The sequence below is a fragment of the Microcaecilia unicolor genome, chromosome 8 (assembly GCF_901765095.1).
Source record: "Microcaecilia unicolor chromosome 8, aMicUni1.1, whole genome shotgun sequence".
NCBI lineage: Eukaryota > Metazoa > Chordata > Amphibia > Gymnophiona > Siphonopidae > Microcaecilia > Microcaecilia unicolor.
The window spans coordinates 27,238,453-27,381,912 of record NC_044038.1 but is presented as its reverse complement, the minus strand read 5'-3'; the positions used below and the strand labels follow the sequence as shown (position 1 = coordinate 27,381,912).

At 45.1% G+C, this 143,460-nt stretch overlaps 2 protein-coding genes across 2 annotated transcripts in view; both read left to right on the top strand.

Annotated features, from left to right (window-relative positions):
• The first annotated feature begins 28,666 nt into the window (after positions 1-28,666).
• Positions 28,667-123,950, top strand: OTOA (otoancorin). Its single transcript, XM_030212064.1, is given in 29 exon segments — positions 28,667-28,748; positions 31,946-31,974; positions 35,617-35,647; positions 35,743-35,770; positions 37,769-37,856; positions 41,293-41,424; positions 44,001-44,236; positions 46,922-47,025; positions 53,361-53,461; positions 57,129-57,268; positions 62,937-63,060; positions 67,368-67,583; positions 68,875-69,042; positions 71,229-71,326; positions 71,328-71,366; positions 72,798-72,854; positions 74,409-74,526; positions 76,962-77,035; positions 82,124-82,259; positions 88,092-88,282; positions 90,160-90,253; positions 90,885-91,014; positions 93,621-93,808; positions 97,837-97,992; positions 98,144-98,286; positions 100,210-100,346; positions 107,830-107,927; positions 113,770-113,962; positions 123,693-123,950. Coding segments are annotated over 29 exon segments (3,408 nt in total). The 3' UTR covers positions 123,770-123,950.
• A 15,263-nt stretch (positions 123,951-139,213) lies between these two features.
• KDELR2 (KDEL endoplasmic reticulum protein retention receptor 2) overlaps positions 139,214-143,460 on the top strand; it is a 24,615-nt gene continuing 20,368 nt past the window's right edge. Inside the window, exon 1 of the mRNA XM_030211832.1 lies at positions 139,214-139,428. Within this exon, the coding sequence (XP_030067692.1) occupies positions 139,338-139,428 (91 nt within the window). The 5' untranslated portion in view covers positions 139,214-139,337. The remainder of the gene's footprint in view (positions 139,429-143,460) is intronic.

Genomic DNA, 143,460 nt, shown 5'->3' with positions numbered 1-143,460 from the left:
ATGCACCTGCAGCCATTGGCTCTAAATCTATTAGATGTCACCTTGAACAATGACTAGGACATCCTTACCTGCAGGGGCTTTGACTACTGTATCTACAGCAACACCCAGCGGCCTGGAGAAAGGAATACCTGAGCTGGTATTGCTGCACACTCACATACCAGTGAGCCTCTAGCTTGGTCTACAACATTTTAAAATTTTAAGTTCTTTTACTTAAACTGTATAACTTTTTTCATTAAATGTAAAATAATTTTGATAGTTGTGGTAAGAGTGAAAAATAGAGAAATCAACATCTATCCATTTTGCATCTTTCCGTTCTCATAGGACAGTTTTAGGCAAAATCAGATAGTTCTGTATTTACTGCTGTAGTGACTGCAGTAAAAATAGTCTGTTCTCCCCCCCCCCCCCCCCCCCAAAAAAAAAAAATATGAGCATCAGACTGAACATAGCCCACTGCCATTTGAAAGGTGGGGAGTAAATGCTAAACGGGGTGGACAGGTGTTTGGGAAGGCTACCAGGAGCTTCTAACATACCCATTAGCAGTGGTGGTGATGAAATGAAAATTGGTCGATTCTGCTTTTGGTCTTGTGGTTTACATTTGTACCATCACATTGTTTCAGGTAAACTCTGCAGAACCCAAAGTAAAGTAAACATATGTCTGAGCTCTGTGGTCCATGTTCTTACTGTACTGGTAAAGTGAAATGCAATCACACTCCCTAGTTTCCCTGTAAGAACAGCATTCTTAGATTGGCAAAGCAGAAATGACTGCAAGATCTGTCTAGTCAATGGGTGTCTAACGTTGCCAGGTTAGGGTTTCAGGATTTCCATAATGAATTGTGTGTGAGATCTATTTGCATACAATAATGGGGGCAGTGCAGGCAAATAGATCTAATGCATATTCATTGGGGAAAACCTGACTGGATTGTGACCCTCAAGGACAGGCTGGACACCCCTGCTGCAGGGGCGTATCTGGACTTCGGCGGGAGGGGGGGGCCAGAGCCAGAGTGAGGGAGCACATTTTAGCCCCCTCGGCACCGCCGACCCCCCCCCCCCCCCCCCCCGCCATTGCCGGTCCCCCCCCCCCCCCCCCCCCCCCCGCTGCCAACTTTGACCCCCCTCCTGCCGCCAATCCTCCCCCGCCGCTGTCGAGGTCCTCTCTTCCGTTAGGTTGCAAGATTGAAAAACCTTTCCCCGCCCAAAACCGCACAAAGTCAAACCCCGCCCTTGATGTCATTAGCCCCGCTTCTGATGTCATTAACCCCGCCTCTGATGTCATTAACCCCGTCTCCACGGGGCTTGTATTGGACCAATAGAAGCCCCGCCGGAAAAGTGCCCAAACCCGCAACGCAGCTGTGAAAAAGCCGCCCAATTTCCCGTAGCCATCAAAAATTGCCCGCAACCGGTCGCGGAAACCCACCCAATTGGGCGGGAAAATCTCCCATCTGGCAACACGTAAAGCTTCCTTCAGTTTCAAATTACAGGAAGCGTTGCTGCAACGGAAGAGAGACCTCGGCTGGCGGGGGTTGGGGTCCCCTGCCAGCAAAGATAGGCGGGGGTGGGGGTGGAGAGGGTCGTTGGCAGGGGAGTCCAGGGCCAAATCTACAGGGGCCCAGGCCCCGTGGCCCCACGCAGATACGCCCCTGCCCTGCTGTAATCTAATATTTCCTGAACTTCTCACTTATTCATATCACCTTCTTATCCTCACTTTGCTGTAGCTGTGCTTGTGGAATGCTGCTTGAATTCCAGTTACTGTTGATATCATGTCCATCCTTTCAGTGCAGAAATGTAGTAGCCCAAATCAACCCCTTACCAGTGTCCATACCTTTAGCAATAGGATGTCCTTTCCACTATATAAAAAAAAGTTTTATCTCTCATTCATTCTTTATACGATTAGAGGTATTTGATGCTAGTCTCCTTTTCATACCATGCCCAAGGATGTTGTTTCTCAAACTTCTCTTAAGATACTTGCATTTTATATGGTTTTAACCAGGCTAACTTGAATATTTTGGTTCTCCTAAAATCTGGACCTAGGTCAGGGACTTCTGAACCAAATTTGGGAACCATTACTATGGAATAGTGCTTCTCAACCCAGTCCTTGGCCACATCCAGCTAGTTGGGCTTTAAGGATATCCACACTGAATATGCATGAGAGAGATTTGCATACTAAGACAATGCATGTAGCTCTCTAATGCATATACATTGGCGATACCCTGAAATCCTGACTGGGTAGGTGTGTCCCAAGGACTGGGTTGAGAAGCACTGCTTTAGTGAGTCCAAAGCCTGTCCTGGGGCAACCCTAGCCAGGATTGATTTGCATACACTGCCTCCTTGTTATTTTACTGGCTCAACCTTTGAGCCTAGCTTTAAAGAGTTACTTTATTCCGCAGTCTGTACAAACTGGCCTAGAGATGGTAAGGATAGCATAAAATACCCACATGTAGATTACTGATTACATTGTACGAGCATCTATTTTTTTTTTAAGTCACAAATAGATTTAGTGAATGGCTAAGGGAAAATGAGAAATGAAGATGAGTGGATATGTTTTCAAAGGTAGATCATTCTTACGGCAGAATATCTTATGGTTTTCTTCTCCATCCCTAAAGTCATTTATTGATTGTATGTGAGGGACATCTTTCCTAGCTCAATTTCCTTCTGCTATTTCACTTGGCTTTATCGAACCTGTTGTCCTATATAATAAAACTCACCCTCAACGTTCTGAGGACACTGACGTCACTTCCTTCATGAAGGGTTTGTGGTGGTGAAGCCACCGAAAGCACCAAGTCTCTAGGCCCCGCCCTTGTGTCAAATGTGATGACGTCGAGGGCGGAGCAATAGCGTCAGTGGCTTCAGAACAAAGAAGCTGATGAAGATGCGTTCACAAGGTGCGGAGCAATGATGTCAATGGCTTCAGAACGACGAACGGGTGGGTGGGTAGGGAGGGAGGGGGGTGTTGGGGAGAAAACCTTGCTAGCGCCTGTTTAATTTGCTCCAGAAACGGGCCTTTTTTTACTAGTTTTATAATAATAAAAAAAAGTGGTTGGATATAGGGTCCAGGATTTTAGGGCTTTTGGTAGGAGTGCTGCTTGAGCACCATTGTTGCAATAACTGGGCTCTTTGGGAGTAGAATAAAATATAGTAAAACATCCCTGGGCTGTTGCAGGAAAAGGTTTTGTCACCAAAGCCCAGGCCTGGCTCCTATTAAGATGAAAGGCCAAAGGAGCAGGAGCAAATGTGAAAAGGTGACATTCTGGCTAAAAAGTGTTCACCCCTTATTAGAAGCAGAGACTGGAACCTCCACCCCCCCCCCCCCCCCCTTACCAGGGCAACTAATAGGAAGCTGTGACAAATAATATTCTTTGTCCTTGGGCTTTAATGTGTCTCTTTAAAAGGAACATATGAGTTCCTTTTAAGGAAACTGAACAAGGTGAAAGGATTTATTTGTTAGGTGTGGTCTTGTGGTTGGAGCAGTGAGCTGTGAGACAGGATACAGTTCAGGACATCATCCTTAGAAAAGTAATTTGTCTACTTTCACACAGTAGGATTATCTCCTGGTGTTAAAACTGCCAGGTAGTCCATTCTGGGGACACACATCTATCATCAGCTGTATACCAGAGTGACTCCTTGGGGCATTCTGGAGCTCTTGCTGTTCTGTCAAGCTGGTAAGAGCCCTGTGACAAGAAATTAGCAGAATGTCAAGTTTCCTGCTGTAAACTCTTGCATTTTTGCCCACATTTTTGGCTTGTTTCCAGCATTGCTTGAGACTAGATAATAGGCTGGATCTTTAGCAACCGAAAAGACCAACAATCCTGAAAGATCTCCAACAGAAACTTTAAAGTATTTGAATGTTAAACTAAAAAGTGTTGACCCAATATTACAACAGAAAATAAAAGTTCTGGCTTAGCTTTAGCAGTGCCTGAGGATACTAAAACCTTGAACCTGTCCAAATAGGACTATGAATGGAAATCTTTGTCCCTACTACAGCTGTCTCGGGAGAGGACTTAAAACTATTGTATGCACAGAGAATATTTTTCTGATAAAAGGGCATTGGGCTAGGTTCTGTCAGTAAGGGTCGGGTCCTAGTCTTAGTGAGACAGGCTGAGAGTTAGGAGTTTGCTCTTGGCCGATAAGAAAGGAAATGTTAGAGGAGAACAGGGGAAATATTTATCTTCCCTACAATGCCAGAAGAATCAGGAGGAGGTTTGTAAAGCTGTATAGTTTATTTCCTTCTTTTACAGTCTCACCCAAACTTTAGAGAACTTAAGGTTGAGGGGTGCCATGTGCACGGAGATGTGCTTGTGCTCGGACTGTTCCAGGGAGCATTATTCCTAGCCTCAAAGAATGAAGAAACATTGCGGATAGCAGAATGCATCTGGATCCGGATGAGTCCTACTGCGGTTCTTGTCTGTTCCATCTCCAAGTTGAGAGGCTTGTTGTAGCTGCAGTTGGGACTGGAGTTTTGTAGCAACATCACTGGGAAGGCTGTAATTAGAAAAACCCTGTCAATTTTCCCCAGAAAGTGACATTTTCCCAAATACTAGCCAACGGAAAATAATATAGATATTGAACGGAGAGCCTTCCAATTAAAACTAGGAGATTAGAATTCTGGCAGCTAAATCAGCCTATTTGCAAATTTACGAGGGCTGCAGGCTTCAATTTATGCTCCTAGTTTCACTAGGCTTCTAAATTTAGGAATCTAAAACTGTGGGTGGCAACAGGGCAGGTTTAGGACTGAAAATAAAGTTAGATCTTAGCCCTGATTTTCAGAACCTAAATTGGATTCTAAGGGGCTCTTTTACTAAAGCGTGCTAACGTATTTAGCATGCACTAAAAATAGGCACGCGCCAAATGCTAGAGAAGCCAATGTATTCCTATGGGCGTCTAGCATGCACCTATTTTTAGTTTGCACTAAAAATGCTTCCATGCAGTTCCTGTGGAAGTGTAAGGCCAAGCCAGCCTACCTATTGTTTTCTTGTGCCCTAGCAATTATAATAGCACTAAAGAAAATTAATGGATATGGTTGATAGCATTGAAATCCCCATAAGCGCTAAGAGGGGACGTTATCACCATGGGTTACTGTTAATTCAGGTTATTTTACCACAAGTCAGGTTATTTTAGCACAGCAGATGGGCAGGGATGGAGGAGATTCCAGTGAGGATGAGTAAAATTTCTGTTCCCGTGCAACTCTTTAGTAAGGGCTCACATGGTAAGGGGAAAATTAGCATGTGGCCATTAATAAGAAAAATTGGAAATCTGGCCATTTTAAAATGGCAGCATGTGGGAATGACCTGCGTGAGGACATGCTAAGGCCATGTTTTACCTTAGTTTGGTCCTTAGCCTTCTAAGTTTTGTGGAAAGTAGGGGACAAATGTAAGTGCTTAGCTTTTTTAAAATATTGGGCTAAATGATTTACTTAGAAACCTTTACAAGTGCCAGGAGTGGCCCAAGGTAATCTGCCGCCTGAGGCAAAGGATGAAATGGTTCTCCGAGGACAAGCAGGCTGCTTGTTCTCACGACTGGGTGACGTCCGCGGCAGCCCCCACCAACCGGAAATAAGCTTCACGGGACGGTCGGCACGCAGGGCACGCCCACCGCGCATGCGCGGCCGTCTTCCCGCCCGTGCGCGACCGCTCCCGCCAGTTACTTTTTTTCCGCGACTGAGAGAGTTGTGTTTTCCCCTCTCTCTCGTTTCAGCCGCCGGATTTTTTCGACCGCGTTTACGCGGATCGTCGCTTTTGGCCTGTTCGGCCTCTTCTTCTTCTTCTTTCTCTTTTATTAAAAAAAAAAAAAAAAAAAAAAGAATTTTGCGCGTGTGGAGCACGCGCTCCTTCTTTTCCCTCGCTTTCTAGCGGGGACGCCTCGTTGCGGCCTAGTGGCCGCTCGGTCGGTTACAATTTTCGTGGTGTGATTTTAGCCACCATTGCCGACTTTGACTTCGCCGACGCGATTTTTCCGTCGATGTCCTCGAAGGTCCCGAGTGGATTTAAAAAGTGTGGTCGCTGCGGCCGGCCGATCTCGCAGACCGACACCCACGCTTGGTGCCTCCAGTGCCTCGGGCCGGAGCACAATCTCAAGTCGTGCGTTTTGTGTCTCGGTCTCTGGAAACGGACTCAGGTTGCGAGGCAAGTTCTGCGGGACCGTCTTTTTGGAACTTGCGCCGGCCCCTCGACGTCGACCTCGACGGCATCGGTATCGAAGACCGGTTCTTCGGTACCGGTATCGATGCCCGAGACATCGGCACCGATGGCAGCGACCCCAGGAGAACAGGTCCCGTCGGCCCGCCGGTCCGCCGGCGAGAGTGGGGTAGAGAGACCGCGTGGGCAGTCGGCCCCGGTCACTCCCTCAACTCGTGAGCCACGGGACCGAACCCTGTCGGACCCGGTACCCCGAGACCGAGGGGGATCGACCTCCTCCTCCTCCATGCCCTCCGGCACCGGTGACGTGCACCGGAAAAAAGACAAGAAGCGCCGTCACCGGGAGCCCTCGGTGCACCCTGAAGAGGAGTCGACGCCGAAGCGTCATCGCAGAGAGGAGAGATCTCCGTCGGTGGTGGAGGTACCGACACGTCGGGGTTCCGGCACCTCGGTGCCGTCTCCTGGCCCCCAGCAGCTTCCGGCACCGACACCCTTACCGGCCCCACCGCTTTTCCCGGCAGCGGGCCTGGACGAGTGCCTCAGAGCCATCCTTCCGGGGATCCTGGAAGGGCTGATGCGCCAGGCTGTGCCGGCGCCGGGGGTGCTTGCGCCCTCGGCGCCGATGACTGTGGCGCCGGCGAGCTCTAGCCCGGCGCCGGGGCAGTCGACACCGCCGCCGCTTGCGGTGCCGGTCTCGACAGCCACGCAGGTGGAGTCCCCGTCGACGTCGATGGAGGGAGCTCCGTCCCTGCCGGCGCGGGAGTCCACCGCTCGACGACACCGAGACCTCGGTGCCTCGACGTCGAGCCGGGCCCGGTACCGGACGCAGCTACATGAGCTAATGTCCGATACCGAGGATGAGGACTCGTGGGGGGAAGAGGAGGACCCGAGATATTTCTCCTCAGAGGAGTCTACGGGCCTTCCCTCGGACCCCACGCCGTCACCGGAGAGGAAGCTCTCACCTCCTGAGAGTCTCTCCTTTGCCTCCTTTGTGCGGGATATGTCTATAAGCATTCCCTTTCCCGTGGTCTCTGTGGAAGAGCCGAGGGCCGAGATGCTCGAGGTCCTCGACTATCCATCACCACCTAGAGAGTCCTCCACGGTACCGCTGCACAATGTCCTGAAGGAGACGCTGCTCCGGAACTGGGTGCGACCACTAACTAATCCCACCATTCCCAAGAAAGCAGAGTCCCAGTACAGGATCCACTCTGACCCAGAGCTCATGCGGCCCCAGTTGCCCCATGACTCAGCGGTCGTGGATTCTGCTCTCAAGAGGGCACGGAGTTCGAGGGATACCGCCTCGGCGCCCCCGGGGCGGGAGTCTCGCACTCTGGACTCATTTGGGAGGAAGGCCTACCAATCCTCCATGCTCGTGACCCGCATCCAATCTTACCTGCTCTATATGAGCATCCACATGCGGACCAATGTGCAACAGCTGGCGGACCTGGTCGATAAGCTCCCGCCGGAGCAGTCCAGGCCTTATCAGGAGGTGGTCAGGCAGCTGAAGGCGTGCAGAAAGTTCCTGTCCAGGGGGATTTTTGACACCTGTGACGTGGCATCTCGTGCTGCGGCCCAAGGTATAGTGATGCGCAGGCTCTCATGGCTGCGTGCCTCTGACCTGGACAACCGCACCCAGCAGAGACTGGCTGACGTCCCTTGCCGGGGGGATAACATTTTCGGTGAGAAGGTCGAGCAGATGGTGGACCAACTGCATCAGCGGGAAACCGCTCTCGACAAGCTCTCCCACCGGGCGCCTTCAGCACCCGCCCCCACGGGTGGGCGTTTTTCCCGGGCACGGCAGGCTGCACCCTATTCTTTTGCGAAGCGTAGGTACAACCAGCCGGCCCGAAGGCCTCGTCAGGCACAGGGACAGCCCCAGCGCGCTCGTTCTCGTCAACAGCGTGCGCCTAAGCAGCCCCCTGCGCCTCCACAGCAAAAGCCGGGGACGGGCTTTTGACTGGATCCACGGGAACATAGCCGCCCTACAAGTGTCCGTACCGGACGATCTGCCGGTCGGAGGGAGGTTAAAATTTTTTCACCAAAGGTGGCCTCTCATAACCTCCGACCAGTGGGTTCTCCAAATAGTGCGGTGCGGATACGCCCTGAATTTGGCCTCCCTGCCTCCAAATTGTCCTCCGGGAGCTCAGTCTTTCAGCTCCCATCACAAGCAGGTACTTGCAGAGGAACTCTCCGCCCTTCTCAGCGCCAATGCGGTCGAGCCCGTACCACCCGGGCAGGAAGGGCAGGGATTCTATTCCAGGTACTTCCTTGTGGAAAAGAAAACAGGGGGGATGCGTCCCATCCTAGACCTGAGAGGCCTGAACAAATTCCTGGTCAAAGAAAAGTTCAGGATGCTTTCCTTGGGCACCCTTCTGCCAATGATTCAGAAAAACGATTGGCTATGTTCCCTGGATTTAAAGGACGCATATACTCACATACCGATACTGCCAGCTCACAGACAGTATCTCAGATTCCGTCTGGGCGCACGCCACTTTCAGTATTGTGTGCTGCCCTTTGGGCTCGCCTCTGCCCCACGAGTGTTTACCAAGTGCCTCGTGGTGGTAGCGGCCTATCTACGCAAGCTGGGAGTGCACGTGTTCCCATATCTCGACGATTGGCTGGTCAAGAACACCTCGGAGGCAGGAGCCCTCCGGTCCATGCAGTGCACTATCCAACTTCTGGAGCTGCTGGGGTTTGTGATAAATTACCCAAAGTCCCATCTCCAGCCAACTCAGTCTCTGGAATTCATAGGAGCGCTGCTGAATTCCCAGACGGCTCAGGCCTACCTTCCCGAAGCGAGGGCCACCAATCTCTTGACCCTGGCTTCGCAGACCAGAGCGTCTCAGCAGATCACAGCTCGGCAGATGTTGAGACTTCTGGGTCATATGGCCTCCACAGTTCATGTGACTCCCATGGCTCGTCTTCACATGAGATCTGCTCAATGGACCCTAGCTTCCCAGTGGTTCCAGGCCACCGGGAATCTAGAAGATGTCATCCGCCTCCCCACCAGTTGCCGCACTTCACTGCTCTGGTGGACCATCCGGACCAATTTGACCCTGGGACGCCCATTCCAAATTCCGCAGCCCACGAAAGTGCTGACGACGGATGCATCTCGCCTGGGGTGGGGAGCCCATGTCGATGGGCTCCACACTCAGGGTCTGTGGTCCCTCCAGGAAAAGGATCTGCAGATCAACCTCCTGGAGCTCCGAGCGATCTGGAACGCACTGAAGGCTTTCAGAGATCGGCTGTCCTGTCAAATTATCCAAATTCGGACAGACAATCAGGTTGCAATGTATTACGTCAACAAGCAGGGGGGCACCGGATCTCACCCCCTGTGCCAGGAGGCCGTCGGGATGTGGCGTTGGGCGTTGTATATATTAAAACTGACAAAATGGAGTCGCAAATATAAAATGGACTCCAGAAGTGCAGCTGGAATAGCTGACACTGAAAATCTGACATTATAATAACCTTAATAAAAGAATGTACTGAGAACCCTGAGTAAAAAGGGAGTAGAGGCACGGATGTCTCCAGCATGACCATGAGATGAAAGTAAGAACAGAGGTTGGCAAGACATGTGAAACAGGTGTCTGATAGTGCAGCATGAGGGAAAAAAGGGGAGAGAAAGTTAGACACCAGAAGGTTTGAGATAAACTAGTAACGAGCTAAATGAAATGCAAGTAATGTGTGATGATGCCAGAATTATGTGTATATATGAAAGGAGACATTTGTATATGCAAGCAACTTCTTCTTAACAGGCAACTTCATCTCTGTATTTGATGAGATTGTTCCTAACTTGCTTCCTATGTAATATTCTTGCATAGCCCTGTCATCCAAATGGCAGTTGAATAAAAAGAAAAATTATACAGCATTTTTGCTTTTATTTCTTTATTTTATTCTTTATTCTTTTTTGGTGAAGATACTCAGTAAACAAGTTTAGACGAGGAGGTTTAAACAATTGGCGACCTGCGCGGCAGGACCGTGCACGCACAGCCAATATTTTTTTGGTTCGATTTTTGCATTAAGGTGTCCCGATCTTACGATACTGGCCAGCTCGTGAGAGGTCCACTGCAATTTTCCGATACCTACGGATGTTGATTGATCACCGGTGCATCGGTCTTACGATACTGATCAGCTCGTGAGAGGTGCTCTGCAATCTTCTGATTCCAACGGATGGTCAGAAAGTACTTCGGAAGAATTTCACACACAAAACCTGGAAAGATCCTATCTACGTAGGACCATTTGAGATCAAGGAATTAACTCATACATCAGCAAGATTATCAGACCATACCACTTGGGTACATTTATCTGATATACGTAAGGTTCATGATCTAGGACTACCTGAGGAAATAGAAACCACTATTGCACCTCCAGAGAGTAGAGAACATTGATTAACAACATTACCAGTGAAAAAGGATTATGAAGGCTTTTGTAATCTGTTTGCTGGTAGGACTTACTTATGGACTCAATACATATGTTGAGAGAATTCAACATGCCTCAAAGACTCTTAATCTGACTAACTGTATTGTTTGCACTCCACTTGTTACTTCTGTACTTACCGTTCCAGCACATGTTCATCCTTACTCTATGATTAAGTTACAAGGTATTCATAACTGTTTCAGTAATGGTACCTGCTATTTGGGTCGGGGTCATGAACACAGACAATATTGGACCAATGTTACTGCTCAACGTCTGCCTTCTTTGTTTGCTCATACCATTCCTGCACTAAACTATTGGTGTCTGATAAACTCTAGTTCACTCCAGGGTATGATGCCTAATGTTTTATGTAATTATACTTATGACATACAATCTCGAAATTGGACTGTGTTACAAGGATCCTATGTCATAAATCAGACTGCAACATCTATAGCTTGTGCTAACAAAATGTTCTGTAACCGAACGTTGACAACTTCTTATGTGACTTCTACTAACCTTACTCTTACAAATTTGACTTTCTTCTTTTCATTATGTCAATTTAATGCCTCTTCTATACAAGCCATTACTGCTATGCCTACTGCGTGTTCTTCACTTAAGGCACTAAATAATCCTATTTTTCCTTTTTCTCAAACATATGCTTTATATCATAACCTAACTTCTCTACAGTCTTTACGGTTGGGAGATTATTTGTTATGTGATAATATCCTGTACACCTATCTTCCATCATGTTATAAGTTCTGCACTCTTGTTCAACTAAATTTATTTGATTTGATTATTCCATTAAATGACACATCACATAGTTCTAATAGTCAGAGACGACGTAAAAGAGATGTTTCTAGTACCTCCTTTAGTGCTTTGACAGGAGATGACCAAGCTTTACAATTAGCATTAGATTATATTAACAGTACCTATCCTATGACTAAGACACGTTTAGATGCTTTGTCAGCCACTGGATGGCTTCCATTTGCAGGATCTGCTATTGCAGCTGAAATGGGTATGTCAATCAGACGCTTACAATCACTATTACATGTTGTAACACATGAATTAGATATAGCTATAACAGCACTTCAAGAGGAAATTGATGATACAGCGAGATATGCAATGCACACACGCATGGCGGTTGACTTTATGTTAGCCCAATCTGGAGGAGTGTGCAGCATAGTGAATGATACATCGTGTTGTTCACTTATTAGAAATCAATCAATAATTGTTAAAAATGCAATGCAGCGCATTCTTTCACTGGCAAGAATTGAAGTGAGTGATTATAGGGGAATTTTAGACACATCTTGGTGGGATTCAATAACCGGATGGTTTGGATCCCTGAGCCCATGGTTAAAGGGTCTTGTTTCAGTCACAATGGTCTTCATAGTTGTAATACTGTTGTTGCTTTGTCTTATCCCATGCTGTATGAAACTATGTGGGAACATGATGACAAAGATAACAAATACTACTATGATAACACATAGGGAACATGTTAACATATATCCAGGACATGGACAGACAAAGGAAAGAATGGCATGTAATAAAATCTATTCAAAGATTAATCATGAATAACACTTGACAGAAACTGTATGCTAGCTATGACGGCCTCTAGAAAGGGAGTAATGAGAAATACTATATCCCCATAGAGCTCAAACATGCTAGACATACTATAGTGTTTGCCAAAAAAATTGTGAACGCTGCATACAGCGTTCAAGGGAGGATTGTATATATTAAAACTGACAAAATGGAGTCGCAAATATAAAATGGACTCCAGAAGTGCAGCTGGAATAGCTGACACTGAAAATCTGACATTATAATAACCTTAATAAAAGAATGTACTGAGAACCCTGAGTAAAAAGGGAGTAGAGGCACGGATGTCTCCAGCATGACCATGAGATGAAAGTAAGAACAGAGGTTGGCAAGACATGTGAAACAGGTGTCTGATAGTGCAGCATGAGGGAAAAAAGGGGAGAGAAAGTTAGACACCAGAAGGTTTGAGATAAACTAGTAACGAGCTAAATGAAATGCAAGTAATGTGTGATGATGCCAGAATTATGTGTATATATGAAAGGAGACATTTGTATATGCAAGCAACTTCTTCTTAACAGGCAACTTCATCTCTGTATTTGATGAGATTGTTCCTAACTTGCTTCCTATGTAATATTCTTGCATAGCCCTGTCATCCAAATGGCAGTTGAATAAAAAGAAAAATTATACAGCATTTTTGCTTTTATTTCTTTATTTTATTCTTTATTCTTTTTTGGTGAAGATACTCAGTAAACAAGTTTAGACGAGGAGGTTTAAACAGCGTGTCGGTTCGGCATGCTCCTCCAAGCCACGTACCTGGCAGGCGTAAACAACAGTCTGGCCGACAGACTGAGCAGAGTCATGCAACCGCACGAGTGGTCGCTCCATGCCAGAGTGGTACGCAAGATCTTCCGAGCGTGGGGCACCCCCTCGGTGGACCTTTTCGCCTCTCAGACCAACCACAAGCTGCCTCTGTTCTGTTCCAGACTTCAGGCACACGGCAGGCTAGCGTCGGATGCCTTTCTCCTCCATTGGGGGACCGGCCTCCTGTATGCTTATCCTCCCATACCTTTGGTGGGGAAGACCTTACTGAAGCTCAAGCAAGACCGCGGCACCATGATTCTGATCGCGCCCTTTTGGCCCCGTCAGATCTGGTTCCCTCTTCTTCTGGAGTTGTCCTCCGAAAAACCGTGGAGATTGGAGTGTTTTCCGACTCTCATTTCGCAGAACGACGGAGCGTTGCTGCACCCCAACCTTCAGTCTCTGGCTCTCACGGCCTGGATGTTGAGGGCGTAGACTTCACTGCGTTGGGTCTGTCTGAGGGTGTCTCCCGGGTCTTGCTTGCCTCTAGGAAGGATTCCACTAAAAAGAGTTACTTTTTCAAGTGGAGGAGGTTTGTCGTGTGGTGTGAGAGCATGGCCCTAGAACCTCGTTCTTGCCCTGCACAGAACCTGCTTGAATACCTTCTGCACTTATCAGAGTCTGGCCTCAAGACCAACTCAGTAAGGAATCACCTTAGTGCGATTAGTGCTTACCATTATCGTGTGGAAGGCAAAGCCATCTCTGGAGAGCCTTTAGTCGTTCGATTCATGAGAGGCTTGCTTTTGTCAAAGCCCCCTATCAAGCCTCCTGCTGTGTCATGGGATCTCAACGTCGTCCTCACCCAGCTGATGAAACCTCCTTTTGAGCCACTGAATACCTGCCATCTGAAGTACTTGACCTGGAAGGTCATTTTCTTGGTGGCAGTTACTTCAGCTCGTAGGGTCAGTGAGCTTCAAGCCCTAGTAGCTCATGCTCCATATACCAAATTTCATCACAACAGAGTAGTGCTCCGCACCCACCCAAAGTTCCTGCCGAAGGTGGTGTCGGAGTTCCATCTTAACCAGTCAATTGTCTTGCCAACATTCTTCCCCAGGCCGCATACCCGCCCTGCTGAACGTCAGTTGCACACATTGGACTGCAAGAGAGCATTGGCCTTCTACTTGGAGCGGACACAGCCCAATAGACAGTCCGCCCAATTGTTTATTTCTTTCGACCCTAACAGGCTAGGGGTCGCTGTCGGGAAACGCACCATCTCCAATTGGCTAGCAGATTGCATTTCCTTCACTTATGCCCAGGCTGGGCTGACTCTTGAGGGTCATGTCACGGCTCATAGTGTCAGAGCCATGGCAGCGTCGGTGGCCCACTTGAAGTCAGCCACTATTGAAGAGATCTGCAAGGCTGCGACGTGGTCATCTGTCCACACATTCACATCTCATTACTGCCTCCAGCAGGATACCCGACGCGACAGTCGGTTCGGGCAGTCGGTGCTGCAGAATCTGTTTGGGGTGTAAATCCAACTCCACCCTCCAGGACCCGAATTTATTCTGGTCAGGCTGCACTCTCAGTTAGTTGTTCTTCGTAGGTCAATTTCTGTTGTACCCTCGCCGTTGCGAGGTTCAATTGACCTGGGTTCTTGTTTTGAGTGAGCCTGAGAGCTAGGGATACCCCAGTCGTGAGAACAAGCAGCCTGCTTGTCCTCGGAGAAAGGGTATGATACATACCTGTAGCAGTTGTTCTCCGAGGACAGCAGGCTGATTGTTCTCACCTTCCCTCCCTCCTCCCCTTTGGAGTTGTGTGTTTCATATTTTTTGCTAGTCATTCAACTGGCGGGAGCGGTCGCGCACGGGCGGGAAGACGGCCGCGCATGCGCGGTGGGCGTGCCCTGCGTGCCGACCGTCCCGCGAAGCTTATTTCCGGTTGGTGGGGGCTGCCGCGGACGTCACCCAGTCGTGAGAACAATCAGCCTGCTGTCCTCGGAGAACAACTGCTACAGGTATGTATCATACCCTTGCCCTGCCCCTTCCCCTGAGTTTAACATCTCTCCCTTCACACACTATCTCCCTCCACCCCCCTCCCCAGCCTCAGTCTGGCTCCCTTTTTTCCACCCCCTTTCCCAAGTCTACCTTCTTTTTTTTATGTTTTCCAAAAATCGGTGGCAGCAGTGATTCCCATACACTGCCCTGCTGCTGGCACTGACTTCTCTCTATTTCAGCCCACCTGTCTGATGGCCTAATGGTAGGGCACTAAATAAGGTTGAATCTGGGTGTGGAACAATACACAATCATTAGATATAACTAAACAATGGTTTCCACATGTTGAAAATGTATTAAATTACATAGATGTTTACACTGAAGGAAAAAAAATGGCCTCACAGAGCTCCTGGATTAATGCACTCAAATAGAGCTGAAACGGATCTTTATATGTTCCTCTGTTCATCATTGGCCATAAAAAACCTTCGAGAGTGCTATACATTCGATAACTTTCACTGTAGCAATTCAAACACTTTATTATGTCCTCAGTAACAGTGTTGTGCAAAAAAAAACATTTTTAAGGCTCTCAAATATGCTGAGCTGAAATGTATAGACAATTCATACGATTGAAAGATCACTTATCTTTCAAGTTCTCTTCCTTCCGACACTGTAGCTTCTGTTGGTAGAGCTAATTTCTCCTCCCCTCGCCCCGAGCCGACAATGGCCAGCGTTTCGTTCCACTGCCTCAGGGTCTTGGTGGCGGATCAACTTTGAAATTGGCTCTAGTCAAGCTATTCTCTGTCACGGAGCCGCCCCAGCCTACATGTCAGACCTGATAGACCTACCACCCAGGAATGCTAAAAAATCATCCCGCACATCCCTTAATCTACACTTCCCCAACTGTAAAGGTCTAAAATACAAACTAACGCATGCGTCAACCTTTTCATACCTGAGCACACAATTCTGGAACGCGCTGCCGCACAACTTAAAAACGATTTATGAACTAACTAACTTCCGCAAATTACTGACGACCCATCTCTTTAACAAGGTATACCACAAAGATCAACAAATGTGAACTCCTCCACATACATCCAGAATTGTCTTAAAATATCTGCTTGTAATACTACTATCATGCTTTATCATTATAATGTTACCCAAGATCCTTCTGTAACACTAAATGTCTATTTTCTTCTATATTTCCACTATTCATGATGTATTGTAAGCCACATTGAGCCTGCAAAGAGGTGGGGAAATGTGGGATACAAATGCAATAAATAATAATAATAATTTAAAAAATGTTTTTTGCACAACACTGTTACTGTGGACATAATAAATAGTGTTCAAATTGCTACAGTGACAGTTGTCAAATGCATAGCACTCTCGAAGGTTTTTTTATGGCCAATGATGAACAGAGGATCATATAAAGATCTGTTTCAGCTCTATTAGATTGCATTAATCCAGGAGTACTAATGGTAGGGCAGCTACTGACAAGTGCATATTAAAATCCGTTGCTCTTGGTGCAACTCATAAGCTCTAGGAAGGCAGTATTCTACTCAGGTGATAGCCTGTCCAGATTGTTAGATTTTTCTCCAAATATGTCTGTTAAATAGCAGACTAACCCTTTTATCTTGATGGAATATCACAAAAACTTCACTGATTAGTAACTCAGCCAAACTGAAAGGTTTGCAAACTCACATGTTTTTTTTATATGTTACTTCTTGAAAACTCAAAGCCTCCCTTGTTAGACTGCGGAAAGCTATGACTAAAATCCTGAGATCTGTGCTACTTATAAGTTTATTTGCAAAGTATTTATTTACTTGGAAGCATTTGCTACTACCTTTTTGAAGAAATTCACCCAAAGTGGTGTACAGCAAGAATAATCTGGACAAATAATGATAATATTATGGCATGATATGCTATTTATTGTACCACGTCATCACAATACGCATTCTTAATGTACAGCATAGAGTATAAGCAGAGGTGGGACATACAGACAGATGAGATAGAATAATAGTTTGATAGAAAATAAGGGTGATTAACTTAAGGAAAAATTGCATGTGTAATTAGAAAAGGATGAGCAAGTTCTGAAAATAAAAAGAAACATTGCAGTGATGCTATGTTGGCTGATACTAGGTCATCTGAGCAACATTAGCTATATGGAAAAAGTTATTATCTGGCTACCAGATTTATCTCACATCTCTATCTAATATACTTGATGCTAAACTCAAAGCCTGTTCACTATATCTTGTATGTATTGCCAAGGAGTGAATTCATCTTTCCTTGATAGATCCCTGGAACCAGCTGCAACTTCACTCTGATATTTATGTAAATCTGACATGCACTACATCACCTAAATTCTGTGTACCGAGCTGCTACCATAAGCACTCAACTATAATCACAGGCTCATACAATTCATCTATAAATTTAAGATAACTGACCATGTGGCAGCTGCTTAGACACTGGGTAACACAGCAAAAGAATGAATGAGGGGGGGAAAAAAAAGCAGCTCTTCAACCAAAACTCATTCCCAAGGGTCTGATTTTGTGTCTCTCTTTGTGTGTGGGAAGGGCTGCTTCATCTGATCCCCCAATGACATCACTGACCTGATTAAAATTAGGAGCTAAATACTGCCTGTACCCAGATCTACCTGAGCACTGACTGCACCTGTCTGCTGCTCCCCTGTTGAATTCCCATCAGCATCATTCACAGGTAAATATGGCTGTCTGCTTCTCCTTTGCTAAACTCCATCTGCATCACCCACAGGTAAAATGCCTGTCTGCTGTTCCCTTGCTAAACTCCATGGACGGGACCACAGAACCAAAAGAGGAGACTCGGGAACAAGACTAAAACAAGAAAGTGATACGAGTCTAGTGGTTAGAGCAGCAGCTGAGACGTTAGGGTTCAAATCCTGTTTCTCCCACTGTGACCTTGGACAGGTCTTTTAACCTTCCATTGCCTCAGGTACAAGACTTAGATTATAAATTCTCCTAAAGCTTGGATTTAGAGAAATAAGGAATCAAATCTAAAATCCAAAAAGAAAGTCAAGCAAGTTGATATCTGTTTAGATTTTGCTCACACCTTTTCAGTAGTAGCTCATTTTGAGTTTCAGTCTTGTATTTCTCTGTCCCCAAAGGGCTTACAATCTAAGGGACCGTTTTACTAAACCGTGTTACTTGCTAATGCACGCTTAACATGGGAAAAAAGGCTTAAACTCAAACCCCAGATTCTCTATAGTGTGCCTAGAGATCTGCACCGAAATGTGCATAACTTAACAAGCTAATGAGTGTTGATAACAGCACTTAACAAACCAGAATGAGCACTAATTAAAATTTAGGCACACAAGTCGCTAAGCATATTCTGTAACGATATGCACCGAACTTCTAACACACAGGCAAAAAGAGGCATGGTTATGGGCAGGGAAATTAGCATTTTGTGAAATTTACACGCCAAGTTATAGAATATGACCCAGTGTGCGTAATTCTACATGCTGGGATTTACACCACATTTTTGTTGGTGTAAATGGATTCACGTAGATTTAAGTTCTGAAATATCAACTGTGTTCTGTAATTGGCACCTAAATCTAGGCATTTATTATAGAATAAGCTTAGCACTGATTTCAGCGCTGATTTTTTAGGCATCATATATAGAATCTCCCCCAAAATGCATTACAGCATTTTGTGATAATTTGCCTGTCAGCACGAGCTAATTGTGCTCTATTTATTTTTTTGTTATTTTTTTTCTCCTAGTGTATCACCATTGGCTCTGTATTCCCTTCTGTGTTCAGCACAAAATTCTCCATTCTGGTACCCCAGCCTACCTGTCCTCACAGACCCTCACACGTCCTGCGTTCAGCTTTTGAACGTCTCTCTCTACCTTCAGTCTATTGTTCCTGCATTCAGTCTACCTGTCATTCTGCATTTTTCTTTTTTGCCCCTTCCTCTGGACCTCTCTCCCTGCTGATCTCTGTTCTTATCCAAAGTTCAAAGCCACCTTCAAAACTCATTTATTCATTCTAGCTTTCCCAGGATATCGGTGAATCCGAGCATTCAGTAGACGATTCTGCACCTTTTCTTGCCTCACCAATTTACTACACTTCTTTGAAAGGGTGAATAAACATGTAGATAAAGGTGAGCCGGTCGATATTGTGTATCTGGATTTTCAAAAGGCATTTGACAAAGTACCTCATGAAAGACTCCTGAGGAAATTAGAAAGTCATGGGATAGGAGATAGTATTCTATTGTGGATTAAAAACTAGTTAAAGGATAGAATACAGAAAGTAGGGTTAAATGGTAAGTATTCTCAATGGAGAAGGGTAGATAGTGGGGTTCCCCAGGGGTCTGTGCTGGGACCACTGCTTTTTAACATATTTATAAACTAGTAAAACATGCCCGTTTCTTGCGCCAATGAAACGGGCGCTAGCACGGTTTCCTTCCGAACCTCCCTCCCCTCCCTACTCACCCGTTCGGCGTTCTGAAGGCACTGACTGCCATTGTTGCATACCTCGGCACGCCACCTTCAATCTGCTGATTCATTGTTTGTGAAGCCACTGACGCCATTACTCCGCCCTCAACGTCATCACGTTTGACGCGAGGGCGGGGCCCCAACACAGTGTTTTCAGTGGCTTCACCACCACGAAGGCTTCGAACCGGAAGGAAGTGCCCGGAGGACCTGACAGTGACGTCAGTGTCCTCAGAATGTTGAGGGTGAGTTTTATTATATAGGATGATCTAGAGATGGGAGTAACTAGTGAGGTAATTAAACTTGCTGATGTCACTAAGTTATTCAAAGTTGTTAAATCGCAAGCAGATTGTGAAAAATTGCAAGAGGACCTCACAAGACTGGGAAACTGGGCATCCAAATGGCAGATGACTTTTAATGTGAGAAAGTGCAAAGTGATGCACGTGGGAAAGAGGAACCCAAACTATAGCTACATGATGCAAGGTTCCACATTAGGAGTCACCTCCCAGGAAAAGGATCTAGGTGTCATCGTGAATGATACGTTGAAACCCTCTGCTCAATGTGTAGTGGAGGCTAAGAAAGCAAGCAGAATGTAGGAATTATTAGGAAAAGAAAGGAAAACAAAAATGAGAATGTTATAATGCCTTTGTATCTCTCCATGGTGCGAGCGCACTTTGAATACTGTATGCAGTTCTGGTCACCATATCTCAAAAAGATATAGTGGAATTAGAAAAGGTACCGGGAAGGGTAACGAAAATGATAAAGGGGATGGGATGACTTCCCTATGAGGAAAGGCTAAAGCGGCTAGGGCTCTTCAGCTTGGAGAAGAGACAGCTGAGGTAAGATATAATAGAGGTCTATAAAATAATGAATGGAGTGGAACGAGCAGATGTGAATCGCTTGTTTACTCTTCAAAAATACTAGGACTAGGGGGCACGCAAAGAAGCTACTAAGTAGTAAATTTAAAACTAATTGGAGAAAATATTTCTTCACTCAACGAGTAATTAAACTCTGGAATTCATTATCAGAGTATGTGGTAAAAGCAGTTAGCTTAGCAGGGTTTAAAAAAAGGTTTGGATAATTTCCTAGAAGAAAAGTCCATAAGTCATTATTAAGATGGATTTGGGAAGATCCACTGCATATTCTGGGATAAGCAGCATAAAATCTGGGATGTTGCCAGGTACTTTTGTGACCTGGATTGGCCACTGTTGGAAACAGTATACTGGGCTTAATGGCCCTTCGGTCTGGCCCAGTATGGCATTGCTTATATTCTTATGTTCTTTTCCTTCTTTCCTCTCCTTTCTTTTCCTGCTTTTCTTTCTATCCTCTGCATTACGTAGTTTGTTTTTGTTCTTCTCTTTTAATTGTACACTGCTTTAATTATTAAGTGAAAGGCGGATCATCAAATACCCAAATAAACTAAACTAAACTGGTGGGGAATTGGGTGCAGAAGTGTTATCCAACTAGTGCACATGTTAACTGGATAACACAGACTTCACGCGGGATCTTTTAGCACCTCCTAAATAACAAGCAGGTGCATTAGTGCTTCTTAAATAGGAGGAAGTAGGTAAGTTTTCCTGCACTGATATTGTTGCAGGTCTCATGTGCTAATGGAAACATTAGCTTGGGACCAGTGGAAATAATAAAAAAAGAAAAGCCCTATTTTAGGGCCACATTAGAAATGGGCTTTAGCGCGTGGGAAAGTCCTGTGTTAAAATGCACTAAATCTATTTCTTAAAGCATTTTAGTAAAAGAGTCCTTAAGTTCTCTCTGAGGCAATAGAGGATTAAGAGGTCCTTTTACAAAGCCTCTGTAAAGAGTGGCCTGAGGTAGTGTGTGCACATCTTTTGGGTGGGTACAGGGCCACTTTGTACCCCGTCTGGGAAAAAGGCCATTTTTAAACAGGCGTATGCAGAAATTAAATCTAGCGCACGCCTATTTATGGTCAAGCCCTTACCGATAGCCATTGACTTAGCAGTAAGGGTTCACGTGCTACCCGTGTGGTAACCATGCAGCCCATGCCAACATGGCCCCACTGCCGATTTGCCGCCGGGAATTCCCCTGTGGTAGAAAATAGAAACATATTTTCTACTATGGGATTTGGCGTGCGCCACACTCAGAATCAGCAAAATCCGTCCCTTCATCTCTGAGCACTCTACCAGAACCCTTATCCACCTCTCGTCTTGATTATTGTAACCTGCTTCTTACCGGCCTCCCTCTTAGCCATCTCTCTCCTCTTCAATCAGTCCAAAACTCTGCTGCGCGACTCATCTTCCGCCAAAGTCGCTATGCTCACATTAGCCCCCTCCTTAAGTCACTTCACTGGCTCCCTATCCGTTTCCGCATTCACTTCAAACTTCTCTTATTGACCTATAAGTGCATTCACTCTGCCGCTCCCCAGTACCTCTCCACTCTTGTCTCTCCCTACGCCCCCCCCCCCCCTCGGGTACTCCGTTCTGTTGATGTATCTCTCTTATCTGATCCCTTCTCCTCTACTGCTAATTCCAGACTCCGTTCCTTTTGTCTTGCTGCACCTCACACCTGGAATAAACTTCCCGAGCCTGTACGTCTAGCCCCCTCTTTGGCCGTTTTCAAGTCCAAACTTAAAGCCCACCTCTTTACCACTGCTTTTGACTTCTAACCACTGCTCACCTGTCCTGTCCTTTTCCTCACCTCTTTTTTCTCTTAATTGTTCTGTCTGTCTGCCTGTCTTATCTAGATTGTAAGCTCTTTGAGCAGGGACTGTCTTTTTTGTGTATGGTGTACAGCGCTGCGTATGCCTTGTAGCGCTATAGAAATGATAAGTAGTAGTAGAAGTAGTAGTAGTAGTAATGTAGAAGCCTGCCCTTGCAGATCAGCAACGCGGTCGCACAGGCTTCTGTTTCTGTGAGTCTGACATCCTGCACGTACGTGCAGGACGTCAGACTCACAGAAACAGAAGCCTGCGCAGCTGTGTTTCTCATCTGCAAGGGCAAGCTTCTAGATGGAATGTTGCTAGTGGAGGAGTAGCCTAGTGGTTAGTGCAGTGGAACATGGGATGTTGTTACTATTTGAGATTCTGGAATGTTGCTACTATTAGAGATTCTAGATGGAATGTTGCTACTATTGGAGATTCTGTTGCTACTATTTGAGATTTTACATGGAATGTTGCTATTCCACTAGCAACATTCCATATTTAGATTGTGAGCTCTTTGAGCAGGGATTGTCTTTTTTGTGTATAGTGTACAGCGCTGCGTATGCCTTGTAGCGCTATAGAAATGATTAGTAGTAGTAATTACCATTGGGTGTACATGCTGCCCTGGTGGTAATGCTGATTTGGAGCGCTCAACCTGCACTTTAGCCCTCCCTTGGCTTGTAAAATGGCCCCTAAGTGACTTGCCCAAGATCCCAAGGAGCAGCGGTGGGACTTGAAGTGGGTTTGGTGGTTGGTCAGCCTGGTGGATTGGTCCAGCTCTCTTCATACAGTGGGGGAAATAAGTATTTGATCCCTTGCTGATTTTGTAAGTTTGCCCACTGACAAAGACATGAGCAGCCCATAATTGAAGGGTAGGTTATTGGTAACAGTGAGAGATAGCACATCACAAATTAAATCCGGAAAATCACATTGTGGAAAGTATATGAATTTATTTGCATTCTGCAGAGGGAAATAAGTATTTAATCCCTCTGGCAAACAAGATCTAATACTTGGTGGCAAAACCCTTGTTGGCAAGCACAGCGGTCAGACGTCTTCTGTAGTTGATGATGAGGTTTGCACACATGTCAGGAGGAATTTTGGTCCACTCCTCTTTGCAGATCATCTCTAAATCATTAAGAGTTCTGGGCTGTCGCTTGGCAACTCGCAGCTTCAGCTCCCTCCATAAGTTTTCAATGGGATTAAGGTCTGGTGACTGGCTAGGCCACTCCATGACCCTAATGTGCTTCTTCCTGAGCCACTCCTTTGTTGCCTTGGCTGTATGTTTTGGGTCATTGTCGTGCTGGAAGACCCAGCCACGACCCATTTTTAAGGCCCTGGCGGAGGGAAGGAGGTTGTCACTCAGAATTGTATGGTACATGGCCCCATCCATTCTCCCATTGATGCGGTGAAGTAGTCCTGTGCCCTTAGCAGAGAAACACCCCCAAAACATAACATTTCCACCTCCATGCTTGACAGTGGGGACGGTGTTCTTTGGGTCATAGGCAGCATTTCTCTTCCTCCAAACACGGCGAGTTGAGTTCATGCCAAAGAGCTCAATTTTTGTCTCATCTGACCACAGCACCTTCTCCCAATCACTCTCGGCATCATCCAGGTGTTCACTGGCAAACTTCAGACGGGCCGTCACATGTGCCTTCCGGAGCAGGGGGACCTTGCGGGCACTGCAGGATTGCAATCCGTTATGTCGTAATGTGTTACCAATGGTTTTCGTGGTGACAGTGGTCCCAGCTGCCTTGAGATCATTGACAAGTTCCCCCCTTGTAGTTGTAGGCTGATTTCTAACCTTCCTCATGATCAAGGATACCCCACGAGGTGAGATTTTGCGTGGAGCCCCAGATCTTTGTCGATTGACAGTCATTTTGTACTTCTTCCATTTTCTTACTATGGCACCAACAGTTGTCTCCTTCTCGCCCAGCGTCTTACTGATGGTTTTGTAGCCCATTCCAGCCTTGTGCAGGTGTATGATCTTGTCCCTGACATCCTTAGACAGCTCCTTGCTCTTGGCCATTTTGTAGAGGTTAGAGTCTGACTGATTCACTGAGTCTGTGGACAGGTGTCTTTCATACAGGTGACCATTGCCGACAGCTGTCTGTCATGCAGGTAACGAGTTGATTTGGAGCATCTACCTGGTCTGTAGGGGCCAGATCTCTTACTGGTTGGTGGGGGATCAAATACTTATTTCCCTCTGCAGAATGCAAATAAATTCATATACTTTCCACAATGTGATTTTCCGGATTTAATTTGTGATGTGCTATCTCTCACTGTTACCAATAACCTACCCTTCAATTATGGGCTGCTCATGTCTTTGTCAGTGGGCAAACTTACAAAATCAGCAAGGGATCAAATACTTATTTCCCCCACTGTATCTCTCCTCCTAATGCTTATTTCCTTATGAACCCAATTCCTCCTATGTTTAACTTACGTTCCGTTAACCCCATCAGTTTCTGCATTTGCCACAAACTGTATATTCATATTCGACTTTGTAATTATTTATATTGTTGCTATGTAAGCGGCATTGAGCCTGCCATGTGTGGGAAAGCGCGGGGTACAAATGTAATAAATACATAAATAAAATATTTTTCACAAAAGTACAATTTACATGACTAGGACCAGCCACTCTGGAACAAATCAGCAGAATTCTGGAAACTGTGCTTAGTTCTCCAATATCTCTCTATATAAAAGGCAAAACCAACGTTCTATGAAGCCTCCAGCCGGAAGTGTGAAGGGGGCGAGATATCCGGTTTCCCTATGAGTGTCTGCCCCGCCCTCTCTGTAACACAGTCAGTGAAGGAAAACAGCAGAGCACGAAATCAAATCGCTGGCTCTGTAACAGTGAAGGACTCAGAGGGGGGAGGGGAGAGAGGCCAGAGGGCAGGGACACACACACTCCCACATGCACACAAAAGAAAACATTGCTAGCCCCCGTTTCATTTGCATCAGAAACGAGGCTTTTTTACTAGTATTTATATAACTCCACCCGAGAAGAAAGTGCCACTTTTGGGCAAGGTTTATTAAAGTGCACTGCAGGACTCTTTTTATGCAATGGGGTCCTATTTACTAATAAAGCAAAACAGCGAAGATGACTAACAAAAACAAAAATAATCCAAAATTTTAAAAAAGATCAAATTTGTATTTACAAATACATAAAAGAATTAAAAAATGAAAAAGACGACACTTGTTTATAAAAAAGTTAAAACACTTTATTAACTAAAGGATAGCAGGGAGAAAGGGACTCGACACAGCTGTGTTTCAGCCGTGCAGGCCTGCGTCAGGAGTCTTCTCACCGTGTGTTGATTTTTAATTCTATCCAATTATAAAGAAAATATGTGTGTCGCTTTTTAAAGCTGTAGTGTTAAATGATCCTTGTAACAAAGTGAGGGCAAAAGCATCAGAGCAACGCCTAGCTTTGTTTGATTTCACAGAGACGAGACGTTGCTCTGATGCTTTTTGCCTCACTTTGTTACAAGGATCATTTAACACTACAGCTTTAAAAAGCGACACACATATTTTCTTTATAATTGGATAGAATTAAAAATCAACACACGGTGAGAAGACTCCTGACGCAGGCCTGCACGGCTGAAACACAGCTGTGTCGAGTCCCTTTCTCCCTGCTATCCTTTAGTTAATAAAGTGTTTTAACTTTTTTATAAACAAGTGTCGTCTTTTTAATTTTTTAATTCTTTTATGTATTTGTAAATACAAATTTGATCTTTTTTAAAATTTTGGATTATTTTTGTTTTTGTTAGTCATCTTCGTTGTTTTGCTTTTTTGGTGTTTTTTGCGAAGACTGGTTTCTTCTGTTTTTTGTCCTATTTACTAATAACTTATGTTAATGGCATTAGCCTATATTAATCCGGTGACATGCTTTAGTAAATCTAGCTCTTTGTTGGAAAGTTTATTTTCTCTTTACAGGGACGGGTAGCAGTTTGCTGTACATATTGTAAAACTGAATTTAAACATGGACAAAAGTACATGTTCAAATGTATTGAATGACGTGTACCACAAACAAACAGCAAAGGAAGCCCAGAGCTGTGAACTTGAAGAGTATAGAAAACATCCAGGAAAAAAAAATGACAAGAAACGTCCTTGTTTGGGAAACAGGATATTTTTGAATTAGGGAAGCAGAACCGTAGACAGAATACCCACTGTAAGTAGAAAGGTCAAAATGCTTTTTGCAAAGCTAGGACAAGGCAGGAGGGTAATTCTGTACTGCTTTATTGTTTGCAAATGAAAGGCCAGAAGCCTGGAGCCTCCTGGAGTCTGGATTTGATTACTCAGCTTTGCACGACCTGAATGTAACTTGCCCTAGTCTCTGCTTTGGAAAGTTAGCTCTGTGTCCTAGAGAGTTTACCTTTAAGTTACTACCTGAAACGAAGGAGGCTGAATTGACTTGCCCCAGAAGTAGCAGTAAACGGCATTTGAAGCCTGCCTTCCCTGGTTCTCAACCAGTGGCGTAGCCAAGGGTGGGCCTGGGTGGGCCAGGCCTACCCACTTTGGGCTCAGGCCCACCCAGTAGCAGCACACCTATGCTGATTCCCTAGCCCCACCAGCTGAAAACTCCCAACTACTGTCCCTCCTGCATACCTTGTAAATAGCAGATGGCATGCAGGTGAAACAAGGAGAGACCAAATCACCTGTGGAACAGGGAGGGGTTCTTCTGCCCACCCATCTTGAGTCCAGGCCCACCCAAAGTTGAGTGTCTGGCTACGCCCCTGTCTCAACATGCTGCTGTGAACATTGGACTAATTCTTAACTGTGTATTTCATAATCCAAGTCCAAGGATAGGCTAAAAGTTCCAGAAACAGTATTTCAGTTTACACCTGCTTTTATTATTTTGGTCCAACAGCTTCCTCGTGCTGCGTGGTAGATTACAATTATTCTCTGCTAGGACTAAGCAGTGATGGTGATCCTGCTGTGCATTAATACCAGGTGGGAAATGGGTTTAGTTCTTGGGCCAGGTTTTTGCTTCTCAGTCGGCTCTGGACTCAGGCAGGGATTCTGAGCTACAGCACCACCTAGTAGGATTCATATTTTGCTGGGAAGATTATAAATTGAACGAATCAAATAACATATATTAACTGGGTTCTAAAGTGAGCTACAGATTGTGGTCCCTGCTGTAATGGCTGAGCTGAGTTGTAAGTGGGATATGAAAATAGGTAGAAGATCTCAAGTAGTTGTGAACGAAGGTTTATGGCATTGTAGCCCAGCAGAGCCTGGTTCTAAAAGCCCAGAGAACCAGAAGGAAACTGCCGTTATTGAACGGTAGCGTAAATCTGCATTTATGCACTTAATTTCAGTTGCGAGTCTTTCCATCAGCTCAGTGGCTGACATAAATGCTCACGGTACATAAATATTAGCGCTCTATAACCCACGTGTGTAACTGCCTGACACGCCCCCAACACCCTTCCCTGGCCCATGCCCCCTTCTATGAAGAAGGGAGCACCAATTAAGTCCAACTATAGCATATTATTGCTCATTAACACCAATTATCAGCTCCTTATTAAATTAAGTGCACAACTGATCTTATTCTATAATTTGCATGTGCAAATTTGCGCACTATCCCCATGCTCAGAAGCAAATGCAGTTACTAGAGGCCATTTGCCAGCGCATCATACTTGAAGGCCACCATGGTGGGAAATAGCGAGCTCGCTGAGGGATAGTGCATCAAGCATGCAAATGCATGCTGATGAGCTAATTCCCTTCCCTATTCCTCCCCAATGCTTAGCGGACAGCGCACCAATCAAGGGTTTGCTTTGGAGAGGAATGAGGAGACCAGGAAGGGTTGGGAATCACTCCACCCACCCCTCCAAAGATGTGAGGTCCTGATGGCCCTCCTCCTGCTGGGCACCTCCTCAGAATGACAGCAATGCACTGGGCGGGGCTTAATTACCATATAAGGGAGTTTCTTCAAGGTAGGAGGGGTTTGGAACCACCTCTAGACCACCAGGGCTAGCCCTCAAGGGGGGGGGGTCAGGGTCATGGCCAGGGGTTCCTCTGGATGACTAGGGTTTTATTTATTTTTTGGGGGGTTACATCTTGAGGGGTGGGGGGGCCTGGGATCCCACTGGACCACCATGACTTTAAATTTTGACAGTTCAGTGCTTTGTCTGGGCATTCTGTTGAGGGTATGCACAGGCCTAATCCTCCTGAAGTTGTCCCTCATGCTCAATGTTATATCCATGCTTAAATTTACATGTCATTAGCATTGAGCATGAGGGAACTGCTCAGACGCGTTGATCGGGTGGTATTTCTCCAGCACTGTTTGGTAAAGCACCAGAGTTTTCAGCATCCGGACATAGGCTTAACTTTGGGCATACATCTTTCTAGAATTCGGGTGTATGAGCATAAATGTCAGCCCACTTATGCCGTGCTCATGTCTCCTTGTATTTAAACGCTAAGTCATTTGCATATGTAAATTATATAATGGTGCTAAGTGTGCAGCTGTCATTTACATGTGTAAGTGGGCATTTACCACGTGAAAAGCAGTATTGTATACATTTAGGCATCTAAATGGTGCTTTCATTTAAGCAAGCTCTTATAGAATTAGGGGGATCATATTATGATACGAGTGCATGAAATGGCTTAAAAGTAATGTTTCTTTCTTTGTGTATGTAATTCAGACATCTTTCACCAGCATAATAATCCAGGGAATAATGAGCAAAAGGGTGCAAATGTGCCTCTTCCTGCTCTTCATGAGTTATGCAGAAAGTACAGTGGAGCAGCACATAGATGAAGGTGAGTCAAAAATCTAAATTAATTGGTAGTGATTTCTTTGAGGTTTTCTTTGATAGGGGTAGTTTGACCTGGCAGTTTTCATTCTGCTCCTTCAAGCTTGCCTGCATATTCAGAATTAACTTCTACTCTGGGTCTCTGGTGCCATGAGCCCTCATTTGCAGCACCCCAGGTTATTTAATTCTTTGCACCTTCCTGTCTAGATTGGCCATTGCCAGTTAGGGCCAGAGTCTACAGCTGTCCCCAAAAGCTGATGTAGTTTCACAGTGCAGACACAACTCCCCCCAGAAACTGATGTAGAAGCATAGAAACATGACGGTAGATATAGGCCAAATGGCCCATCCAGTCTGCTCATCCTCATTAACCACTAACTCCTTCTTTTCCTAAGAGATCCCACATGCCTGTCCTATGATTTCTTAAATCTGACACAGTTCTCGTCTCCACAACCTCCACCGGGAGGCCATTCCACGCATCCACCACCCTTTCCTTGAAAGAGTATTTTCTTAGATTTCTCCTAATCTTATCTCCTCTTAACTTCATCCTATGCCCTCTCATTCCAGAGTTTTCCTTCATTTGAAAAAGGCTCACCCAGTGCTGGCTCAAGGCAAGATGCCGCTTCCCCCCCCCCCCCCCCCCCGGCTGAGATGTTGCTCCCTGCCCCATGCCGAGATGCCTCCTCCTCCCGGGCCGAGATGCTGCCCCCCCTTCCTACCTCCAGCCCATTTGCAGTGTTTACCTGTTTCATCATATCCCGAACCCGGCATTGGCAGCGATTCCCATACGATGCCCTGGCACCGGCACCCACCTCTTCCCTTTACTGCAACTGCCTGAGCCTCTGAGAAAACAGGAAGTTACATCAGAGAGGCGGCCACAGTAAAGGGAAGAGACAGGTGCCGGTGGCAAGGCAGCTTATGGGAATCGCTGCCGATGCCAGGAACGTGATGAAACAGGTAAACGCCGCAAACGGGGTAGAGGAAGGAAGGGGAAGGTGCCGCTTCCCGAAGAGTGGGGAGATGCCGCTCCCTGAAGAGTGCTGACTGAGGCCCCCGCCTCAGGTGGCCTAATGGTCAGGCCACCCCTGGTCTCACCTCCTGTATATTAATGCCACTGAGGTATTTAAACGTCTCTATCATATCTCCTCTCATGTGTGTGCAGTGTGAGGCTACGGCTCCCCCCCACAAGCCGATGTGTCTGTAGTAGGGATTCAGAGGTATTTTAAGACAGTTAAATAAACACTCAGTTCTACATGAATCTCAATCAGGATTTCGGTCAAATTACAGCACAGAAACAGTACTAGTCACTTTAATGAATAAATTTAAACAAACAATCGCAACCGGCAATAACATCCTTCTCCTACAATTTGCCATGTCCAGTGCCTTCGATATGGTCAACCATGGAATATTATTACACATCCTGGAATACTTCAGAGTTGGAGGTAACGTTCTTAATTGGTTTAGAGGATTTCCAACAATCACCAACGAAATCAACCAAAGCTTCCAAATCATGCACTCCTGGGCGGACGCATTTCAACTAAACCTCAACGCAGAAAAAACACAATGCCTTATAATAACCTTACAACACATTACAAATAAATTCACCACCATAACTACTCCAAACTTTTCCCTACCCGTTTCAAACAATTTGAAAATTCTGGGAGTCACCATTGATCGAAACCTCACACTTGAAAATCACGTGAAGAACACAACTAAGAAAATGTTCCATTCTATGTGGAAACTCAAAAGAGTAAAACCTTTCTTCCCAAGGGCCACTTTTCGAAACCTGGTACGATCAATGGTACTAAGTCACCTGGACTATTGCAATGCACTTTATGCCGGCTGTAAAGAACAGACCATCAAAAAACTTCAAACAGCCCAAAATACCGCAGCCAGACTCATATTTGAGAAAACAAAATATGAAAGTGCAAAACCCCTAAGAAAGAAATTACACTGGCTCCCACTTAATGAAAGTATCACATTCAAGATCTGCACGACTGTTCATAAAATCATCTACGGAGATGCCCCGACCTACATGCTAGACCTCATGGACCTACCATGCTAAGAGATCTTCCCGCACCTTTCTTAACCTACACTTCCCCAGCTGTAAAGGACTAAAATACAAACTAACACATGTGACCAGCTTTTCTTATATGAGTACGCAGCTATGGAACTCACTTCCAACTCACCTGAGAACGATCAACGAATTAACCAACTTCCGCAAGTCCCTGAAGACTTACCTCGTTAACAAAGCCTACCACGAGAACCCTTAACTAACTATAACACAACACCTATCCAACTTTATTCAGAATGTATCTTTCTACAATTGCTTGAGCAAATCCTCTTGTCATCATTAACTTCTTTATAACACCAATTGTATTATTTAACCTGGTGTTTTATTTATTTTAGTTACATTTGTACCCTTGCGCTTTCCCACTCATGGCAGGCTCAATGCAGCTTACATGGGGCAATGGAGGGTTAAGTGACTTGCCCAGAGTCACAAGGAGCTGCCTGTGCCTGAAGTGGGAATCGAACTCAGTTCCTCAGGACCAAAGTCCACCACCCTAACCACTAGGCCACTCCTCCACTGTTGCTACTATTTGAGATTCTACATGGAATGTTGCTATTCCACTAGCAACATTCCATGTAGAAGTCAGCCCTTACAGATCACCAATGTGGCTGCGCAGGCTTCTGCTTCTGTGAGTCTGACGTCCTGCACGACGTCAGACTCACAGAAACAGAAGCCTGCGCAGCCTTCTACATGGAATGTTGCTAGTGGAATAGCAACATTCCATGTAGAATGTCCAATAATAGCAACATTCCATGTAGAATCTCCAATAGTATTTATTTTATTTTTGTTACATTTGTACCCTGCGCTTTCCCACTCATGGCAGGCTCAATGCGGCTTACATGGGGCAATGGAGGGTTAAGTGACTTGCCCAGAGTCACAAGGAGCTGCCTGTGCCTGAAGTGGGAATCAAACTCAGTTCCCCAGGACCAAAGTCCACCACCCTAACCACTAGGCCACTCCTCCACTGTATCATAACAGGTCTTTGTAAGCCACATTGAGCCTGCAAATAGGTGGGAAAATGTGGGATACAAGTGCAATAAATAAAAATGTCATTTTATAGTCAAATATTTAAAACAATCCATGGTTTTATAACTTCTCTTTTATCTGTGGTAATCTTTTCCTTCTTTCTTTCACAGATTTGCCTCCTTTATTAAAAAGAGGATTGGTTAGTATTGTTCCATTTTTCATGTAGGTACTCTGTAACAATCTTACATAGTAACATAGTAGATGATGGCAGAAAAAGACCTGTACGGTCCATCCAGTCTGCCCAACAAGATAAACTCATATGTGCTACTTTATGTGTATACCTGTCTTTGATTTGTATCTGCCATTTTCAGGGCACAGACCGTAGAAGTCTGCCCAGCACTAGCCCCGCCTCCCACCACCGGCTCTGCCACCCAATCTCCGCTAAGCTTCTGGGGATCCATTCCTTCTGAACAGGATTCCTTTATGTTTATCTTGTATGACCAGTGTGCAACCAGTCACTGCTGTGATCACATTAAACACATCAAACTCCCCGACAGAACCTCTGACCTCATGGGAGACTGAACGTATGTGCAGGACGTCAGACTCACAGAAACGGAAGCCTGCGCGGCTGCGTTGCTGAATCTCCAATAGTAGCAACAGCATCTAAAACTATTATTTTTTGATTTAGAGTTTGCTCACACCTTTTTCAGTAGTAGCTCAAGGTGACTTATATTCAGGTACTCTGGATATTTCTCTGTCCCAGGAGGGCTCACAATCTAAGTTTGTACCTGAGGCAATGGAGGGTTAAGTGACTTGCCCAAGATCACAAGGAGCAGCAGTGGGATTTGAACCGGCCACCTCTGGATTGCAAGACCGGTGCTGTAACCATTAGGCCACTCCTCCACTAGCAGCATTCCATCTAGAATCTCAAATAGTAGCAACATTCCAGAATCTCAAAAAGTGCCAACATTCCATGTAGAATCTTCAATAGTAGCATCATTCCATATATTTATTTATTTAGATTTTGCTCACACCTTTTTCAGTAGTAGTTCAAGGTGAGTTACATTCAGGTACTCTGGATATTTCTCTGTCCCAGGAGTGCTCACAATCTAAGTTTGTACCTGAGGCAATGGAGGGTTAAGTGACTTGCCCAAGATCACAAGCAGCAGCAGTGGGATTTGAACCGGCCACCTCTGGATTGCAAGACCAGTGCTCTAACCACTAGGCCACTCCTTTATAATATCTCGTTTATTGATGATTTTTCAATCTTGAATTGAGAATGAATGTGACTGTTGGGCAAGTGCATTCCATCTTGTATCACACATACTTGTAGGCCTGACCTCATTATATAAGAACCTATTTACATGCACAATTGGTTTATAAAATTATCTTCATAGGGCTAGATTCTAAATATGGCATCTGAAAAATGCACGCAGAAAAAAAATATGCCTAAGTGTATTCTCTAAAGTACAACTACATTTTACAGAATAGGCTTAAATTTCTGCGCTGTATATAGAATATGCCAAGCGCCTGTCCATGTGACCAAATTTGGTTGTGTCCATTTAGGCCCTGTTTTACTTGGCATAAATCCTGATGCCTAAATGAGGCGCAGAACGGTTGTATTCTATAATAATGCGCATAGCTTTTAGAAACACCTACACCCCCGCCTATGGCCACGCAACTTAGAATTTAGACACATCACGTTATAGAATACACTTAGTGAGTTCTGTGCCTAAATCTTAATTAATGCCAATTATTGCTGATAATTGCTTGTTAACATCCAATTGACAGCGCCAATTAGCTAGTTAACCAATTAAGTTACACGCATTGTTATAGAATATGCTTCAATTTCTGCGTGGAAATATTGGCGCAATATATAGAATCCTGGGGATAATGTGCAACCTCAAGTGCTAACAACACCCAGAGATAAATGAAAACTCTCATCAGCCCAGGATAAAATTACACCACCAACCTAATACTTAATATCTATCCTGCTTATTTTCGAAAGTGATCGCCGACCATCTTCCGACATAAATCGGGAGATGGCCGGCGATCTCGGAGAAGCGGTGAAATTGGTATAATCGAAAGCTGCGTTTTTGACAGCATCGCCAGCGAAGGTTCAAAGGGGCGTGTCGCCGGCAAAGCGAAGGCGGGGCATGGGCATGGCTACCAGATGGCCAGCTTTCGCGGATAATGGAAAAAAAAAAGTGGCGTTAAGCAGTATTTCGCCGGGTTTACTTGGTCCTTTTATTTTCATGACCAAGCCTCAAAAAGGTGCCCCAACTGACCAGACCACTGGAGGGAATGGGGGATGACCTCCCCGTAGTCCCCCAGTGGTCACCAACCCCCTCTCACACGAAAAAAATAAAAATAAAGCACTTTTTCTGCCAGCCTCTATGCCAGCCTCAAATTTCATACCCAGTTCCCTGACAGCAGTATGCAAGTCCCTGGAGCAGTTTTTAATGGGTGCAGTGCACTTCAGGCAGGCAGACCCAGGTCCACCCCCCCCCCCCCTACCTGTTACACTTGTGGTGCTAAGTATTGGGCCCTCCAAACCCCCCCCCAGCACCCACTGTACCCACATGTAGGTGCCCCCCCTTCACCCATAAGGGCTATGGTAATGGTGTAGAGTTGTGGGGAGTGGGTTTGGGGGGGATTTGGGGGGCTCAGCACCCAAAGTAAGGGAGCTATGCACCTGGGAGCTTTTTTCGTGTTTTTTAAACATTTTTAGAAGTGCCCCCTAGGGTGCCCTGGCATGTGAGGGGGACCAGTGCATTACAAATGCTGGCTCCTCCCACGACCAAATGCCTTGGATTTCGCCGGGTTTGAGATGGCCGACATTTTTTTCCATTATTGCTGAAAAACAAAACCGGTGATCTCAAACCCGGCAAACTCTGGCATTTGGCCGGGCTAAACCGTATTATCGAAAAAAGAGATGGCCGGCCATCTTTTTCGATAATACAGTTCCGGCCAGCTGTTGCACCACCGCCAAAATAGATTGCCAGCGATCTATTTCGCCGGCGATGGTCGATTATGCCCCTCTATAACATCCATAAATAGGTACGGCCTAGATGTTGATCAGTATCATATGGACCCAACTCAAGAAAGAAGAATTTATCAGGATAACACAGAAACAGAGAAAAATCAAGGCAGATAGACCATATGGCCTATCTAGTCTGCTCATCCACGCCATCTACTCTCCCTATGGCCTAACCTGTTATCTTTGCATAGTTAGAACCAGGGTGTCTATTGCCACCCTTACCCGAGGCGGCCACTGCTGCCAGCAGCAACCTACCTCTATTGCCACACCGTGCAGGAGAAAATTCTGGTGAAGGTGTCACGTTTTCTGGTCTCACCAGACTTGCATTGGAGTTACTTCCTTAACACAGAGCTTAAAGCTAAAGAGCTGAGTTATGCATGCAGACAGCACAAGAGAGGTGCTCTTGGCAGGTTTTAGGTCCCCCCAAACATCGGCAACCCCTTCTATGTTTACTGCGCATTCTGTCTCGCACCAGCCCTGAATCTCTCGAAGTACAATAAACAAGAGCCTCACTAGCATCCACGGAAATCATCTTGAAATATGACAGAACCTAGTGGTTACCACACAGCATTTTACGGAATAAGGATCATTTGTCTTGATTGTATTTAAATTGGTTTCAAAGATTTGTGATATCAAAGTGTTTTTCGCTGTCCATTACAACAGGAATATGGCATCACAATTTAAATATTTAAACTGAAGTCCTCTTTATTTTTTCTCTCTTTGTGATTTTTTTCTTAAATTTTTGTCTGGGAAAGAACTTTATAAATGGATCTAAGTTTTTGTTATTTTTCCCCGTTTTAGGAAGAAGTAGTGGCTGGAAGATACCTGAATGGTAACATGAGAAAAAATAATTTTGCAACTTACTTTATTCCTAGTTCAAACAGGATTCAGAAATATTCATAACTTGTCTCTTTGTTGGTCTTTCAGCTCTTCTGGATATCCTTCAGTTTCAAAGGTACTTTTCAAAAGGAGATAGCATCAATTGTGACTTAAATTATGCAGGATCAGTATGATTAATTATAGTATAATGTGAAAATGATGTGCTTTTTAGAAAGTCAGTGCAAAAAATATATACAGTGATACCTCGGTTTTTGTTGATAATCCGTCCAAAAACAATCAATGAAAACCGAAACAGACGAAAACCGAGGCAATTATTTCCATATGAATCAATGTAAATCCAATTAATATGTTCTAGACACTCCAAAATACATACCCAAAACACATTATATAGAGAATAAATATAGTCCCATGATGGAGCTAAAGGGAAAGGGTTAACTTATTAGCAAGGGAAACACTTAACAGGGAAAATGAGATTTGAGCACATGTGATTTTATCTTGTGTGCGTTGCGTTAGACGCGTGGGGTGATGCTCACACAATGAGAAACAATGCCACAATGAGCAGGAGAACGCGTGGGTTGCCCTTTGTTTTGGCAAAATTAGCAGCGAAAACTGAGGCAACCAACGAAATCCGAGACCGACAATAACCGAAGTCAACAAAAACTGAGGTTTCACTGTATATATATTGGGATGCCTCCAGCAATGCAACAGGCTGTCCAAATTTTTTAAGGCCTGCATGGCATGACCTTTAACCCAATGCATGATGGAAACAAAGTGTGCTTTCTAGAGCTAGGACTGGACTTCAGTACACCATTAACAGTGTCATGGCCCAGTTCACCTTCCTACCCTTCCTTGATAACTGGCATCAACGCCAGACTTTTCCACACCACAAAACCGAACTGACAGTGATGGACTTGGGCAGACCTTGCTCTCCCCACTTGAATCCTCAACTCCAAGCCACGTATTGCTCTCTCCACCCCCCGCAGGACTTTTCTCCACTAATGCAATTCTCACTCACATTACAAGATGCAGGGCCCGTAAGTTCAGACGGCCCCACATTCCCTTCATGTGAGGGTGGGCCATGGGGGTAAGCAGTGATTACTGAGTAAAGGTGATTAGAGACTCGCAACAGTATTGGCCCACATTCCTGTGTTATTCTTGCATCGGTGGGAAGAAGTCAGGTGGCTTAGGGGTAGGGGACTGAGCATGATGGCTAGAGAGGCTCACTTAGGAATTTTAGCAATGCAGGAAACTGGATGCTCCCAAATCCAACCCCAACTACCTACCTACCAGCAGCAGCTCTAGCACCCCCTACTGGTAGTTGTAGCATTTGAACAGCACTTCCTTTAACAGTGGTGTCTCAAGCACAACATCCCCCTGCACTCTTCCCAGCATCCTGCATATTCTCGTTCTCCCTCTCCCCTGCCCTTCATCTCCTTCTGTCCTTCTCTCTCATGTCTTCTGTTTAGCCAAGCACCGCTGTTGTGCACGTAATTGTTCCGGCTGAGTAGAGACCTTTCTATTGCTATGAAGATGGCGAAAATCTGAAACCTGGGTGGTAGAATGATGAAAGCTGAGCATAGCGAGAAATGGCACACCAGAGTTTCCCAAAACCAGAACCAAACAGCAGAAAGGACCAAAAGGCCCAATTTACTTCCCATTATAGTGCCAACTTTGATCTTGGCTTTCCTCTTACTTCTTCACAACTAAGGATTCCAGGCTTTCATGAGTTCTATTACTGGTTTTACCATCCTTCATGTTGAAGATGTCATGTGATGATTGTAATGATGCATTGTCTATTTTTGGGAAGGTCTAGAATTATGTGTTTAACTAAGCTAGACTTGTGGACTTTGTAGACTCTCAAGTTGGCTGAGTTGAGCTATGCCCAAGGAATCTATTGAAGGTTGCATGATAGATATTGAAGTTGATGGTGTTTGACCAGGGTCTCTCAAGCTTACTGCTCTGTGATTCAACCACTGCCCACCAGTGGTCTCTATAATAACAGAACAGACTGTATAAGAATTTCTGTCTGGGTATAGAATAGTTTTGGACGGGTGGGGTGGGGCGGGGCAATTGATTAATTTATTACGTTTCTCTTCTCTGTTTTCCACCCCAGCACTAACTCATGGACCTCAGAATTGTTCCTAAGAATCATGTCCTTTTTATCAACTCAGGATTCTTCCATGACTGTCAGCAACCTACAGGTTTGTGTTGTAAACATTACAATGCATTACACAAATGACCATAAAATAGAAAAGATGTACCTAATAATTATTGGTAATCACTCTCTACTGACTGTGTTAAAAAGAAAAATCTCATTTTTTTCATTTGAGGAAGAGGAGGTCTTGCCCTCCACCTCTCATGTTTTTTACAAAGGCTCAACTTTTCTCATTGTCTGCTCCCAGAGCTCCTGCATCTAGAAACAGGGATAGACTAGAGCCTCTGTTCTAAAATAGAAATGACCCTCCACATCTGTTTTGAAGCATCTAAAGATTATCCGTTTCAGAAATGAAAAATGCAGTTTTAAGGAGCCTACTGGGTGTATTGTTATTTAGACTTTTTTCCAAATTTATTTTGGTTTCTTTAACATGTGTGAAAAGCATGAAATTAATATATTTCAAATCAAATGAGATCGTCCCTGATGGGACAGTAAAAATCTGGTGCAGATGTTACGCAAAGGAAAAGTTATTCAGAAGGCAACATAAAATACAGTGAAATTCAGGCGTGTGTGGTGGTGCCTGAATGGTGCGTTTCAGGTGGTATCGTGATGACTCTGAATGGTATGTGTCAGGCGCATGTGAAGGTGCCTCTGAATGGTGTAAATCAGACACACAAATTGATGACTCTGGTGTGTATCAGACCCACGTAACGGTGTCTCTGAATGGTGTGTATCAGACACAAGTATATTAAGATGCAAATGTAACACTTCTTCCCCCTGCTCTGCAAAATGATCAAAAGTCTTCCTCTAGAAATGGGGTCCCTTAGCTTGAATGATGGCATTTGTGAAACATATTCTTCCTGGAAATGCTCTCTAACTCTATACGTTTCCCAAACTGTTAATTTAAAGCACACATGTAGTTTGCTGGCAATTTGCCTTACTGGACAGCAGCTACAGTAACTGTCCAGAGCATGTTTGCTATGAAAGAACAAAGCAGGGTCCTTCACTTAAACAGGGCAGTGCTGAGTCAACCTTCACTTAAACAGGGCAGTGCTGAGTCAAACTCCCCTGGAACGAAGCAGGTCATAAGCTGTTTATTTTCAGCTGGGTTATTGCTATTTCTTCTTATATTAAAGCCTCATAAGTTTAATGAAAGCTCTGTGCTCATGACCCCAAACTTTAACAGAGCTTGGCATGTCTTTTCCCTGAGCCAAGGACCAGGCAAAAAAAAAAAAAAAAAGGGATGAGTTAAAAAGGTTACATCTGACACCTGATTTATGCCATCTATTTATCTGCTTGTGATTTTTTTTTTTTTTGTGAGTTGAAATGTGTTATCTGAAATCTGAGGTCAAAATGTGCTTTCCAGAGTTTTCAGAGCTTCCCAGTTACCCAGTTCCAGGAAGCTGACTTTTTGGTTAGTCCTGATTTTGAACTTACATCCTAAGTAGAGAGGTGAGGTAGCCGTGTTAGTCCACTCTTAAAGGTTATCAATAGAAATCAAACAAAATAAAACATGGAAAAGAAAATAAGATGATACCTTTTTTATTGGACATAACTTGATACATTTCTTGATTAGCTTTCGAAGGTTGCCCTTCTTCGTCAGATCGGAAATAAGCAAATGTGGTAGCAGGTAGTATATATAAGAGAAACATCAAAGCATTACTTTGACAGTCTGACAGAGTGGGAGGGTGGGGGTTGGTAGGAGGTATGCATGGGGACATCAAAGTATTTCATTGATATTCTAACAGGATGGGTGTGGGTAGGTGAGAGGAGGGTGAGAAGAAGGGCAACCTTTGAAAGCTAATCAAGAAATGTATTAAGTTATGTCCAATAAAAACGGTATCATCTTATTTTCTTTTCCATGTTTTATTTTGTTTGATTTCTATTGATGAACTTACATCCCAAAGCACTGTGAGATTTGTATTCCTTTATTCTACTCATTGAAACCAATGCTGCAGGTTGAAATACCACTCCTAGAACTGGGTAACTTGGATAGCACCCATGGGATACTGCAGAAGCCTGGATCCTTGGTAGTAGATGAGGGCAGACAGAGTATCTGGCACATCTAGTCTACCCAGGAGGCAGTCCTGCAGTGCCTGCCACTTTCTGAGTTACTACCCTAACCCATGCACCTGAATTGCTCTTTGTCTTTTGGTCAAGCAGATTTTTTTCTCCCTTGGGCTCCCTCCAATTGCAACTACCCAAGGTTCTGTTCATTCTCAACTGGGCACTTTAAACTGTGGCTTCCTCTGGAATCCAGTGTATGCGCACCCTCAATCACCACTAGATTGACTGGGACTCCCCTACCATCTATTCTAGAGATGGACAACCCCGGTCCTCAAGGGCCACAACCCAGTCAGGTTTTCAAGACTTCCACAATGAATATGCATGAGATCTATTTTCATACAATGGAAGGAGTACATGCATAAACATTATAGAAACCTTGAAAACCAACTGAGTTTGCCCACCCCTGCTCTAGGAGCTGTGAACATCTTCTCTGTAGCAGTGGCATAGCCAAGGGTGGGCCCAGATGGGCCAGGGCCCACCCACTTTAGGCTTAGGCCCACCCAGTAGCAGCACACCTAGAACGTGGCTGACAGGAATCCCCAAGCCCGGCAGCCGAAAACTCCCAACAACTGTCCCTCCTGCATACCTTGTAAATAGCAGATCTTTGCCTGCAGTGAGCAGCGACTGATACATATTGCTCGCACTGGCCCCACTGCCTTCTCTCTGATTTATTGCCTATGTGGAAACAGGAAGTTGCATCAGAGGGAAGGCTGTGGGGCCAACATGAGCAGTGTGTATTAGTTGCTGCTCGGTGCTGGTGAAAATCTGCTATTTACAAGGTATGCAGGGGAGGGGGATGTTTGAGTGACCATACGGCATACAGACGAGAGAGAGAGAGAGAGACCAAATCATTTATGGGACAAGGCAGAGTTCTTCTGCCCACCCATCTTGGGCCCAGGCCCACCCAAAATTGGGTGTCTGTCTACGCCCCTGGCATCCTTAACTCCAGCTGTCCCAGGGAGTAGAGGTCCAGCTGAGGAATTGAACCCAGGCCTTCTGCTTGGCAATATACAGCATTTGACAGTTGAGCTGCTGGGCCAGTCCTAACAGAAAGTATAATTAATACAGTTTTTTTCAGAAATGCAAGGCCTACACATGTTAGTTATATAAAAAGAGAGGCAGGAACTGCTTCAGCACAGCAGATAGACAGGTTGAACTTTCAATCAATGACTGAACCTATTATATACAAGATTTCCAGCCTCAACCCTCATTTTATGTGTGGAGATGTACACGTATCTGTGAGTGGGTTGAGGAGCTGCAGATCAGTTCTTGGAACACCCTTTGTTCCTTTAAGGTTTTTGGGAAGTAGTCTGGAAACCTCCCTTTACTAATTTTGAACACTGTTGCAATGTTTATCTTCAGCTATACTATATTTTAATAGTTTATCATATCCTACCTCCCTTGTTTTAACTTAGACATTGATAAGAAATTATCTGGAGAGTCTCTTTTCTCAGCCCAGACTCCTGCTCTCAGAACTCCGACAGACAGACACCCAACAATTCCAGCTAGCAATGAAGTATATCTTTCGAGGCAGAAAGGAAAAGCTTGTGAGTAACCTGCCTTTTTTTATTACACATTTTAACAATACATCAATAGGGGCATTTTTGAAAAAAACAAAACATCCAAGTCAGAATTCAGATGTTTTGCTCCTTATGTAAAAAAAACCAAATTTTTAAAAATCCATCTTACTACTACTACTAGACGTACGCAGCGCTGTACACTTGAACATGAAGAGACAGTCCCTGCACGACAGAGCTTACAAGCTAATTAGGACAGACAAACAGGACAAACAAGAGATAAGGGAATATTAAAGTGAGGATGATAAAACAAGGGCTCTGAACAAGTGAATAAGGGTTAGGAGTTAAAAGCAGCATCAAAAAGGTGGGCTTTTAGCTTAGATTTGAAGATGGCCAGAGATGGAGCTTGACGTACTGGCTCAGGAAGTCTATTCCAGGCATATGGTGCAGCAAGATAAAAGGAACGGAGTCTGGAGTTAGTGGTGGAGGAGAAGGGTGCAGATAAAAGAGATTTACCCAATGAACAGAGTTCCCTGGGAGGAATGTAGGGAGAGATGAGAGTGGAGAGGTACTGAGGAGCTGTGGAGTGAATGCACTTATTTATTTATTTTTTGTTACATTTGTACCCCGCACTTTCCCACTCATGGCAGGCTCAATGTGGCTTACATGGGGCAATGGAGGGTCAAGTGATTTGGCCAGAGTCACAAGGAGCTGCCTGTGCCTGAAGGGGGAATTGAACTCAGTTCCTCAGGACCAAAGTCCACCACTCTAACCACTAGGCCACTCAACGTCTGGGTTTCCCTTTCAAAAATGGGTCAAAGATAGACATTTTTGCGCAGAAAACATCTACAAAGAGTCATTTCCAAAGTGAGACGTCCAACTTATAAACACCAAAAAACAACCAAAAAAACAGGCATCGAACGTCTGCCTGGCATCATTTTGATCCCTAGTCAGTGCAGTGGACTTTAAACAACGGCAGCCGGGTACAATTCCCACTGTGGCTCCTTTATTTTGTACTGCGAACCCTCCATGAACAGAATAAAACATACAATATACTATTACAATAGCCTTCCACCCTGCAGTTGTCTCCAGTAGGTAATTTAGTGGTTTTGGAGGGCTCACAAGTTCCACCACAAATGTGATGTGATGTACAACTAGGATTCTACAGGATGAGGCAAAAGAAAGTAACCCCTTAGAGTTTTTTTTTTGCCATCTTCTCAGCAACTTATGTAATCATCATACTTACACATTACTATTAAACAACATTTAATTATCTTAAGCTATGTTGATGTTACTGTCATTTTAGCATTACTACCTAGGGATTTTTGCATGTTAAAAATGTTTGCGTTAAAACACAGTAAAATAATGCCAGTGAAACAATACAACTAACGATGTGTCGGACTTTCACAGTCACTGTGAATGCTCAAAGTGTTCACCTCCAGCTTTAACACAGGCCTTGTTGATCGATGGGTCCCTGTGGCAGGTTGACCCAGATCATCTGCAGTGCTTCCTTGAGCATATCCGCCGAGAGGGGGGGGGGCAGAGGGGACAAAATTCCCCGGGCCTGGGCCTCCAAGGCGGGCCCGGCGCCGCATCCCACCCGCCCTCCGTCATCGTCTGCCCCCTGCATTGAAATTGCAGTCTTACCTCCGTGAAAGCAGCGTTGCAGGTAGCAGAACACCTCCCTTCGGCCCTCCTTCCCTCCCTGTGTCCCGCCCTCGTCTGACGTAACTTCCGCGAGGGCGGGACACAAGGAGGGAAGGAGGGACGAAGGGAGGCGTTCTGCTGCCTGCAGCGCTGCTTTCACAGAGGTGAGACTGCGATTAAAATGCAGGGGGCCCGGCCCGGTGGCAGATGGAGGGGGGGAGCGTCGGCGACCTCGGGGGGTGGAGGGGGGAGCAGTGCCTGCAGCGATCTCGGGGGGGAGCGGTGGCGACCTTGGGGGGGTGGAGGGGGGAGCGGCGGTGGCGGCGACCTCAGGGGGCGGGGCGGCAAGGGTGGCGGGGGCGGCCTTGCCCCGGGGGCGGCCCAGTCTCTAGGCGGCCCCCGGCCATGAGTTCAGCAATTGTTTGTGGCTTTGGGTGGAGCTTGTGACAGGCTTCCAACATTGTTCCCCAGACAAAAGTCTACGTCATTGTGACGTCATTAACAGTAAAGCTGGTACCACTTTTTTTTTTTTCATATAATGGTAGTTTTACAGTGGAAACGTTTTTGAACATGCAAAAAATTGTTGGGTGGACACGCTGAAAAGCCAGTAACTTTGCCGTGTTAAATAATCTTATTTCACTTGGCAAACAAATGTAGATGATAATACAACAAATAAAGCTGTAAAATTTCACGATGAAATTCCAAGCGGTTGCTGAGAACATAGCAAAAAATTCTGTGGAGTTACTTTTCCTTGCTTCACCCTGTACACAGGCCAGGTATTAGTGAAGGTCATAATTATTTATCACGGATGTTTCAAAAGCTACAATCTGTCGATATGTTTCAATTGTTCAGATAAAGTAGAGTATCTTTTTCACTGTATCAGTCTGGCTGAAGAATGAATGAACGACTAGCTTGTAAGCCAACCCCTGGCTGTGACTAAGCTGCCTTGCCTTGTGCAGGACCTGCAGGAATTTATGCTGGACTTCGAAATGCTGAGAGACAGAATTTGGCAGAGTCCAGTGGGAAACCGAACTCTGTTTCAGATTAGCCTGGAAAAGTGCTTACCGGCTCTACGCTCCCCAGACTGCGTACACCTCCTCAGCCACGTCTTACGCATGTCCTCGGGGACCTACCTCCAGCCAGACACTATGAACAAACTGCCCACAGACCTGCAGGAGGAAGCCTTCAGAAATCTGTAAGTCACCACACCTGCTCCCCGTATTAAATTCATAAGAACATAAGCATCGCCATACTGGGACAGACTGAAGGTCCATTAAGCCCTCTATCCTGTTTTCAACAGTGGCCAATCCAGGTTACAAGTACCTGGCAAGATCCCAAAACAGTACAATACATTTTATGCTGCTTATCCTAGAAATTTATTGTTTCAGATTTATGTCACTTCTAACAGAATCCTGAATGTTGAGTATTATTAGGAAAGGGATGGAGTGAAGGAGTGGCCTAGTGGTTAGGGTGGTGGACTCGGGTCCTGGGGAACTGAGGAACCGAGTTCAATTCCCACTTCAGGCACAGGCAGCTCCTTGTGACTCTGGGCAAGTCACTTAACCCTCCATTGCCCCATATAAGCCGCATTGAGCCTGCCATGAGTGGGAAAGCACAGGGTACAAGTGTAATAAAAATAAAAAAATAAACACAAAGATGTTATAATGTCATTGTATCACTCCATGGTGCGACCACACCTCGAGTATTGTGTCCAATTCTGGTCGCTGCATCTCCAAAAAGATATAAAGGGATTAGAAAAGGTGCAGAGAAGGGCGATGAAAATGATAAAGGGAATGGAACGACTTCCCTATGAGGAAAGGCTGAGAAGGTTAGGGCTCTTCAGCTTGGAGAAAAGGTGGCTGAGGGGTGATATGATAGAAGTCTACAAGATAATGAGCGGATTAGAGCAGACAGATGTGAAGCGTTTGTTTATACTTTCAAACAACAACAAAACCAGGGGACACAAGATGAAGCTAGAATATGGTAGATTTAAAACAAATAGGAGAAAGTTTTTCTTTACTCAGCATGTAGTTAAGACTCTGGAACTCGTTGCCGGAGAATGTAGTGACAGCAGCTGGCCTTATGGAATTTAAAGGGGGTTTGGACAGATTCCTGAGGGAAAAGTCAATTGAACATTATTAATTTTTTTTTTTTGGGGGGGTGGGGTTGCTGGGTTCTTGAAGCCTGGATTGGCCGCTGTCAGAGACAGGATGCTGGGCTTGATGGACCCTTGGTCTTTTCCCAGTATGGCGGTGCTTATGTACTAAGATAACATACAGACCAATAAAAACATTAATCAAATACAGCCAGTCACATAAAATCAGTACCAATCACGTAATTCACAGCTCCCTTTGCCATTTCACAATATATAACAGTCTTACAACTCTCCATATGCCAGAGCATAACCAGAATTTTACAAACTTCCTAAAAGGTTAATAATCTGATTCGGAACTTATCTCATCAAGTAGTTTGTCCATTAGATGGGACCCACAGCAGAAAAATGGTCCCTTCCTAATCCGCTACAAATATAATAACTTGGTGGAGGAAACCTGCAGCCAATGTTTTGATGTCAACCCAGAGTTGCCAAGGGCACCAATCTCCTATGTGGGAGATTTAGGGCCTGCCCCACCTCGCCAATAATGCCACCCAGCCCAAAACTCTGCCCAGTCCCTCCCACAGCGGCACAGTTCTAGCCTCCCCATTTCAGCGGGAGAAGGAGAGGCCTTCCTAAAATGACAGGTCGCAGGCCCAAAATGGACGTGCGCCAACTTTTACTTTGCCACATGTCCATTTTCGGCAACAAAAAAAAACTCGAAAAGGCCTGCGCGTGTCCAATACGTGCGTCTATACTAGCGCAGGTCATTTTCAGCGCACCTTAGTAAAAGGACCCCTAAACGTTTTGTGTGTCTGGAATTATGAATTAGTGATAAGGTGTTTTACAACACATGTTAGTTCCAAATCTGCACGTGCTACCAACATGCTAAAAAATATTTTTACATTTTTGTTGGAGGAGATGTGTCTTGGGTGGGGAGTAAGTATTCTTGTACAGTGCACTAACCGGTTAGTGCAGGATTACCACATAAGCTTTTACCGCCAACAAAATAGGTGTTGGTAAGAGCTCCTGCGGTAATTCTTTTTAATGGCCGTGCGCTAAAAGCAACATAAGCACATGGCCATTAATAGAAAAAAATAGGAACTCGGCCATTTCCCGCCTGCAGTAAAAATGGCCTTAGCATGTGGGAAATACCTGCGTAAGGCATAGGAACCAACTTTTCAAAATGATTGGGGGTGCTGAAATTTTTTTTTTTTTACAGGTGGTGCATTCCCCCCTTGCCCCCCTCTCCGAGTTCCAGGCCCCCTCCCTCTCTTCCGAGTGCCAGTCCCCCCCCCCTCTCCTCCAAGTGCCAGTCCCAACCCCAGCCCGACCTCTTCTCCAACAGCAGTCCTTCATCCTTGCCTTCCTGCCGCCCAGAATTTAAAACTCATCTTACCTCGCTCGGTCCCGGCGGCAACAGTGAAAGGCGAGCAGGCTCGGCTTCAGCCTTCCCTTCTCTCTCAGCTCTGGTCTCGCCCTCGCGGAAACAGGAAATGAGGGCGGGACCAGAGCGGAGAGAGAAGGGAAGGCTGAAGCCGAGCCTGCTTGCCTTTCACTGCTGCCGCCCGGACCGAGCGAGGTAAGATGAGTTTTCAATTCTGGGCGGCAGGAAGGCGAGGACGGAGGACTGTTCAGGGGGTTAAAATATTGGGGGTACTCGAGCACCCACAGCACCCACGGAGTCGGCGCCTATGGCGTAAGGGTGCATTAAGGCCATTTTTTTCACTGCAACTCAGTAAAAGGACCCCTAAGCTGCCCATCTCATATGTTCTTTGTACTGCATAGGTCAGTAGTGTTCAAGGATCTGTACGACAAAATTCCAGCTAATACTCAGAAAGCAGTGTATTCCTGGCTGACCCAGATCCTCCAAAGATCCTCCAACTTCAGTGGTAAGTGGCAAGCAGGCAACAAGAAGGCCATTCCTTGTTTGTTCCTGTGTAATTATCACTCTGATTCCCTTTTACAAAGCTGCAGCAAAAAGGGTGCCCGTGCTGCAGGGGCGTAGCCAGACACCCAATTTTGGGTGGGCCTGGGCCCAAGATGGGTGGGCAGAAGAACTCCGCCTTGTCCCACAAGTGATTTGGTCTCTCCCTCACTCGCCTGCATGCCATATAGAGGCATATTTTCAAAGCACTTTGGGAGGCTAAGTTCCATAGGTTTCCATGGAACTTTGGGAGGCTAAGTGCTTTGAAAATGAGCCTGATGGTCTCTCAAACATCCCCCCATCCTCTGCATACCTTTTAAATAGCAGCTTTTCACCGGCAGCGAGCAGCAACTAATACACACTGCTCAAGTTGATCCCACAGCCTTCCCTCTGATGCAACTTCCTGTTTCCGCATAGGCGGAAGTATAATCAGACGGAAGGCTGTGGGGCTGGTTTGAGCAGTATGTATCAGTCGCTACTCACTGCAGGCGAAGATCTGCTATTTACAAGGTATGCAGGAGGAACAGTTGTTGGGAGTTTTCGGCTGGTGGGGCTTGGGGATCCTTGCCATCATAGGTGTGCTGCTACTGGGTGGGCCTGAGCCCAAAATGGATGGGCCTGGGCCCACTTGGGCCCACCCTTGGCTACGCCACTGCTGTGCTGGCATCGATGCGTGTTTTTGATGCACACCGAGGCCCCCTTTTACCACAGTGGGTAAAAGGCAGGTCTTTTTTTCTGAAAATGGCACTTGCTGCATAGCCATTTCAGAGGGGGGGGGGGGGGGGAAGCACTTACTGCCACCCGTTGAGGTGGTGGGAAGGGCTCCTGTGCTAACCTGGTGATAACCGTGCAGCGTGCAGCACTGCCCGGTTACTCAGGTACACACCGGCGCTGCAAAACTAAAAAATATTTTTTGTAGCGCCGGATATGACGTGCACTGGGGGTGGAAACTACCATCGGGCTGCTGCAGTAGCCCGGCGGCACTTCCTTTTTAGTGAGTGGTAAGCCTGCGTTGGGCTTACCGCCGCTTTGTAAAAGGGGCCCTCTGTGTGTGCTTGGGTTGATGTACCACCTTTCTTGATTAAAATAGACTATGAACAATAGGCTGGTTGTGATGTCTGCAGATATCAGATCATTTTTTAATATGAATATCCCCTGTTACATTGGACTCCAACATCTGGTAGTATCATTTGGACAATAGTTATCAATCAGAGCAACATTTGTGCAGTAGGGAAGATGGGGACAATCATAGTAACATAGTAGATGACGGAAGATAAAGACCTTTACGGTCCATCCAGTCTGCCCAACAAGATAAACTCATATGTGCTACTTTATATGTATACCTGACCTTGAGTTATCCTTGCCATTCTCGGGGCATAGACCGTATAAGTCTGCCCAGTACTTGCCCTGCCTCCCAACCACCGGTGCTGCCACCCAATCTCCGCTAAGCTTCTGAGGATCCATTCCTTCTGAACAGGATTCCTTTATGTTTACCCCACGCATTTTTGAATTCCGTTACTGTTTCCTCTCCACCACCTCCCGTGGGAGGGCATTCCAAGTATCCACCACCCTCTCTGTGAATAAATACTTCCTGACATTTTTCTTGAGTCTGCCCCCCTTCAACCTCATTTCATGTCCTCTAGTTCTACCGCTTTCCCGTCTCCAGAAAAGATTAGTTTGCGGATTAATACCTTTCAAATATTTGAACGTCTGTATCATATCACCCCTGTTTCTCCTTTCTTCTAGGGTATACACGTTCAGGTCAGCAAGTCTCTCCTCATATGTTTTATCATAATGAAAGAGGGGTTGGTGGTTGGGAGGCGAGGATAGCGGAGGGCAGACTTATACGGTCTGACCATAGCCGGTGATGGGGGGCGGGACTGGTGGTTGGGAGGCGGGAAGTACTGCTGGGCAGACTTGTACGGTCTGTGCCCTGAATAAGGCAGGTACAAATCAAGGTAAGGTATACACATATGAGTTTGTCTTGTTGGGCAGACTGGATGGACCGTGCAGGTCTTTTTCTGCCGTCATCTACTATGTTACTATATTACTATGTAATGCAAATCCCATACCGTTTTTGTAGCTTTTCTTTGCACCGCCTCAATTCTTTTTACAATCAATGTGACTGCCTAGGCTACAGCTGGCCCAAGGGTTATCTGTCCTAGGTGAACCTACAGCCAGTGCCGTAGCGAGGGCTAACGGCACCCGGGGCAGGTTGCCGCTGCGCACCCCCCCCCCCCCGGGTGCAGCACGGTGCGACCCTCCCTCTGCGGCGCCCCCCCCGGAGTGCAACCCCCCCCCCCCCCCGGACCGCATTGTTATCTGCGGGAGGGCCGATCCGCCCCGAGTGCATGTCACTCAGAGCTGCGTCGGCCCCGCTGGTTCCCTGCTCTCTCTGCCCCGGAACAGGAAGTAACCTGTTCCGGGACAGAGAGAGCAGGGAACCAGCGGGGCCGGCACTCCCCGAGCGCGTGCACCCGGGGCAGACCGCCCATCCCGCCCCCCCCTTCCTACACCACTGCCTACAGCTATCTTCCCCTTCAGTCCTTAAAGCTGAGTACAATTACTTGCATTTCATAAATCTTTGAAAATATTTACTCAGGTCATTTAGGAGCCCTTTTACTAAGCTGTGGTATAAAGTGGCCTTAGTGTACCAATGTGTGGGGGGGTTTTCCATGCACTATGGCCATTTTTACTGCACCTCTTTTTGCATTAAGGCCATGCATTAATGTCGCCATTAGAGCACAAAATAATTTATGGGAGAAAACACCTTGTTACTGCAAAATAAGATTTTAATAAAATGTGAAGCTTCAACTACCCGGGTCAGGGGTAGGCAACTCCGGTCCTCGAGAGCCGCAGGCAGGTCAGGTTTTCAGGATATCCACAATGAATATGCAGGAGATAGGTTTGCATACCATGGAGGTAGTGCTTGCAAATCTATCTCTTGCATATTCATTGTGGATATCCTGAAAACCTGACCTGCCTGTGGCTCTCGAGGACTGGAATTGCCTACCTCTGCACTAGGCTACTCCTCCACTGGCAACATTCCATGTGGAGGCAATGCGGCCGCGCAGGACGTCAGACTCACAGAAACAGAAGCCTGCGCGGCCGCGTTGCTGATCTGCAAGGCTAGGCTTCTATGTGGAATGTTGCTAGTGGAATAGCACAGAAGAAGAGTGGGAAATGGACCAATGACTCCAGGAGAATGGGAGATAGATTGAAAGAATCACTTTATTGAATGACTCCTGCATATTCATTGTGGATATCCTGAAAACCTGACCTGACTGCGGCTCTTGAGGACCGGAGTTGCCTACCCCTGACCCAGGGGAAAGTCGTAGACTTTTTAACCAGCTCCGATCGAGTTTAACTATCATAGACTTCCTTAATTGACTGCGAAAACAGCAGTGGAAAACAACTCCACTCTGGAAGAAAAAGCCACTGCTGAAAAAAAAAAACCCTGTCAAAATAACATAATTAAAGTATTTTCTCCACAAAGTCTCTCATAAATTGTCTTGATTATTCCATCACAATACAGTTCCACAGCACTGTGCCTCGTTCAAAAACTCAACACTGGCATCTATCTGCTCAGAGTCACTTCCATATTGAACTTAGATGCCCAGATTTGAAAAAAAAAGGTTCAAAAGATAGCGCAGACTTGACAATCTCCCAATGTTTTTTTATTAACATGTGCCAATTTCAAACTTACCGCAGGACACCTGAGCAGGTCCCCAAATAAGCCATTTCAAGCTGCAGTAGACATACACTACTGCTCACTGCAGTTCAGTTTAAGGATCCCTTGATGGTTAAGGCCTTGTATATTTACTTTTCATTTTGCTTTTATTCAGGGGCGTAGCCAGACAACAGATTTTAGGTGGGCCTAGACAAGAAGTGGGTGGGCACCAGTGTTCTCCCCCCCCCCCCCCCCCCCCACCAAAAAAATATCTCAGCTGGTGGGAAAATGCTTCTTTCCACCTTGGCAGTCTGCAGTAGGCATGCGCTGAAAACTTAGCATGTGCAGGTGCCGGGATCATGGAGAGTAGCGTTTTTGTTACCATCAGGGGGAAGTCTTCAGCTGGTGGAGCTTGGGCTCCCCACCAGCTACCACTAAATGTGTGCTACTGTTGGGTGGGCCTGAGCCCTAAGTGGGTGGACCCCGGCCCACCCAGGCCCACCTGTGGCTACACCACTGCTTTTAATTATTCATGTTATTTACATGTATAGAGATCTCGTCTATTTCGAGGTTGATTGTTGTTTGATGATCTTATTTTATTTTTGTTTGATTGATTTCTTATGTATACAACAGTTATGAGTAGATCTTTGATATCATGTTTTGATCTGTTTTCAATTTAGGATTATGTGTCTTTTATATCTTCTTTATTGTTTTATTGATAGCTTATGCGTGTATGTTTTATTTATGTTCATGAGAGATGTGTTTGATTATTATGTTTTGAATTGTTTAAGAATTGTAACTTTGCTTTTATTATTGTCCATCTCAAACCCGACTGTTGGACAGAAAAGGAATATAAATACCAAATTAAAGGGCCATTTTATAAAGCTGCGTTAAATGCTAAAGTGCACGTAACAAAGCTTAAAAGGGCTTACCACAGGACGTGCTCAGGCATCCTGTGGTGAGTTTAGCATTAGCCAGTGCGTTTTTTCTAGCAAAAAAGGTGCCAGTACTCAAATGCCAGGCCACCCTTCAGGGATGGGGTGATCACTGAGGGACCCACCCACAATAGCCAGGCCCCCTGCAACCACAGAATCTATGACAAGGCAGAATTGGTGTGTAGAGCCTGAGCTCTTTCATTAAAACTTGGGGTCCATGGGTCAATTTTAGCAGACAATGGAAAAGGTGCCGGTACTCAGTACCCCCTCAAAAAAAGCCCTGGCATTAGCACATACCAACTGTGTGTAAAATAATTTGTAACATTTTTCCATGGAGGGGGTGTGTCAGGGAGTGGTGAGAGGGCATTTCTGTGATAATCAGCGCATATACATTACCATGCGCTAACTGATTAAGGCAGGGTTAGTTTGTGAGCCGCTACCACCTGCAAAATGGGTGGCAGTAAGTTTTCATGTGCTAATTTTTGTTAATGGATGCATGCTAATAGAAACATTAGTGCATGGCTATTAATTCGAAAAAATAGAAAATCATTCATTTCCCGGCTGCGGGGAAAAATGACTTTAGCATGTGGGAAAAACCCATGTAAGGATGTACTAAGGCCAACTTTTCCCGCAGCTTTGTAAAAGGACCCCTAAATAAGTAAGATTCCTGCATGGAGTTCTGATGAGTATCAACATATTAGCCTACCCCCCCCCCCCCTTCAATTAACTTAGATTTATTATGCTGGGAGTGATGACAAGAACTTCCAAACCCTATCACCTAGAAATTGAGTGAAAACCAGAGCGACAAGGAATCCTACTAATTGAGTTTATTTTCCTTGATAGTTTTACCTACATCAGGGGTAGGCAAACTAGGCCCACAAGCCAAACTTGGCCCATTGGTGCATAATTTATGGTCTGTTGAGTACCCCTGGTTTTCAATTGGCTCCATCCCACTGACACTTACCTTGCAGTCGCTCTGTTGATGTCATCACTCAGAGCCCAGAATGTCAACTTTTAATGATGTGTGAATATTGCTGCATCATTAAAGGTGGACATTCAGAGCACTGAGCGATGATGTTGGCAAAGTGATCATATTTATTTATTTAGCACATTTATACCAGTAGTGTACCAAGGGGGGGGGGTGGGGGCGGTCCGCCCTGGGTGCACGCCACTGGGGGGGTGCCGCGCGCCGGTCAGCGTCATTCGTTTCCATGCTCCCTCTGCCCCGGAACAGGAAGTAACCTGTTCCAGGGCAGAGGGAGCATGGAAACGAAAGACGCTGACCGGCGCGCGGCACCCCCCCAGCGGCGTGCACCCGGGGGTGAGGGGGTTCTTTTGCCGGGGTGGGGGGTGTCCTTTCACCGGGGTGGGGGTCACGCTGCACGGGGGGGTGCTGCACCCGGGGGGGGGGCGCATCGGCGATCCGCCCCGGGTGTCAGCGCCCCTAGGAACGCCACTGATTTATACCCCACATTTTCCTACTTAGTTGCAGGCTCAATGTGGCTTACACAATACCGTAGAGGCAGGCTCCGGTTCGGTAAAATACAAATACACAATATGGAGTAGAAGCAACACTTTTCCAAGTACTGCTGTATTTGTATCCTATAAAGACGTTCTGGGACACTGTATCTAGACACCAGATCATGCACACAGAATTAACTTATCCATTTACATTAGTTTTCTGTCATGGTTCAGAACTCAATACATCTTGGGTCAGTGCAGAGAATCTCTGGCTTCTGGGACGTTATATGGTTCATCTCCCACTGGAAGAAATAGAAAAGATCAATCTCACTGAGGTAAGCGACCAGGTAAAATTTCTAAACGTAGCTAATAACTTAAAATTCAGAAGCTTATTACTGTCTGCAGTTTAACCATGCCCCCTACGTTCTTCTAACTCTGACCCAAAATAACCAGTTAAATTTTGTTCAGACATACTGTAATTTAATTGGTTTGTGAGACGAGAAATTCTAGATATGTCTGGGTAGCTCAAAATTATCTGGACACATTTTTGAAGTTGACTTTCTGTAGTACAATCAAAGATATATATTTATTTATTATTATTTATTTAGATTTTGCTCACATGTTTTTCAGTAGTAGCGCAACATAGTAACATAGTAGATGACGGCAGAAAAAAGACCTGCACGGTCCATCCAGTCTGCCCAACAAGACAACTCATATGTGCTACATTTTGTGTATACCCTACCTTGATTTGTACCTGTGCTCTTCAGGGCACAGACCGTATAAGTCTGCCCAGTACTATCCCCGCCTCCCAACCACCAGCCCCGCCTCCCAACCACCGGCTCTGGCACAGACCGTATAAGTCTGCCCAGCACTATCCCCGCCTCCCAACCAACAGTCCCGCCTCCCAACACCGGCTCTGGCACAGACTGTACAAGTCTGCCTAGCACTATCCCCTCTTCTCAACCACCAGCCCCGCCTCCCAATCTCGACTAAGCTCCTGAGGATCCATTCCTTCTGCACAGGATTCCTTTATGCTTATCCCACACATGTTTGAATTCCGTTACCGTTTTCATTTCCAACACCTCCCGCGGGAGGGCATTCCAAGCATCCACTACATGTTCTCTCATTCTACCGCCTTCGCATCTCCTGAAAAGGTTTGTTTGCGGGAGGTGCGAAGGCGGTAGAACGAGAGGACATGACATGAGATTGAAGGGGGGGCAGACTCAAGAAAAATGTCAGGAAGTATTTTTTTCACGGAGAGAGTGGTGGATGCTTGGAATGCCCTCCTGTGGTAGTAGTAGTAGCTCAAGGTGAGTTACATTCAGGTACACTGGATATTTCACTGTCCCAGGTGGGATCACAATCTAAGTTTGTACCTGAGGTAATGGAGGGAAAAGTGACTTGCCCAAGATCACAAGGAGCAGCAGTGGGATTTGAACTGGCCATCTCTGGATTGCAAGACCAGGGCTCTAACCACTAGGCCACTCCTCCACTAGCAACATTCCATCTAGAATCTCAAATAGTAGCAACATTCCAGAATCTCAAAAAGTGGCAACATTCCATGTAGAATCTTCAATAGTAGCAACATTCCATATATTTATTTAGATTTTCCTCATACCTTTTTCAGTAGTAGCTGAAGGTGAGTTACATTCAGGTACTCTGGATATTTCTCTGTCCCAGGAGGGCTCACAATCTAAGTTTGTACCTGAAGCAATGGAGGGTTAAGTGACTTGCCCAAGATCACAGGGAGCAGCAGCAGGATTTGAACCGGCCACCTCTGGATTGCAAGACCGGTGCTCTAACCACTAGGCCACTCCTCCACTCCACTTTTTGTGGAGTGGTTTCTCTGTTCACAATCTAATCCCTCCTACTTACTAAGCCGCGCTAGTGGCTGCCGTGTGCTAATGCCAACACAGCCCATTCACTTAGTAAACAGGGGTGATAAATATTTTTTTTGTACCTGGGGCACTAAAGGATTAAGGGGGTCTTTTACTAAGCTACAGTAGCGTTTTTAGCTCACGGTAGAAATCAGCTGGCAGTAAACACCAAAACACCCATTATATTCCTATGAGCATCTCGGTGTTTACCGCCAGCTGATTTCTACTGTGAGCTACTGCGGTAAAAGACCCTCTAAGTGACTTGCTTAGGATCACAAGGAGTTGTAGTAGTAACTGAACCCAGTTCCCCAGGTTCTTAACCCATGGCATTAATCAGTAGGATACTCTTCCACTCCAAAGTGAACATTTGGAAGTAAATATCCTGTTTTCACTTTCTTTAAAATGTAAGGATGCGATTGGATTTTCTTACGGAATTATCATTATCCACTCGTGGTTTGCTGAAAATGTTTACAGTTCTTGAGTATTTGCAGGGGGAATTCGGGTTCCTTTTTCTTTGTGATTTCCTGTTTGGCCTTTGTGCCTTCACAGTTCTTTGATGCACTTTGTTGAAACAGTATCACCAGTCTGGGCTGGCTCAACCTTGAAGCAGAGCAGGTGGTCACCTATGGTGGCATCTTCTATGGGATGGCAGCTCCAGTCCAAGTAAAACAATAGGTCTTGGCCTCATAGACAAGGAGCGGCATTTTTAATGTAATAGTGTTTTTATTGATTAATGCATAAATGATACAATATCATGCCAATCCTTACAACTCCAGTAGTAAACATTTCAAACCTGTACTAATACATCTGAACTTCTATCATCAACATTTTTTATTTTCCCCCCTCCCTTTCCCTACCCCATCCCCCTCCCTTTCCTTTTTTGTAATATGTTTATTGACTGTATCCATTGTTGAAGAGAAAATCTGTACAGAATTATTGTCAAGAAAGCTTTACAGGAACCTTTGGACTGTATCAAACAGTAAAGGAGCGGCATTTTTAAAAAAACATGTTGAAGTCCAAAAAAAACCCATTCTGCTCATAACATTAAAAAAAAAAAGCCATTTTTGCACTGAAAATGGCCAAAATGAATAGCCATTTTCCAAAGTGAATTATCCAACTTTTGAATGACATAAGACCAGGGACATGAACATCTGTCTGGCAAAAATATGGCCACACAACAAACATCCCTGCAGAACAGAGGAGTAGCCTAGTGGTTAGTGCAGTGGACTGTAAGCCAAGGGACACAGGGTCAAGCCATATTATAACTCTTTGTTTTGTAAATGTGATCCTTTTAGGACCTGAAAAAATACCTAATCTACACCACTTCAATAGCCTTCAAGCTTTCAGGCGTCTTATATATTTAGGTACAGTAGATATTTTTCTATTTCTGGAAGGCTCAGAATTATTTTTTAAAAATCCATGGCGGAAAGGAGAGACAGGGGTGATATGATAGAGGCATTCAAATATTTGAAGGGTATTAATATACAAACAAACCTTTTCCAGAGACAGGAAAGCAGTAGAACTAGAGGGCATGAATTTAGGTTGCAGGGGGGCCGGTTCAGGAATAATGTCAGGAAGTGCTTTTTCACGGAGAGGGGTGGTAGATACCTGGAATGCCCTCCCACAGGAGGTGGTGGAGATGAAAACGATAATGGAGCTAATTGGCTCGTTACTCAATTAAATTGTGCGCACATATTGGGCATGCACCCAAATTTACATGTGCAGTTTTGAGTTCATTTTATAGAATTCGGAGGATGATGTCCAATTATATGATTTAACAGGATCATCTGGGAGAGGTGATCATGATTGCTGAGTAAAATCTCAAGCGCGCCTACAATTTAATTGAGGTGGATTCACAGCTGAAGGTTAAGCACAGGGCACCTAATACTCGTGTGGCTTTCGTGTTCTGTTATTGCTTTTGTGCTACATTGTATACATGTATGTATTTTAGATCATTTTGTTTCATCTACAGGCAGACTGTGAAATATCAAAATCTTGCTCAGGAATTCTAATAGAGTTTCCATAGGCACTGAATATGAAACCTCTAGTACTTCGGGGGGTTTTTTCCCTCTGTTACTACTTGTGTTTAAGTGGCCTGTTAATATTTTTCTGTCTGTATTAACAGATCCGACTGTTTATTAGCTATGACAATGCGACAAAGCAGTTGGACACAGTGTATGATATCACACCACAGCTAGCGAAAGCTTTTCTGGAAAGAATTGAGTCATCTGGATTCGACATGAGAAACATTTCAACCATCCACAGGCAAGAGCAAGATGGTTGGGGGAGGGGGGGTGGAAGGAGGAAAGGAGGCAGTTGTTAGTTTTGGGCAGGGGCGTAGCCAGACAACAGATTTTGGGTGGGCCTAGGCAAGAAGTAGGTGGGCACCAGGTGTTCTCCCCCCCCCCCAACCACCACCCAAAAATATCTCAGCTGGTGGGAAAACACTTCTTTCCGCCTTGGCAGTCTGCAGCAGGGATGCGCTGAAAACTGAGCATGCACAGGTGCCAGTATTGTGGAGAGCAGCGTTTTCGTTACCATCAGGAGGAAGTCTTGAGCTGGCTGAGCTTGGGATCCCCACCATCTACCGCTAAACGTGTGCTACTGTTGGGTGGGCCCGAGCCCTAAATGGGTAGGCCCTGGCCCACCCAGGCTCACCTGGGGAAGATGCTAGTTATCATGGGAACCAAGAGGCATCAACACTAACGCTGCCCACTGGATCCATATTCGTAAGACAGGGTTGATCCAGTCCTGGGTTTACGTCATCGTATGAAGAGATTGTAGTTCTCCCCCTTCCCTTTTTCTTTCTTTCCTATCGATGTTGCAGTGGCATAGCCACAGATGGGCCTGGGTGGGCCAGGGCCCACCCAACTAGGGCTCAGGCCCACCCAACAGTAGCACACATTTAGTGGTAGCTGCTGGGGATACCAAGTTCCGCCAGCTAAAGACTTCCCCCTGATGGTAAATAAAATGCTATTTTCCATGATACTGGCACCTGTGCATGCTCAGTTTTCAGCGCATCCCTGCTGCAGACTGCCAAGGCGGAAAGAAACATTTTCCCGTCATCTGAGATATTTTTTTGGTGGTGGTGGTGGGGGCAGGGAGAACACTTGGTGCTCACCCACTTCTTGCCTAGGCCCACCCAAAATCTGTTGTCTGGCTAAGCCCCTGCGATGCTGTAGTTCATCCCTTCCCTATTTCTGTTTTGTCTCCTCCCCTTTTTCTGTATTTTTTAGTCTTTAAGTCGCTCAGATACTATTTTGATAGGCATAAGTACATAAGTACATAAGTACATAAGTAGTGCCATACTGGGAAAGACCAAAGGTCCATCTAGCCCAGCATCCTGTCACCGACAGTGGCCAATCCAGGTCAAGGGCACCTGGCACGCTCCCCAAACGTAAAAACATTCCAGACAAGTTATACCTAAAAATGTGGAATTTTTCCAAGTCCATTTAATAGCGGTCTATGGACTTGTCCTTTAGGAATCTATCTAACCCCTTTTAAACTCCGTCAAGCTAACCGCCCGTACCACGTTCTCCGGCAACGAATTCCAGAGTCTAATTACACGTTGGGTGAAGAAAAATTTTCTCCGATTCGTTTTAAATTTACCACACTGTAGCTTCAACTCATGCCCTCTAGTCCTAGTATTTTTGGATAGCGTGAACAGTCGCTTCACATCCACCCGATCCATTCCACTCATTATTTTATACACTTCTATCATATCTCCCCTCAGCCGTCTCTTCTCCAAGCTGAAAAGCCCTAGCCTTCTCAGCCTCTCTTCATAGGAAAGTCGTCCCATCCCACTATCATTTTCGTCGCCCTTCGCTGTACCTTTTCCAATTCTACTATATCTTTTTTGAGATACGGAGACCAGTACTGAACACAATACTCCAGGTGCGGTCGCACCATGGAGCGATACAACGGCATTATAACATCCGCACACCTGGACTCCATACCCTTCCTAATAACACCCAACATTCTATTTGCTTTCCTAGCCGCAGCAGCACACTGAGCAGAAGGTTTCAGCGTATCATCGACGACGACACCCAGATCCCTTTCTTGATCCGTAACTCCTAACGCGGAACCTTGCAAGACGTAGCTATAATTCGGGTTCCTCTTACCCACATGCATCACTTTGCACTTGTCAACATTGAACTTCATCTGCCACTTGTACGCCCATTCTCCCAGTCTCGCAAGGTCCTCCTGTAATCGTTCACATTCCTCCTGCGACTTGACGACCCTGAATAATTTTGTGTCATCGGCGAATTTAATTACCTCACTAGTTATTCCCATCTCTAGGTCATTTATAAATACATTAAAAAGCAACGGACCCAGCACAGACCCCTGCGGGACCCCACTAACTACCCTCCTCTACTGAGAATACTGGCCACGCAATCCTACTCTCTGCTTCCTATCTTTCAACCAGTTCTTAATCCATAATAATACCCTACCTCCGATTCCATGACTCTGCAATTTCTTCAGGAGTCTTTCGTGCGGCACTTTGTCAAACGCCTTCTGAAAATCCAGATATACAATATCAACCGGCTCCCCATTGTCCACATGTTTGCTTACCCCCTCAAAAAAATGCATTAGATTGGTGAGGCAAGACTTCCCTTCACTAAATCCGTGCTGACTTTGTCTCATCAGTCCATGTTTTTGTATATGCTCTGCAATTTTATTCTTAATAATAGCCTCCACCATCTTGCCCGGCACCGACGTCAGACTCACCGGTCTATAATTTCCCGGATCTCCTCTGGAACCCTTCTTAAAAATCGGAGTAACATTGGCTACCCTCCAGTCTTCCGGTACTACACTCGATTTTAGGGACAGATTGCATATTTCTAACAGTAGCTCCGCAAGTTCATTTTTTAGTTCTATTAATACTCTGGGATGAATACCATCAGGTCCCGGTGATTTACTACTCTTCAGCTTGCTGAACTGACCCATTACATCCTCCAAGGTTACAGAGAATTTGTTTAGTTTCTCCGACTCCCCCGCTTCAAATATTCTTTCCGGCACCGGTGTCCCCCCCAAATCCTCCTCGGTGAAGACCGAAGCAAAGAATTCATTTAATTTCTCCGCTACGGCTTTGTCCTCCTTGATCGCCCCTTTAACACCATTTTCGTCCAGCGGCCCAACCGACTCTTTGGTTGGGCAGTATAGTAAATCCCTAATGAACCTTGAAGTCTAGAAACTCCCAGTGGAATCTGGTATTTCCACTGACTGCTACTGCTGTGTGCTTACAAGAGCATCACTCCTCCTGTTCCAGGTGTTCAATGAGGATGCCAACTGGATCCAGATTGGCAGGACAGGGTTGATCCAGTCCTGGGTTTACCCCAGTACAATGCTGGGGGACTTGTAGTCTTGCTTTTCTTCGGGAATGCAAGCAATGGGGTAAACCCAGAACTGGATCAACCCTGTTCTTTGAATCTGGATCCAGATGGCAGACTTCCACAGAACATGAACTGGGTAACGCCAAAGATGTTTAGGTTCCTAGTTGTAGAGTGAAGGACGTTTCTGCTGGACTCTTTCCCCCTGGACTCCTTTAAGACAGTCCATTTGCTTAGAATTCTAAAGTGATACTAAGGATATTCTTTTATTGATTTAAAGGCTAACAGTCCCTTCTTGCGGTACCACTCTCCCTACGCCCCCTCTCGAGTACTCCGTTCTGTGGATAAATCTCTCTTGTCTGTCCCCTTCACCTCTACTGCTAACTCCAGACTCCATTCCTTTTATCTCGCCGCACCTCACGCCTGGAATAGACTTCCCGAGCCTGTACGTCTAGCCCCGTCTCTTGCCGTTTTCAAATCCAGGCTAAAGCCTACCTCTTTAACTCTGTTTTTTACTCCTAACCACTACTCCCTTGCCCTATACTCTTCTATCCCCTCCTTTTTAATTCCCCTAGCTCTTACTTGTTCTGTCTGTTTACCTGTCCAATTTAGATTGTATGCTCTTTGAGCAGGGACTGTCTTTTCGTGTATGGTGTACAGCGCTGCGTATGCCTTGTAGCGCTATAGAAGTGATAAGTAGTAGTAGTACCATGAGCTTCATTCATAGGTTCTCAGACAGGGGCCACAAACCATGAGCTCTCTGGACCTGGAAGGTGTAGACTCAGAGTTTGGCCTAAAAGTGTTTCTGGGAGGCAGAGTCCTGGCCTGAGACTTGCACCCAGATCTCCCAAATGGAGCTGAGCTACTGGGCCAGCTCAGTACTGAGTCTTTCTAAAAACATACTTTACCCTTATACACAGACCTGCCAAGTTATCCAGTTCCAGGAGGGAGATTTTAGGCCAGTTCTGAATTTCAGATGCTCCGTCTTGATACATTATAGGACTCACAGCAGTGATTTCAATGGGTTAAATCAGGAACTGCAAATACTGCACTATCTTGGGATTTAAGTTCAAAACCTGGACTGGAGCAAAGGTCTCCTTCCTGGATCTGGCTAACTTGGCAGATCTACGTGCATCTAGCATCAGAAATCAATTTCGCCCCAGTATCATGGAGAAACTAAACCAGCGTTCCTGATACATTAATGATCAAATGTTCTGCGATCCCTGGAAGGGGGCATTTGGATTTAGTGCACACCTTTTTCAGTTGTAGCTCAAAGCCAGTTACATTCAGGTACAGGGCTTACAATTTAAAATGGCAATTCTATAACTAGTTGCTTATATTTCAACACCAACTGTGAATACTGACATTTATTATTTTTATTTTATTTATTTATTTGTTGCATTTGTATCCCACATTTTCCCACCTTTTTGCAGGCTCAACATGGCTTACATGGTACCGTAATCGGCGTTAACCGATTTCGGTATGAACAAATACAAGTTGCGATTAATATCAAGGTGATATCATGGTAGAGTGAGACACAGGAGCCAACTTTTCAAAATTATTGGGGGGTGCTAAACCCAATGAAAATAACCGCTCCCTGAGCACATACAAGGAATTTTCTCAATACTGGGGGTGCTCAAGTACCCACAGCACCCACAGAGTCGGCTCCAATGGAGTGAGATACATGTATGCAGGGGCGTAGCCAGACACCCAATTTTGGGTGGGCCTGGGCCCAAGATGGGTGGGCAGAAGAACCCCACCCCAACCCGTAGGTGATTTGGTCTCTCCTCTCGCCTGCATGCCATATGGAGGCATATTTTCAAAGCACTTAGCCTCCCAAAGTTCCATACGTTTCTATGGAACTTTGGGAGGCTAAGTGCTTTGAAAATAAGCCCCATGGTCTCTCAAATATCCCCCCTCTCCTGCACACCTTTTAAATTTCAGATTCAGGAGCAACTAATACACAGTACTCATGTTGGCCCCACATCCTTCCCACTGATGCAGCTTCCTGTTTCTGCATAGGTGGGAATAAGTCAGAGGGGAAGGCTTTGGGGCCAGTGTGAGCAGTATGTATCAGTCGCTGCTTCCTGCAGGCGAAGATCTACTATTTATAAGGTATGCAGGAGGGACAGTTGTTGGGAGTTTTCAGCTTGGGAATCTCTGCCAGCCACATCATAGGTGTGCTGCTACTGGTGGCCCTGAGCTCAAAGTGGGTGGGCCCGGGCCCACCCAAGCCCACCCTTGGCTACGCCACTGCATGTATGGTAAAGACAATTGGGGGGAACTTAGAGAGGGAAAGGAAGAGGTAGGATATGCCCGTTACGATCTTTGGTTAAGTTGTGTCGCAGATGTCCAGGTTTTTTATGTTGGGTCGATGGGGTATGCCCTTCTGAACAGTTCTGTTTTTAGTGCTTTCCAGAAATTCATGGCAAATAAGTGTACACTTACTCACTAAAATGCCATTTGGGCACTTTAGTGATATTCTTCAAATGGCATTAGTGTGTATTTGTGAAGGGAAAGCACCAGGGAAGGGTGTGTCTGCAGAGTCTGTTAAATAAGTGGAGCAGAAGGCTACAGGACCTGTGGTCTCATGTCCTGGACAGGTTGGGTCTGCTGGTCTGCTTTTATGAGGACTTGGAGCAGATGGATGCGAACACAGCAAGAGCTTTACTGCACCAGATGATCAAATGCAACCAACTGAGAGGCTTCCACGCTGTGTTTCAGAAGGTGAGTGCACACGACAGACACTCCATCCCTCCTCATCCATAAAATGCAATGAAGAGGCAAGATAAATGTATTTATTTATTCATTCATTCTTATATGTCACATTTATCCAAAACAAGTTTCAGTTCAATGTGGCTTACAGGTAACAATAATGTAATAAATTGCATGTTTATTAATTATTTGCTGTTCCACCCGTGGGTCTTACACAGTGCTGTAGCGAGGGCTAATGACACCCGGGGCGGGTCGCCGCTGCGCACCCCCCCCACCCAGGTGCAGCACGGCGCGACCCCCCCCTGCGGCGCACCCCCCCCTCCGGAGCGAACCCCCCCTCCCAGACCGCTTTCTTACCTGCGGGAGGGCCGATCTGCCCCGAGTGCACGTCACTCGGAGCTGCGTCGGCCCTGCTGGTTCCCTGCTCTCTCTGCCCCAGAACAGGAAGTAACCTGTTCCGGGGCAGAGGGAGCAGGGAACCAGCGGGGCTGGCATCCCCCCGAGCGCGTACACCCTGGGTGGACTGCCCCTCCCCCCCTTCCTACGCCACTGGTCTTACGATCTATTCACAAAGCCAGTAGAAGAAACTGTAGAAAAGAAAATGGAAGAAATTACAATGTAGCAACAAGAAGAATAAGAGAAGACAGAAAAAGAGTAGTATTACATGAGCCTTTTAAGCCTTTCATACATGTGGAGGGGCATTTTCGAAAGGATGCCCGAGTCAGAATAGAAACGTCCATGTCACATATATTTTTGAACAGGAAATACGTCGATTTCCTGTTTGAAAATATGCAAGATGGATGTCCATGGGCTGGAGACATCTAGATGAACATCCATTTTACAAACTGGAATGTCCAAATTATGAAGGGGGGGGGACAGGGGCAGGGCCGTGCCTAGGGTCTCTGGTGCCCCCCTGCAGACTATCGGTTGCCCCCCCCCCCCCGTCCAGCAGAGCAGGAACAGAAGGGAGCAGGCAAGTAAGCCGGACCTCAGGAAAAAATAGCACTGTATGTATCCCTCATTAATAAGTCTCTGACTCTAAAGTTTAGCAATTTCATTAAAGCAAAATGTATTTTCACATATCACATCCTATCCAAGGAGAATGTTTTATATATGTCACCCGTCTGTGGTAAAACTTCACACAGTATCAAAATACCTCTAATATGTAGTCGTGCCAGCCGAGGAAACTAACTGTGCTCAGCTCACAAGAGACGGAGTGAACATAAAATAAAACGTCATCCTTAAAAGATAATATCGGATGAATGCATGAAGGTGAATATGAATTCCTGTGAATGGAATCAGTTTGATTTACAATAAATCCAGATACTACTCCCTCATATATATAACAAAAAATTAAATGGAATTATTTGACTGTACTGGTAAACAGAAAGAAATACTCTATTGCATTCTAATCTCCTTTGCACCAAAGGATATAATTCAGATCAAACATTTATCTCTGATCAACTATCTCAGATCAAATATTTATTTCAGATCAAATATTAAGGTTTCCTTGCTTACAGTCACTTAAATCTACCTAGCCTTTATATAGCTTATAGGATTTAAACACTCTTAACTGAAATTCACCCTTTTCTATTCTTCATAAACTTCAAGTAATCCTGAAATATTCAGATCCTTTCTCACTAGAGAAACTTCAATCGCCACCAATCTCTTTTCACTTATATTTTCTCATTTACCACAATCAGGCACTCTTTTATAACTTCAGTCAACAAACACAGGAAGTCACAGCTGGATGTCTCTCTTGGCAAAGGACAGCTCTCACTCTGTTCATTTCCCCGGGCAGATTTCTTAACAGAAGCTGATCATCCAATCAGAGAGCTCTATTTGAATGCAGATTAACATACAGACACTCATGGGAATGTTTAGTGAAAAACACCGGACTAATTTGCATATGATTTAAAGAAATCTGAGCATATGACAACCAAGTACAGACTCCCAGCATCTGAATTCTGCAATTAGATTTAAGGCAAATACTTTTAAAACTTATTTTTAGCACTTTTAAAATTTCAGGTTCTCTTTAATTTGAATGCTGTTTCACGCTCTGAAACTCACCCTGACTGAGGAGCTAGCCCCAAACCGAAGCATAAATAGCAATCTGGTTGTATTCTCCCATAACTTGAAGAGCGTGCCTGCCTCAATTAATACTGCTCCTTTGCATGAAAAGGGGAGGGCAGGGAGATAGGAGAATCACAAGTTCAGGTGAAAGATTTTGCAAGTGAGCAGACAGACGCGGCAGGGCAGTGGGCCATGGATATTTGTATGGCAGCATTCTTAGAAAATGGCCACACAGAAGGGACCCAGGATCAAATTCCACTTTAATTCTTTTATTTTGTAAATTGTGAACCCTACAGGAACAGAAAAATACCTACTGTACTTGAATGTACACCACTTCAAAAGCCTTCAGGCTTGCAGGTGGCTTATATATTTTGGTAAAGTAAGCATTAAAAAAAAAGAATATTAAAAGAGTGAAAGTAGGATTTAAACCTGGGTTCCACTGCACTAACCACTGGGCTACTCCACAGACTTGCTTCTTGTTTTGTTAAGAATGCCCATAACACCTGAAGCTGTCATTGGAGCCTGGTATCCCCTTTCAGTTTCACTTTCAGGGAAGAGGGAGGGGGACAGCAACCACTGGGGGTTTAAGAAAGTGTCATGCCAGTGTTGCCAAATGGGAGGTTTTCTCGCCCAATTAGATGGGTTTCTGCGACCGGTTGCGGGAAATTTTTGATGGCTGCGGGAAATTGGGCGGCTTTTTCATGGCCACGTTGCAGGTTTGGGCGCTTTTCCGGCGGGGCTTCTATTGGTCCAATTTGGTCCAATAGAAGCCCTGTGGAGGCGGTGTTAATGACATCAGAGGCGGGGGTCTGAGGTGGGGTTATGACATCAGAGGTGGGTCAATGACATCGGAGGCGGGGGTTGATGATGTCAGGGCGGGGTTAATGACTTCAGGGCGGGGTTAATCATATCAGAGGCGGGGTTTGACTATGTGCAGTTTGGGGCTGGTTTGGGAGGGGAAATTGTTTCCAATCTGGCAAACCTGCCTTCAGTGGACAGCTGCTCAATCAGAGCACCTTTTTGTATCCTGAACATTCCTGAAACAGGTCTAAGAATGTCCTTCTTTTTAGACTTGGACATGTGCTTCCCCTTTGGTAATGGCTGTTGGATGTCCTGATTTTGAGCCCTCTCTAGTCCTGCCCAAAACACACCCACAACACGCCCCCTTGCTATTTGGACCTACAGCAATGTCAGATGCCCAAATCCTGCCTTTGCAAAATTGAGATTTGGACGTTTCAAGCATATGCATATCTGTTTCAGTATTTTGGGATGTCCACAGTGGCATTCCTGGCCTGGATGGCACCCGGGGCGGAGCGCCGATGCGCGCCCCCCCCCCCCGCTAAATTACACCTTCCCCCCCTCCGGCAAAATGACACCCCCCCCGGGTGCACGCCACTGGGGGGGGGGGGTGCCGCGGCACGCCCGCCTGCTCCGAGTTCGCTAAACTTCACTTCGCTGCAGCTCCCTCTGCCCCGGAACAGGAAGTAACCTGTTCCGGGGCAGAGGGAGCTGCAGCGAACGAGTGACGAAGTTTAGTGAACTCGGAGCAGGCGCGCGCCGCGGCATCCCCCAGCGGCGTGCACCCGGGGCAGACCGCCCCCCCCCCTTGGTGCACCACTGGATGTCCATGTGCTTTGAAAATAAGCACCACAGTGTACCTGCACAACAGGCCAACGTGCTTTCACTGTGTACGCACAGACTTTTGCACGTGCTTTTTCTGCAGGTACTTTTTACCATGGAAATAGCATAGGCAGAGCTCAAAGTGGAATCTGCTTGCAGTATTTTATTTCCTTTGAGCTAAACACACCTGTGGTTGCATCTTCTCTAAATGCGACTAAACGTGTGAGCTTACGAAACAGTTCGCTTTTTTCTAGCTGTAGTGAGGAAGGGCAAGTTTTGGGTGACCAATTTTACGTGCATAAATCACTCCATACATACATCATGGCTTTAAAATTTGTCTGAATGACTAACAGGACTACAGTCTTTCATTCCCACCAAAAGACGGAGAGAGTTGTATCATTAGTAATTCTCCAGTGTGTCTGAGACTGTAAAACTGGCAATTCAGTAAAGTGGCCTCAAAATCATTTGACTTTTTAATTTTGGATTAAAAATGATATACAGGTGTTTAAATAACATGATATAAGGTTGGGACAGAAAGACTCACGTTGCACGTCTGCAATCCTTCCTTCCCCTCACCTTTCTCAGTCTGGTTAAGTGTGTAACTCTTGTGCATTTTCTCAGTGCAGCTCAAGTCCCAGCTTCTGGCCATCGCCATGTTTAACCAGACCTTGAATGAGACCTTTGGATCCCTCTCTGATGCAGTTGTCCAGCTGAGCTCCCACCAGCTACAGTTCTTGTCGCCAGACGCAGTGCAGAATGCTATCACTACCCTACAGCAAGTCTCGGGCTGGACTAGGAGCCAAGTGATAATCTTAGCAGGAAAATACCTCGATTCTGAAAAGGTTGGCATAGATATTCTGTTGTAAGGAATAAAGTCTGCTCAAGACTAACCTGCACCGGGCACTCTGTAGGTGCCAGGGGTATTTGGAAACCGGTGTCAAACAAAAGCATCCTGTAGAAAGAACTGATATTATGAAACCAATACCTCTTACCTGGCCTGTGCTCATTCTTCTTCTCTCTGCTTCATTCTCCCTTTCACCTTTTCATCATATCACTTCCTTTTATTCTTGCTATTTCCCCTTTCTTTAACTGCAGGGACCCAGGAACTCTATGGGTCCTGGAGAAAACAGGATTCTGTGCATTTGCGATTAATCTTATTGGTCAACACGTGGGTTGTCCAGAAATGTTGTGTGTGCACTTGTGAACCCACATAAGTCCCTTCAGATGTTCCATACAAAGGACCTCTGTGGGCTTGACATGGGGGAAGCCACTGCTTGCTCTGGGATTGGTAGCATAGAATGTTGCTACTATCTGGGATTCTGAATGGAATCTTGCTACTCTTTGGGGTTTTACATGGAATGTTGCTACTATTTGGGATTCTGAATGGAATCTTGCTACTCTTTGGGGTTCTACATGGAATGTTGTTACTATCTGGGATTCTGAATTGAATCTTGCTACTCTTTGGGGTTCAACATGGAATGTTGCTACTATTTGAGATTCTGAATGGAATCTTGCTACTCTTTGGGGTTCTACATGGAAACTTGCTACTAATTGGGTTTCTGCCAGATACTTGTTTACCTGGATTGGAAGGAGGATACTGGGCTAGATGGACCATTGGTCTGACCCAGTATGGCTATCCTTATGTTCTTATGTATGTTTATTTGGATATCAGCTCAACTCTTTGGACAACCCTTACCTTGGCCCTATGAAAGGTTTCTTAGCCTGCAGAGGATTCTGTTCCCTTTCCTCAAGGTCTGACACACTCTGCTCTTATATTCTGTTTAACAGTGTCCTCTTTCCTTAAGGATTGTCCACTGTTTGAAACAGGATGCTGGGCTTGATGGACCTTTGGTCTGGTCCCAGTACGGTGATACTTCCAGTATGTACTTAGGTCTCTTATTTCAGTCATTCTTCCTTTTTTTCTTTATTCTTTTTTCATCTCCCCTCATGCTCCCTATCTTCTCTGTTTTATGTTTATGTCATGTGTTATGTTTGCAGTTCCCTTTGATAGAAAACCATTAATTAATCTGAGCGAGCTCTGCACAGAAACGTTGCAGTTGTGCTTTAGATGGGATTGTCATTACATTTCTGGATTCGTTGCACTGACTCACATTATGTACGCTTCTCTGGCAGGTTTTGTCCTTTTACAATATACGTCAAATGGGTGAATTAGTGTCAGGAATTGGCGCGCGATCATTCTACAACATGAGCCCCAAAGAACTCTCCCAGGTTGTTAAAGGTGCCTTGTTCCAGTATGCAATGGATTTATCGCCTGCACAGAAGCAAGGTATCCTTAGTAAGGTAAATATTAACTCTCACGTCATTTCTCTTTGTTATTTTTTAGGTTTAGTCCATGTCTTCTCATTGGTAGCTCAAAATGAGTTATGTTCAAGGACAGTACATAAGTACATAAGTAATGCCATACTGGGAAAAGACCAATGGCCTATCAAGCCCAGCATCCTGTCCCTGACAGCAGCCAATCCAGGCCAAGGGCACCTGGCAGCCTCCCAAACGTACAAACATTCTATACATGTTATTCCCGAAATTGTGGATTTTTCCCAAGTCCATTTAGTAGTGGTCTATGGACTTGTCCTTTAGGAAACCGTCCAAACCCTTTTAAAACTCTGCCAAGCTAACCGCCTTCACCACGTTCTCCGGCAACGAATTCTAGGTTTAATTATGCATTGGGTGAAGAAATATTTTCTCTGATTTGTTTTAAATGTACTACACTGTAGTTTCATCGCATGCCCCCTAGTCCTACTATTTTTGGAAAGCGTGAACAGACGTATTTCTTTGTTCCTGGAGGGTTTGCAATCTAAGGGGCCATTTTACTAAGCAGCACTAGGAAATGGGCGTAGTGCGTTCTTACACAGGTCTTTCTCACGTGCTAAGCCCATTTCTAGCAGTGCTGTAAATTTGGCCTATTTCTGTATATCTTTTTCTGGCCGCGGTCTAATGTTAGCATTAGACCATTAAAAACAAATCAACTCAGGAGCACTTAGGGGTCCTTTTACTAAGGCTTGTAGGCGCCTACATGTGTTCAACTTGCATCAAAGTAGAACTACCATCCGGCTACCGCATGCCCCGAGTGATAATTCTATTTTTGATGGGCATCCAAAATGCACAGCAGAAAATGTTTCTATTTTCTACGTGTGGTGCTAACTGGGAGGTAATCGGCAGTGAACATGCACTGACAATTACCACCTGGTTAACTTGTGAGACCTTACTGCTAAGTCAATGGGTAACAGTAAGGTCTCAGGCCCAAAATGGACGCACGCTCGTTTTAATTTTGCTACACGTCCATTTTCGGACACAAAAAGGCCTTTTTTGCAGGTGCACTGAAAAATGGGCCTACGCGCATCCAATAAACAAGCCTACACCAGCGCAGCCCATTTTTCGGCACGCCTTAGTAAAAGGACCCCTTACCGCCTCCTATTTAGGAGGCGGTAAGGGTTAACACATTAGCGTGACAGTAATGTCAGTGTTCCAGCTGATTATTGCATCCACTCCCATTCTCTGCCCCTGAAATGCTCTCTCAAAAAAACACACAAAACAACAGCACGCAATTATCGCACACGGATGGCAAAACTAACACAGAACGCTTTAGCACATCCTGCATTAGGTCATTTTTACTGCATTAGAGGCGGGTTAGCGCTAATGCAGCTTAGCAAAAGAGCCCCTAAGTTTGTATCTGGGGTGATGAAGAGCAAAGTGACTGTTGAAATCACAAGGGGCATCAGAAGAGGTTTCCCTGGTTCTCAGCCTGTTGCTCTACCTGCAAGGGGTACTTAAAAATCTGACTATGGTTTTTGAGTAAAAGGGAGTTGGGTCCATGATATCGGTCTGATCTTTTGATATTATTGAGGGCTGAGAAACTTGTACTGTACCTTCGTGAAGGTACTAGTCTTCAGGGAGCATTTTCAATGAAGGCACCCTATTTTTGGAATCAGTTACCCAAATTAATTTAGGAGCATTCTGCTTAATTACATTTCCGTTGGCTGTGGGAACAAATGTACAGAGAGTTAGATTGTCTTATTGGTTATATCACCTCCAATTTGGCAATAGCCTATCTGTGCATTGTAAGCCACTTTGAGCCTGCAAAACTGGGGGAAACGTGGGGTATAAATGTACAAATAAATAATAAATATACTTTGGTAATTTTGTATACGTTTTAAAATTGTATTTATAAATTGCTTTGAGGGTTTTCCTTGAGGTGATTAATAAGTCAATATGAATAAATAAAACTACTTCTCACAAGAGACAACATAATTATAAAGCATGAGCTAAACCCTGAGCAGTATGGAAGACCCAGAGAACAGAGGTGAACATCTTGATACAGATGTAGGAATTATGACAATCCATAGAGTGACCTCAGGTATGTCCCCGTCTTACAGCCCACATAACTGCAGGGACATAGTAAGAGAAGAGTCACATTCTTTCTCTCCATTTGCCAGAATAAGGTTTCTTGTGGCTTTATTCTTTGATAGATACTTGAGTCTGGTGATCTTTCCTCAGCAGTAACCGACATGCAAGGAACATTCTTCAAAGAGGTGTCTCTAGCAAATCTATTAAAGGCAAGAGACTTGATATTCCGTGCTAAAAGAGAAAGAAATGAGGAAAGTCAGGTAAGGGGGGTCACTTCTCACTGTTTCTTCTTTTGTGCATCAGGAGTTGGTTGTAGTTTAGACTTGGAGCAGAAATTTCATTTGATTGTTGCATGACTCTACATCTTGAATCGTTGGGCAAAACTTCGAGATCACCTGTCTACCATAGCATGTGAACTTGTTTGTTTGTTAAGATTTGATATACTCCTTATCAATAGATAACACAGCAAAAAAAATAACATACCCAAAGAAACCAATGAAAAACCGAAGATGAAGACCACAAAATCGGACATTGATAAAGTGGGAGATCCTTCAGGCAGCCGAGCTAATGTGGTTGGCAGCTGGAATATACTGGGTCTTACGCAGGGTAGACCAGAATAACTAGGCAGACTGGATGGGGTTATTGGTTGTTTTCTCCCCTCATCTACTATGCCATTGTGTTACCTTCTAGTCCTGTTCAATGTGTGACCCCTGTAGAGACGGGAGGCAGAAAAGAGAGGCCAGGGTTGCGATCCTCTGATAAATGTACAGGCAGCCTGAAAGGATCTATGGACTTTATGAAAGCCTGTTTAGGAGCTATTGTTCATATAGCCCCAAAATATATGGATTGACAATCCTGGTGGTGATATAATTGTGTGGTCACTGCTGAATTGCAGTATTAGGTACAGTTCTTTTAGTCAAAACCAGTGGTTCCCAAACCTAGTCCTGGAGGCACCCCAGCCAGTCAGGTTTTCAGGATATCTGCAATGAATATTCATGAGAGAGATTTGCATGCACTGCCTCCACTGCATGCAAATCTCTCTCATGAATATTCATTGTGGATGTCCTAAAAACTTGACTGGCTGGGATGCCACCAGGACCAGGTTTGGGAACCATTGGTCAAAACCTTCTTGGGCCTATTGCAAGGTTTTCAACCTCCCAGACAGTTCTTGGTAGAACTATGATAAGGAATTCCAGGAGTTTGAGGAGTTAAAAATAAAAATCCACAATTGTAGCCGCATTACTGGAAGAAGTGATCTATAAAATGAAACAAAGGGGGTCAATATTCAGAGTGAAATCGTGCTCAGCAGGCTGTCTGCAAATATTCAGTAGTATGTAACCTAACCGGGCAAGTTGGACTGCTCAAAAGGTTGTCCTAATTTTGCCTGGTTAGATACATGGGGTACAGTACTGAATATTGGCTACACCCACCATGTATCTTCTGGGTGCTGCCGCTCACCCGAATATTCAGTTTAGAGCCTAGACAAGGCCCAGCATTGAATATCTGGGCTTAATTCAGTCCATGGCTGTCAGTGGCTGAATATTAACCCCTAAATATATAAACCCACTGTCTAGAAACACAGCAGGTGTTGGTAGAAAACTGACTCCTGGTCCACCTGTTTTTTCTCAGCTGATTCGAAACTTTCTTGTCTTTCAGTATTAACTACATTAATGCTCTGTGTTTATTCTTAGGCCTTATTTCTCTATGAATCTTTGTCTAAAAAAAACACCTCCAGCTGATCTCTTAAGGTACAGTAACACATGGCCACTTTTGCACATGTTCTCTAGGTGTGAAGATCTTTGAGGTCCTCCTTGGAGAGAGGTGCTGAGTACATCTGGGCACACACTTTTCAACTACACTCATGATTTTTAGTTGGAAGAGCTGCTGGAGGATTTATTGTTCTGCAAAAAAATGTGTGTGTTTACATTTATCTCACACTTTTTCAGTAGCCGCTCTAGAGAAATTACATCCAGATATTACACAGTACCTGGAGAGCTTGCAATCTGAGCTTATACCTGAGGTAGCAGAAGGTAAAGTGCCTTCCCAAGGTCACAAAGAGTGGTCTGTCCTGCCCCCTCTGACTCAACTTCCTGTTTTGCGATGAATCAGAGAGAGAGTGCTCTGGGGCAGGAAGCAAGCAGGCTAGGAGGTTCACTGCTCTACCGTGGCTCTAAAGTAGAGAGCTGCACGAGAACAGGGATTAGGGTTACCATATTTTGTCCCCCAAAAAGGAGGACACATGCCCTGCCCCACCACACACCACGCCCTGCCCCCTTTCATGCCCCGCCTCATTCCACACCCTTGCTCCGCCCCCTGTCACAGCTCCCCTCCCCCCTGTCACACACCCCGTCACCCCCCCTCCCCTTACCTTACTACTGCCCCTGGTGGTCTAGTGACCTTTTCGGGGCAGGAAAGAGCCCCCTCTTTCCTGTCCTGAGCGCTGCCCTGCATGCATCCTTCCTTTTGGTGATCTCAGCGCCGATTCAAAATGGCCGCTGAGAGTTGACATCTCGCGAGGTCACTTCAACTCTCGGCGGCCATTTTGAATCGATGCCGAGATCACCAACAGGAAGGATGCATGCAGGGCAGCGCTCTGGGCAGGAAGAGGGGGCTCTTTCCTGCCCCGAAGGCGGAAGAGGTCACTAGACCACCAGGGCAGTAGTAACTAAGTGGAGGGGAGGCTAGCAATCTGCCCGTTTGTCCGGATTTCTGGACAAACGGGCAGGCCGGTGGGCGGGCCACCCACCAGCCTGCCCGTTTGTCCAGAAATCCGGACAAACGGGCAGATTGGCAAAACCCGCCTGGTTGCCCGGACGTCCTCAAAAAGAGGACATGTCCGGATAAATCCAGACATATGGTAACCCTAGGGGGATAGCGGACATCCTGTGGGGATCCTGTCCAGGTCAGCAGCGATTTTGCAGGGATGCCCTCCCTGAATGTACCTCAACATACCTTGGTGGTCTAGTGACCTTTTCGGGGCAGGAAAGATGCCCACTCTGAAATGCAGATACTGACAGCATGGAGGGAGCGATTTTGGACCCTGTAGGTGGGAGGGAGGGAGAGAGAGGTGCTGGCCCAGGTGAGGAAGGGAGGGAGGGCTAGAGAGGAGCCTTGACGTACACTAGGGTCACAGCATTTTTTGTTTATTTGTCGCTGCAAAACTGCCCCTCAACTTATCCATGGGTTTGACTTGTGGTTTGAATATATACGGTTGTTGAATTTGTAAACCATCTTGCTATGGGGTAAGGAAAGGCAGCATATTAAAGCAATGAACCATGAATCGTAATCATTTATCTATCTAGTACAGGGAAGCTTGTGAAGGGAGTGACGTGTGAGCAGATTCACGCGATGAGCCCTCCTTCTTTGGCAGCCACTTTTAAAGTCTTGGAAAAGAATCTCCCACTGCTGTCTCCCTTTCAGGTAAGAGACCAGCATCACTTCTTTGCTTATTTGGCAGACTTGAGCACTAGGACTGGCAGGAAGCCTTGTTCTAGGGCAGTGTCCACCATGTAATGATTTGCTATTGTGCTATCACAGTTCTTTGCTGTGGAATCCAGGTGGTAACACGTGTCCTAATCTTCCTTGACAGGTGTAAGTGGCCCTTAACACATTTCAGGAAATTAAAGAGCATGGACTATCTAGATTTGTTAAAATGTCAATAGCTATTTTCTTGCCTCTTTTATATGTTATTTCTAGGTCTCCTTATATGATTTTTCCAATGTGTGGTATGTACATTTCTCACACATTCTAGTTTTGTGGAATCAAAATCATGGACCTTTTTATTCTGGTCACATGTCCTGCTTTTAAGGCTCAGCTTCAACACAACCACACTTATCTCTATGTTAATTCACACTTTACTGGTGTTACTGTCAGGTTTTCAAGGCAGAAACTAGGTTCGTGAGCCCTTGGGCCAATGCCGTGGAGCAGCAGTTGCAGGCAAAACCACCCCACACCAGAGACAAGGCAGAACTCTGACAGGAACAGCTAGGCTTCACCTGCACTTGGCCGCCGTTCCTCAGGAGTTGAGCCCCTGGGTGCAGGCGGCCGACAGGACTTGCAGGACAGGGCAGGAACTGGATACCAACTAGGCTGAACAGAGACTGAGGGTCAGAGGGGAAAGGAATAAACATGGGCAGCAAGGCAGGACACTGGGCTAGGACTCACAGACAGACAATACTACACAAAGCAGGAAATAGACAAGCTAAAGGACAGGAACTGAAAGCTGACAAGCAGCCACTGAAACAGGGTACAAATACGGACAGACAAGAGACAGAACTGAAAGCTGCCAGGCAGCCACTAGCAAGAGACACAGACAACCAAGAACTAGACACAGAAATACAAACAAGAAACAAGACTAGGAAACAAGCAAGAAACCTAAGCTAAACTACACACAAACTACCTAGAGCCAAACAAGGAACTCAGACTAGAAACTGGACTAGGCAGAAGTGCACAGAGCACACCCACATACCAGGGACCTTAGACGATGCAAAGGCAAACACAGAAGTTTCCAGGTGATTAATAAAGCCCATCAGCTGCTGAAGCTCGGCTGCAGGAATCACAAGGCAGCTACGGGTGCTGTTCAGGCCCAAACAAGAAAAGCAAGTCTGGCAGCCTGGAAGATCCAGACCGGACTGGGCGGAAGTCTGGAATGTGTGACAGTTCATAGCAGCCACCGGTTCTGGCCACCAGAGGGCGAGGTGAGCATAGACAAGGAAACATTCACATACGTGACACTATATGGGAGAGCTGGTGGTTGGTTCTCAGGCTGTCTGAGGCTGGGGTCTTATAAAGAAACCCTTAATGTCCATAGTCCGCTACTAAATGGACTTGGGAAAATCCACAATTCCAGGAATAACATGTATAGAATGTTTGTACGTTTGGGAAGCTTGCCAGGTGCCCTTAGCCTGGATTGGCCACTGTCGGGGACAGGATGCTGGCTCGATGGACCCTTGGTCTTTTCCCAGTGTGGCACTACTTAGGTACTTATGTCCCTGGGAGGAAACTGAAGTATTTACTTGTAAGCAGGGGTTTCTGAAGTCATTATCATAACCCTTCCTCTAAGCCATGGGTAGGGTTTTTTCAGCAGCTCCATAAAGCCTGCCTCTGATCTGGGGATTCCTTTGTAGGAAGGTGGATTGTGTTTTTGATTGTGATAAGATAAACTCAGATAAATTGTTCAAGGATTTGGTCATTGTTTTCTAAAATGTAAAAATAATAATGTAACATGTAATATAAAATATATGTAAAATGTGAAAATAATGTAAAAATAATAATGTAAAATAATATAACATGTAAAAATTAATAAGTACATTTTATAATTTCAGGCAAATTGCCTGGCTTAGAAATTTTGGAAAACCTCCAAATCTTCTCTTATCATCTTTTCTCTAGTTGTGACTGTTAGGTTCAGTGGCGTACCAAGGGGGGGGGGGCGGGTAGGAGTGGTCCGCCCCGGGGGCACGCCGCTGGGGGGGGGGTGCCGCGTGCCTGTTGGCTGAGTCCGCTCGTTCTCTCCCTGCTGCTCCCTCTGCACAGAACAGGTTACTTCCTGTTCCTGGGCAGAGGGAGCAGCAGAGAACGAGCGGACTTGGAGCCGACAGACGCGCAGCACCCCACCCCCCCCTCAGCAGGTAAAAATGCACCCGGGGGGTTGCGCTGCACCCAGGGGGGTGTAATTTCGCTGGGGGGGGTCACGCTGCACCCGGGGGGGGCGCATTGGCAATCCGTCCCGGGTGTCAGCCAGCCTAGGAACGCCACTGGTTAGGTCCCCTCCTGGTTGGTACCTAATACCTAAGTGCATAACTTTCTTGTTTCCATGGAATTTAAATCTGTAAAAAGTACATTTTTCAATTTTTCAGATAAATTGCCTGGCTTGGAAATTTTGGAAAATCTCCAGTGCCTCTCTTCCGCCCTTCCTCTTATCTGTGCTTCCGTAAGTTACGTTATTTCACTGCTATATACTGTGTATATTGGGGACACAGTCCCTAATTTTTACCTGTAGCTGGGTTCTCATAGATGGACCTTGTATATCGAGAGATCACCTCTGCAGGGTCACACGCACATGCAGATTTGTGTGCCCAGAGGCTGGCTTTATACTTAGCATAATCTAAAGCATGTTGTTCATTTGCAGTTGTGGATTTGATTTAGTGTTACTGTTTATTGATCATGCACACAAAAAAAAAGGAGATTACTCAGCCACAAAAATGCAAAATTAGTAGGAACACATACACACAAAAATTCAAACAGGTTCAAAGCACGGCGGGTTCATATACCAAGAATTTACAGTGCAGATGCATTCTCCAAATCCACAAGGGAGGGAAATGTGATAGAAGGGAGGGGATGTCTCACACTCAGAAAAATCAAACTTAAGACATCTTTGACTTTCCAAAAAGCTCCAAGGCATAATTCTGCCAGATGAGGTATGTGATTGCATAACGTCCAGAGCCAGGTTTATACATATCATGGTCTCTAAGTTGTAATATTTAACAGGCTCCCCCTCGGTTAAATAGGAAGTACATTTTAGGTTAAATAGTTTTCCGTGCTAGTGAAGTGTGAGGCACTAAAGGTGTAGTGTGTCTAGTTTCTATGTAAATCTGGCTCTCTGTGCCGCTTACATCTGCTGGAGGATTGGGTTATTCATGATAATAAAGATGCAAATGTGTATTTGGAATTTACCATCTTAGATCCATAATATCACTTAACATTATTCATGTGCCAGTAAATCTATCGCCTGCAAGAATGAAAACATATGGAATAGTTAAGCTTGTGAGAACAGCTTGGGCCTACCTTAGGGAAAATTAATCTTGCCTGAGAGATTCTTTAGCCTTATCTTTAGTTCTTGTCAGAAGTAGCAAGCAATCAGAGCCAATATTCAATCGGTGGCTGGTGAACACATACGTTTCCTGTTTATGGATTTTCAGCCTGTATATGGATAGTCTTGGGCTGAAAACCCATCTGAATGGCCCAGAGGGACAGAGTGAAGGTAGACCATGAATGTATCCCCAGAGCGGTGACATTCAGTGCAATCCATTTATTCATTTTCATTCATTTAAAGGAATCCTGTGCCGAAGGAATGGATCCTCAGGAGCTTAGTCAGGATTGGGAGGTGGGGCTGGTGGTTGGGAGGCGGGATAGTGCTGGACAGACTTGTACGGTCTGTGCCGGGACTGGTGGTTGGGAGGCGGGGATAGTGCTGGACAGACTTGTACGGTCTGTGCCAGAGCCGGGGTTGGGAGGCGGGGCTGGTGGTTGGGAGGTGGGGATGGTGCTGGGCAGACTTGTGCGGTCTGTGCCAGAGCCGGTGGCGGGAGGCGGGGCTGGTGGTTGGGAGGCGGGGATAGTGCTGGGCAGACTTATACGGTCTGTGCCCTGAAGAGCACAGGTACAAATCAAAGTAGGGTATACACAAAAAGCAGCAAATATGAGTTATCTTGTTGGGCAGACTGGATGGACCCTGCAGGTCTTTTTCTGCCGTCATCTACTATGTATTTGTATACTGCTTAGACCTAAGCGGTTTACAGTTTCATTTTACAGGTACTGGGAATGTGCCTTGTGGGCTCACAATCTTAATTAGTACATTGTACTACTGTTGTACCTGGGGGGAGCAATGGAGAGTTAAGTGACTTTCCCGGGGTCACACGGAACTGCAGAGGGAATTGAACCTGGTTCCCCAGGATCTCAACCCACCGCTAACCATCTGGCAGCAGTGGGAATCAAACCCAGTTCCCTAGGTCCACAACCCACTACACTAACCATTAGGCTACTCCTCCAGATAACACATTTAAGCTCGCTGAATAAGAGACCTACAGAGGCAATGTGGAGAGTGCAATAGTAAATTCAGTGCTACTGAATATAGGGGCAAGTCTATAATTTGGCACCAAGATATAGGGCACACCCTAAGCTGTTATAAAATACTAGCGCACAGCCGCATTGGCGCACTGAGTTGAAGCACACCCACTTACAACAGGTCACTGGCTGGTGCAAGGTAGCACACCTAAGAGCGCCATGAAATGGCTAGTGGAATTAGAAAAGGTTCAAAGAAGAGCGATCGAAATGATAAAGGGGATGGAACTCCTCTCATATGAGGAGAGGCTAAAGAGGTTAGGGCTCTTTGGCTTGGAAAAGATACGGCTCAGGGGGGATACGATTGAGGTCTACGAAATCCTGAGTGGTGTAGAATGAGTAGAAGTGAATCGAGTTTTCACTGTTTCAAAAAGTACAAATATCAGGGTTCACTCAATGAAGTTGATTGGAGATACTATTAAAACAAATAGGAGTTACAGCACTTGTGTCCCCCTCAACATATTAGACCAAGCCATCAGGCTTGTCAAATGATAATCCAAATATCAATACATACTAGCAGTTGTTAATGTATTGATATTTGCATTGTCATTTGACAAGCCTGATGGCTTGGTCTAGTATGTTGAGTCATTACTAAACAGACTGAAGCGTCAAATGGTTTAGCTGGAAGACGAGGAACTGTAAGAAGCAAAGCCTCTTGTCAAGACTTTTGGCTGGACAGTTAAAAGCCTTCCAAATATTGCATGACATGTATGGTTCTATTGAAATATGACTTCTTTGATATCAGATGTATATGATAGTCTTGAAATGTGATCGCATAGTTTCAGGTACTGCTATTTTAACAATCAGACTTAACCATTTTTCACACCAGAGGGGAAGGGAATGTTAAACTGTTGATGATAGGAGTACTATCCGTTCTTACTCTGATGTTTCGATTTTGGAATATGTTGTATTTGCAACCTGTTGGCGATTTATTTTGATACTAGTAAAAAAGCCCCGTTTCTGATGCAAATGAAACGGGGGCTAGCAATGTTTTCTTTTGTGTGCATGTGGGAGTGTGTGTGTCCTGCCCTCTCTCCCCTCCCCCCTCTGAGTCCTTCACTGTTACAGAGCCAGCGATTTGATTGGTGCTCTGCTGTTTTCCTTCACTGACTGTGTTACAGAGAGGGCGGGGCAGACACTCATAGGAAACCGGATATCTCGCCCCCTTCACACTTCCGGCTGGAGGCTTCATAGAATGTTGGTGTTGCTTTTTATATAGAGAGATATCAATCAATAAAAATGTTGAAACTAAAACAAATAGGAGGTTTTTCTCCCACAGGGGAGATTTTGCAGTGCAACATTCCTCATCTTCCTCACTTCCTAAAGTTTGTTCAATTGTTCCAGTTATATTTCATAAGAAGCGCCAGCATTAGATGCCTGCTTCTTCTCAATATCATTAGATGTTTGGAAGATTGTGAAGAGGACTGTCTCAAAAGTAGATGATTGGAACATAACTTTTCTTGATGTTTCCTTTAAGGAAGTAGAATCTCAGCTTGGTGGTGTTCAACAGGTTGGGGCTTCCCATATTAAGGATAGTCTACACCTGCATAGGCAACTTGAGGTTGTGGAAAATCAACTTGAGATCCTCTGATCTGAGATTATTACATTTTCCAGTTTGTCCAGTGCCGTAGCGAGGGCTAATGGCACCTGGGACGGGTCGCCGCTGCGCACCCCCCCCCCCCCGGAGCGCAACCCCCCCCCCCCCCCCGACCGCATTCCTTACCTGCGGGAGGGCCGATCCGCCCCGAGTGCACGTCACTCGGAGCTGCATCGGCCCCGCTGGTTCCCTGCTCTCTCTGCCCCAAACAGGAAGTAACCTGTTCCGGGGCAGAGAGAGCAGGGAACCAGCGAGGCCAGCACCCCCCCAAGCGTGTGCACCCGGGCAGACCGCTCCTCCCGCCCCCCCCTTCCTACGCCACTGAGTTTTGTCCCTTATTATCTGCTGAGATCTTGTTAAGGAACTATTTCAAAGAAGTATTGGCTTTGTCAAATGCTGACTCTATTCTGATTTCTAAATGTTTTCATTGGCCAAATAAAGCACTGAAATCTCAGCAGGATGACGAGTGTAATGTTTTGTCATCTAAATCTAATTTGATGGAAAATTTGACTGCTTTTTTCGAGACTACACATGATGATATTACTCGACGTTCCACCCTGCTAGTTTCCTTTGCTTTGGATATAGTAAAGTTATGGTTTTCAAAGCTTATTTAGAAAAAAGGGATTTTCTTTCTTTTTTTGTGGAGGGTAAACTTCAAATATTTCCTGATGTTTTTTAGAGCCACTCAGGTTGGACATAAGCAATCATTGGAAACAGCCCGGCATTGAATATCCAGGGTCAGCGCCGATCATGGCACTTACAGGGGGATGATCAGAAGCAAACGCCGGTGCTAGAGGCTGTTAGCGCCATACTAGCGCTGGCGTTTGCTACCGCCCCATGATCAGAGTCCCCAAGCGTGTGAAACAACGTGCTTGAGGGCTCTGAACGCAACTAGCATGCAAATGCATGCAAAACAGGGCTAAATATATTCATCCCCAATGATCAGCGACCAGCGCACCAAAGATTGGGTCGCTGGCTGCGGCAAACCCTACGCCAGCTCTGAGCTGGTGTTAGGGTTTGCAGACCATTGGGGAGGAATGGTGAGCCCTGTCCAGCATGCATTTGAATGCTAGCAGGCCCCCATTCCCCCCAACAAAGCAAACCCGAACCCCACCCCCCCCCCCCCCCCCCAGTGACAGGGGGCTGGAGGTCTGGCAGACCTCCGGTTCCCCTGACGATTCCCCCCCCCCCCCCCCAGACCTGTCAAACAAGTGCGGGAGGACTGTGCTGAGTGCATGCTCAGGCACAATTCTCCCGCTCTTCTACCCCATGATCAGAGATAATTGTGTGCTTAAATTTGCATGTAATTATCTCTGATCATAGGTCTAATAACGCCCTGCGCTGTTCCAGTGCTATTTTAGAGCGCTGTTTTGAACAGCGCGGGGCTTTGATCATCTATCTGTTAGGCAGGCTGCCTCCTGCAATCTGAATATCGGCCCATACATATTTATTGTGGTTCCAGAAACCTAAATGAACAGTTCCAGAAAAAAATGTGAGAACGAAACACTTACTTTCATCTTCTCCCTTATCCTTGGTCTGAAACAGCAAAATGTATCTTTTCCTTCTTTGCCGATTCTACAGCACAGAGTATCTGCGATCCCTTCCCACCCCGCTCTGTACACCTTTCCTGATAAAGCTTGGCAAGGTGGAACTCAACTCTCTGATTCTAAATTCACACAAGAAGAAGGCAGCGATAGAGAAAGTGCAGCAGTGCCTGGTGAGGATAATTCATTTTTATTACATTATTTTGACGCTTGTAAAGGTGGACAGCACTATATAATATCGTATACTTGCATAGAATAGGCCAGTACGGCTGAGAACGGGCTTCTTTGATAGTGCCCTTGAAAAATAATGAATGTTGAGAAATTTACTATTATGCAGAAGACCTGGATCTGATTCCTGGGTGAGGACTCCACTCCTTGTGGATGCTGCAGCCAGAGCTTTTAGAACCCCTGTGGGGAGGGACTTTGGTTATTGCCAGTGGTGACACCTAGTGGCTACACTCAGGATGCACGTTATTAAGTTTCATTTACTTATTATTTATTTATTAGGATTTATTTACCACCTTTTTGAAAGAATTCACTCAAGGCGGTGTACAACAAGAATAAGTCAAACATAAGCAATAGACAATTACAGCAGTAAAAATATTCAAACAACAATACAAAGTATGGCATAGTAATGCTACATCACAACTGTGGAAGTAATCTGGAGACTGGGGGTTTTGGAAGTTTATAAAGTTGTGGGTTGGGCTTCTAGGTAATGTGGGGAAGAAACTGTGTGAGTTTCACTTTGCTTTAATTGTATGGTGAACTGGTGCTGGATTTAACTGGTAGACCTGTAGCTTGCTGGTTCCTCCTGACAATGCAATTCAGCCAAGATGGACTATCAGAACCATTTTTGATTCATTCTGTTTTTAATTATTGCAGACTATCAGGTAACAGTCAAGGCCGCATATCCAGATAACAGCTGCCATGACCCAACCTTCTACCAGGTAGAAGGACTTTCAGTGGCATTATCCGGATAGTGGCTGGGCAGAGCTTCCATGGAGTTATCCAGTTAGTGGTGACATTCAGTCCAATCACCAGAAAGCTATCCAGATAACATTAGGACAGCAGAAAGACGGCTTTTCAGGGAGTGATGCCGGTCACTGCTTAGTCTGACTATTCAGCTCTGGTCATTGTCTGGATAGTGGTGCCGGTTAGAGAATGACACGGGGACAAAGTTTGTCCCCGTCCCTGTGGGATCTGTCCCCGCCCCATCCCCATCCCCGCAGTTACTGCAGATCCCCGTCTCTGTGTCATTCTCTAGTGACGGTCACTGAATATTCAGCTCTGGTCATTATCTGGATAGTGGTTCTGAATATCTGGATTTAATTCAGCTGTCGCATTTGGTGTTTAAGAAATCACTGGCTGCTCTGGCTGAATACTGACCTGTATGTTATTATTTGACAACATGACTGTCTACTGTGTTTGTAGGCACAGATATTTGGTGCTCTGCCTGGATGCCTTAGTGATGGTTTATCTTTAATTTTCAAAGGAAGTGCATGTATAAAGTTACGTGTGTATTCCGGTACAAGCGTAGTTTTACATGTGTAGAAAAATGGCATAAAGGTGGGTGGGCTCCATAAGTGAGGCCCACTACACATATATATTATCCACCTCATTCTATAACAGGTCATTTAAAGTTAGGTACCAATTTGCATGCGTAAGATCTAGAATACTAGCACTTACCTGCGTGATTGTTACAGTTAAGCGTGTGCTAGTAGAATGTTCAGTGGTGGTCTGTAACACAGGCATGCAATTCACATAGTGTGTAATTGCAAGGGAATGTACATGTGGGTGGAGCTTGGGTGGGTCCCACATTTATGCACATAATTTCCCACTGTCCACCACTCTTCCACATAACTTATAGCATACTGTAAGTGTAATCAAAATAATTCAAACAACCCTGCTCAGCTTGCTGACATACATATGTGACTACTACACAAAACCAAATAAAAAGTGCAAAAAAAAAACAGCACAAACGAGAGAAAAAGAAAAAAAAGGCAAAAAAGAAGAGAAAGGCAAGGAGTTAAGCCTCAAAGCTAAATGTCCCCTCCAAGACCAAGTCTCAACAACAAGGACTACAGCAGAAACTATGACTGGCTCCAGTGGCGTACCAAGGGCAGGGCGGGCGGTGGGGGCGGTCCGCCCCGGGAGTCAACGGGTGGGGGGGGGTGCTCTGCTGGCGAGTCCAGCTCCATCCACCCGGCAGCTGTGTGGTGCGGCGCCTCGCGTCTGAGCTGCTGTAAAAGAAGAAAATCGCCTCGTTGGCCCTTCCCTCACTCTGTCCCGCCCTCGAGGAAATAGGACGTTACATCAGAGGGCGGGACAGAGAGAGTAAGGGAAGGGCCAACGAGGCGATTTTCTTCTTTTACAGCAGGGCAGAGTCACGCGAGACGCCGGGTGAACGGAGCTGGTAAGACAGGTGGGGACTGAGACTGGGGGGGGGTGCTATGTCGCCTGGATCGGGGGGTCATGCCGGGGGGGGGGGGGCCGTGTTGCCCTGCAGCCGGGGGGGGGGGGGGGGGTGTGCATGCAGCAGTGATCCGCCCCGGGTGGAAATGAACCACGGAACGCCACTGACTGGCTCACTCTCTGTCACTAACACAACCCCTGGATTCTATATAGTGCCACCAAAACTGCGCATGCAAATCTGGTCATATTCTGGATTTGCATGTGCAATTAAATTGCTCAACAAGCTAATTCAGCACCGATAATTGCCACTTAACAAGCAATTATTGACATTAATTGGCATTAATTAGAACTTGCTAGGCATATTCCATAAAGTGGTGCGTGTAATTTCTAATGCGCGCTGCCAAAAAGGAGGCGTGGCCATGGGTGTGGAACAGGTAGGTTGTGGGCATTCCAATAATTTACGCACAGGTTTATAGAATACACCTGCTCCATGTCTAATTTAGGCACCAGTATTTACATCAAGTTTTACTTGGCATAAATAGACGCGTCTAGAGTTAGGCGCAGGTATGGCCCCCAAGGAGTATTCTATAAACCCGCTAAGTGTATTCTATAAACCATCTAGGCCCGGTTTAGAGAATACACCTAGGCGGAAACTTTTTTTCAGCGCCGATTTTTCAGGTGCCGTATGTATCATCTAAGCCAATGGGTGGCGGTAAGGTCTCAGGCCCAAAATGGATGCGCACTTGATTTTTATTTTACCACACAACCATTTTCCGCAAGAAAAAAAAGGCCTTTTTTTGCAGGCGCGCTGAAAAAATGGACCTGCGCGCGTCCAATACACGCATCTGCACCAGCGCAGGCCATTTTTCAGCACATCTTAGCAAAAGGGCCCCAGAGTCACTCAATGCCAGTGTGAGTGCAAGAACCAGACACAATGGTACCGGAAGGAACAGTCAGAAACACAAGTAAACAAAATACAAAGCTATTGGAGAGAACTGCTTGGTTTGCTCGAACAAATACCAGGAAGAGAGTACCCGATGACAGTGGAACACTGCATATTGCATTTTCGACCCACAGGACTACCATTGCCCTTGCATCGCTTAGCCTCCACGTTTTTGGTGGCGAGCAAGATTGCAGTGGCCTCAGCATGGAAGCAACAACTGGCTCCTCCAGTAGCGAAGGTGATCCATAAAATGGACTGCTTGCACCAAATGTCAAAGATGACGGCGATTAAGAATGGACAAATAACTCAAGTTTCTCAAAGTCTGGGACAACTACAAAGGATGGAGATCTCAAGCAGGGATTGAACTTGATGCACCCCAATTGGTGATACCACAAATGTGAACAGCACTAGTAATAAAAGGATTGTTGTACGTAACAATGTTAGATATCGGGACAATAGTATTGGGATAATTATATGATAATGAAGAGGAAAAAGGGGAGGGTGTCAATGGGGGGGGAGGGTGAGGGAAGGGATGGGGGGGTGAGATGGGATTGTGTTATGTTGTTCAAAGCAGTATAATTTTGTATGACTTTTAAAATGAATAAATAAAGTTGTAAAAAAAAACAAAACACAAGTAAACATGTAATATAAAGTAAATAAATATAACTGAACTGAAAAGTCCTCAGTGGATGCATGCAGTCCAACGGGCACCTGATGAAAAGCCCAACAAGGGGCCCCTCATTTTGCCAAATTATTTTGATATTTGCCTAATTTTCAGTGCCATTTACTGAATCCGGTCCTATTCGTGCAGTCATCAGTATTGTGCGTCTAAATGTCTAGGCACTGATATTCAAAACAATTTAACTGGCCAGAAACAGGTCCTGTCCAGATAAATCGTTTGTGTGGGACTCAGGGGCGTAGCCAGACTTCCGTGGGAGGGGGGTCCAAAGCCCGAGGGGAGGGGCACATTTTAGCCCTCCCCCCGGTGCCGCCCCCTCCCGCCGCCATTGCTGCCCCCCCACATCTTTTCCGACCCCCTCCCACCGCGAACCTTCCCCCGCCACCACCTACCTTCACTTTTGCTGGTGGGGGACCCCACTCCCCGCCAGCCGACGTCCTCTCCGTCCTGCTCCTGCTCTTGTTGCATGCATTGCTGACGTCCTGCACGTTGTACGTGCAGGACGTCAGACTCAGAGAATAGAGTTCTGTTCTCTGAGTCTGACGTCGCATGTACAACGTGCAGGACGCCAGCAATGCATGCAACAAGAGCAGGAGCAGGACGGAGAGGACGTCGGCTGGCGGGGAGTGGGGTCCCCTGCCAGCAAAAGTGAAGGTAGGCAGCGGCGGGGGCGGGTTCACCGGGAGGGGGGTCCAGGCTGGAATCTACGGGGCCCAGGCCCCCTCAGGCCCCACGTAGCTACGCCACTGGTGGGACTATTCGCTGATATTCAGGGGGCACTTAACTGGTTAGTGCCACTAAATATCACCACAAACAGACATTTTGTGGGTGGTTCAGGGGTGGAGTCGGCCATGGCAGTAAAGCGTTTTGCGTTTATTTGTTGGGGGAGGGGGAAAGCCATAAGAAACTTCAGAAAATGGTGTTTCTTGAGGTTTTATGCTCTCACAATCTTTTTTCCCTTTCAAACGGCAGTTATTGGGTACTCCCCAGGTGCACAAAATGTTACTAAAGTAGAGCAATGAAGACAATACGGCAGGTAGTCCATTAAAACCAATTAAAGTGACGGGAAAAATTGTTAGACAAGCTCACAGTACATATAGTCTTTGGTCTCCTTTGTGGTGTGCTGTTAGGTTTGTTCTCCTGCATCAGTCTATATTCTCTCTCCTTCCTGCCGCACAGCTTTGTGTTCAGCACCTCCACACATTCAGTCAAGTCCTTTCTGTCTTGTACTGGAACTCTGCCTCTCCTTTCATTCACCACTTACTCAACCTCTCTGGACTATAGTCCTACCTCTTATCCCACAAATCTCTTGCATATGTAGCTCCACCAATTCTGAGCTCTAATCCTTTCCCCGACTCGGATTGTAGAGCTAGCAGCAGCTTCACTCTCCTTACTTCTCCTAGAAATGGGAACTGCCCAATGATCCCTTCGCCTCCTCCTTAACAGCATACTGTGGCCCAGGGTTTAGCTGTAGCCCAAGCTTAAATCCCTTGTCTTCCATGCTTTGGCTCCACTCCTGACCTTTCCCTCTCCCTGGCTAGAACATCAAGGTCCTAGTGAGTCCCTCTTTGGGAGAACCCATCACCCTTCCTATTATGTGGTTACTGGACTTCTCTGTGGGAAGGAAGAAAGGAAGACCCTGGACAATTTCCTACACTCATCCTTCTCTCCAAAATCTCAGCAGTAGGTCTCTACTGCAGACTTCTTCCCAGGCTATACTTTACTCTGGAGCAGGGACCCAGAAAGTTCCTCCTGTTATAACATAGGAAGGTATCTTCCTATGTTATAAGATTGTACGCTCTTTGAGCAGGGACTGTCTTTTTTGTGTATGGTGTACAGCGCTGTGTATGCCTTGTAGCGCTATAGAAGTGATAAGTAGTAGTAGTAGTATCTTGTACTCTAGCAAAATCTCCTCGTTCACTCTCACATATCTTGGGAAGAGCTTCTAATGTTGTCACCTCTTGGCTTTAGAATAGCTCTGTGACTGATGAATATGACATTGACCTGCTGGGGAACCTTATCTGTCACATCTCTCCGAGACTTTTCCAGCGTGGCATGACCCGCAGAGCAGTGGAAGCTGTGATCCAGAGGTTCAGGGCTTGCAAAAGACTCAGCGAGGAGCAAAAAGCTGAAATTAGGATAAAGCTCCTAGAACTGTACGGGTAAGGTGGTAAGATACAGTATAAATTAAACATGTGAAGAAAAAGTCAGTCCTTATAAAAATAATTAAAGTATTTCATATCCCATACTTAACGGAACATTTCATTGAAATACTACTGCCTATTAGAATATAGGGCCTGATATTCAAAAAAACGTTGAGTTCTTAAATTTGTGCCCTATTTTCAACCAAACTTAGGAGACTAAGGGGTTGATTTTCAGCCAGTGGCGCTCAGCGTTTTGCTGACCACTGCTGGTGTTATACCGGGATATGGCATTGAATTTCTGGGTTTACAGAACCAGGAGTTGATGCTATGATTTACTTGCTCACAGCCCTCTGTTTCCTCCCAACCCCAATAGCCTCCCGTGATTTTATGGATGGTATTATTCACTAGTCAACCAATGAGTGTTCCAGGCCTCAATCTGGTGTTCCAGTTGCCTCTCTGGGCAATCCAAGCCTCATTCTGGCTCTCCAAATGCCTCTCTCTGTTCATTCCAAGCCTCATCCTGGTGCTCCAGTTGCCTCTCTCAGTGCATTCCAAGCCTCATTCTGGAGTCATCAGAGATTTTGACTACACTCCCGCAGGAATCCCATGGTAACTGCTTCCATCCCCATGGGAATCCTGTGGCAACTTCTTCTATACCCACAGTAATTCCGTGGGTTCTGCGGGATTCCCACAGTCCACATTCCTGTGCAGCTCTTTATCACGGAGGGCATTTTCTTAGGGGGACCACGAGAAGCAGGAGCGAATGAGGTGATGGGGATGATAGATAGGCCTGGGGGCCTTGCTAGATCTTGAGTTGGGCAGTAGCAAATCTGATTGGGAAGTAGGAAGGGGGTGCCAATGCTGATGAGGGAGCTTAAGAGTTCCTGATGCTGATCAGGGGAGCGGTAGGGATGCTGTTGTTGATGGGGGGGGGGGGGGGAGGAGGGAGAGGAGATGACCTTCAGTCCACTATTGACAGCAGCTTCTCCTGCCCATTTAAATTGCTATGAATATGTTTTTATTTATGTATTTGTTACATTAGTATCCCACCTTTCCCCACTTATTAGTAGGCTCAAAGTGGCTTACATAGTTCCGGAGAGGTGGTTACAGACTCCTATGTGAACAAATACAGTATAGGGGTACTATTACAGTGACAAGTACAGTAAAGAAGTATCGGTAAATAGGTTGGGGTGATTCAGACAAAATGTTAGGGTGTGATCATGTGTCGGGGTTGAAAACTGTCCGTTTCCTGATTAAAGTGCCATATTTCATTATTCGGTGTTTATGTCAGATACTGTGGGGTATGCCTTCTTGAACCGGTGAGTTTTTAGGTTTTTTCAGAATTCTAGATGATTATTCATAGATTTCAAGTGTTTTGGTAGAGAATTCCAGAGCTGTGTGCATATGTAAGAGAAACTTGACGCGTATGTTGATTTATACTTCAGGCTTTTACAACTTGGGAAGTGAAGAGTTAAGTATGTTCTGGCTGATAGACCAGATAGTAATTACAGCAAACCCTTTCATTACAAATTGGTTTAGAACAAATCTTGTGTGAAGAAATGAACATCCTTTCACCCCAAGTAAACTTCAGACAGTAACTGTTTGAGCCATCAGGGCTTGAGAAGAAATGCACTAGTTTCTGGCACACTTGTTATAAAGAGGAGTAACATAGTAAATGACGGCAGATAAAGACCTTATGGTCCTTCCAGTCTGCCCAACAAGGTAAAACTCATTGTATGAGCTACTTTATATGTATCTTTTTATTTATTTAGCTCTACAATGTGTGACACAATATACAAAAGATTGTTTTGCCCAGTGATGCTTTCTCATCAGTTTTTGTGTTCTCGCGTTCATCTGGTTTTGATGACCTGTTGCGTCCAATTTCATTTTCCCAGGACCCCTGAGAACTGGACCGTGGAAACAGTACAGGACATTGGCCCATTTCTAGTGCTTCTGTCTAAAGATGAATTTGTTATCGTTGCCAAGAAGGTAGGTATTTACACAGGTCTTATTCAAGAAAATCACAAAGTGCTCCCGAAGTATTTCCCTGAGGATGAGTGTGACACAGACATAACGGAGAAAGTTCATTCAAGTTATATTTTATGTTATACTAGTAAAAAAAGGCCCGTTTCTGGAGCCAATGAAATGGGCACTAGCAAGGCTTTCCTATGCCCCCCCCCCCCCCACCGAACGCACCTTGGTTGTTAGTGACGGCATTGCGCCGCCGTGGCCGCCGTCGATGTGTGACTGTGGCCCCCCCACCCAACGCACCTTCGTTGTCAGTGGGTGGCCCATTGCGGTGCCCTGGCCGTCGTCGATGTGAGTGAATTGCTCCGCCTCCGCCCTCAGCATCATAACGTTTGACGCGAGGGCGGGGCCCCGAGGCTGTGATTTCTTGGCTTCAGAGCTTCGAACTTACGAACCTTGGCTTCAGTGACATCATCCGACAATAGAACATTGAGGGTGAGTTTTATATATATAGATTTTATATAATAAAGCTTTATTTTTTTTTTAACGTTTTATTCTTTCTGGTTCTACTTTTTGTTTCCCCAGTGTGGACAGTTTGAAAATGTATTCCTGTTTGTGTGTATATTTCCTCTCTCCCCCGAAACCATTATAGTTTCCAGACACAGTTCTACAGATGGCAACAAAGGTGATGGAGATTTCTCCTACAGAAGAGATTTTATTTGCTCTGTTTGATACTGTTCGGAACTCCAGTGCCAACCTCCGAATATCCAGTCAGGCAACTGGTGAGTGGCTTTTCTGCTTGCTGCCAGTATACCAGCAAAGTGCAGTTGTCACAATGAAGACTTTTCAACTGCCCAGGCTCACGTGGAAGCATTTCTTCTTTTGCTTTGCTTGTGTAAATGTCTTGTAAGATATAGGCTAACTATAATGTTATCTAGTCCTTCTTTAGTTCAGCCATTTCTTGTTGCTGTTTTGGGCTTTCAGCTCAGTTGGAATCACTCTATTGGGCTATGATGCAACTACCTGAGGTTCCCCCCTCCCTCTGTTTTTTTTATTTTTTAAATCTCCCAACCAACTTAGGTCACCCGTCACTGGGGTCACAAACTGGCTCCTTCCAGAATCTGGCTAATGTGGATCCCAAGTTTGGGCACTAGGTGGCAGCATTAAGTGCACCTCTACCTGTTAGTCTGGAGACCACTGGGCTACCAATCAGACCCAAGACTTCTGCACGGTAGTGTACTGCACAGCAGTTGCCACTGAGCAGGCAGGCTGGCAGCAAGTTGTTTTAAATTTTCTCTTTATTTAGCTTTTATCTTTACAGTAACCTTGCCTGTTCTTGGGCAACATTGTGCCTGCAATATCCATCTTAACAAAAGGGTAGAAATCTGCAGGTAGAAGCAACTTATCATGGTTTTATCAACAGATCCTGCACTCATATTGTTTTTCTTACTTAAAATCCTATAAATAAAAGGTAATTAACAAGTTGATAGATGATACCTTTTTATTGTTTAACTCAATGCACTTAAAAAAAATTAGCTTTTATTGAAAGAAAAACAAAACTTAATGAAAAGTCACTCAGCCTGAAAGAAAAGCAAATGTAAAAGAACAATGTGACATATAGTAACATAGTAGATGACGGCAGAAAAAGAGCTGCACGGTCCATCTAGTCTGCCCAACAAGATAAACTCATATGTGCTACTTCTTGTGTACACCTTACCTTGATTTGTAGCTGCCATTTTCAGGACACAGACCGTAGAAGTCTTGCCCAGAACTAGCCCCACCACCCAAACACCAGCCCCTGCCTCCCAATCTCGGCTAAGCTCCTGAGGATCCCTTCCTTCTGCACAGGATTCCTTTATGTTTATCCCATGCATGCTTGAATTCCGCTACCGTTTTCATCTCCACCACCTCCCGCGGGAGGGCATTCCAAGTACCTACCACTCTCTCCGTGAAAAAATACTTCCTGACATTTTTCTTGAGTCTGCCCCCCTTCACTCTCATATCATGTCCTCTCGTTCTACCACCCTCCCATCTCCGGAAAAGGTTCGTTTGCGGATTAATACCTTTCAAATATTTGAACGTTTGTATCATATCACCCCTGTTTCTCCTTTCCTCCAGGGTATACATGTTCAGGTCCGCAAGTCTCTCCTCATTTGTCTTGTAACGCAAATCCCATACCATTCTCGTAGCTTTTCTTTGCACCGCTTCCATTTTTTTTACATCCTTAGCAAAGTACGGCCTCCAGAACTGAACACAATATCAAACATCCACATTCCCCCCCCCCCCCCCCCCCCGTCCCTCTTCCCCCCCCCCCCCCCCAACACAGTGTCTGTGGTGGGACATTTCCCAATGTCTTCCCAGTCGCAGTCTAGCAGGTTAAGAAGACCAGACAGTATGCACTAACCAAACAGCTTCCAGAACCCCAGTCAATCGCTATTTTGGCTTCTCCAAGTCCGATAACCATCCCAAATTTTGTGAAATGTCACTAACTGCCCATTCCTTATTGCAGTCAATCTGATATTAAACAAACATAATCTTTGCAAAGGATCATTGTTACAGACGGTGCCGATCCTTGCTTCCATGCAGCCGCCAGGACCAGTCTAGCAGCTGTAAAGAGCTGAGTCACTAAACTCAATGCACTTTTGACTAGTGTTGCAGAGTTATTCCCCCTTCTGGCTAGTGCAGAATGAGCAAAGGGTGATGATGTCTGAATCTACAGATATATTGTAGGCTGGGTTATCCCAGTGTAATGGTGTTCTGCTTGCATTGTGTCATGTGCAGAAGAAGTGAGCTGACATACCAAATCAATCAGAGCAGGAGAGAAAGCAGAAGAACCCAAATGACAGGAGACTGGATAGCCCCTTCAAGCTGCCATGTTTTGTCACATGGTGCATTTTCCTTCCCTGTGCACCAGTGGCCTAGCCTCGGGAGGCCTCAGGGGCCTGGGCCCCCTCAGTTTCAGCTCAGGACCCCTCTGCTTTCCTGTCTGGCAGGGATTCCAAGCCCCACCAGCCAAAGACCTCTTCTGCCTAAGTTGTCCTGCAGACCTGAACTGAGTATGCACGAGAGAGCCAGCAGCATTAGCAGTGAAGCGCACCTGCTGATTAAGTGCTGCTATAGATGCGACTCAAGCAGGAGAGGTCTTCGGCTGGCGGAGCTTGGCAACCCCACCAGCTCAGGTATTTATATTTTGAGGAGCTGAGGGTGGAGACAGGGAGGGAGGAGAGATAATTGCACGCCCACCTACCTTGGGCTAAGACCGATCCAAAATTGGCCATCTGGCTACGCCACTGCTGTGAATGTTTCTTTCTGATCAGGTCACTTGTTACCTTATCACGTGCATCAGGACTAGGGCCCTGTGGTAAGTAATTTCATTTCTCATGTCCAGACTGTCCAGAAGTCACAGCTCCTTCTTCTGAAGACATTCTGAAGTTGGCTGAAGCAAATTCTTTTTGGTCTGTCGAAGAGTTGCAGTGCCTTGGCGCTGAGACGTTTACCAAAACAGTGGAACTGCTTGGAACTGTGAGACGTTTCAACAGGTCCCAGCTTCATGCCCTGAAAGAAAAGGCCATACAGGTACAGATTTTAATATTTAAGGAGGGAAATGAACCATGTACCTTTCATACTGTTAAAGGTCAGCATGGAATCAGTAGGCACTGGTCCTAATGTCTTGTGGTTGGTTTCTAGCTATTATACAAGTGGACAAATTCCTGGAGGAAAAGTCCATAATCTGCTTTTCAAATAGACATGGGGAAAGCCACTACTTATCCTTGGGATCGATAGCATGGAATCTGATACTCTTTAGGATTCCGGCATCTTGCTACTCTTTGAGATTCTGCTAGGTACTTGTGACCTGGTTTGGCCACTTTTGAAAGCAGGATACTGGGCTAGATGGACCATCGGTCTGAAGCAGGATAGCTACTCTTATGTTCTTATGGAACGCAAGCAATGGGCTCACATTGTAAACCGCTGCATGACGTGAGTGTCATCATTTCCTGACTGCGTAGGTTTGGAAAACAGCCCGCTGGGCTGTGGAACGTGGTTCTCCTGAGGAAGATAGGATTGAAATGCAGTCTCACATAGAGAACCAAGAACTGCAGTGATTATTTGAAGGCGGACGCGCTGATGGTGCCCTCAGCAGCCAGGCCCTTACCCCATTGATGCTCACGTCATGCAGCGGTTTACAATTTGAAAACTTTTACCATGAAGGTTTCCTGCTGGTTTAAGTAACCCTTGCATTTGACTTTGGCCGAAATGCCATAACATTTGGTATAAGGTTACGGACACTGTGCTGGATATTTAAACGGACAGTAAACGGGGAAATTCCATAGCTCCTTCTCTTAGAACAGGGGTTAGTTGAGAAGAGGGCATTGTCCCTTTAAGAAATGTATAAATGTATGGCAATTTGATAATAGTAACAATATGGAGCATGCATGTGTGTGAGTGATTTGAAACGGGTGTTGGGATCTCTTGGAATACTGGGGTTACTTTGGGTTATATGTATTGTACTGTTCATATCTATGGATTAAAGAAACTAAAGAGATTTACAGTGGTGGAAATAAGTATTTGATCCCTTGCTGATTTTGTAAGTTTGCCCACTGACAAAGACATGAGCAGCCCATAATTGAAGGGTAGGTTATTGGTAACAGTGAGAGATAGCACATCACAAATTAAATCCGGAAAATCACATTGTGGAAAGTATATGAATTTATTTGCATTCTGCAGAGGGAAATAAGTATTTAATCCCTCTGGCAAACAAGACCTAATACTTGGTGGCAAAACCCTTGTTGGCAAGCACAGCGGTCAGACGTCTTCTGTAGTTGATGATGAGGTTTGCACACATGTCAGGAGGAATTTTGGTCCACTCCTCTTTGCAGATCATCTCTAAATCATTAAGAGTTCTGGGCTGTCGCTTGGCAACTCGCAGCTTCAGCTCCCTCCATAAGTTTCAATGGGATTAAGGTCTGGTGACTGGCTAGGCCACTCCATGACCCTAATGTGCTTCTTCCTGAGCCACTCCTTTGTTGCCTTGGCTGTATGTTTTGGGTCATTGTCGTGCTGGAAGACCCAGCCACGACCCATTTTTAAGGCCCTGGCGGAGGGAAGGAGGTTGTCACTCAGAATTGTACGGTACATGGCCCCATCCATTCTCCCATTGATGCGGTGAAGTAGTCCTGTGCCCTTAGCAGAGAAACACCCCCAAAACATAACATTTCCACCTCCATGCTTGACAGTGGGGACGGTGTTCTTTGGGTCATAGGCAGCATTTCTCTTCCTCCAAACACGGCGAGTTGAGTTCATGCCAAAGAGCTCAATTTTTGTCTCATCTGACCACAGCACCTTCTCCCAATCACTCTCGGCATCATCCAGGTGTTCACTGGCAAACTTCAGACGGGCCGTCACATGTGCCTTCCGGAGCAGGGGGACCTTGCGGGCACTGCAGGATTGCAATCCGTTATGTCGTAATGTGTTACCAATGGTTTTCGTGGTGACAGTGGTCCCAGCTGCCTTGAGATCATTGACAAGTTCCCCCCTTGTAGTTGTAGGCTGATTTCTAACCTTCCTCATGATCAAGGATACCCCACGAGGTGAGATTTTGCGTGGAGCCCCAGATCTTTGTCGATTGACAGTCATTTTGTACTTCTTCCATTTTCTTACTATGGCACCAACAGTTGTCTCCTTCTCGCCCAGCGTCTTACTGATGGTTTTGTAGCCCATTCCAGCCTTGTGCAGGTGTATGATCTTGTCCCTGACATCCTTAGACAGCTCCTTGCTCTTGGCCATTTTGTAGAGGTTAGAGTCTGACTGATTCACTGAGTCTGTGGACAGGTGTCTTTCATACAGGTGACCATTGCCGACAGCTGTCTGTCATGCAGGTAACGAGTTGATTTGGAGCATCTACCTGGTCTGTAGGGGCCAGATCTCTTACTGGTTGGTGGGGGATCAAATACTTATTTCCCTCTGCAGAATGCAAATAAATTCATATACTTTCCACAATGTGATTTTCCGGATTTAATTTGTGATGTGCTATCTCTCACTGTTACCAATAACCTACCCTTCAATTATGGGCTGCTCATGTCTTTGTCAGTGGGCAAACTTACAAAATCAGCAAGGGATCAAATACTTATTTCCACCACTGTATATCATGGAGTATTTGATTAAAGAACAGTGAGTACAGGGGGGGGGGGGGGGGTAGCTTTTCTAAAATTACCCTGAAAATACACTTAAATTTATGTTCATTCACCCTGTATGGGAGGAATGCTATAGCACAGGCACTAACAATATGTGTAAAGTTTTAGAATATTAGCCAGACCTCGAGGTGGGCCAGAGCCCAAGGTAGAGGGCACATTTTGGTCACTGCCCCGCTGCCCCACTCCACCGCCCACTGCCACTGCAAATACCTTGGCTGGTGGGGTACCCAACCCCCCGCCAGCTGAAGATTTTGTCCAGCCCTGGTCTCCAGCACCGCCGCATTGCCTGCCCTGCTCTCTCTTTTGTAATATATATATATATATATATATATATATATATATATATATATATATATATATATATATATATATAGAGGAATAAATAAACTGGCAAATGTGTGCATGCCAATAAACAGGTGTCATTGTGTGCATGTGTACTTTCTCTGAAGCAATTATCAAAGGGATATTATGTGCATATTTTCCTCTGAAAACTGGTGTAATGGTTGTAAAATTACCCTCTATGTGGCACCTGTAGATGCTTAAATACTTGGTGCATGGTTACGCATCTGTTGTACATCATGTTGAGATGTCTGACCCATGGACAGCAAAATACCTTCTTGGGTTGGGGGAGGGGTGCCAAAACAAGCCAACCTCTGCCCCTGCCCCCTAAGATCCCATTGTTGATGCCATGTTGGCCAAAACGTTGGTTGGACCATGGCCAGAGTGGCCCATGCCATTCTGCTGTCGATTGAGAGACCTATTGAAAATTTGTTTGGTGTGTCTAATCTAAGGCTATAAAAAGAAGAGAGAGAGAAAAAAACTTTCCATAAAATCAGCAGCAAGGAAAAAAAAGAAAAAAAGTGGAAATCACTAAAACACACAAGTTCCCAAGACAACCAGTAGTAACTATTAGAGTTAGATCCATCAATTCTGTATACAGGTAAAACCCGACACGGGCTATGTTTCAGCATGTAGGCCTTCATCAGTGGTCCTCGTAGAAGAACAAGATATAAATGAATCAGTGTTATCAATACATCCATATACTCAGCATCAGTGTACAGAATTTGATAATGTATTGATAACACTGCTTCATTTATGTCTTGTTCTTCTATGAGGACCACTGACGAAGGCCTGCCTGCTGAAACACGGCCTGTGTTGGGTTCTACCTGTATGTAGAATTGCTGGACATACCTCTAATAGTTACAATTTGAGAATAAACAACTTTGGACATTTCTACTAGTTGTCTTGGGAACTTGCGTGTTTTTGGTGATCTAAGGCTATACCTTTAAGCCATTCACTTCTTTAAGGTGACTAAGCTTAACATCTCCTTGAAGTTAAAGATTTAATTTGTGTTTTTAAAAAATTTGCAAGACATTTCCACCTACTCAGGAAAGTGTTCTTCATTACCTACAGGTTTGGGGTTCCTTGTCCGCCTGGAAAAGACACCACATTGTTTCCCTTGGGCGTGTTACCATTGCCCTAAATGAGTCTGAAATTGAAGAACTGGATTTAAGTTCTACAGACACGGTCGCTGCCCTCAGTCAACAAACAGAATGGACATATGTCCAGGTAACCATGACCTGTGATGTTTCTAAGGTTCAGAAATAGCTGGACTTGGTTGAGGTAGCAGTTTTATACTACCATACCAGGATAAAATTCAGAGTACTCCGCCCTTTATGCTTTACCTATTCATAATTCTGAAATTGTGCCTTTTTTGCAGGCCAAAGCTATTCTTCACAGTTTTCTAGAAGATTCTGCTCAGTCTGTTGGCGATCTGAAGAGCTATGATTTGGTGGGGTTAGGGGCCATTCTCTGTGCTATGGACCCTAAACAGATCTCTAAGATCAAAACTACGGAATTCAGGTACAAAAGATCATTTGGAACCACAATTTAAATGTATTAATACAAAAATTGAATAATGTTTATATTTGATGTGGTTTTTTTTCCTCCATAGGCCTCATACATTTTCAAACAACCTGTTTCTCTCTGGGTGTTTTTCTTTTATCATTTAAGGCCCAGTATGACCTTGACCAGGTCCCAGTGTAAGTGGGGGTTGATCACTGTCCTTCGCTTTAAAAGAACTTAACTCCAGTTCACCATGGAATGACCATCATAGTAGAGCAGCTGCAATACAGCTGATTTGGAGTTTTGTCTTCTTGGAAGAAGCCTTTAACCCTAAATGACTCAAAACTGATTAAGTTAAAACACACTATGGAGCATATTTACTAGTTGAGTTCACTGATAATGTGCTGTAATGTGTGTTAATGAGCACCAGCAACTAACACAGGTATTGTGTTAACAGATATCGTGGTGTCTTAATGCACATTGTTAATAGCTAACACAAAATAGGACAGGACTACGCCTTACTGTTAACGCAATAGATTACAACCACATTTTAACAGTTTACAGGGCAGATGACTTGGTACAGCTAATGCCAGGGCCGCCGAGGTGGGGGTGGGGCAACATTACCCGGGCCTGGCCTCCAAGGGAGGTCTGGTGCCAGTGTCTGTCTTTCTCTTGTTCCTGTGTGTCGGGACTCGGGTGATTAGGGTTACCATATTTTGTCCTCTCAAAAAGTGGACACATGTCCCGCCCCTGCCCCACCCCACCCCTTTCACATCCTCGCCCCGCCCCTGTCACATATTCCCCTCCCCCCGGGTCACATATTTCCCTCCCCTGCCCCCCCGTCACCTCCCCTCCCCTTACTATCTACTGCCATGGTGGTCTAGTGACCTCTTCGGGGCAGGAAAGAGCCCCCTCTTTCCTGCCCAGAGCTCAGTCCTTGCCCTGCATCCTGTTGCTGTGACGATCTCGGGATTCAAAATGGCCACCGAGAGTTGAAGTCTCACGAGGCCGCTTCAACTCTCGGCGGCCATTTTGAATCCCGAGACCATCACAGCAACAGGATGCAGGGCAAGGGCAGCGCTCCGGGCAGGAAAGAGGGGGCTCTTTCCTGCCCCGAAGAGGTCACTAGACCAGCAGGGCAGTAGACAGTAAGTAAGGGAAGGGGAGGCTAGGATAGGCCTGCCACCCGCCCATTTGTCCAGAAATCCGGACAAACGGGCGGACTGGCAAAACCCATCTGGACGCCCGGACATGTCCTCAAAAAGAGGACATGTCCGGGTAAATCCGGACATATGGTGACCCTACGGGTGATTGCGTTAACATGATAACCTGGGTACCGGCACACAGGAGCAGGACAGTAATAGACCGAGGGAGGAGCAGACACAGGAAGGTAAGGGGGGCAGGGGGTGGCGGCTGCCCGAGTAGGGAGGGAGTGGGGGTGGCCCTGCCCCAAGCCCGGATCTGTCTCTCGGTGGCCCTGGTTAACGCCACCTCAAAAAGTGTAGCTAACTGTATTATTTTGTCCGCAGTGCTGTTAATGCACAGCAAAGACATTTCCTCTGGGTTATGTGAAGGGAAACTGCTAGGAACATCCCGAACAGATAACACAGAGGTTTTCCAGTTACTGTGTGTTAATTTTGGCAATTCTGGGAGAACTACAGCAAACCTAGAGACAGCCGCAGTGGAAAACTGGTCAAATTGTATTTGTCATGTCTCAGGTATGGGAAAATTCACTTTCAAATGTAGATAGACCTTGATTTTGAATTTGTATAGGGCTCCTTTCAGAACATTTGTGACTGTTCAGGTAATCCCGGTCTCTACCATAAGCTTATGCATGTTACTTTTTCAGTAGCATTTGCTACAGATTAATTAAAATACCTTAAAACTATTTTCAAGCGTCAAATTGGGATCTGACAGTGAAGTGGACACATTGTTTTACAGTTCTGCTGCTGCAAGGATCGGGTCACTTCCCTGTCCCGCTCCTGTTCTTCAGGCCTTTCGAAGAAAAGTAGAAACCGTGTTTGGAAAATCTAAAATGTGGCCTCATTCTGTTTTACAGGAAGTAGGGGTTATTGCAGGTAAGCGTCAGTGGTGTCCATCAGCTTTATGCAATGTTTGAAATAATTGTACCAACATTTTAAACATTTATCTAAAGTCAATGTTGTACATGAGCTCCTGAGACTAAGTTGGCTCCTATGACAGATGTAAGGGCAGGATCAAAAGAAGGAAATATACCCACCTTGAGGGTATATGGCAAAACCTCACCCACAAAGCCAGTTGAACAGGAAAGCTAGTGAAGACAAAATTGACAGTTAAAAGCAAAAATGAGTGGAGGAGTGGCCTAGTGGTTAGGGTGGTGGACTTTGGTCCTGAGGAACTGAGTTCAATTCCCGCTTCAGGCACAGGCAGCTCCTTGTGACTCTGGACAAGTCACTTAACCCTCCATTGCCCCATGTAAGCCACATTGAGCCTGCCATGAGTGGGAAAGCGCAGGGTACAAATGTAACAAAAATAAAATAGATACTATTGGAGATTCTACATGGAATGTTGCTACTATTGGAGATTCTACATGAAATGTTGGTGGAATGTTGCTACTATTGGAGATTCTACATGGAATGTTTCTACTATTGGAGATTCTAGGTGGAATGTTGCTACTATTGGAGATTCTACATGGAATGTTGCTATTCCACTAGCAACATTCCATGTAGAAGGCTGCGCAGGCTTCTGTTTCTGTGAGTCTAATGTCCTGCACGTACGTGCAGGACGTCAGACTCACAGAAGCAGAAGCCTGCGCGGCCACATTGGTGATCTGCAAGGGCCGACTTCTACATGGAATGTTGCTAGTGGAATAGTGTTCGAAATGCGGTCTCGCATCGAGGAACCAGGAACAAAAGAGAGAAGGTGTGAAGAGTTAGAAGGTGCTTAAAGTCTGGAAACAGTATGTAAATTCCAGGAAGCCCTTGACACACTGCACTGATTCACTCTGCTGAACTAAAACTACTCCAAGAAGAGTGCTGGAGAGACTTTGTTGTGAACACTGTGCTCCTGCTTGATGTGATTTAGAAGATTTTTATGATTTATAAGGACTATAATTTGAACCTTTAAGGACAATATCTAAGACACAAGTGGAAACAACAATTGGGGAGCATGTACACAGATTGTGGATATATAGAAATGTGCCCACACAAGGTTTATGTGAATGGGTGGTGAAGTGAAGGGTGTGACTGGGCAAATTCCGGAACTTACACAGCATAAGTGGTTTTATGTGATATATGTATTGTAATAAAATAAATTAAATATTTTAAAGGAAGAACGTTTTTTGTGATATTGCTAGTGGAATAGCAACATTCCATGTAGAACCTCAAATGGAGGAGTGGCCTAGTGGTTAGGGTGGTGGACTTTGGTCCTGGAACTGAGGAACTGAGTTCAATTCCCACTTCAGGCACAGGCAGCTCCTTGTGACTCTGGGCAACTCACTTAACCCTCCATTGCCCCATGTAAGCCGCATTGAGCCTGCCATGAGTGGGAAAGCGCAGGGTACAAATGTAACAAAAATAAAATAAATACTATTGGAGATTCTACATGGAATGTTGCTATGATTGGAGATTCTGCATGGAATGTTGCTATTCCACTAGCAACATTCCATGTAGAAGGCTGCGCAGGCTTCTGCGAGTCTGACGTCCTGCACGTACGTGCAGGACGTCAGACTCGCAGAAGCCTGCGCGGCCATATAGTAGCAACAGTGGAGGAGTGGTGGTTAGGGTGGTGGACTTTGGTCCTGAGGAACTGAGTTCGATTCCCACTTCAGGCACAGGCAGCTCCTTGTGACTCTGGGCAAGTCACTTAACCCTCCATTGCCCCATGTAAGCCGCATTGAGCCTGCCATGAGTGGGAAAGCGCAGGGTACAAATGTAACAAAAAAAAAAAGGTGAAGTGTACCTATGCAATATAGAAACCCTTTCTGAATTCACTGGCCTAATCACCCATGGAGGAGAAGAAACATCCTCTTTCTTTTTCCTCTTCTCTTTCTATTATCTGTCCTGCTTGGATATATTTGTTTATTCTTATTATACATTAAAAAAAAGCATATGAAGTGGAATAAGTTGCTACACTGTGCCTCAGTTTGACTTTTACCTATGTTGTTTTACAGTGTTCTTGAATTAACAATGTGAATATTTTCTTTCACTTCAATAAGAAACAATTCAAGGTTAAATGAACCGTCAGCAGGAACTGGATTGGTGGAGCAGTGGCCGTGGAGGTCTTCTGCTCCCTGGGCTGGGTAAAGCTGAGGATGTTGCAGAGGCAGCATTTACAGCCCCTGGGGGGGGGGGGGGGGGGGGGGGAGGGAAAGTCATAGTCATTGTGCAAGGATGATACCTATTGGCCAGATTTAGGGCCCATGATTGCTGGATTCTAGAGAGCACCCTGCTGTGCAGCTGAACACTATTGCATGAATAGGTAAGGTGAGTTGGGAGCAGATACCAATCAGGAGAAAACAAAAATTCCCAGATAATTGCAAATGAAGGCTTTGACTATGCTGTAGCCCAATAGAGGTCGGGTCCAACTGAACAAGAAGCCCAAAGTAGTAGGGAAGAACTGTCATAGTAACATAGTAGATGACGGCAGAAAAAGACCTGCACGGTCCATCCAGTCTGCCCAACAAGATAACTCATATTTGCTGCTTTTTGTGTATACCCTACTTTGATTTGTACCTGTGCTCTTCAGGGCACAGACCGTATAAGTCTGCCCAGCACTATCCCCGCCTCCCAACCACCGGCTCTGGCACAGACCATATAAGTCTGCCCAGCACTATCCTCACCTCCCAACCACCAGCCCTGCCTCCCAACCACCGGCTCTGGCACAGACCGTATAAGTCTGCCCAGCACTATCCCCGCCTCCCAACCACCAGCCCCTCCTCCCAACCACCGGCTCTGGCACAGACCGTATAAGTCTGCCCAGCACTATCCTCACCTCCCAACCACCAGCCCTGCCTCCCAACCACCGGCTCTGGCACAGACCGTACAAGTTTGTCCAGCACTATCCCTGCCTCCCAACCACCAGTCCCGCTGCCCACCACTGGCTCTGGCACAGAGTGTACAAGTCTGTCCAGCACTATCCCTGCCTCCCAACCACCAGCCCCGCCTCCCGATCTTGACTAAGCTCCTGAGGATTCATTCCTTCGGCACAGGATTCCTTTATGCTTATCCCACGCATGTTTGAATTCCGTTATCGTTTTCATTTCCACCACCTCCCGCGGGAGGGCATTCCAAGCATCCACTACTCTCTCTGTGAAAAAATCAAACATCAAAAGGAAAAAACAAAACAAAACTGTGAACAGAAGATGCTAATTTCTCACATAAGTTTATCTTTTGGATCTAATCGATGAACATGTTTGACATCCATTGATTTTTATCTTGTATGTTTTATAACGTTGCCTTTAAAGACTACTATACCTCACCAACCCAATCAGTTATGAAAGCCCACCCTCTATAACTACCCTAATCACTCCCTCCTTCTTCTATCCTCCCTTACTTAAACTATGCACAATTCTACTGTATTTGATATCCTGGTATGACAATATTGCCACATTGAGCCTGCAAATAGGTGGGAAAATGTGGGATACAAATGCAATAAATAAATATATGTATGTATGTATTTATTTAATTAATCAATTTATAACCTGCCTAGGTACTTGTGACCTGGATTGGCCACTGTTGGAAGCAGGATACTGGGCTAGATGGACCATTGGTCTGATCCAGTATGGCTACTCTTATGTTCTTATGTAATAAAATTCATGTTCAAAGTGGTTACCAAATCAAACATTCATAAGAACACAAAACAAAGGACAGCAAACATGCAGACAACACAATAGCACAACATATAAAACATGGACTAAAACCCCATCAAGTTAAAATACAGATAAGTCAGGGAGTAAGTGACCTGCTTGTGTTAAATGCTGCCCTGCAGATCTATTAGTGATGGGGTCAGATATCTGAATTTAGCTCTCCAAACGGTGGATGATGACCTGTGACACTATTAAACACCAAAACAAACCAGTGTTTCAGGGTCACTTTTGCTGAATAGCTGCCCTTTGAACAATAATAATAATTACATATAAAGAGAGAGATGGGTAGATATGAAATCCAGCTCATGGATTTTCTACAACAGTGTTTCTCAACCTATAAGTAGATGGTATGTCAGGAATGTTATTTGCTGTGCCTGCTGCAGGGTGCAGGAGATACAGCTGTTCCACACACCTCCCACCAATTCCTTTTGCCTGACAACCTCCAACTACAATTCCTGTCTGGAAGCCCCTGTCACTTCTCAAGCTTCTCCCCCTACCCTGGGAGCCTCTGCTGCAGTGCCGTTCCAAGGGTACGGACCATGGTCCTGGAAGAGAGCCAGAGGGCAAGATCAGGAGCCTGGTTTCTCTGTGGATCAGCCAAGATTATCAGGGGATTGAAGAGATGAGACCATGTAACCCTGATGTTCAGGGAACTTTACTGGCTACTGATTGGGCTCCAAATTCTTTTTAAGTTGCTTGCTTGCCTTAGTTCTTAGACTTAAGCTAGGTCAGGGTCCTGTGTATCTTTGTAAGAAGGTCTCTAATTATGTCCTTTGACGTTTGTTATGTTCTCAGACTGCCAAATTGTTGACTATACCATCTGTATCTGATATTCATGTATATGGCTTTAGGGCAAAACGTTTTTCAGTACTGGCTGCTAAGATGTGGAATGGATGTCCTTCTGAATTGTGATCTGAAAGGATTATTTGTGTTTTAGGAAGACATTGCAGATTCATCTATTTGATACTGTCTTTTGATGAAGAGTGCAGGATTTTACTGTTTGTTTTCCAGATTTAGAAGGATAGATACATTGGTGGATTATTGTTTTTATTTTGTATTTTATCTGTGTTAATTTGGTTTATGTTATGCTTTTTTAATATTATGTTTATACTAGTAAGAAAGGCCCGTTTCTGAGGCAATGAAACGGGCGCTAGCAAGGCGCTTTCCTTACTATCCCCATCCCCTTGTTGCTGGACTTACCCTCCGTGTTGATCGCGGCGGATCAGCTGTTCGGACGGCACTCCGTGGGGGGGGGGTGGAGGATCTGCGTAGGTCGCTGTTTTTCTGTGTGCGTGGGGGGGGGGGGATGAAGCGTTGGAGGGCGGTGGAACTGGGGTTTCGTTGAGTGTCTTAGCCCCGCCCCGAACGTCATCACGTTGTGACGCGTGGGCGGGGCAAGCACTCATGGTGGAAAACTGATCTGGACCATGACAACTTAACTTGGAATGCTGGGTAAGTTTGCCTCATAGAACGTTGGCGGTGCATTTTATAGAGAGAGATAGCTGTATACTGCATTGTAGAATTAACAGTGTTTAAGAGCAATCCAGTCTCTTTAACATTTTTGTAAATGATATTGCAGAAGGGCTGTCAGGTTTCCTTCTTTGCAGATGATACCAAGATCTGTGGATAGCAAGGTGGGATTTTGTAGCAATGATTTAATGATTTAAAAAAAGCAGAGTCGTGTATTTGGGCTGCAAAACCCCCAGGGAGTAATACAGTATGGGACGAAGTACTTCTGTGCATGAAAGAAGAGCTGGACCTGGGGATCATTGATGATTTTAAGGTAGATAATCAGCTAGAAAAGGCAACAGTAATGCCAGAAGAATGCTTGGATGCATGGTGGGGGGGTGGGGGGGGGGGGGGGAATGGCCACCAGGAAAAAGTGCCTCTGTATAAAAGTCTTTAATGAGATCTCATTTGGAGAACTGCGTACAATTCAGTCAGTAGGCTGTAAACCAGATGGTATCAATCCAGAAGGCAGCTACTGAAATAGTTATTGTTCTTCAACAAAATCATATGGGGACAGACTTAGATCTAAATATGTATACTTTGGAAGAAAGGAAGGGTAAGGGAGAGATGATAGAGATATTTAAATACTTCCAAGGTATAAATGCAGAGAAAGCCAGCCTCTTTCAAGGAAGATCGGGAATAAGGCTGTCATAGGATAAAGATGAAAAGGAGTAGACTCAGGAGTTAACTAAGGAACTATATCTTTATAGAAATGGTGATGGGTATGTGAAACAGCCTCCCTGTGGAAGTAGTAGAGGAAAGAACAGTGTGTGAATTCAAGAAGGCATGGGAGAAGCACAGAAAATCTCTGCAGAAAAAGAAGGGATTGTAGAGTTTAGTAGTTAGAATGGATAAACCAGATTATCTTTATTTGCTGTTATTCTGTTTCTATGAAGGATATAGAGGAAAAGTAAGGGGAAAGAGGGAGTAGAAGAGGTGAAAGGAAGGGTATTAAGAGGAGGAAAAAGAGAGATAAAGGACAGAAAGAGGTGGAGGAAATGAGAAAGAGGTCTAGGAGGAGTCATACTGACACTCCTAGGTTCAGGACACCTTGGAACACCACTGCTCTGCTACTGTCAGAGGGAGAGATGACTTTTGTGTAGTGTGACGAAGCAGCCTGAGGATACATTTGCTGAAAGAGGGGTGATAAAGACAAAAGATAGAAGGGAGAAATGTAGGCAAGGGAGGGGAGAGAAAGAGAGGTATGGAGCAGAAGGAGGAAGAGAGAGTGTGAGGCAGGTGGGAATCTCCTGGGCACTGTTGGATAAATAGAAAGGGGTGGGTATAGAATGCTGGTGCTGATTAGAGGGTGAAGGCAAAGAGAGGACACTGGGGGCAGTGAGTAGGGGCATGGAAAAAAGGAAGTGGGGTAAAGAAGGGATGGCAAGTGGGGACAGGAGAAAGGTGGTGCTGAGCCCAGAGTATAGTAAGAAAGAAGATCTGGTGTTGGGTGTGGAGCAGAGGTGAGGAGTAGGGAATGAAAGAGAAGGTGGGGGCTGAAGGAACAAAGAAGGGTTGGGGCAAAGGGGTGAGAGGTGGGAAGGAAGAAGGCAGAAGCTGTTGGGCACAGAGTGGTAGGAAGTGGATTGGAGGAATACTTGTGGTAGGCATAGAGTAGGGGGGGGGAGAAGGCGGATGTTGGTGGTGGTGGTTTTGAGGGAGATGTTATGTTGAGGCTGCTTTATGTGGAGCAGAACAGAACCAGAAACAGCACCACTGTTGGTTATATAGGGGTGTTAGGAGTTATCTTAGGGCAGCAGACATACCTCCTTAGAAAATGAGCAGCCTTAATCTTTTCTCCTCTTAAGGCCCATTCTCACAATTCAGGTTTCCGACTGTCCCCTTCTCACCCTACTTCTCAGTCTTTCATTCTCTCTCCTATCCCTCTTCCAAAATTAAGATTTCAATATAGCGCCTCATGCTGGGGTCATTCCTCCTGTTGGAGATACTTCTGCAAATTATCAGAATGTTGGGGGTACTGACTACTTAAAAGGTTGAGCGATGCTGTTCTAAACTTAGGTGTGATTTCATTTTTTAAAAATGATTCATTAGGTTATTAGTTGATTACAAACCATCATATTCTTGTAATATATTCCGAAATGGCTTTGTGACCCATCAACATTTTTATACCAGGATAATGTTATTGCAATTTGTTCTGGGTCTTCTGCATGTCATACTAATTTGCAAGTCATTCTTTGTCTTTGCAGCTGGTTTAACCAAAGAGGATTTAAAAGCTTTCAATAAGGATTTGATGCCCTACTTCCAACCGGCAGCCATAAGACACATTCCTGCTGAAAATTTTAAAGTAAGTATTAAGTTTTAACCAGTGGCGAAACCACAGGTGGACTCAGGCCCACCTAGCAGCAGCACAGCAGTGATGCATGGGGGAGTGGGGGAGGAAAAAGTGCCTCTGTATAGAAGTCTTTAATGAGATCTCATTTGGAGAACTGCTGTACAATTCAGTCAGTGGGCTATAAACCAGATGTGGCTGGCAGGGATCCCCATGCTTTGCCAGCTGAAGACTCCCAGCATCTCCTCCTCTCCAACTCTCTTGACCCCTCCCCTTGGTACTTTTAAATCCTTTAGTTCTTCGCAGGGAGCGGCAACACATTCCCCCTGCTCACTGCAGCCCCAGCCTTCCCTGCGATGCAACTTCCTGTTTGCAGCACCGGGAAGTTGCATCAGAGAGAAGGCTCTGAGCTGGAGCAAGGAAGGGGAATGAGTTGCTGCCAGGGTTGCCAGGTGGAAAATTTTTTTCCCACCCAATCCAACCTAAAAACAGCCCAAAACCCGCCCAAACTCAAACCCCGCCCCTGACACCCCCACCCCCGTGTCATCACCCCACCCCCGCCGTCATCAACCCCGCCCCCGCCGTCATCGGCCCCGCCTCCCCCATCATCGGCCCCGCCCAGAACATCACTAACCCCGCCCAAAACGTCACTAACCCCGCCCCCCCGCGGCCAAAAAAAACCGCCCGAAAACCGTGGAAAAGAAAAAAAAGAAGCCCAAAAAACCGCGACCCACCGTGGGCAAAAATTTCCTGCGGCGGGTCGCGGAAAACCACCCAATTGGGCGGTAAAACCGCCCACCTGGCAACACTGGTTGCTGCTCGCTGCCAGCAAAGACTTAAAGGATTTAAAGATATTGAGAGGGGGGTTGGGGGAGTGGAGTTAAGTGCCCACCCCCCCTGATCGCCTGGGGGGGAGGGAAAGATGTTGGGTGGGGGGGGATGTTGTCATTCTCACCCACTTTGGGCCGATATTAAAATTGATTTAACTGGGCAGGAGCCTCTCCTGCCCAGTTAAATCGCTTATCACCACCTAAGTGGTGATATTAAGAGGAAATTAACCGGACAGTGCTGCTGAATATCACCACAGACTACCTAACAAAAAAGTGGGCAGGTCAGGGGCAGTACATAGGGCGGTGCTGGGGAGGAGCCAGGGGCTATGCGAGTGACAGCAATATTCAAAGCCAGGACTTGCAAAGCGAAACAGGTGAATTCAACTCAAAAGTTGTCCTAAATTTACCCACCTAGCTGTGTGGGTCTCGGCTGATATTCAGTGCCACTGAGGTGGTGATAAACAATTTAACCAGGCAGGAGAGGCAAGTGGCAGGAGCAAGTGGGCTATGCTCATGGCCCTGCCCTATTTGGACCAGGTGGGGGGGGGGGCATTTCGAGAGAATGGAGGAGGATTTTGAGTCTTGCGGACTAGGGGAGAGGGGAAAGGAAGGAGGGGGGCTGTCTTGGAGACTGGAGGGGGATCGGCAGCACTTAGAAATTTAAAACACAGTTAAGCAGGTCTTAGCCGATATTCAGGCATGACCCGCACATCTGTCTTAAGCAGGTCCCAGCTGAATTTTGGCCAGAACCTGCAGAAGCTCCAGTGGCCAACCCCACCAGATTTAGCCCCCGATAGCGCCACTGCGCAGACATGGCCCAGCATGAATAACTTACTTGGTAGGTCTATCACTCAATGCCAAAGATAATTAACTCACCGGATAATCTTTAAGATTTTTCATTCTTGTTAATTCTACTACATTTTTCTCATTAATTGCATTGTACGATCACAAATTTTGAATGTGTATTGAATGTAATGTAATCTGAACTTGATGTCAATTAGTTTAATGTTTTATGTGAGCCACATTGAAGCTGAACTTGCTCTGTATAATGCGGGATACAAATGTCATTCATTCATTCATAAATAAATAATAAATAATTTTAAAAGGAAAAATATATATATATTTATGAAGCTAATCTAATTGGCCACAGCAAGCGTTTGAAAAACACCAGCTACTGCTGTCTGAATATCAGCTGAATTGAATTTAAAATGATCCAATGTTTTAGAACTGACAAGTCTCAACATTTAGGAATCTTAATACAGTATAAGCCATGCATTTCAATTTCTTGTTACTTTCTGATGATGGTAATGTATCAATCCCTCTGCCTGACTGTGCAAGTCACTTAACCCTCTTTTGCCTCAGGTACAAAATAAATGCCTGTAGATAATGTTTAAGCCGCTATGATTGTAACCACAGAAAAGCAGTAAATCAATCCCCTTTCATAAACACTGGAATGCATTTTGGGTTTAACTTTATAATGGAGTTTTCGTGTCTAAAAGGCCTCGTAAAATTACCCCACAGGTTACGTGTATAAAGTATACGCATTGAATACGTCCACTGACTCAGATGTAGGTATGTTTGGGGCGGAGCACGGGTGAAGGCACAGTATGACTGCGCATTGCTTGTTCCTATGACACATACACATGCATGTACTTTACACACAAACAATTACACCTTCTTCCAAGCAAGCAGAAATGTCCATGGCTTCTTTGTAGCTTCAATTTAAGCAGGTTTGGTGGGGTAATTTTATAAACACACATACCCATATTTTCAAAGCACTTAGCCTTCCAAAGTTCCATAGAAACCTATGGAATTTTGGAAGGCTAAGTGCTTTGAAAATATGCCGTAGACGCCTACGAGGCATATTTTTAAAGCACTTAGACTTACAAGGTTATGTGGAGGCATATTTTCAAAGCACTTAGACTTACAAATTTACATGGAGTTATATTTTCCATATGACGTCTAAGTCTGACTTTGAACGTTTTGCACAAAACGTTCAAAATCTGAATAGAAAAGAAGGTCATTTTTGAAAAAAACGAAATATATCTATCTTTTTTTTTTTTAATACTGTTTCAAACAAGGTTTTGTGCTTTGATGTTTTGCTTTTTTTTGGTCCATTTTCTAAAAAAAAGAAGAAGTGCAAAATGTAGAGATTCATGCCATTGGGATGTAGGAGGAGCCAGCATTTTTAGTAGACTGATCCCCCAGACATCCCAGGAGAGCAATGGGGCACTTCTGTGCACTTCATAAAAATGCTCCCAGGTGGACATCTCACCTTTGCTCCCTTATCTTGGCCCCTGAGCCCTCCAAAATCCACCCAAAACACACTGTACACTACTACAATAGCCCTTATGAGAGAAGGAGGCACCTATATGTGGGTACAGTAGGGTTTTGGTGACTTTGTGGAGGGATCACAGTTTCCACCACAAGTGTGACAGGTAGAGGGAGATAGGGACCTGGGTCCCCCCCCCCCCCCCACTCCATAGTGTACTGCACTGATCACTACTTCAGGGACCTGCATGCTGCTCTAATGGACCTGAATTTAACATCTACTACTACTACTACTACTTAACATAAAGCACAAAATCTGAGGCTGTCATAGAGGCTGGTAAGTGATATTTTTATTCACATTTATGGGGAGTGGGGGGGGGGGGGGGTCAGTGACCACTAGGGGTGGTATTTGGGGGTCACCTCCGATTCACTCCAGTGATCATCTGGTCATTTAGGGCACTTTTTTGTTCCTTATTCATCCTGAAAACAGGTCTAGACTAAAACGTCTTAGGTTTAGTCCTGGACGTTTTGGTTTTGTTCCATTATGTCCAACTGTTAGGCACACCCTAATCTCACCTTTGAAACACCCCTGATGCGCCCCCTTGTGAATTGGATGCAGTGCAGATAGGGTTAGAAAATACTGATTTGGACGTTTTGAGAAGCAAAATGTCCAAATTGGGCGTTATGACACTTTTTGGTTGTTTTTCTGTTTTGAAAATATATGGACCTTATAAGTCTAAATACTTTAAAAATCAGCCCCTATGTATCTTTGTAAACTAAACTGTAAATAGGCATTTTTTTTGCTCTTTCAACCTAGGCATCCTGTTATCAAATTACCCTCATAATGATTCACTTATTTTTGTACATTATCATCTTGTATGAATTCTTTCTGAATCTGAGGATGGGAGTGCCTACTCCTGAAATCTAGTCAAGAAATGTATGAAATCAGTCCAATAAAAAGATTATCAATTTAGGTTTTTTAAAAACATTATTTATTATTTTGTATTTCTGAACATAGTTTGAAGAATTTGGAAATTAGTCTTTAAGGGGGTCCTTTACTAAAGATTAGCTTGAGCTATCTGCAGCCGGGCCCATAGCAATAAAATGGACCATGCTGCGGACAACTCAAGCTAATCTTTAGTAAAGACCCTTAAACATGCTTCAGGGCAGGACAAATTCAATTCTTGTTCATCTCTAGGCATAGGTACGAGTCCTTGTTATATTTTTAATTTCAGGATCTACTAAAATTAAAATGTGAACTGTGGGTTTCAGTTTTGGAAGGAGAGATCTTTACAATGCATCCAGGGGGTAGCCATAAGTACATAAGTAATGCCACACTGGGAAAAGACCAAGGGTCCATCGAGCCCAGCACCCTGTCCACAACAGCGGCCAATCCAGGCCAAGGGCACCTGGCAAGCTTCCCAAATGTACAAACATTCTATACATGTTATTCCTGGAATTGCGGATTTTTCCCAAGTCCATTTAGTAGTGGTTTATGGACTTGTCCTTTAGGAAACCGTCTAACCCCTTTTTAAACTCTGCCAAGCTAACCGCCTTCACCACGTTCTCCGGCAATGAATTCCAGAGTTTAATTACGTGTTGGGTGAAGAAAACGTTTCTCCGATTTGTTTTAAATTTACTACACTGTAGTTTCATCGCATGCCCCCTAGTCCTATTATTTTTGGAAAGTGTGAACAGACACTTCACATCCACCTGTTCGACTCCACTCATTATTTTATATACCTCTATCATATCTCCCCTCAGCCGTCTCTTCTCCAAGCTAAAAAGCCCTAGCCTCCTTAGTCTTTCTTCATAGGGAAGTTGTCCCATCCCCGCTATCATTTTAGTCACCCTTCGCTGCACCTTTTCCAATTCTACTATATCTTTCTTGAGATGCGGCGACAAGAATTGAACACAATACTCAAGGTGCGGTCGCACCATGGAGCGATACAACGGCATTATAACATCCTCACACCTGTTTTCCATACCTTTCCTAATAATATCCAACATTCTATTTACTTTCCTAGCTGCAGCAGTACACTGAGCAGCTTTCAGTGTATTATTGACGACGACACCCAGATCCCTTTCTTGGTCCGTAACTCCTAACGTGGAACCTTGCATGACGTAGCTATAATTCGGGTTCTTTTTTCCCACATGCATCACCTTGCACTTGCTCACATTAAATGTCATCTGCCATTTAGCCGCCCAGTCTCCCAGTCTCATAAGGTCCTTCTGTAATTGTTCACAATCCTGTCGTAAGTTAACGACTTTGAATAACTTTGTGTCATCAGCAAATTTAATTACCTCGCTAGTTACTCCCATCTCTAAATCATTTATAAATATATTAAAAAGCATGTTCGCCTTCAGCTGCAAAATGACAAAGAGGCTGGTGGCATCTTATAGGTGAACTGATTTATTAAGGCATGAGCTTTTGAGGACAAGAGTTCACATTGTCAGATGTCTGTAGCAATTCTGTCTTCCAAGCATTGGCACTAACATTTACTTTTGAGCAAAAAGACTATGCTTCGTTAAAGATGGGAATGATGGAACATGTTTGGAAGCAGATAAGAGGAAGAAAAAAGCTTTGTGAGCATCCTAACTCCTAAAAACAACTGAGCTCAGGAGAGTGTTCATTTTAACTTCCTGATGGACCATCTCTAGTCAGGAATCTAAAGCTATGTGCACAGCTCAGATTCCTTCAGAGCCTGGGCACTAAGGATGACACCTGGACTAACCCTTACTTTTTATTACTGCAGGAACTGTCTCCCGAGCAGATAGAGAATCTGGGTCCAGAGAATGCTGCCATGGTTACCGACTCACAGCTTCTGCAGCTCAACATCTGGCAGTTGCAGAGCCTCCAGCGGGCACTAGATGGTGCCAGAATAAACATCCAGGAAGCAGAAATCAGTCCAATTATAATCAACATGACTGATGCTCCCATCTCCAAGTGTAAGTTCACAAACATGGTCTGCTAGAGCTCTTACAGTTAATTCTATTACTGAGTTCTCCGTTTCTTATTATCCTGTGTTTCTGATTCATTTGATGTGGGTGTGTGCAGCCCGTATTAAAATAAAAATTGTTCTGAACATAAAAGAACTGGGGTTAAAATAGGGGTGGGCTGAGACCCAGGTAGCTTCAGATTAAGGTTCATGATGCCAGAGCTTCAGTAGAGGCCAGCTGTGACTAAGTTGGAAGTAGGGTTACCATAGGCCCATTTTTTCCCAGACATGTCCTCCTTTCCAGGGTACTGTCAGGCGTCCGTGCAGTTTTCTTGATTTTGGCTGTTTCTCCAGTTTCCGGCACTCCTTCCCAACTGAGTCAGCAGCAGCAAAGCAAACGCAGACACACACGCACGCTCCGTCAGTAGTAGAGGCCACCTGATCCAGTGGCACGTGCGTGCGGTCGAGTTGTGCAGCAAGAAAGAACCTCCTCATACACTGTGATCCAGAACCAGGACCATTCCTGCACTCTGTTAGACTGACTCTGAGACAATCCCCACCCCCACCCCTCCCAACGACACCACTGTGAGCACAGGATTCTGGCATAGCTAGCCCTTGGAGAGACTGTGATCCTGCAGTGCACTCGAGGTAAGGAATTGGGAGACTTTTTGTGGCTCGGGCTGGGGCTAGGGGCCCTAGTTAATGTACACACATAACAAACACTGACTGACTTACAATACAGCAGTAGACCAGTGGCATTCCTAGGGTGGATGACACCCGGGGCGGATCACCGATGTGCCCCACCCCCGGCGAAAGGACAGCCCCCCCCTGGGTGCACTTTTACCTGCTGGGGGGGGTGCCGCACGCCTGTCGGCTTTGCTCGTTCCATGCTCCCTCTGCCCCGGAACAGGAAGTAACCTGTTCTGGGGCAGAGGGAGCACGGAACGAGCGGAGCCGACAGGCGCACGGCACCCCCCCAGCGGCGTGCACCCAGGGCAGGCCGCCCCCACCGCCCCCCCCCCCCTTGGTACGCCACAGCAGTAGACAATGATCCACTTTTCAAAAACTTCCAGATTTGAGCTTGACTGAGACCGAGACCAAGGATGATAAATGTACTTGGGCTCAGACTTAGTCAAACTGAAATCTGGAAGTTTTTAAAAAGTAGATTATTGTCTGCTGCTGTACTGTAAGTCAGTCACTGTTTGTTGTGTGTTTATTAACTAAAAGCCATTCGCAGGAGGAATGTGAACGATTACAGGAGGACCTTGCGAGACTGGGAGATTGGGCGTGCAAGTGGCAGATGAAGTTCAATGTTGACAAGTGCAAAGTGATGCATGTGGGTAAGAGGAACCCGAATTATAGCTACGTCTTGCAAGGTTCCGCGTTAGGAGTTACGGATCAAGAAAGGGATCTGGGTGTCGTCGTCGATGATACGCTGAAACCTTCTGCTCAGTGTGCTGCTGCGGCTAGGAAAGCGAATAGAATGTTGGGTGTTATTAGGAAGGGTATGGAGTCCAGGTGTGCGGATGTTATAATGCCGTTGTATCGCTCCATGGTGCGACCGCACCTGGAGTATTGTGTTCAGTACTGGTCTCCGTATCTCAAAAAAGATATAGTAGAATTGGAAAAGGTACAGCGAAGGGCGACGAAAATGATAGTGGGGATGGGACGACTTTCCTATGAAGAGAGGCTGAGAAGGCTAGGGCTTTTTAGCTTGGAGAAGAGACGGCTGAGGGGAGATATGATAGAAGTGTATAAAATAATGAGTGGAATGGATCGGGTGGATGTGAAGCGACTGTTCACGCTATCCAAAAATACTAGGACTAGAGGGCATGAGTTGAAGCTACAGTGTGGTAAATTTAAAACGAATCGGAGAAAATTTTTCTTCACCCAACGTGTAATTAGACTCTGGAATTCGTTGCCGGAGAACGTGGTACGGGCGGTTAGCTTGACGGAGTTTAAAAAGGGGTTAGATAGATTCCTAAAGGACAAGTCCATAGACCGCTATTAAATGGACTTGGAAAAATTCCGCATTTTTAGGTATAACTTGTCTGGAATGTTTTTACGTTTGGGGAGCGTGCCAGGTGCCCTTGACCTGGATTGGCCACTGTCGGTGACAGGATGCTGGGCTAGATGGACCTTTGGTCTTTCCCAGTATGGCACTACTTATGTACTTATGTACACATTTTCTACAATTAAATATTTCTTTAGCAGAAGTATCAATCATTTTATTTTGTTTTGTCTCGCTACTGGATTGAAAAACAACCTGCCTAAAAATGGCAAGGGAGTGGAAATTTCACTACTTCTGAAAATCCTAAATGCATTTCTTTTTTGTATTTCTATGCACAGATGTCTTTGCTTAGCAAAGTTCCTGACACATACAGAGAACAAGCAGTGATCTGGCTCTAGTATTGTAAACTCTCACTGTATTTCTCTCATCTTGGCTTTCTGGATGTTTTGTAGCTGATTTTAGGATTAACTGCCTAAATATTATATTGATATGTGCTATTTCATTCAGAGAGCAGAGGTGTGGCCTAATGGTTAAAGTAGTAGGCTGGAAACCAGAGGGCTCAGATTCAAATCCCACAGCAGCTACTTATGGTCTTGGGCATGTCACCTAACCCTCTGTCCATCTAGCCCAGTATCCTCTTTCCAACAGTGGCCAATCCAGGTCACAAATACCTGGCAGAACCCCAAATAGTAGCAACATTCCAGGCTACCAATCCTAGAACAAGCAGTGGCTTCCCCCATGTCCATCTCAATAACAGACTATGGACTTTTCATCCAGGAACTTGCCCAAACCTTTTTTCTAAATCAGTAGATGCTAACAGCTGTTACCACATCCTCTGGCATTCAGTTCCAAATCTTAAGTATTCTCTGAGTGAAAAAATATTTCTCCTATTTGTCTTAAAAGCATTTCCATGTAACCAGGGGCGTAGCCACGGGTGGGCCTGGACGGGCCCAGGCCCAGCCAGTTTCCCTCCAGGCCTGCCCAGCCCCGGGTGTCAGTAGGTGGGGAGGGGGGTGCTCTGCTGGTGCTGCAGTCCCCACCTGCCTACCAGCTCCACGATCGACGAGCAGACGACCCTCGTCTTCCATCCGGCATCGAGTCTTAAAAAAAAAAAGCCCGGAGAAACGCCTCGCGTCTGCTGTGCACTGCTGTAAAGCAAGCAGCAAATCGTCTCGTCGGTCCTTCCTTCACTGTGCCCGCCCTTTCGGAAATAGGAAGTTACATCAGAGGGCGGAACACAGTGAAGGAAGGACCGACGAGACGATTTGCTGCTTGCTTTACAGCAGTGCACAGCAGACGCGAGGCGTTTCTCCGGGCTTTTTTTTTTTTTTTTAAAGACTCGATGCCGGATGGAAGACGAGGGTCGTCTGCTCGTCGATCGTGGAGCTGGTAGGCAGGTGGGGACTGGGTCGTGCAGGGGGGCTCAGATGGGATGTCGGGGTGGGGTGGGGTGGGGAGGGGTTCAAATTTATAGTATTTAACTTTTTTTTTTTTTTTTTAATTTTATTTATCATTTTACTTAATTACATTCACATTTATCACATAAATGTAAGGAAATACAGAAATTAATATATAAAGGAAAACATTTTCTCTCAACAATATATATTTACATAATTGTCCACAATTGGAAAATCCAAGATCAGGAAAACAATCTTAAAGAAAATAAGAAAAACTCACAATGGTTAATCTTACACTTCACATTTTCTGAGGGAGGAAGGTTAATCGGTTATTGCAGCCGGTACAGTGGTAACTGAAGGAAGTTGCTGCAGAGGATTCTTCATCTGTTTCCAAAAACTCTTATAATTTCTTAGGTTCAAACAAATAAGTAATAAGGAAATAAAACACTTACAAGGGAATCGCGCTAGGAAGGTCCCACCTAGGGCAATGATTCCTGGCTTAAAAGCCAAGACTTCACACCTCCCAGTCTGCTATTCCCTTGATGTGTCAGGAAATATTTGCGTCTTTGAACCCAAAAAACTATCAACCATGTATCGGAAATACAATTTCAAAACATTGTTCCTATCTAAATCAAAGACGAAAGTCACTAATAATATAACTCTATCTATAACTTCTGAATTTTCCAAAATGTCGGTTAAACTTACATCTCTTTTCTCTGATAAAGAAGATTTTAAAGGAAATATAATTTTAGTCACCAAAAGGTGGCTATCAGAAGATATTAGCAAAGTATCAGAGAAATATTTCTTCAAGAATTCAGTAGCTGACATATAGGATATTATAGGTAAATTTATCATTCTCAAGTTTTTTTCCCTTAATTGGTTCTCCAGAAATTCCAATTTTTATAAGAAAGATAACTATTCTTCATTATCAAATTGTCTGATTTTCATAGAGAAGCCATTTCCGTAATCAAAGTCTCTATTTTTATATCTTGGACTTCCACTTTGTTAGATAGGTATTAATATAAATTCTTTAACTCACATAGTAAAAAATTGTAAACATCTGAAGAAGAGAGTTATTCACATTCTGCTGCAGTTCCTATAATACGTCCATTATGACATTATTGGCTTCACCAAGTCCAATTTCTCCACAGAAACCGCTCCAGATATCTTTGGGGGGAAGAGCTCACTCTCCAATCCCCCAGTTGGTTTATTATCCGAGTCGATGCTGTGCCAGGACCTCCTCGGGTCACGTGAAAATCCTAACCCACTTCGGGCGTTTCCATTATTGACCTCCATAGCGAAGCAATACTGTTTCCGGGTCTTGGAGGGGTCGTGCCAACAGGGGGACTCAAAGTCACTCCCTCTCCACTGAGATTCGGCAATAAAGCCTTGCTGTTCCCCGAAGCAGGAACCGATATTCCCGACGTTATGACCCCGAATCTCTCCAAAATAGACTGAGAAGTGGTGGGAACCCCAGCCATGTTCGAGGAGGACTTTGCCTTTTCTCTTCCCCATTCTCTGGAGAGCGCGCCTTCTTCTTCAGGCATTCTGGTGTAAAACGGGAACTCAACTAGCATACGTCCTCCCTCAACGCCATCTTGGATCCTCCAGGTTGGGACACTCTTTGTCTGGTTTCTCCTCAGAGGCCTGTCTGATATGGGTAACCCTACAGCATAGCCCTCTGAGTCATTGAAACACGGAAGCCCCTCCACCACTTACAAGGTGGTGTCCCTTCGGAGGGGTATAGTATTTAACTTTTAAAGTTAATGGTGGGGGTAGAGAAGGGAAGAAGAAATGCATGCCCACCCAACCTACCCACTGGCCCACCCAAAAATTACATTCTGGCTACGCCACTGCATGTAACTTCATTGTCTCCTAGTCTTTGTACTTTTTGAAAGAGTAAAGGTTATCAATTGAACTCAAACAAAATAAAACATGGAAAAGAAAATAAGATGATACCTTTTTTATTGGACATAACTTAATACATTTCTTGATTAGCTTTCGAAGGTTGCCCTTCTTCCTCAGATCGGAAATAAGCAAATGAGGTAGCCAAATTATTTCCGATCTGAGGAAGAAGGGCAACCTTCGAAAGCTAATCAAGAAATGTATTATGTCCAATAAAAAAGGTATCATCTTATTTTCTTTTCCATGTTTTATTTTGTTTGATTTCTATTGATAACCTTTAAGAGTGGACTAACACGGCTACCACACCTCTCTATGAAAGAGTAAAAAAATCGATTTACTTCTACTTGTTCTACACATTCAGGATTTTGTAAACCTCAATCATATCTCCCCTCGTCCGTCTCTTTTTTCCAAGCTGAAGAGCCCTAACCTCTTTAGCCTTTCCTCATATGAGAGGAGTTCTTTCCCCATTATCATTTTGGTTGCTCTTATTTCAACCTTTTCTAATTCTGCTGTATCATTTTTGAGATACAGTGACCAGAACTGAATGCAATACTGAAGGTGAGGTCGCACCATGGAGTAGGCATTATAGTCGGCCCTTCCCTAACTGTGTCCCGCCCTCTGACATAACTTCATATTTCCTTGAGGGTGAGACACAGAAGGAAGGGCTGATGAGGAGGCGATTTTCTTCTTTTTACAGCAGCGCTACAGATGCGAGGCGCCACGCTGGGGTGGACAGAGCTGGAACCTGGTTGGCAGGTGGGGACTGCGTCCGGGGGGGGTATGGAGGCGGTTCCATGCCAAGGGGGGTGTGGAGGCGGTTCCATGCCAAGGGGGGGTTGTGGATGGACAGAGCGGAGCACCCCCCCACACACACACCCATTGACACCCAGGGCGGACCACCATCCCCGCCCCGTCCTTGCTACGCCACTGCAAAGTACTGAGAATTTCAATAGCTGGCTCAAAGCCTGGTGTCACCAAGAAGGATTTAGGTGCATAGGAGGATGGGGCAATACAAGGAAAACAAAAGACTATATTGTAACGATGGGCTGCATCTCACTGTGGCAGGAAAACAAAATCCTTGGGGAGAAATTTAGACAATATATTTCTAGGTATTTAAACTAGAAGATAAGGGTGGCATATGGAGGCAGGTCACTTCAAGTGGTCACCCCCCAGTTAAAGCTAAAAGACAAGATGTGACAGTAGAAAAGAAAGCAATGAAAACAACAATCTTGGCAAATCACTTCTTACCAACACAACAGGAAGTGAGACTAAACAAAAAACTAAACAGAAGATAAAAATGCCACTGAAATGTAGATGGAAAGCGATGACAACAAATGCTCGCAGTCTAAGCAATAAAGTTCATGGCCTGCAAGCCCCGATGTTAGAGGCAGACTTAAACGTTGTTGCAATCACGGAGACATGGCTTAATGATTCCCATGAATGGGATGCAAACGTACCATGCTTATGGATAGAGATGGTCTTAAAGGTGGAGGAGTAGCTCTGTATGTGAGAAATGATATCGCAGCGACTGAAATGACAGAGGCCTGGGGAAAGGAAGAAGCAATATGGATCACCTTAAAAAGAGATGATAGAACCTCTGTCCACATGGGTGTTGTCTACAGACCTCTGACACAATCGGAGGAACTAGATAAAGATCTGCTTACAGATATCCAAATGTTGGGAAAGAAAAGAGAGGTGCTGTTGCTGGGAGATTGGAAAGTTCCATCTGGAGAATTGGAAAGAAGTAGAGAGATCATGGATGCTTTTCAAAGTGCTCTGCTCAAATGGTGACAGAACCCACGAGGGAGGGAGCAATGTTGGATCTGGTGCTCACAAAAGGGGATAGTGTGTCAAATGTCCGACTGGGTGCCTACCTGGGCAGCAGTGACCATAAAACAGTTTGGTTTGAAATAACAGCTGGAGTGGAGGGCAGCCACTCAAAACTCGAAGTCCTGGATTTCAAGCATGCTGACTTTAGTAAAATGGGGGAATACCTGAGAAAGGAGCTGATGGGCTGGGAGGACATATGAGAAGTGGAAGGGCAGTGGTCCAGGCTGAAAGAAGCTATAAATATGGCCACAAATCTTTATGTAAGGGCAGTTAAAAGAAAAAGGAAACCGATATGGTTCTCCAAGCAAGTGGCTGAGAAAATAAAGGCTAAAGAGTTGGCGTTCAAGAAATACAGAAAAACTCAAGAAGAGGAACACAGAGAGGAATATCGGATGAAACTGAACGAAGCCAAGAGACAGATACTTCTGGCGAAAGCACAAGCGGAAGAACAAATAGCTAGAAATGTAAGGAGGGGGCGACAAAAATTTATTCAGATATATTAGTGAAAGGAGGAAGACTAAAAATGGAATTGTGAGACTGAAAGATGATGCGAACCATTATGTGGATAATGATGAAGAAAAAGCAAATTTGCTAAACAAATACTTTTGTTCTGTTTTCACTGAAGAAAATCCTGGAGAAGAACCACGATTGAGTGGCAAAAGTACATATGAGAATGGAGTGGATATAGCACCGTTCACAGAAGAGTGTGTGTATGAACAACTTGAAAATCTAAAGGTGGACAAAGCCATGGGACAGGACAGGATCCACCCCAGGATATTGAGGGAGCTCAGAGAGGTTCTGGCGGGTCCTCTTAAAGATTTGTTTAATAAATCCTTGGAGACGGGGGAGGTTCCATGGGATTGGAGAAGAGCGGATGTGGTCCCTCTTCACAAAAGTGGTGATAGGGAAGAATTTGAAAACTACAGGCCAGTAAGTCTTACTTCAGTTATTGGAAAGTAATGGAAATGATGCTGAAGGATAGGATAGGAATTTCCTGGAAGCCAATAAGTTGCAAGAATCGAGACAACATGGTTTTACCAAAGGTAAATCGTGCCAAATGAATCTCATTGAATTCTTTGACTGGGTGACCAGAGAATTGAATCTACTTAGATTTCAGCAAAGCTTTTGACACGGTTCCTCACAGGAGGCTCTTGAATAAACTTGACAGGCTGAAGATAGGACCAAACGTAGTGAATTGGATTAGGAACTGATTGACGGACAGATGCCAGAGGATGGTGGTTAATGGAATTCACTCTGATGAAGGAAAGGTGAGTAGTGGAGTGCCTCAGGGATCGGTGCTGGGGCAGATTCTGTTCAATATATTTGTAAGTGACATTGCCGAAGGGTCTGAAAGTAAAGTTTGTCTTTTTGCGGATGATACCAAGATTTGTAACAGAGTGGACACCCCGGAGAGAGTGGAAAACATGAAAAAGGATCTGCAGAAGCTAGAAGAATGGTCTAATGTTTGGCAATTAAAATTCAATGCAAAGTGATGCACTTATGGAGTAGAAATCCATGGGAGACGTATGTGTTAAGCGGTGAGAGTCTGATATGTACAGACAGGGAGAGGGATCTTGGGGTGATAGTATCTGAGGATCTAAAGCAACAAAACAGTGTGACAAGGCAGTGGCCATAGCCCTAAGGTTGCTAGGCTGTATAGAGAGAGACGTGTTCAGCAGAAGGAGGTGTTGATGCCCCTGTACAAGTCGTTGGTGAGGCTCCACCTGGAGTATTGTATTCAGTTTTGGAGGACCTTATCTTGCTAAGGATGTAAAAAGAATTGAAGCAGTGCAAAGAAAAGTTACAAAAATGGTATGGGACTTGCATTACAAGACGTATGAGGAGAGACTTGCTGACCTGAACATGTATACCCTGGAGAAAAGGAAAAACAGGGGTGATATGATACAGACGTTCAAATATTGGAAAGGTATTAATCCGCAAACAAACCTTTTCCGGAGACGGGAAGGCGGTAGAACTAGAGGACATGAAATGAGGTTGAAGGGGGACAGACTCAAGAAAAATGTCAGGAAGTATTTTTTCACAGAGAGAGTGTTGGATGCTTGGAATGCCCTCCCGCAGGAGGTGGTGGAGATGAAAACGATAATGGAATTCAAAAATGCGTGGGATAAACATAAAGGCATCTTGATCAGAAGGAATGGATCCTCAGAAGCTTAGCAGAGATTGGGTGGCAGCACCGGTGGTTGGGAGGCAGGGCTAGTGGTTGGGAGGCGGGGCTAGTGCTGGGCAGACTTATAAGGTCTGTGCCCTGAAAATGGCAGTTACAAATCAAGGTCAGGTATACATATAAAGTAGCACATATGAGTTTATCTTGTTGGGCAGACTGGATGGACCGTAGTGGTCGTTCTCTGCCGTCATCTACTATGTTACTATGGTGTCCATTAGCCTGGTCACACTTGGGCTGGCATCACTCTGGTAAGGAGGAGCACATTCTTGGTACCTGTGGAAAGCGTGCTGATACTACCACGGGTGAAATGACAATAGTTTTAACTGAATGTGTTTGTTTTTGCATATGTTTATTACCATCCTGCTCAGTTACCTTCCCTTCATGTAGATAATGTGCTGTTGTACTTTCACAGGTGCTCAGTTTTCTGATCAGCTCTGCCTCTGGTCCTGTTTCTGTCTTCTCTTCACTGCTGCTCTGAAAATAGCCTGAGTCCAAGGTGGCTATGGACAAGACTCTTTACCTGTGAATTTGCTGCTCATCCATGAATGTGTAAAACAGATCAGCAGCAGCCTTGTTCCATCCTGATCTGTATGTTCCACTATTAGCAGAAATCATTACTTTCTTTCAGTCTAAATATGCAATGTAAAATATTAAAAGCAGGAATACTCTAGCAGTCTGTTTACTTTTTCCATTAATTGCCATTGCTACTATAGCAACCAATTGTACTAACCTAAAATTAGATGGCTCTATGTAAAGGGTTTTTTTTTTTCTCCTTATTACTTTGACATTTTCCTGAAATGTTAAAATACACTGCATTGCTCTTATTTAGGTAATTATGTCATGAATTTCAACTGTATAATGAACTGGGCTGATCCAAACTTTTTGGCTACCTACTTAGAGAAGTGGAGGAGCTTAGAAGTTAGAGCGGCATGCTGATGACCAGAGAAGCCCCAGCTTGTGCTGTGAGTAGAAAGAAAGCTAGCAGGGTGCTCCCCAGGAAGTTTTATGACAGGAGGTGGCATGAGCCTATCTAGCCCATTCTGTGGGATGAAGCCAGTGGGTGGAGCCTCTGCCTTCTGCCATATTGTGTGACACAAACATTTGCAGATGCTGTTGAAAACAATAGCAAACTTGTGAGGTTTATGACTGTCTATGTGTGGGGGTTTATTTTATTTGAAAGCTTCCCATACATAACCTGAGTGTTTTTTTTCCTGGGGGTTTCTGGGGTGTGAACCGTACTCTGAAGGTGCGGGCGCTCTGGACTGGCAGACTTGTCTTTGGAGCTGTTGGAGGCTCGACTGTTGTAGAGGGCAGCTTTAAGAAAGGCCCTGGATCTACCTGAGCGTCGGGGCCAAGATGTGGGGACTCCCCCCCAGAGGTTAAAAGAAAACTTGGGTTGCATATGGGAAGCTGTCAAATAAAAAAAACACACATAGACAGTCATAAACTTCACAAGTTTGCTATTGTTTTCAATAGCATCTGCAAATGTTTGGGGTCACACAATATGGCGGCTGTGTGGGGGAGACGGCTTCAACTTTTTGATGTCATGCCATCTCCTGTCATAAAACCCCCTTGGGTGTTCCAGCCTCTGATGCCAGCACTTCCACACATGCTCAGTTCAATGCATGAATTAAGAATGCACAGAAGTTCTGGCATCAGCAGCTGGAGAACTCCAACTTCCTGTTGCTCAGGCAGCACGGGTACGGGCTGTGGCACAGAATCTCCGAGTGGCAGGGCTTGAGAATCCCCACCAGCCAGGCATCCAGTGCTGAAATTTTGGAGGGGGCCTGAGCCTGAAGCAGCCCCACCCCCCACCTTTATGCCAATGGTACCATTAGCATTGTATTAAACAATACCGTGACTATAACTTTTATCAGTGACAATATAATTACACAATCATGTAATAAATAAGCCCTATAAGTCAGTTAAAGAAGTACATTAGTATTCAACGTGTGTCACATTAATCACAGCATCCCTTAAAATAAGCAGCTTATTTGATGGCAACCCACTAAGTAAAAACGTGCTGAAAGAACTGCGTTATTAGCTTCCATGACATCAAGTGGAAGTCTCTTCTAGTACAGTACATCTGCCTGTAAGTGGGCTGTGTCTGTCTGTATTTATACATGTTTACGCTTAACACACTATAATACACTGTCCATAATGCAGCATTAATGCACATTAAACATGTGGTTAACGCATGTTAAAGACTGAATTAGTTTTAGGCCATGTTAACATTAATACATAAGGAAATACTTTGTCATAGAAAGGCTGATGGATGCCTGGAATATTCTTCAGCAGGAGGTAGTGGGGTCAAAAAAGTGTGGATTAAACTCAGAGGATCATTATATGGCAAGAGGACGCAATAAAAAGAACAGAGCACTTTCACTCAAAGCAAAAGTAAAGGGCCAGATGCACTAAACTTAACGAGCCATTAATGAGCAAGTAGTAAACCCTGGCATGCACTAAAGGCTTCTCCGAACCTCCCCCCCCCCCCCCCCCCGAGGATGGTAGCAGCTAACGAAAGGAATGCAGATGAGCAAAACCCTCTTGTAATGAGATGCACTAACCTTTTCCGATTGCCTTAACGCTGGAAAATCTAACGAGAGGTCTAATACCTGTCGTTGGGGCTGTGCGGGATTGAAAAACGTCTATAAATGTTACAAAAAAAAAATCAGGGAAAAAAGTGCTCGTCAGGGACGTCCTTTATGGACATGCTTCACTATATATTAAAAAAAAAGACGAGCTGTACCTATGGACGTCCTTTATGGACGTTCTTCGCCCCCCCCCCTCGAAATCGCCGTCGCTCCGCCCTGCATTGAAATGACAGCTTCCCGCAGCCCCGGCCTCCCCATCATCCGAGGCCCCCCTGAGGCCCCGCCCCCCCGCTGCCCCCCCTGAGGTTGTCACTGCCGCCGCTCCCCCCTCCACCCGCCCCCCCCTCCGTCTGCCACCGGGCTGGGCCATCACAGTGCCTCTCACCTCCGTGTGAAGGCGCTGCAGCAAGCAACAGCTGATCGTTTCCCTTCGGACTTCCTTCCTTTCGTCAGACGAGGGCGGGCCAGAGAGGAAAGGAGGGAAGTCTGAAGGGAAGCGATCAGTTGTTGCTTGCTGCAGCGCCTTCACACGGAGGTGAGAGGCGCTGTGAGGGCCCAGCCCGGTGGCAGACGGAGGGGGGCGGGTGGAGGGGGGAGCGGTGGTGGTGATGACCTCAGGGGGGGTGGCGGGGGCTGGGCCTCGGGGGTGCGGAGGATGGCGGGGAGGCCAGGGCTGCGGGAAGCTGACATTTCAATGCAGGGGGGAGCGGTGGCGATCTTAGGGGGGGGCGAAGGACGTCCATAAAGGACATCCATAGGCACAGTTCATCTTTTTGTTTTATATATAGTGAAGGACGTCCATAAAGGACGTCCTTGGCATGCGCAGAGAAGCCAGTATAACGCTTGGCTGCTCTGCGCATGCTCAACCGGCTGACTGGCCGACTGTTTAACGATGGAATAGAGAATGCAAGTGAGCTACAACGAGCAGCTCATTTGCATTCCTATTCCTTGATGCATACCCGTTCTTTACCGATTCGCTAAAGGGCTTTAACGAGTCTTTAGTGCATCTTGGCCAAAGTGTTCCACATCTTACAATTAAAAAAAAAAAAAAGACAAAAGAAAACAGAATGGGGGTGGGGGTGAACATGCATGGAGCAGTACATCCACCGTTCTGGACAGAATGGATGAACCATGCTGGTCTTTGATGGCCATCATTTATTATGTTACCATGTAATATAGACAAATAGAAATACATATGTTAATGAGTTGTGTTGCATTCCAATGCATGTAAAGCAGCTCATTACTTTTCAAATAGGTTAATGCAAACCACACAAGACAATGTAATGCAAAAGCTTACACCTCCCTGAAGTGTAATTTCATTAGCTTCTGGGGGATAGTGTATGGATCAATGTAGGCAATGATGCCCCCCACCAGGAAGTAGAAGGAAAGCACTCTCCCTAACTAATCTCCCCACTCAATGCAGCATCAGAGACCTCCATAGGCTTATTTCACCCACTCAGTATACAACAGGACCTCCTCTTTACAGAAACTCATTCCTACCCCTATCCCACTAAATCAGCATCCCATACAAGGCCAATCCCTTTGGCCTCATCCCACTCTCTTGGAGATCTGAGAAGTATTGTGGGGGCTGGGCGAGACCTTTCCTCTGTCCTGCTCTTCTACAATGAGCTGATACAATGGTATCTGGTGATCTCATAAGTATGCTTTGGGCCCTGTTTACTTAACCGCGTTATAGGCGCGTTAGCATTTTTAACGTGCGTTAACCATGTACATGCGTTAACAGTGTACGTGCTTACAATATCCTTATAGGCGCCTACACTGTTAGTGCGCACACTAATTGTAGGCGTGTTAAAAATGCTAACGCACCCAGGGCCGCCGAGAGACTGAGCCGGGCCCCCCCGCCGTCGCCCCCCAATCGCTACTTAGGCCGCTGGCGCCGCAGTCCCCACCCACCCAGCCCCGTCGACAGTCCGCCTCCATCCGCCACCGGGCCCCCTGCATTCAAATCGGCAGCGCCTCACCTCCGTGTGAAAGCACAGCGCCGGCAGATCGCCTCCCTTCGGGCCTTCCCTCTCTGTGTCCCGCCCTCGCGGAAACAGGAAGTTACATCAGACAAGGGCGGAACACAGGGAGGGAAGGCCCGAAGGGAGGCGATCTGCCGGCGCTGCGCTTTCACACGGAGGTGAGACGCTGCCAATTTGAACGCAGGGGGCCTGGTGGCGGACAGAGAGGGGCTGTTGACGGAGCCGAGGGCGGGCAGGTGAGACTGGGGACTGCAGCACCTTGGAGGCCCGGGGAATTTTGTCCCCCCTGCCCTCCCCCTGTCAGCGGCCCTGAACGTGCCTTAGTAAACAGGGCCCTTTGTTTTATCAGCCTCCCTCCTGCCTCCACCATACTTCCTGAATCTCAGACAGTTTAGGCTGGAGGAAGTGGTGATGTTATTGGCCCTGGAGGAGATGCTTCTGTGGTCAGGTAGGGGAAACTGGGGGTATTACTACACTTGCAGAAGTTACTTCTTCTGCAATTGGTGGGAAGGAATTGGCCCAGTGTAGGATATTGCAGTCCACACTGAGCCTTACAGAACTGGTGGGTAACACAGGTGCATTACCAGGGATGGTAATGAGTCAGCATTCTCTGCCACAAAAATGCAGGTTTACTACATCAGGTGTTTGACAAGGTATTTTCCAACTGTTAGCCCCTGTCATTAATGTGTGTTTAACAACTGATTTTACCATAGTTTAATACATTCACCTATTAGTAGCCTTCACAGTTCTACTAGATGACATTTTTTTACATTAAGCAAAATGAATTTTTTAATGATTTTTTAATTTTGATTTTCTATGACATATTACAAATCAAGTTACCAGCAGAAGTGATAGCAAAACAATGATTATGCTAAATGTCTGGTGTATTGCCAACTACCTGTTCTTCTCCCATCCTCCCACCCCCGCCCCCCACCCCAAATTGCCAGTGTCTGCAGTTAATCACACAAGTTCTCTTTTCTTTATCTTCTGAAACGTACCATGACCATCAAACACTAGTAGGTTTAAGATTCTAGGAACACAAAGTCTTGGCTTTGCTGACCTGCCAAAATATATAAAATCATTCCTACTATGACATCTTTCTGTAGCACTAGCAGCTGTATGCACCGCTGGTCAGGAGTGCAAACAGGCCCTGCTTTGTGGAGTTTTCTGTCATGACACAAAAAAGATAGAGTTCAGAAATTTTATTACAGTCCATATGATTAATTAGACAAGGTTATGCTCAGGAAGACCACTGAAAAAAGGAAGGTAGAATTTTTCGTTTTTGGCTCACCAGCTTTTCTTGGATTACAGCACTATGAAACCTCATTCGTTTGCAGTTGCCCAGGGGTATTTTCCTTCTATTCTGTCTCCCACCCAGCTCACTTTGCTTAGCCATTGGGCAACAGCCCTCAGCTAGGGATCACACATCAGGACTTCCTCTCGATCCTTTAATCACGGGTCTTAATTCGGATCACTAGGTGTCACTGTTTCTTAGTGACTGGGATTCGTCTCCTAGAGCTGTGAACAGAGGCGAACACTGGTAGAGTGTAAGGGGAGCAGCCGCTTCCCCAAATGGATTTTTAAATGAAATGGTGTCTATGCAGATTGGAGCCTCAGCCTTGCACCTATTTTACAAAAGGTCTGCTCCCCCTGACACCGAAACTTGGCTACATTTCTTGCTGTGAATGACACCTCCACAACATCCCTAGCTCAAGCTGGCAAGGAGAATGGAAGACCTGGCCTGAGAATTTAACCAAAATTCTCTGCATGGCAGTGTGCAGCACTTTGCCACTAGGCTGGGCCTGATATAGACCAGATTTAAGATTTTAAACAACCTAAAAAAAAAAGTTAAGTTTTAGCAGTTACTTGAGTATGGCCAGCAAGGGGTTATGACCCATTAATTCAGGAAGGCAATTCCAGGAATAAAGTGTAGAACTGGAGGTGAATGGAACAGGAAAGGACAGCTTGCTCAATGAATGAAGATCACAGGGAGGGGTACAGGAGTCAGAGAAGAAAAGCAGTCAGGAGCTGTAGAGAAATTGTGCTTGTAGACAAGAAGGAGACACCTGAACTGTAACCAGATATGAATGGGGAGTGAATACAACAAACTGAGAGGAAGGGTTACATAGCTGAAGATAGGTCATACAGCTAGTTTTAATAAATTGAGTAACCCTGATTTTAAATTTGAATCCTGCTTGAAAACTGCGGATTTTCTTGACTAGTAGTTTAACAATGGGAAAGCAGGTGAATGTATTGGTAAAGAGGACTTTTTGATGTTAAGAAAATTCCGTGGAATAAAAGGCTTTCTGGAATTTCCGGTTTTTCTAGATTAGTGGTACAAAGTCTATTGTCCCTGCTAGATTACTGTAATATAGTCTATGTGGGCTGCCAGAAACAATTCAGAACACAACTGCTCATCTGTTTTTTTGCCGCTCATAGAAATGATAGTGACTCCTATGTTTATCAGACTACATTGGTTGCCAGTGAAGGCTCGTATCCAGTTTAAATTATGTACAATACACTAATATATGGGAAAGCACTGCCCGCAACATATGTTAAGCTGAATTTATTTTCCAAACAGCAGTAGATCTAAAATGTTACATGATACTATCACTGCACTTTCCAGATCCTAAGGAAATCTGCTTAAAAAAAAATGTTTTCATTGTGGTCTTCATACTTGGCAGCTGCTGTCTGGAATTCACTACTATACCAAAATAGCAAGCTTAAAAACTACTTGCTATGTCATAAGATGCTAAAGGCTTTCTATTTTTAAAAATATTTGGATATTTGGGGCCCTGTTTACGAATTGCTAGTGTTTTTAGCGCGTGCTAAGAATTAGCGAGCGCTAACACTAGAGACACCCATAGGAATACAAGGGTGTCTCTAGTAGTGTGCAATAAACTTTAGCATGCGCTAAAAATATTAGTGCGCCTTAGTAAACAGGGCCCTTGGTATAGGTGCGTTAGTGTTTAACACAGGGGCATAGCTACATGGGGCCACGGGGGCATGGGCCCCCGTAGATTTGGCCCTGGCCCCCCCCCCGCCGCCAACAACCCTTCATCGCCACCACCGTCATGGGGTAACTTTGCTGATGAGGGTCCCCAACTACTACTACTACTACTATTTAGCATTTCTATAGCGCTACAAGGCATACGCAGCGCTGCACAAACATAGAAGAAAGACAGTACCTGCTCAAAGAGCTTACAATCTACGTGCAGGACGTCAGACTCACAGAAACAGAATCCTTGCACTACAGATCAGCAACGCGGCCGTGCTGGAGACCGGCGCTGAAGAGGACTTCAGCTGGCGGGGGTTGGGGACCCCCGCCAGCAAAGGTACCTGATGGCGGTGGGAAGGGGGGACAAAAGGGGCGGTGCCGGAGGGGGGCTAAAATGTGCCCCTCACCTTGGGCTCTGGACCCCCCTCCCGCCGAAGTCTGGCTACGCCCCTGGTTTAACATGCCTTAAATTTACAGGCGCGTTAAAAATGCTAACGCACCTTAGTAAACATACCCCTTAGTTATTTGATTTTGATGTTTATCCTGGGGGATACCTGGTTCTTCTACTACTACTACTACTATTTAGCATTTCTATAGAGCTACAAGGCGTACGCAGCGCTGCACAAACATAGAAGAAAGACAGTCCCTGCTCAAAGAGCTTACAATCTAATGGACAAAAAATAAAGTAAGCAAATCAAATCAATTAATGTGTACAGGAAGGAGGAGAGGAGGGTAGGTGTAGGTGAGTGGTTACAAGTGGTTACGAGTCAAAAGCAATGCTAAAGAGGTGGGCTTTCAGTCTAGATTTAAAGGTGGCCAAGGATGGGGCAAGACATAGGGGCTCAGGAAGTTTATTCCAGGCGTAGGGTGCAGCGAGACAGAAGGCGCGAAGTCTGGAGTTGGCAGTAGTGGAGAAGGGAACAGATAACCTTTGCTCCCTTATCTTGTCCCCTAAGCTCTCCGAAACCCACTCAAAACCTACTGTCCCCCATTGTGAAATCCACATAGAATTGAATTGGTTTAGGTGGACTATAAGAATTTTTTTTTAATGTAATTGAGTGTAGTGGAAACTGGTGAGGCTCCAGCCACGCCTTCAAGTTAACTCAATTCCCATTTTTGCTGTTGGGGCCTGAAGGTCCTCACCAGTCACATCGCTCCGTCCAGCTGACACCCTAGGTGACTGCCTAGTGGTAGGGACAGCCCCCGCTTTTGGTAGCTCATTCAGAAAGAGATACATTTTGGTGATATTATAGAAAAAAAAACCTGACAAGTCTTAGCGGTGTTTTGAATGTATCCTGTAATTAGGGTTTAAAGTGTTTGAATATTAAAAGCAATTTTAAAACAGGTTTGTTTGCTCTCTGATATGACTGGAGTCTCTATTGCCCTCTTCAAAGAAAACCAAAAACACAAGCATTTCTTCATGGCTGTTTGCCAGTAGCATTTGTTGTTTTTTAAGGATCACAGTGAATATCAGCAGCAACCAGCTGGCTTCAGATTAAATGCTTCCCCTGGAATATATGGAACTGAGGCTAAGTTTCACTTTGCAGAGATGCCAAGTCTCACTCGTTAGGAGTGTATCACACTCAACTGAAGGTTTTCTTGCACTCATCAGAGCCTCAGAGCTGATGCATGTATCCTGATCACTACTCCTATTTTAAGGGGCATGGTGAAGACAGGAGCTGTCTCCAGCACCCTTGCTCCTTGCCAAGTTGGTCCACACAAGCATTGTCCAAATTGGTGATCGATGGTCTCTGCCCCAAAGTAACAGCTGGACTGCCTTAGCAATCTGAAATTGGGTACTAATAATCAATTATCGGCATGAATTGAAATGTATGCATGCACAGCCATGGGAGGGTTATGGGAGGATCAGGGGCATTCCTACAATTTATATGCGCTGTTAATAGAATAAGGGGGATCCACGCCTACTTTAGAGGTGAAGATTTACACCATCACAATAGCAAGCTATGGACTTTGTCTCCAGGAACTTATCCAAACCTTTTTTAAACCCAGATACACTAACCACCGTTACCACATCTTCCAGCAACGAGTTCCAGAGCTTAACTATTATTTGAGTGAAAAAATATTTCCTCCTATTTGTTTTTAAAGTATTTCCATGCAATTTCATTGAGTGTCCCCTGGTCTTTGTACTTTTTGAATGACAGAAAAACTGATTCACCTCCACCCATTCCACTCCACTCAGGATTTTGTAGACCTTAATAATAAGAGCCCTAACCTCCTTAGCCTTTCCTCATATGGAGGAGTTCCATCCGCGTTATCGTTTTGGTTGCTCTTTTCTAATTCCGCTATATCTTTCTTGAGTGCTGACTCCTAAGGTGAACCCTAGCATCAGGTAACTATGATTCAAATTATTCTTCCCAATGTGCATAACTTTACATTTGTCCACATTAAATTTCAGCTGCCATTTGGATGCCCAGTCTTCCAGTTTCCTAAGGTCTTCCTACAATTTTTCACAATCCACATGTTTGACAACTTAGAATCACCTCACTCATTGTTCCGATTTCCAGATCATGTATAAATATGTTAAATAGCACTAGTCCCAGTACAGATCCCTGCAGCTCTCCACTATTCACCCTCTTCCATTGAGAAAAATGGCCATTTAACCCTACCCTCTGTTTTCTGTCCAATAACCAATTCCTTATCCACAGAAGGACTTTGCCTCCTATCCCATGACTTTTTAATTTTCTCAGGAGCCTCTCATGAGGAACTTTGTCAAAAGCTTTCTGAAAATCTCAATACACTACATCCGGCTCACCTTTATCCACTTGTTTATTTACGCCTTTAAAGAAATTAAGCAAATTGGTGAGGCAAGACTTCCCTTGGCTGAACCCATGCTGACTCTGTCCCATTAAACCATGTTTGTCTACGTGTTCCGTCATTTTATTCTTTATAATAGTTTCCACTATTTTCCCCAGCACTGAAGTCAGGCTTACCGGTCTGTAATTTCCTGGCTCACCCCTGCAACCCTTTTTAAAGATCAGCATTACATCCAATCTTCAAGTACTACGGATGATTTTAACAACAGGTTACAGATCACTAACAACAAATCAGAAATTTCATGTTCGAGTTCTTTCAGTACCCTGGGGTGTATGCCATCCAGTCCAGGTGATTTTCACTCTTTGTCAGTTTGGCTCAGTATTTCTTACAGGTTCACTGAGATTTCTTTCAGTTCCTCTACATTGTCACCCTTGAAAACCATTTCTGGTACAGGTAGATCTCTTACATTTTCTTCCGTAAAGACCGAAGCAAAAAATTCATTCAATCTCTCCACTATGACCTTGTCATCCCTGAGTGTCTCTTTTGCTCCTTCAGGATCTAATGGTCCCACGGATTCCCTCACATGCTTTCAGCTTCTGATGTACCTAAAAAAGGAGTTACTGTGAGAATTTATCTCCATGGCAAGCTTTTCTTCATATTCTCTTTTAGCCTTCTTTACCAGTATTTTGCATCTAACTTGACACTGCTTATGTTGCTTCTTATTTTCTTCATTTGGAACCTTTTTCCATTTTTTGAAGGATGCTTTTTAGGTTCTAATAGCTTCTTTCACATCACCTTTTAACCATGCTGGCTGTCGTTTACTCTTCTTTCCACCTTTGTTAATAATACATGGAATACATCTAGTGTGGGCTTCCAAGATGGTATTTTTAAACAGCGTCCACACCTGATTTAAACTCCTAACCTTTGCGGCTGACCCTTTCAGTTTCTTTTTAACCATTCTCCTCATCTTGTCATAATCACCCTTTCGAAAATTGAATGATGCTACAGTAGATTTATTTAGTGACTTCACTCCAGATATCAGCTCAAATTTGATCATGTTAAGATCATTGTTTCCCAGCAGATTCAACCCCATTACCTCTCGTACCATGCCCTGTATGCCACTAAGGACTAGATCTAAACTAGCTCTCCTTCTTGTCGGTTCTTGGACCAGTTGCTCCAAGAAACAGTCATCTATTACATCTAAGAATTTTACCTGCCAAGTGCTCCCTTATGTAGCATTTATCCAGTCAATATTGAGGTAATTGAAATCACCCATTAATATAAGGTTACCCAGTTTTCCAGCTTTCCTAATTTCTGTAAACATTTGTTCACCTTTCTGTTCTTTCTGTCCTGGTGGATGGTAGTACAGTCCTACTAATATACTCTTTCCCGTCACACATGGAATTTCTATCCACAACAATTCCATGCTGCTATCTGCTTCCTGCAGACTATTCATTCTGTTTGACTCAATTCCCTCTTTAACATATAGCGCAACTCTCCCTCCAATTTGATCCACTCTATCACTGCTAAATAATTTGTAGCCCGATAACACCGTATCCCATTGATTGTCCTCCTTCCACCAGGTCTCTGAGATGCCTATTATATCTACCTCTTTATTTAGTGCTATATACTCCAACGCTCCCATCTTATTTTTTAGGCTTCTAGCATTTGTACATAGACACTTCAAATTGTGTTTTTTCCTAACATCTACAAGCTGCTTTGAAGTTGACAGGGAAAATTTGCATCCTTTACTCTATTCTCCCATTAAACACTCCTGTCTTTCTTTTACCATTATTAAGTAGAGGAGTGTGGTAGCTGTGTTAGTCCACTCTTAAGGTTATCAATAGAAATCAAACAAAATAAAACATGGAAAAGAAAATAAGATGATACCTTTTTTATTGGACATAACTTAATATATTTCTTGATTAGCTTTCGAAGGTTGCCCTTCTTCCTCAGATCGGAAATAAGCAAATGTGCTAGCTGACAGTGTATATAAATGAAAACATTCAAGCATTACTATGACAGTCTGACAGGGTGGGAGGACGGGGGTGGGTAGGAGGTATGTATGGGGACATCAAAGCATATCATTGATATTCTAACAGGCTGGGTGTGGATAGGTGAGGGGTGGGGTGATCAACAGAGACATACAGCTTTATGGTTTATAATGGGCTAGGAACTCAAGATCCTTGTTAAGTCCTTTCTGTTAGGTGTTAAAATATTCAATCATTCTGACTTCAAAGGTCTTAGGTTCTTGTATGGTTTTAAAGTTACCTTTCAGGATTCTCACTGTGAAGTCACTGGTACAGTGTCCTGGTCCTGTAAAATGCTGACCAACAGGCGTGGGAGCCCTACTGGCACCAGTATTGTTCATGTGATGTCTATGTAAATTGAATCTTAAGCATCTGGCCTGTTTCTCCAAAATAGCATCCTTCGTTACATTTTTTACACTGAGTGATATATACCACATTGGAAGATGAGCAAGTGAAAGATCCCTTTATGTTGAATATCTTTCCTTTGTGGATGACTGTGGGGTCCTGTGAAATGTTTTGGCATAGTTTGCAACTGGATAAATTACAGGGAAGTGTGCCCTTCTGTTCCTTTTCAGTCTGTGATGGAAGTTTACTTCTGATTAGCTTGTGTTTTAAGTTGGGTGGCTGTCGGAAGGCCAGTACTGGTGGGGATGGGGATATCTCTTTCAGTAATTCATCCTCCTGAAGTATAGGTTGTAGATCTCTTGTGATTTTCCTCAGTTTTTTCCAGCTCTGGATTGTATGTCACTACAATAATTTTACCATTATTGAAACCTCTCTGTTGGGATTCCCTAAAAGACCTGTTTCAATTGTATCCTTTGAGGATACTACTCCACACCGAACCATGCACCCCTGGGCAACTGTTGGCTCCCCCCCCCCCCCCCCCCCCCCAATTTTAGTTTAAAAGCTGCTCTGTCTCCTTTTTAAAAGTTAGCGCCAGCAGCCTGGTTCCATCCTGATTAAGGTGGAGTCCATCCTTTTGGAACAGGCTCCCCTTCTCCAGAATGTTGTGCAGTTCCTAACAAATCTAAATCCCTCATCTTTGCTTGTCCCAAGCATCTGTCCTTGTGCTGGCCTCCAACCACTGGTAGCCCATTTCAAGCCTGGCTGTCTTTCTCTTTGGCTCTTACAAGACCCAAGTCCCCTTCCTTGTCTTTTTACCAAGTTTCATAATAATCCACACAGCCACCAAAATTAATGAGGTTGTTATCCAAAAACATCCAGCCTCCTCGTGCTCAGTTATGTTTGTTTTTTAGATTAACACTGCTTTTCTGTGTTGTGATCATTGTCACCTCTTTTCCCACAAAAACGCTGACGCTGAGCCACGCTAACCAATCATTTGTTTCTGATATTTATCAACATACTGAACAGATCTAAATTTTGATACATTTATACTAGGTGATAAGTGTCCCATTGTTCTTGCCAGGCAGTATCGATAATGGCTTTTGGTGAAATATGGCTCGGACTTCTATTCTTAGCTCTTTATAAATTGTTAATTTAGGTGTTCATTTTCCAGCTAATTAGGGAGTTTTGAGGGTACTAAATAAAATCAGTATGCATCAGTGTTTTTGCACCACAACTACTATTGCTGGGTACTTTCCTTGGTTGAATCAAACATGTACATTTGTGTCACTTAAGTGTCATCAGCTCAGAAAAAGGCACAAAAAAACCCAAACAAACCTGAGTGCAGGATATAAGATAAGCCCAGGGGAAGTCTTTATCCAATGTATAACTAATTTTAAAAGTTTTATTTGTGTTATCAGTTAAAATCTAAAATCAGCAGTCTTAATTAATGAAGAATGACAAGAGAACTGTGACTTATAATGAGATAAACAATGTTATTTCTTTTTAGACAAGACCAAGCGTAGAACAAAGTTATTCCTTGGGTTAATATTTGCTAGACTTTTCAGAGCTTGTAGATTCAGACAAACAACATCCGGAGCCTCCTTTTCCTAAATTACAGGGCAAAATTTCACTCATTTGCTGCAAATACAAGGAACCAGCACTTTTTAAAGTTAAGCTACAGTCCATGCATTTTGAGGACTTGTATTTTCAGACCTGTTATTTCACTACCAGAGCTAAGTTTGCCTGAAAGATGAAAATATATACGTTTAGTGAATTCATTCTAGTGTTAATCAGTTGATGGCCGTGATCATATCTATGAAGGCAGGGTTAAAGTCCTTGAGATAGAGGCAAACTTCCTGAAGTTCTCCCAGAAACTTCTATTAACTTTATGAAGCTTTTCACTTTACCAGAAACACATTCGTTAACTAGTTTTCGAGTGCTGAAAATGCACAGGACTAGGTGATTCTAGAAGCGGTAGTAGGTTGTGATAGCTCAATTAGGGCTACAACCGGTTCTAATTACCGGACTATGCATACCATAAGCGAATATCAAATGTATCTGCACATATATAATCTAAAATCAAAGCTAATTTGCATGGTTTGGTTACCTTGAAAACCTGGGGGACAAAAGTTGAAAATCAATATTAAACGACCACCATATTTAACAACAAAAAAAGATCCTAGCATATAAACTTTCATGACCAAACAGATCTGGCAGATTCTATAAATGCAAGCACTTCTTCCTCTTTAGGTTTTAAAATACCCCTCCCTCTAAAGCATTCAAGCTTTAGTGCCTGCCTTCCTCTAAGAGATGAACCTGTGGCTCCTGTCCCCCCACACCATGGCCACCAAAGATGAACCACGCCAAGGAGTGAGATCGAAGGCCAAAGAGTGAGATTTTTCAGAGGTACATCCAAGGTATAAATCTAGAATGATTTAAGTATAGTACTGCTTTGCAAATAAATCAAGGCAGCATTAAATGATATGGCTTTTCTTTGGAGTCTGTGGGAGCAGTTTGGGCAAAACTTTTTGAGCTGAAAGTTTTCTTCCATCCAGTAGTTTAAAGTATGTACATGGGTTTCAGAGCACATGTACTTGTAGTAAAGGGAAAAGGGCTAGGGCAAGAAGCAGTAGGCAGGAAGGTGTGCTCAGATTTCTTCCTACTGGCTGGACCTTTTTTGGGTTCCATCTCTTAAGGCTTTCCTCCATGAAAGCTGTGTTCAAAAGTACACTGGGACCAGTGCTCTGATGAGTGAGAAATGGGGTTCAAAGAATGTGAGAGCGAGAAAGCTTTCAAATGTGTGTGACACACCCCTAATGAGTGAGATTTGGCATGTCTTCGGCCACCAGGCTCAAGCCCACCCTGGATTTTACACTCATCTTCCTATATCTCCTAGTAATATGGTTTTGTAGTCGTATTATTAGTCCATTTCTGATCCTACATCTTCTGAAATGCCAGCTCTACTTTCTTACAAAAGCATCCAGGATGCAACAAGCAAAGGACCGACCAGTGTGGGTCTCAATGTCCTCCAGCCCTTTCAGCACCCCCACAAAATAACGGAGCCGCCGCGGCTCGAGCCCCCCTCGCGCCCACCTCCCCACCTCGCCTGTCTCTCTCGTGCCGGTCGCTGCGCCTTTAAGGGGGCGGATCCGAAGCGTCGAATTACAGGCCGGCGCCAGCGCTTTTCCCAGCCTGCACTGGGTGTTGCCGCTACCGCTGCCGTTTGGCCACGTCCCCGGGCCACGTCGCTCGGCGCTCGCCATTTTCCAGGGACTAAAGCCCGCAGCAGCGCATCGGCCCGTCTCAGATCCTCGTTCCCTAGTCGCCGTCATGAACATCTTCAGGCTGACGGGAGACCTCTCCCATCTCGCGGCCATCATCATCTTGCTCCTGAAAATTTGGAAAACCAGGTCCTGTGCCGGTAAGGCTCCCGGCACTCGGGGGTGGGGGGATTTGAAGGGTGTCTGAAAAGTTTATTTCCTTCTGTACTTGTGCCGATGTTCCACAAACCTAGCGCTCGTAACGAGGAGCGGTACGTGTTTTTTATTCTCTATTAATAGTAATGTTTTGGGACAAGCACGCGAGGGGGGGGGGGGGGGCTTAGAACCTAAGTGCTGCCCCCGCAGCGTATTCGTCTCTGTGCTGCCGATCGACTCTCGGTAAAGGTGTTGGAGCCTTTAACCTGGAGGTCATCATGGGTTCAGAGAAGTTTTGCTTGGAAGTTTTTTTTAGTTTGTGTGAGTGAGCTAAATCGGAAATGGGTAAAAACCCCAGATAAAACTAAATCTGTGCGTAGTCGTAGCCCTGTCTTGATGGATATATGCATTATTATTATTATTTTTTTGTTGTTAAATGTTTATATATTGAAATAAATTGAAGCCGATACTTGGAGATCTGCTGCCCCTTATACTGTGCAGATCGTTGCCAGCCCTTGGTCCTCCCACTTTGTCTTCGCACAGCACTGAAAGTCGGCATACCAGCTGTGTTACTAGCTGCTGCTATTCGAGTTGGAGATCTCTCGAGAAACGCGTAAAATAAGTGACTACAGTACAGATCATGCAATTAAACTTCTGTTTCTTCTAAACGTACTTCCTCTTGAATGAGGGTTGATTCTCTTTGACAGAGCAGCACGGTGTGAGTCGCTCGACTGTTATTTTGTGTTTTCAGTTTTTGGAGGATAGGACCTTTGTTTCCCACTTACTACTACTAAACATTTCTAAAGCGCTACTAGGGTTACGCAGCGCTGTACAATTTAACATAGGACAGTCCCTGCTCAACGAGCTTACAAGTGTACAGACAAAGTGGGGCAGTCTAGATTTCCAAAAGGTTAGGTGCCATAAGTTCTGGATTTGCTGAAATTTTTTAAAATGAAAAAGGACAACGTGAAAATAATGAGACTGGAGTAGATTGAAATCTGTCCTGTGTGTAATTATTCCCTGTTCTTTATCGTGTGGGTTTTATACATCAGTGTGCTTTGAAATGATTTAAAGCTATGCTTTGCATGGTCAATCTAAGGTATTTGTATTCAAAATATTTGTGCAGTGGATATGTGGCTCGTCTGCAAGGCCCATTTATTCCGGAGAGTGCGAATGCTCCAGCCACTGGTGCTTCTCTTTCCCTGGGGGAGAGGGGACTCGTACAGTAGCGGCTGCGATCTACTGAACGAAGACTGAACACTCGGAAGTGGATGAATCGGGGCTGCGTTGTCCTTGCTGGGGTGATAGTCGCTTGATTGGATGTCCTGGAATGGTGTGACGTGGCAGCCGGCTGAGGTGTGGTGTATCCGGGCTGGTGAGGGGGCGTAAGGCAGTGACAGTAAGAGAGTCTATTGGTTGGAGGGTCTAACCTCACCCTTCTGCCCTCCAGGCCAGAACCCCTCATTGCTGCCTCCGTTTAAGCGAAATAAAAACTTGGCTGTGTGCGATCAAGGAGGTTTTGTGATGGCACCCGCCATTATACAGCGGAGGAGGCTGCCGGTCCCATCACCGTTGCGGCTGCTGGGAAAGCGCAACAAAAGATGCGCGCGCAAGGAAGCGCCCGTGCCACTCAGTTGGACTGATGCGGCTTTGCAGCGCTACGTCATAACGGGGGGAAGGGGGCATATAAATCTGATGACCAGACAACTCATTATTATTAAAGAAGTTGAAGCAATTAGTTCTTGTGGATACTGGCAACAGACTTTTTAGTACATTTTTCTCCAAAACATTCAGCCTTTCTCTACCTGGCACAGAACTTTAACCAAAGCTGGTAATGAACACTATATAACTCTTCTTCTCTACTTTTCCCTAATGTGTCTGTAACACATGAATCTCATTCGACCATAACATCACTTTGTATTTGTTTCATCACTGGAGGTGGCTAACGCCTCACGGTACTATGTAAGCCACATTGAGCCTGCAAATAGGTGGGAAAATGTGGGGTACAAATGTAACTAAATAAATAAAAATAATATACAGATATGCTACAGTCCAGACATCTATAACCATTCTGAAGGGTGAGATCCATGGTTCTGCTGTCAAATACAGCCATCTCTGGAGTAAAAGTGCCTGTGTTTGGTCGTGGACCTAGCTGACATACCTTAAGTCAGAAAGCCCCAGCAATATTACATGTATCAATTCCAGGTGTCTTAACCTATACATTTGTATGCCTGGTTGCCAGTAGTTGATTTGTGTAAAGCCTCAGCAGACAATCCCTGTGCTCTGGAAAATTATGCACCATTTAGTGTGCATTCATCAGCTGCATCAACATTTGTCATGTCAGATCCCAAGTCAGCCTTAAGAATATAAGCGTTGCCATACTGGGACAGACTGAAGGTCCATCAAGCCCAGCATCTCGTTTCCAACAGTGGCCAATCCAGGTTTACAAGTACCTGGCAAGATCCCAAAACAGTACAGTACATTTTAATAATCTTAACAATGGCTTATGGACTTTGCTTTATGGAAGTAATCCAAATTTTTTTTAAAACCCCACTAAGCTAACTGCTTTTACCACATTCTCTGGCAACAAATTTCAGAGAGTTTAATTACAATAGTATGGGATTCCTGTCCTGACCCAATGGAAGTTCTTTTAGTGGCATCAGTGATATGACAAGCAGTATCAAAATCCCAGAGAGTACAGATGAATCTTTCCTCTTTTAGCAGGGTGAAGCTTCCAGATTGCTGTGTGTCCAACATCATATAGCTGGTATCCAAACAGTATGCCTCTGCATCACCAGTGGATAGTGGAGAGCTCCTGTAAGAAGTGCTACAGCTCAAGGATTGAAGTGTCTTAAAAGCACCTAGAAAACAGTGGATATCTGATTATTTTTCTCTTGCTGTGTGCCACCATTTAAGTGGTGAAGCTGCAGCTGGGCTTGGAACTCATCTCTATGCCTGTGTGGGAGGCCTACCTATTCTGATGCAAACTTCCTGTTATGGAGTAGGTGAGGACACCATCCTGTCTCCAACAGTGGCCAATTCAGATCACAATTAGAAGAGAGTCTGGCAGATCCCATCTCTGCTACCTCCTCCTGAACATGACTGTTTGCATACTGCATGCTTGCTTAGCAATTATTAAATGAACATGTCCTCCAAACCCAGCTATTACCATTAACCTTGATCACATCTTTCAGTAACCTGATGAAAGAGGGTGGTGTTAACTCTGTTGTGATGGAAACTTTTTTTTTTTTTGACCTAGCAGTTTTTAGATCAGTTGGAACAATGCTCAAAGTAGTGCTCTGGCACCATGTTTTATTTGCAACTATCTGGATTTTTCATCCTTTTTATAATACCCATATCCCTCTCCCCCATGTTGCTGTCCTTTGCTCTTTTTGGGAGATGGTACATATGCCCCACTTCTGGTCAGTAGGTGTCAGCATATTGTGAAGGCTGTCAGCCAGGCTGTATAGTAGTAGTATAACTTAAATACCATCTCACTGACTTCTGGTTGCACCAGCCAGTCAGAATTGAGGATCTGCCCAAGCCATGCCCACTCTCTGCCCTGCCCTGAATAACTCACTGAATGTGATGTAATAGCCCCAACCATGCCCACTCCTTTTGCATAACTCCCTGTCCCTAATGCCACTTTATTTACATGATCCCACCCCTTTTGCATAGCCACACCTATAACCCCACCTCTTTTGTGGAACCGATGACATAACTCTGCCCAGGCCATTACCCTTTTCATGATGGTGGTGAGTATTGGATGCCCCAAGGAGGTTAGATTGAGAACAGGAGATGGTATGATGTCAAAAAGTTGAAACCAGCTCAGCCCCACCTCCTCTGCACAGCTGTCATCCCCATACACCTAAAACAAATCTGTGAGCTGCTGCATCCACGTTGTCATTCTTTATTGTTCTTTATTTTTATTTGATCTCTCTTACATTTTCAAACATAGCTTGTGCTGCATATGGATGTACACAGAGGAAGTATCGGTTTCATCGATTAGAGTACTAAATCATTCTAAATCGTAATCA